Source organism: Diaphorina citri, unplaced genomic scaffold (assembly GCF_000475195.1).
Source record: "Diaphorina citri unplaced genomic scaffold, Diaci psyllid genome assembly version 1.1 scaffold43, whole genome shotgun sequence".
NCBI lineage: Eukaryota > Metazoa > Arthropoda > Insecta > Hemiptera > Psyllidae > Diaphorina > Diaphorina citri.
The window spans coordinates 343,254-455,766 of record NW_007377480.1 but is presented as its reverse complement, the minus strand read 5'-3'; the positions used below and the strand labels follow the sequence as shown (position 1 = coordinate 455,766).

At 36.9% G+C, this 112,513-nt stretch overlaps 8 protein-coding genes and 3 long non-coding RNA genes across 13 annotated transcripts; 5 read left to right on the top strand and 6 right to left on the bottom strand.

The window, feature by feature from the left end:
- Positions 1–975: 975 nt before the first annotated feature.
- On the bottom strand, positions 976–3,441 carry LOC113469546. The gene is made up of 2 exons (XR_003392919.1): positions 1,441–3,441; positions 976–1,218 (listed from the first exon to the last, which is right to left on the bottom strand). It is a non-coding gene; the product is annotated as an uncharacterized LOC113469546 (long non-coding RNA).
- Positions 3,442–5,895: 2,454 nt separating this feature from the next.
- Positions 5,896–6,715, bottom strand: LOC113469543. Its single transcript, XR_003392916.1, has 3 exons — positions 6,538–6,715; positions 6,040–6,421; positions 5,896–5,956 (listed from the first exon to the last, which is right to left on the bottom strand). It is a non-coding gene; the product is annotated as an uncharacterized LOC113469543 (long non-coding RNA).
- A 966-nt stretch (positions 6,716–7,681) lies between these two features.
- On the bottom strand, positions 7,682–12,167 carry LOC103514440 (TBC1 domain family member 24-like). Its single transcript, XM_008479317.3, has 4 exons — positions 12,132–12,167; positions 11,870–12,028; positions 11,160–11,380; positions 7,682–8,963 (listed from the first exon to the last, which is right to left on the bottom strand). Exons 1-4 carry the CDS (start codon positions 12,165–12,167, stop codon positions 8,822–8,824), a joined length of 558 nt encoding a protein of 185 aa, XP_008477539.1. The 3' UTR covers positions 7,682–8,821.
- A 3,822-nt stretch (positions 12,168–15,989) lies between these two features.
- LOC103514289 (serine/threonine-protein kinase 26) lies at positions 15,990–34,546 on the top strand. 2 transcript variants are annotated; one of them, XM_008479161.3, is made up of 8 exons: positions 15,990–16,373; positions 23,105–23,329; positions 29,037–29,202; positions 29,697–29,854; positions 30,212–30,397; positions 30,850–31,197; positions 31,587–31,931; positions 32,227–34,546. In XM_008479161.3, the coding sequence occupies exons 1-8, from the start codon at positions 16,215–16,217 to the stop codon at positions 32,449–32,451; spliced, it is 1,812 nt and encodes a 603-aa protein (XP_008477383.1). In that variant the 5' UTR covers positions 15,990–16,214; the 3' UTR covers positions 32,452–34,546. The 2 variants fall into 2 exon arrangements, with proteins under 2 accessions (XP_008477383.1, XP_026683142.1); XM_026827341.1 differs by lacking the exon at positions 15,990–16,373 and adding an exon at positions 19,149–19,289.
- Positions 34,547–35,773: 1,227 nt separating this feature from the next.
- LOC103514278 lies at positions 35,774–43,723 on the top strand. The gene is made up of 7 exons (XM_008479151.2): positions 35,774–36,171; positions 36,515–36,712; positions 37,032–37,136; positions 40,584–40,784; positions 41,090–41,204; positions 41,681–41,827; positions 42,592–43,723. Exons 1-7 carry the CDS (start codon positions 36,103–36,105, stop codon positions 42,714–42,716), a joined length of 960 nt encoding a protein of 319 aa, XP_008477373.1. The 5' UTR covers positions 35,774–36,102; the 3' UTR covers positions 42,717–43,723.
- Positions 43,724–44,715: 992 nt separating this feature from the next.
- Positions 44,716–45,993, top strand: LOC103514270 (integral membrane protein 2B-like). Its single transcript, XM_008479142.3, has 3 exons — positions 44,716–44,914; positions 45,220–45,334; positions 45,817–45,993. The coding sequence occupies exons 1-3, from the start codon at positions 44,738–44,740 to the stop codon at positions 45,969–45,971; spliced, it is 447 nt and encodes a 148-aa protein (XP_008477364.1). The 5' UTR covers positions 44,716–44,737; the 3' UTR covers positions 45,972–45,993.
- A 4,139-nt stretch (positions 45,994–50,132) lies between these two features.
- Positions 50,133–60,899, bottom strand: LOC103514237 (heterogeneous nuclear ribonucleoprotein M). 2 transcript variants are annotated; one of them, XM_008479116.3, is made up of 12 exons: positions 60,763–60,899; positions 60,322–60,476; positions 60,027–60,206; positions 59,384–59,693; positions 54,859–54,945; positions 54,631–54,669; positions 54,146–54,358; positions 53,526–53,711; positions 52,791–52,997; positions 52,225–52,327; positions 51,225–51,840; positions 50,133–51,099 (listed from the first exon to the last, which is right to left on the bottom strand). In XM_008479116.3, the coding sequence occupies exons 2-10, from the start codon at positions 60,364–60,366 to the stop codon at positions 52,272–52,274; spliced, it is 1,323 nt and encodes a 440-aa protein (XP_008477338.1). In that variant the 5' UTR covers positions 60,367–60,476; positions 60,763–60,899; the 3' UTR covers positions 50,133–51,099; positions 51,225–51,840; positions 52,225–52,271. The 2 variants fall into 2 exon arrangements, with proteins under 2 accessions (XP_008477338.1, XP_008477345.1); XM_008479123.3 differs by having other exon boundaries at positions 51,225–52,327; positions 54,161–54,358.
- LOC103514261 (mitotic spindle assembly checkpoint protein MAD2A) lies at positions 55,067–62,231 on the bottom strand. Its single transcript, XM_008479134.3, has 4 exons — positions 61,839–62,231; positions 59,115–59,261; positions 58,626–58,808; positions 55,067–55,695 (listed from the first exon to the last, which is right to left on the bottom strand). Exons 1-4 carry the CDS (start codon positions 61,909–61,911, stop codon positions 55,433–55,435), a joined length of 666 nt encoding a protein of 221 aa, XP_008477356.1. The 5' UTR covers positions 61,912–62,231; the 3' UTR covers positions 55,067–55,432.
- A 182-nt stretch (positions 62,232–62,413) lies between these two features.
- LOC103514183 (endoribonuclease LACTB2) lies at positions 62,414–66,209 on the top strand. Its single transcript, XM_026827321.1, has 6 exons — positions 62,414–62,760; positions 63,843–64,006; positions 64,289–64,421; positions 64,680–64,878; positions 65,123–65,251; positions 65,557–66,209. Exons 1-6 carry the CDS (start codon positions 62,639–62,641, stop codon positions 65,686–65,688), a joined length of 879 nt encoding a protein of 292 aa, XP_026683122.1. The 5' UTR covers positions 62,414–62,638; the 3' UTR covers positions 65,689–66,209.
- Positions 66,210–66,747: 538 nt separating this feature from the next.
- LOC103514210 (putative uncharacterized protein DDB_G0289263) lies at positions 66,748–87,870 on the bottom strand. The gene is made up of 7 exons (XM_026827298.1): positions 86,149–87,870; positions 85,769–85,866; positions 71,072–71,362; positions 70,667–70,903; positions 69,593–69,704; positions 69,077–69,176; positions 66,748–68,788 (listed from the first exon to the last, which is right to left on the bottom strand). Exons 1-7 carry the CDS (start codon positions 87,683–87,685, stop codon positions 68,677–68,679), a joined length of 2,487 nt encoding a protein of 828 aa, XP_026683099.1. The 5' UTR covers positions 87,686–87,870; the 3' UTR covers positions 66,748–68,676.
- On the top strand, positions 69,712–71,752 carry LOC113469522. The gene is made up of 2 exons (XR_003392901.1): positions 69,712–70,094; positions 71,579–71,752. It is a non-coding gene; the product is annotated as an uncharacterized LOC113469522 (long non-coding RNA).
- Positions 87,871–112,513: the final 24,643 nt, after the last annotated feature.

Below are 112,513 nucleotides of genomic sequence, written 5' to 3'. Positions count from 1 at the left end.
TCGCGGATTTGGCGATTTTGTTCGCGGATTTTGCGATTATGTTCGCGGATTTGGCAATTATGTTCGCGGATTCGCGTCCCGAATCGACATTTTCGATATTTGGCAAGCCTATTTAATTTGATATATAGGTCGACCAGGTTTGGATAAGTCCTTCTATAGGGACAGACAGACAGACGACACCGAAGCGAACACAATAGTCCGTCCCTTATACCTTTTTATTACTATTGTAATAATAAAGGAAGGACGGACTAAAAACCTTCACAGCCAGCCTAGTTAGTTCAGTGAAGCGCGTTTGCCTTGTAAGCGCTAGGTCGCGATTCTGTTCCTACCCGTGGCGGATTTTATCCTTAACAGATAAGATTCGTTCTCGGAACGTCTGCCATGGCAATCTCCTGTCCCGTCTTCCTTCCCCCTTATCTTTTGGGACGATATGTTTTTTAACTCCACAGTAATGAAGTGACATTAAACAAACCCCTTTGATTAGTAATACGATATGAAGACCGATCATCAATAATGCACTCCAAAAATATAAAATTTGACTTAGGTACGGATTCATGTACTATGTAGGTACCAGTGAACATACTCTGTAAAACGCGCTAAGCTCCACAACGTTCCAAAAAAATTGAAAAAATCCCGATGGATGGGGGTAGTGGTATGTGCCCGAGATAAACCAGGAAGAAAAACCTCAACCTCATTATCTCAGTTTGAACTTTTTGGCACTTAGCACATTATTGATGATCGGTCTTCATATTATATTTATTGGAGCAGCAGGAATAGATACTAAACGTCTAAATACTAAAATAAAACAAGAGTATCTATTAATTTTTGTATCATATTTACCATAATTTATTGTATTAAAAAAATTATAACATTTAAATTTCTACAGAAAAAAAATAAGACTAGATAAAATAAAATATACCTATAAAGACAAATAAAAACATTGATTAAAATTAAATAATAGAAATGAAAACATACTATTAATTTTTGTATCATATTTACCATAATTTATTGTATTAAAAAAATTATAACATTTAAATTTCTACAGAAAAAAAAATAAGACTAGATAAAATAAAATATACCTATAAAGACAAATAAAAACATTGATTAAAATTAAATAATAGAAATGAAAACATATTTAACAATAGGCAATGGGCGATAACGTAAGAGTGAGAAGAGGTGGGTGGGGGCAAGCAGCAATGAAAATAGTAATAGTTATACCTAGGCATCAAATATTAGGGGTGGGGCAGTTGAAATCTTTTCACTGACATCTCGTTTATTTAGTACAAGCAGATTAGTGTGTTATGCCTGCAGGGTGATTGTTTTTCAATTCTGTGCCCAAGGGTAAGACTTTGTTTACCTAAATAATTAACTGCGAAATGAGTACCTAAATAATTTTGTGCTGAGTACGGCAAGCAGCAATGAAAATAATAATAGTTATACCTAGGCGTCAAATATTGGGGGTGGGGCAGTTGAAATCTTTTCACTGACATCTCGTTTATTTAGTACAAGCAGATTAGTGTGTTATGCCTTCAGGGTGATTATTTTTCAATTCTGTGCCCAAGGGTAAGACTTTGTTTACCTAAATAATTAACTGCGAAATGAGTACCTAAATAATTTTGTGCTGAGTACGAAGTAGGCGGTGAATCAGAAAAATACAAATGTTTCTCAGCAGGTCCCTGGGCACTAGAATGTGGTATAGACGTGAATACAATCCGTGGAAAAATAGAAAAGGAAAACGAAGAAATGAAATCATATTTATCTAGAGTGTTGTGGTGTGTTTATAGGAACATAGAGTACAAGGGAGTATGTCCAAACATGTGGGTGGTATAATCTAACATTTTAAATTCATTTCAGTAGAGTACTTTTTATGGAATAGCGCGAATCATGATAAGAGTATACAGTGTACACATACAGTCACATAGCAAGACTGTGAAGTGTTTTTAGCAGTATACAGTACTGTAAAAAGGTTGAAGCAAGCCATAACCCAACCTAATCTCATAATGTCCCCAAGAAATGTCTCAATACACACACCACAACAAATTTACACAATTATTTAAAAGAACATTAACAAAAGGAAATTATAAAAATGTACAGTTTAAAGTCAAATATACTACAGTAATGAAAAAACAAGGATACATTCTTTTAACAAAATTTCAATAATAACTTTAAAATACATCACAAAATTACGAAATTAATAAATAATAACTTGAATCAAACACGACTAAAGAACGGTTAGATAGAATACCTAGTAAAATAATAAAACAAGGAAAAATAATAGTCTGAAAAACAGCGAGTAATACACTTTGATACATTTTACAAGAATAATGGAAAAAGAAACAGTTCAACTTTCTGAATCTAAATATCTGGCCCTTGACTTTGTACAATGTACAATGTTAAATTCAATACTCACTCAATCCCACTTCAAGCTCTAAAAATGTTTACCTTAAATAAAATGTTTACCCACTCACAATACCGTTTCATGTTCGGTGCCTTAAAATTATAGCCATTACGTTTTCAAATGGGGAGGGGCCTACATAATAAACCTGAAAAAAAAAAAAATGTTAGGAAAGAAAACTGAAAACTGTTACCAATAAGGAAAAATATATCAGTAATATCAGAAAAAGTTTTTACCTGAAAAGATAAAACCTTGAAATTATTAAAGGTCAATTAGGTACTATTAATCATTGATAGGGTATCCCATTTTCACACTTTATTACCTTCTTTTTTCTCATATTTAAATACGTTCTAGGTACATGGCTGACATGCTTCATTTATTTTGTACCTAATTGGTAATTGACCACCCTTTCCATAAAAAATCTAAGTTGATAATTTGAATTCTACAACTAGGTAAAGAAAAAATAAAATAAATTGTTAGATAAAACGATTTGTTACAAGGCTTTTAGGATTGTGACGAGTGGTATGAAAATGATTGGTCTAGCGGTTTAACTATAAAATTCGACCAGCCAGTGTACCCACTAAAGCCTAGCTAGATATTTTAAGTGTGCAGGAATCACCAGGTGGTAAAAAAATAAAATCTTGGAAGTATTCACAGCAAAGTTGGTTTTCCATAACAGTTCAGGCCACAATGCAATTAAAATATTCTTATTCATGATTAATTCAGCTTGATATTTGCATTCAATTTCGCTTTAAAGTTGTTTTGTTTAGGATAATGTCATACGAGCTAAATGAATAAAACTGTTCAGTCGGTATATCAATTTATAGGGTAGGGTTTCTTTTCCACTTGGTGATATTGTTTTATGTGCAAATATTTTAGAAATAGGTACATGTGATACATAGTTGGAAGTCAATAAATTATTCAGATTTGTTTTAGAAGAAAAAATAACACACAAAAAGGAATCATAAAATCGTACAAAAAGAAAAGAGCTTGTTGGAATTGATACAAAAATGTTTTAAAATATTAATGAATATCTAAATTTATTAATTTCAAAAAGAAAACCCCTAATTTTCTTCTTAGTATTTTATTTAGTAAAAAATACGTAATAAAATGATTTTATATTATTATATTTTTAACTTTATATGTAATATTTAGGTATATATTTTTTTAAAACAGTACGAATAGGAATAAAAAAAAATCTGTCAAAATCTAAGAATTTGTACAGTAAAACATTTCCTAATGAAAAATTACAAACGAGAATTTACTCCACAAAGTTGACTATAGCAAGTTTTTAGCGAAGTTTCCATTAAGTGAATTATTTATTTGAACCCAAGGTCAAAAGTTTGGGTAGGGGTTGTACTGTTGTTTAATTCAGTTTTCAGCTTTCACTTGCGGCGTCTGCTAGTTTCAACTTGAATAAATTCTCCCTAATAAGATTAATTTTGAATAGGACTTATTCATTTAAGAAGCGTTGAAACTACATAAGTAAGACCCATGTCACCGAAAGTCGTGCTAGTGAATGGACAAACAGGTCTAACGCTCCTCATTTGAATAATAATGGGTCAAGTTTTAAAACCCATGTCACCGAAAGTCGTGCTAGTGAATGGACAAACAGGTCTAACGCTCCTCATTTGAATAATAATGGGTCAAGTTTTAAAATTTCCAAGTGGGTGGCGCGTCAGAAAAAGATTTCAGCAATAATAAAGAATCGAGTGATCGCCACTTTATTTCCCATGGGGTGGGGGTCACTTTGAAGTTACGTAAGGAAAGCGTGGAATAGTAAAACTTGGCCATAAATATAACAAAGTTGAACACATAATATAATATTGAATAATAACAAATTAATATAATAATCATAACTTTTATAACACACACGCACACAGTAACAATATGAAAAGAACTAGGTGTTTCAAATCTATTCAGGTAATTTGATAATAATCATAACTTTTATAACACACACGCACACAGTAACAATATGAAAAGAACTAGGTGTTTCAAATCTATTCAGGTAATTTGAAGTCTAAACTCAAATAATTTACTTTAGATGATAACAGTAAAACCTGAAGTCAGACAAATATACCCAAAAATATTAATTTTTCGAGATAATTTTTAATAAGGAAATTTCCATTAAGGAAATATCAAATTCAAGAAAAAAAAAAGTACAGGTTTCACCATACATTACAAATAATACAATAAATATGATTAATACAATTGGTATACTAATGTAGTAGAGTTAATTCATAAATAAATAAGTAGGTATGTACACCTACCTAGAATTTAATCATTCTTCTTAAGCAACCGGTAAACAGACCAAGGCACCATACATTGCCCAGCAATATAAAACAATGTTGACAAGCAATGTGTGTCTTGCAGAGCGTAGTTAATTCATAAATAAATAAGTAGGTATGTACACCTACCTAGAATTTAATCATTCTTCTTAAGCAACCGGTAAACAGACCAAGGCACTTAAGCAACCGGTAAACAGACCAAGGCAACATACATTGCCCAGCAATATAAAACAATGTTGACAAGCAATGTGTGTCTTGCAGAGCGTATGTCAATAAAAGCAACATAGCTCAATAATAGATAATATTGTTAGCAACACAATGGTGTTTTTTTTTTTTCAATGGTGTCAACTCGGTAGTATAACAGATGCTTTTCGGAACATTCTTTAAAATCTAAAATAATCACTAAGCTTGTTCTAAGAGGCCTTGAACATACGAGTATCAGTATACACAAATGTCATTCAGAAATGAAACCAGTGGGTGGGGAGAACAAAAAAGAAACAGAAATTGGAACACAAACTAGAATTTTTTACAAACAAGTTTTACTGGATCATCTTTTGTCATTTGAAGTTCAAGGATTAAAATTCCAAAGTATTAATTACTTTTTAAAATCTAAAATAATCACTAAGCTTGTTCTAAGAGGCCTTGAACATACGAGTATACACAAATGTCATTCAGAAATGAAACTAGTGGGTGGGGAGAACAAAAAAGAAACAGAAATTGGAAACTAGAATTTTTTACAAACAAGTTTTACTGGATCATCTTTTGTCATTTGAAGTTCAAGGATTAAAATTCCAAAGTATTAATTACTTGAACTTTTTATCTAATAGATTTTGTAACCAGTCCAAAGTCTATGGACATACTAGAAACTTATTTTGGAATGAAAGTTTCCAAAGAACAAAACTAAAGACAAAGTTATTAACAAGGAAACATAACAAATAAATAATAACAAAGGGAACCATCGAATTAGTGGCATTGTATAAAATTTCACGAATTTTTGCTGTATTGAACTTGCCTCTGATATGAACTTTCCGAAAATTTATCGAGGTGGTCAATAAAGATAAAGTATGAAAATATAAAAGTCAACCGTTTGTATGACTTTGATTCAATGTTCAATAAGAACGATGTTTATATACTGAGCCAAATGAAATTCCGACCACCTAGAAATTTTGTTCTAGATGTAATGTACGTACATGCTAGTTGGTTATTAGATAGGAAAGTCAACCGTTTGTATGACTTTGATTCAATGTTCAATAAGAACGATGTTTATATTTACCTAAGGGTTAAAAGTCAAAATAATTTTCGTAAGAAAATTTTCAACATAATATGAAGGAATAGAGGCAGAGGATAGTGAAAAACCTAAGGGTTAAAAGTCAAAATAATTTTCGTAAGAAAATTTTCAACATAATATGAAGGAATAGAGGCAGAGGATAGTGAAAAAGTGAATCACATTATTGTTGAACTTATTGTACCTTACTGTCGAAAAAAGAGGTTTAGATCCAATAACTGTAATAAACGAAGAAAAGTTCAAAGATAGAACATGGTGGAGAGGCTTTGTTCACAGTCGACCCATTTCTGGAAGATTTGATGATGACTGTCGATTGGAATTTGGCACCATCTGAGTTTGAGTATTTCCTGACATTTCGTCTGTACCTACTTATACAAGTACTTACTGTACTTTCCATGTCCATAAGTAGGCATGGTACCTATCTCATTGTGTTGGAAGAATAGGGGGTTAAACCTTGTGGACACCCTGAAATAATATCGGGGTTCTTATACAAGTACTTACTGTACTTTCCACGTCCATAAGTAGGCATGGTACCTATCTCATTGTGTTGGAAGAATAGGGGGTTAAACCTTGTGGACACCCTGAAATAATATCGGGGTTCTTCCCATATCAAGCGTGCCAGAAGCCCGCGAACGTCCAGAGTTCGAAGCGGACGAATATATTAACACGAAACATAGTTTCAGAGTTTTCGGAATTTTCCTTTCAACTTTTCTCCCATTCGACGCGACGTCTGTGATTCACTCTTTCAGGCCGTGGTTATGAACAGGGCCATCGTCGGCCTTTTTGCGTGTAAAGTTGGCGGGAAATTCGAATTTTTGATTTTTTTTTCCGCAACGAGGATTTACAAATTAGAAACATAGGGTAAAAAATGAAATTATACTGATAAATAAACAATAAGATTTAACAAGCAGAGAAAATAAATGATTTCAAATAACAGGTAAAAACATAGAAATAGGCAGTGACTATTCATGCGTACAAATATTGGTAGCAGAGCGCCATGGTTACCGAATAACTGATTAACTGACCAATCCAAGTAGATCCCGCTAAATATTATAACGCCACTTGTAGTCACTGTCCATGTAAAAAATAACAACAAAGCAAAGCAATCCTGAGATCAAAATCCATACACTGTAGACTTTTGCGGTATCAAAACACTGGGGAAACAACCGCCTTAAATACAATCCAAGGAGTACTCCTAGTTTGTAAATTCCCTTGACTTCCTTACTATTTACAATTGAAGGAGTATGCTTTAAAAAGGCATTTGAAATATAAAGCAGTTTTCAAGAGTTCTAAGGATTTGGCTCCTTGGAAATAAAAACCATGCTCCTTAAATGAGTCAATGGTGCATCTTAGAATATTACAAAGTCTTGAAATTTAAGGCGGATTTTTCCAGTGAAGGAGCACACACAATTTTCTTTAAAGTTCCTTTTTCTTTCGAAAATACCGATGTAAAAATCCTTCCATATAGAGCAATCTGTTTTGTTCATGGCTCATACAGGATATGATCAATGGTGCATCTTAGAATATTACAAAGTCTTGAAATTTAAGGCGAATTTTTCCAGTGAGGGAGCACACACAATTTTCCTTAAAGTTCCTTTTTCTTTCGAAAATACCGATGTAAAAATCCTTCCATATAGAGCAATCTGTTTTGTTCATGGCTCATACAGGATATGTATTCACTATTAAAATTTATATAATACGAGTTTCTTACAGGGTGGCTCATAAGTCTGGAACCAGAAGATGTTTGTTTGATGTAAGTTTAACGACACTATATAACTGCTAAGGTTTTTAGTCACACAAGAAGATAAAAGGCTCTCAAAACCCAAGTAGTCTAAAATCATTGGAGATTTCTTTAAATTGGTCGCTGCTCTAATGAAAAGGGAAAATATGATAACCTGAAAAACCTCTTTGTTCAATACTTTATCTTGCGATATATTTATTGAAAACTAGCTGTTTCACTCAGGTTTCGCCATAGTTTTGGAATAACATTACTTTGATAGTTCATTATTGAAAAAATCTCAATCTCAACCTGTTTTTTTTTACAAATAGAAAAAGGTATTTTAGGTCATTTTTGGTTTTCCGGATAGTTTCAGCCTACAGCCATGCACAAGTTACTCGACAGATTCCAGACATATGTCCCACCCTGTTAACTATAATAATTATTACGTGTATGATTCTAAATGAATAAATCTTTGGATTCTAGTAGTAGTCTAATGTGAAAACGCATTGCGAGCGTCTGGAAAGTTAGGGCAGGGGAAGATGGATAGAAAACGTGAAGAAAACCTTCGGATGAAATAGAAGTGAGAAAAAATTGAGACCAGCCTGATGATATATGAGACTTGAGTAGATTTTAGATTTTCATAAACGGCGAGACAAGTTTCAAAATTTCGAGACGAGAAATCTAGTTTGTCTTGCCTTATACACTTGAAAATAAAATTTACTCAAATTAATAACAGAAATCGTAAAAAAAAAAGAAAAAAAAAGTGGGGGAGTCTTCAGATATCCACTCAAAATGTATCTCAATTGCACCCAGAAATATTGAACGGAATGCCAGAAGCTTATTTCAAGAAAAAAGTTCCCTTCACACATTCTACATACTCCTCGCACACGAAAAAGGACCGTATTTTTTTTCTACGCGAGGAGTAAAAAATGCAAGCTTTAGAGAAATCCTTCATGGAATAGGCCCCAGGTCTCATTTTCTCACCTCTTCTTTGGGTATACAATCTTTAACACACTGACTTGAAATCAACTAACATACTGCCTTGATATCGAGGCATTCGAGGAACATCGCCGATCTTCGCTCTATGGGGTAGAAAATGTCCCCCTAGGGGAAGTGCGCCGGTATGGTTCCTCTTAAGTAGTTCCAAACCCGTACACCTCCAGTACTCGGATCTCGAAGTCACCCCCGACACACAGGGGCGGATTATTAAACGTTGAACACTTGTCTGTTTTCCCGTAGCGGATGTTTTCGTCCATCCAAATCGCCTGACCTTCCCTGAATATGGAGAAGAGAAAGAAATTAATGTGAGTCATCTTATGGGTAAATTATAGAAATCATCTTATCGGTAAACTACCTTTATTTGCCATGCCACACGGATTCCGCAACAGTACTGTTACAAAAAGAAAAAAAAACGCCCATCCTCCTTTTCTAAAAAGTCAAACCGGTCTGATTGGAAATCCAAGGGATCGTCCCACTTATCCAAGTTTCCCAATTGTATTTATTACAATATTACAAATGAAGGGGATACGATTTTTCCTCCGTTTATCCAGGTTTGAATTTAGACGATTTCCACTTAAGGCCCGTTTCTACTTGTCGTTCGGAAAAAAATCGTGTCGTGTTTTGTGGGAAAACTCTCATTTAAATTACATTTCCTACGGATATTCGGGAAAAATCGGATGAAATAAACGACAAATGGAAACGGGCCACGACAAATCGAATCCCTGGCCTGGACCACAGGAGCATTATAAATATTGACATTCTAGTCACTTCCTTATTAGAATCAATTGAGCCGAGAATGGGATGTACATGCTCTCACATAGGAGTGAGGATTATGTCGTCTACTTTCATGATCATGATTGGGACTTGCTCAGTGGAGGAGCAACCGTGGGGAGATTGGGTGGAATGAGAAAGCTGGTTCGGAATGAAAGGAAATTCGACTGTGTGAAGGTGTGTCCACACATAATCGACTCCGTCGATCGATCGAAGACGTCGACTGAGACCGTACACTGCCTGTACAATATAGATTCACCTCGTTGATCGGCGGGTTCGACTATGTGTGGACTCTGTGGACACAACTTCAAGGACAAATGTTTGTGACAAATGGCAATGGAGCAGTTGCAAATGGGTAAAAATTATTAATAAATGGTCGATTCCTACGTAAAAAGTTGTGAAAAATCCAAGTCTGAGGTCAAAACTCCGAAAAAATAATCGTACAACGTCGAAAATTCAATTTTCATTTTCCATTCTAATGAAAGAATTCAAAGATGTGTGTAGTGTATATAACATGTCCTAGTATGTTGGCACACTCTAATAAATAAAAATAAATAAATAAAAGATGTGTGATGTCAGACTTCAGGCAGTTGCCTCGCTAGGTAGCGCCAATATGCAAGCACGCTGGCGGAGGAGCAGGAAGAAATGCGCAGAAACGTATGCCCTATATCTCCCTATAATTTGGAACATCCACCACGCCGTCAATCCCCTATTAATTGACGCAGGGGCCCCAGTCGCATTCTCACGGGGGCCGAAAATGTATATGAACTACTGCCCCCTTCCACAATAAAAACTTCGGCACTGACGGGACCTAAATGACATTGATATCTGTTTTGTCTCTCACTGCAATTGCATTATTTGCATTTAGCACAACACATGCAGTATCTTCCTTCTCAAATGAAATAGGTATTAATTATGTTTGCCATACGAATGCATTTTGTTTATCAACACTGTCTGCCTATTTGTCTCTCAGTATCTCGATGTTAAATGTCTACGTGTGTCGACTTCCTTAGCAATCTGATAATGCCCGCACACATACTTACTATTGGCAATACCTAACTGTGAAATATTGATAGTGTTTGGGCAGTATTAGGGCTTATTTTATGTATTTTACTCCATATGCTTCTCAGATGTAAATAACTTAACTCCGTACACAAAAAGCTCGCTCTGAAGCTTAGGTGTGGGGGCAAAGGACAAACAGCCCTAAAGGACGGGTTGGGCTTCTACGATGTCCGAGTAAACAAATGAGGTTTTTTTAAACTTTTGTAAAAATTATTAATACTACTTTGTCTTAACCGACAGTATAAGTAAGGTATCTCGTAACACCAACCACAGTGGTGTAGTGGCTAGCGCGGTGGACTTCGGATCTGGAAGTTGGTGGTTCGAATCCAAGTCAAGTTGTAAAATTCATCAAGGTACATATGTGTACTAAGTGAGGAACGACAATTGTGTCAAACATTAAAGCAACGATTCACAAACTTTTTTTTCTATCAGTTTCAAGTGTTTAGTCTTTTTTAAAAAATCTGCAAGGGAGCCATGCGGTCCCCTGGAAATCCTTTGCAGCTCCCACTTTGGGAATTGCTGCATTAAAGTATGCTTAACACAGTTCGCGAGTCTATGCTTTTAATGAGTGACGGGCTTTAATCTTCAGACCGTCTAGCGTCTGAGAGAAAAAAAATCCTTGATATTCTAAGTACTCACCCGCCACCTATGGTGATCATTTTCTGGTCGGCCGCCATGAACAGTTCGTTGGCGTGCGACACCTGGGTCTCCTGTTCGACTCCCACCCACGGATACTTGGCTCGCTCCGGATACAGAGAGAACAGGAACGTCTCCCCCGTACCAAAGTACGCGGTTCGATTCCCGCGCTCGTCCTTCTGATTCCGCTCGCCCCATTTGGTCGAACAGTAAGCGCCGAATACCTGGGGAAGAAAATTGGAGAGAATAAAAAAATCGGGCCGAAATTATTTTCTTTAATCTTTCTATCCATCTTTGGACATTTTTCAAACCTCCCTCGGTAGTGTAGTGGTAAACCTGCCTCGGTGGTGTAGTGGTCAAGACGCTTACCTGGTAAACAGGAGGGCGTGGGTGCAATGTCAGCCGAGGTATAGTATTTTGCACGGGAGACTTTTATTGGAATAAAAACTGATTTCACGGGTTAGTATTGGTATAAGTACGGCCATCGGCATCGACTATATTTCAGCCCAATGCCACTACGACCTCGTTAGATCTTTTGTGATTTCACATGTTAATTCTTGAGCAGCTAGAAGTTGAACACCTTGTATGTAAGCATAGTCTTACGGTAAGACTATGCTTACATACAGGGTGTTCAACCTCAAACTGCCCAGGGAGATCACAAAAGATCTAACCACAGGTAGCAGTGACGTAGGCCTGGAATATAAGACTCTCACCTCGTTATTGGTAGTCTTGATCATGAGAAGCGTGGGCTCATGCTGTTCAACCCGGTAGTAGAAAGTGGTCAGACTACAACCATGCTCCTCGGTAGTGTACAGGAGCACTGGCTGATACATGGTAATACGGACTGGGAGCCAAGACCATAGCGTGAAGAGCTGCAAATGTTCCAGCGAAGGGAATAAAGATTAGAGAGGGAAACGAGGGAAAACAAAATATTAAACAGGAATAAAATCAGATTAAAGAAAGAGACCTTAACACATTCACTGTTATATCAACACGATCAATGCCATCCATAGTAAATGAGAAGGTTTGCCTCATTTTCTTCAGGGCAAATACTAAAGAGAAAAGAGTCTTTTTTTACATGGTAAAAGTCCCCTAAAATAGCATTGAACGTGTTTACTCTGAAAGTTGAAAAAAGACCTTAATTTTAACAGACAGAAGAAAGTAAAAAGACCAAAGAAATTTCACAAGAAACCACAAGGTAGACGAAAAGTTCAAAGTCCAAATATTATTGCAAGAAAAAGATGACCACAATAAAGAAAGAAGAAAAAAAGATTAGTGTTTCACCGCCGTTTTTATTTCGTAGCAATTAAACAGCTGCTACATTAGACGCATGTGGTCTGTGTCGTAGCACGCCTATCCCGTAGTATGTCTCTCATCAGATGGGCGAGTTCAAACTCTTCAGTGGTGTATAATCTATTGTTTATCTAGCGCTGTGGACTTCTGATCTGGCAGTTGGTGGTTCAAGTTCAAGTTGTCATAACATCTATCGATGGGAATAAAATTGACAATCATTATAGATTTTGACGGAAAGGAACCTGGGACCTCCCGAACGCAAGCCTCAAATAAGTTCCTATGCTGAAAGTAAAAGATTGTTAATTGTTACTACTGAGGACTGTCAAATCAATCTTGGGATATTTTAACAGTGATGAGATGACTCTGCTTTGTTTCTGTAGTGCTTCTCAGAACAATCCAGTTCTAAATAAGAGCTTCTAAGAGAGCAAAATGATTACGGGTAATTTCTATGACAGTCCTCCAGTCCTCATATAAAACAAAATATACTAGAGAGTCCGGAAACATCATTACTAGACAACCATTATGAAAACAAAAACTTGGAGAGGTAACTATAAATTTTACATAATAATTATGATACTTCCATAGATTGTTAGTGTTGTAAGTAAAATGTATTTATAGGGCACCTCTGAGCGGGTATACGCACGGCAAAACACACTCTGATACTTCCATAGATTGTTAGTGTTGTAAGTAAAATGTATTTATAGGGCACCTCTGAGCGGGTATACGCACGGCAAAACACACTCAACGTCTACCCACAGAAAAAAAAATATTGAATACCTACGTACTTACTGACAAACTTGACTTTGCAAACCTATCACGAACAGAATTGTAGGTGATAATCTGATAATCATCTACTTGAGAATGTGCATTATAAATTAATATTTGCTCGTTCTGACCATAGACAATATTGCTGGAGTATTATTGAAAACAAAAATTCGAAGACAGCATTTTCAAGACGTAGACAAATTTTGTGCCCATACCTAATAGTTTCGAGTACAAATCCCTAGTTCTGCATACGTATCTGATGTGTGTTAATCTCTTGTTGATAATAACCCATTGTTTGGAGAGACATTAAAAACTAACAACACCATGATATTTCCAAGTAACAGACGTACGGTTCTGCCCAGCCAAGTACTTGAACTTTCAGAAAACAAAACAGACATGTCATTACCATTGTACATAATGGTGTCAACCCAATAACATTCAAGTAGTAGAGCTTAGAGACCTTTATTCAAATATCATGAGTAAGTTGAACATAAAGAATCCATGTTAAAGGCAGAGACAGCTCTATAATGAAAGTTGAATTACCTTTTTAGGGTTCATTTGTGTTGATGCTTTTAAACGCTACAGAACAATCCAAAAGAACATTGCTTATTTACGTAATGAACTCTTCGATCAACATTTAAGTTAGCCTTGTTGAGAAATTGCAAAAGGAATTTGTGAGTTTCAGTGAGCTACGGACTTACGGAGGTTGATCGTATTCTTTCAGATAATATGTACATCGATCAAATAGGTACTTTGTATTATAGTGCTTTTGACAGGTCTGTAAAAGTTTGAATTGGGAGTACATACGCTGGCTGACATGACTATGTACACAAAAGCCCCACTCTGAGGCTTAGGTGTAGGGGCAAGCAGCCCTAAAAGTTGGATTAAGCTTGTACGAATCTACCTACGTTGGGTTATAAGTTATAACACTTAGTTAAGCCGGTTCTCATCAGAGGATTTACAGTTAATGTTTTCATTTAATCTGTATCGGCACTAGGAACACACCTGGTTCTTATCACCAGGAATAATAGTACATACACCCGTGTCATTGGCATTGTCCCCTTATCAGTAAAGATATTGGGGAGCTAAATACAGGACTGTGTGACTCGCTCTACAAATATTCATTGCACACTATGGCCCAAGTGACTAGTAGGTTCAATATACTGGTGGTTTAATGAACTGTAGAGAGAACTTGGAAATAAGGCCTTTACCGGCCTCCCAAAGGACGATAGTTATAGCGAAATAAACAGACTTGGGCCGGCCACTCACTATCAGGTAGACCTAACAGGTACGCCTGATACCTGATGAGCACACACACTATCAGGTATACTTGACATGCGGACCTGTTAAGGCGTACCTGTCAGGTCTACCTTACAGTAAGTGGCTGGCTTTAGAGGTGAACAAACTAAAGGAAAATAAATCCAGTAAATTAAAACTTACAACTCACTTCGTTCATTCAATAGATAAACAACATATGAATCACCCTGTAAACAAGAGTCTCTTCACAACGTGGAAAAGTATGGACTTTTTTGTCATAGTGTATGGACTTTTTGGTCACAGTGTACTGAAATTAGCACATTTTATTGGTTTTCCAGTCGATCCGAATCTATTAATGACATGTTAAACACCCTGTATGCAACTATACAAAGGTCTCTTCCTTCCGTTGAAAATCACCACTTGGAAAACTAGATGGACTTTTTAGTCACACTGTACTGAGATTAGCAAATTTATTGGTTTTATCAGAATCTATTAATAGGCATCATGTTTTGCAAGATAGTAAGATACCATGGGCAAGGTTGATGGTAAAGTCATTTTTCCACTGCCTTGGATGCTTTGGGGCTGAATAGCTGAATTGATAATGATGATGCGAAAAGTCTCATGTGTGCACAGTGCACACTTCTATATTTTTCCTTTCGAGTTTCTATCTGTATTTTATTTAATAAATATCATTATCATCATCATCTTTTTTTTTTTTTTTTTTTTTTTATTAGGGCCTTTAAAACCTTCTGTTCCTGCCCGTGGCGGATTTTATCCTTAACAGATAAGATTCGTTCTCGGAACGTCTGCCATGGCAATCTCCTGTCCTGTCTTCCTTCTCCCTTATCTTTTGGGACGATATGTTTTTTTAACTCCACAGTAATGAAGTGACATTAAACAAACCCCTTTGATTAGTAATACTATAAGAAGACCGATCATCAATAATGCACTCCAAAAATATAAAATTTGACTTAGGTACGGATTCATGTACTATGTAGGTAGGTACCAGTGAACATACTCTGTAAAACGCGCCAAGCTCCACAACGTTCCAAAAAAATTGAAAAAATCCCTATAGATGGGGGTAGTGGTATGTGCCCGAGATAAACCAGGAAGAAAAACCTCAACTCATTATCTCAGTTTGAACTTTTTGGCACTTAGCACATTATTGATGATCGGTCTTCATATTATATTTATTGGAGCAGCAGGAATAGATACTAAACGTCTAAATACTAAAATAAAACAAGAGTATCTATTAATTTTAAAGAGCAAGAATGGAAATTAAATTGCAAATATTTTATCTCCGGATTGATATTTTATGTCTGAATGAGTTACTAGCAACATCGCACATGATTGGTAGGTACCTATCTGGGATCTAGGCATTTCTAAAAACCTTCACAGCCAGCCTAGTTAGTTCAGTGAAGCGCGTTTGCCTTGTAAGCGCTAGGTCGCGATTCTGTTCCTGCCCGTGGCCTTTCAGATACATAACTAATAAAATAACATAGGCAAAAAATAACCATCTCCTTCAAAGTAGAAACTAATTTAACACAGAACGACCGAAGTTTATACGTAACAGACCAAGTTACATAAACCATGTCAACTGCAAATGTCAATACACATAACAAAATTAACAAATTAAGTGATCGGATGTGAAAGAAATACGAACAATAAATTTGTCCGCTTTTAATGTCCTGATTGTCCCACACCTGACTGCTCTCGTCTTGGCGACCAGAAAATTCATCATTCATGAAAATGGTGGTCAACCTAACAACCAAATGTTTCGCAGTGTCGAGGAAATGCGATTTCCTTACGCTGAATCCGACCCAGTTCTTGAAGTTCTCCAACTCTGGTTCCAGCATTTCAAACCAATGCGGTTCTACTACGGCCAGCAGACGAAACTCTTTGGTAAGAAATTGGATTAAGCCCCATAAGTAGTTGATATTTAATTCAATATTTAGATGTACGTAATATGTGTCCCTCAACATAACTTATTAATACTGTTATTACAGTAGTTCTTAGCATTTTCGGTAAGGCCTGCAATGTTGACTCTCTTGAAATGTTGACCAATTCCTCATATTTGTCCAACACCTTTAAATCTTGTAAATCCTTGTGGTAGCTGTCTGTAACTCTAGTTCTAGAATACTGTGGGAATTTCTGTTAGCACCCCAAGACCTCTCTGCAGAGTACCGGATTCTGTCATTTCCATTCCCCACAGAGAACATTTCATCAAGATCCATGCTTATCTGCACGTAACTGATCGTAGGTCGTTGCTATTTCAATATTTTCCCTTCTTGTCTCTGATCATTTCTCGAGTTCCGTTTCAGCAAACGTGATTGGAAACATTAATTAATTCAGAGAAAGGGACCCACGAGTGTTGGGTCTCAGTAAAGAAGAGACACAACTACCAGTTTGAGTTTTGTCAGACCTGACAACCAGTTCTAGCTCAAAGCCCGTGGCTAGTTTTTCTATCACAGAATGCAGCGAAACCGTTTCGTACTGTCGTGTTTTTTGGTTTATTTAATTTCTCAAGTAATTAATTGGTGACTTCATCAGCGTAACTTCACTAAATACTCCTAATACCATTAAATACTCTTACATACCTGTAATCCTGTAGATAAATCTCGAAACTCTTTTGTGTCCGTTCCGGAATTAAAATAGTTGACATTGTCAAGTAGAAGATCGTAACTTGGTATCTTGAACATTCCTAATTTCCTACCTCTGCTATTTAGTTCAGTAAGATTTTAAGCTCATTAGCATTAGCATGGATAAAATTCCTACATGCTTCATGGAATTTCACTGATCGGGTTAGAGAATTCAGAATACAATGATTTTGACCACATATGTACATTGAGATTTGTGTTGTTGAGATTTGTAGTATGGTCTTCGTCAAATATTTTATCCAAATAACGCCTTACTTCTCACCTGCTTCTTTTTCCGTCATATTAATATCTTATCTCACATTTCTTGAATCTTTGCATATGCACATCAGCACAAATGTGATCAATGTACACTCTGTTTGTGATAGCAGCATAGTTGGAATATTTCAGCCTAATTATTATCTGGTACCAAAAATATTCAGCCAGTGCGGTAACCAGTTTAGTTGCTAAGTTTAGAGGGGTACTTCCGAGTTTTCAATATTGATATTCTCATTGTTGAGTCCTTCTTGGTAATTAAATTGTTCTCGAAGAAGAAAATCAATTTAAAACGAGTGGAAAATGGGTATAGACGATAAACTAATGTCCGAGTGTGTGGCGCAGATCAGACAGAAGGAACTGATTGAAAAGGAGGGGCGCTCCATACCAAGTAGCAAGATAAGGGATTACCTGCTTCTACTCAATGACGAGGAATCATCGGAGAATTTCCTTCACAAGAATCCTCGGTTTCTCCAAAGATCAACTGTTGACATCCTTGTCCAGTGGTGTACACGAGTGTACCAGTTCACAAACTATCCCGCTATGTTTCATTCAGCCACCAGACAATGCCTGTATGCCATCTATCTGTTGGACCTGTCAGAGCGGGTCGCCAAAAAACCGCACTTTTGCATTGGGCCATTCTTTGCTTCCCTGCGGAAATCAGAGCTTGAGGACGTCTTCCAGAAGGAACTTACGGCGTTCAGACTTCGGCTGCAAAAGAGTTTTTTGGATCAACTTGTCAGCGAAGTATTAAAATTCAAAGGTGATGCTTCTTCGGATGATTCTTCCAAAACTGAAGCAGATGCTTCGGGTGATTCTTCCGTGTTTTCTTTACCGTTCGGTGACGTGACCACTTCCATACTAGATCCGGTCGAGGTTTACGAGAATCTACCTTCTCCCTTGAAGAAGTGTGCAATGGGTGAGGACATGCACTTATTGGAGAAGGAATTACTGAAGCTTCCATTGGAGGAGGCTAACGCGTTCATGATTCAATTACTACAAGCAGGCCTGGTCACTCCAGTCAGCACTGACCAACATGAAGTTAGAAGTGATGTGAAAGCCAAATCAGCGGAATATGAGGATCTTGAAGATGATAATGACGAGTTGATTTAATGGAAATTGGCATTGGTTTGTGACGGACTCTTTTCAATAAAAGTGTTCATTTAGTCAAGTGAAGACCTATTTTCTTCTTATTTTAGTGTCGTTTATGTCTTGTGTGGGTCTACTATCTCATATGTTACAAACACCTTTGAGTATACTTCGAAACTAGGCCCGAACAGTCTCCAAGCATTCTCAAAGCTAACATGAGATCATAGGCTGATTTAATAGACTATTCTCATTCGAGTAGTATTGAATATCTACCTAACTGAGACGATATCATTTTAAGCTAAGAGGATTGTTAGGTATGAAGTTAGCCATAATTCCATAACCATAATCGTTCTAATGCCTCATACGATTAGTACCTAATACTCGTAAATCCAATTAGTAAATGAATTAGTCTTTTAATTTATCCGTGGTGTTCTAAGCTATACATGACACACTAGGTATGTGTTCGTCAAAAACCAAAAACTGAAAAGTGATTACAAATCCATGCATTTATCCGTGGTGTTCTAAGCTATACATGACACACTAGGTATGTGTTCGTCAAAAACCAAAAACTGAAAAGTGATTACAAATCCATGGTGTTTTCCGATATACAAAAATTGATTTTAAATATTAACTAAGTATAAATATAAAACTTCAAGGAATTGATAAAGCAGATAAATATTTAATAAGTTAACATATGCCTGTAGAAACGGTTAAACCAAATATCCTGAGTCGATATGAATACCCTGGGTGTCAGGGGTTTTCGAATCTGGTTCAAACTCAAACGGTCATGAAAAAGCCGCACCGAAATGTCCGATATTTTGTAAGTATCTCAAATATCAAGCTTTATGTTTTTTTTTTTTTTTTTTTTTTTTTTTTTTTTTTTTAGGTTGTTTTTTTTTTTTGGTCTTTTTTTTTTGACACCTTAATTCCTTAATACAATAAGTAGAGTATCGTACATCGATCAAATATAGGTACTTTGTATTATAGTGCTTTGGACAGGTCTGTAAAAGTTTGAATTGGGAGTACATACGCTGGCTGACATGACTATGTACACAAAAGCCCCACTCTGAGGCTTAGGTGTAGGGGCAAGCAGCCCTAAAAGTTGGATTAAGCTTGTACGAATCTACCTACGTTGGGTTATAAGTTATAACACTTAGTTAATTAGGCCGGTTCTCATCAGAGGATTTACAGTTAATGTTTTCATTTAATCTGTATCGGGACTAGGGAACACACCTGGTTCTTATCACCAGGAATAATAGTACATACACCCGTGTCGTCATTGGCATTGTCCCCTTATCAGTAAAGATATTGGGGAGCTAAATACAGGACTGTGTGACTCGCTCTACCAAATATTCATTGCACACTATGGCCCAAGTGACTAGTTAGGTTCAATATACTGGTGGTTTTAATGAACTGTAAGAGAGAACTTGGAAATAAGGCCTTTACCGGCCTCCCAAAGGACGATAGTTATAAGCGAAATAAACAGACTTGGGCCGGCCATTCACTATCAGGTAGACCTAACAGGTACGCCTGATACCTGATGAGCACACCACACTATCAGGGTATACTTGACATGCGGACCTGTTTAAGGCGTAACCTGTCAGGGTCTACCCTTACAGTAAGTGGCTGGCTTTATGAGAGGTGAACAAACTAAAAGGAAAATAAATCCAGTAAATTAAAACTTACAACTCACTTCGTTCATTCAATAGATAAACAACATATGAATCACCCTGTAAACAAGAGTCTCTTCACAACGTGGAAAAGTATGGACTTTTTTACGCTCATAGTGGTATGGACTTTTTGGTCACAGTGTACTGAAATAGCACATTTTATTGGTTTTTCAGTCGATCCGAATCTATTAATGACATGTTAAACACCCTGTAATGCAACTATACAAAGGTCTCTTCCTTCCGTTGAAAATCACCACTTGGAAAACTAGATGGACTTTTTAGTCACACTGTACTGAGATTAGCAAATTTATTGGTTTTATCAGAATCTATTAATAGGCATCATGTTTGCAAGATAGTAAGATACCATGGGCAAGGTTGATGGTAAAGTCATTTTTCCACTGCCTTGGATGCTTTGGGCGCTGAATAGCTGAATTGATAATGATGATGCGAAAAGTCTCATGTGTGCACCAGTGCACACTTCTAATATTTTTCCTTTCGAGTTTCTATCTGTATTTTATTTAATAAATATCATTATCATCATCATCTTTTTTTTTTTTTTTTTTTCATTAGGCGCTTTAACACCATTGTACAGCTGGTAATGTCTGTAGTGATGAGGGTTTAACCCATCACTTGACGACAAGCTACCAGCCTACTCACATTAAACTTACTCAGCCTTAGTAGGGCCGAAAAGCCAGCATCACGCGATTGCCCGGATGGTCACCCATCCAGGTACCACGCGAAACGTTACTTAACTTCGGTGATCTATTGGAAACTGGTGCATTGAACGTGCTATCTCATCCGCTGGCTTTCTTTTCTCACAAACCAGACGTCCCTGACGTGACGTTATTGTTGCCACTTTGTTTTCATGTATTATGAGAAAACGCCATAACAGCTCTGATCCCAACTTGGGTGTTATCATGGAGATTTCTACAATGATATTTCTGGTGAATGATACTGTGTACTGCTCGGTGCTCGGCCCACGCCTGTGTACCCCACGCTGGTTCTGAGCTAAGCTTGGACTCTGAATTGGCAAAAAAAAAAAAAAAAAAAAAAAAAAAAAAAAAAAAAAAAAAAAAAATCACAAAAAGAAAAAAAAGGGGGGAAAGCTCCCTTCGTGGGGGGGCGATAGTTGTGACGAAAAACAGGGCTGGTCAAGCTATAGATTAATGGCTCAATTAGTTCATAGATTTTATTCTTTTAGAGAGGGTTGATAACGAACCTTATCTGTTTGGTATAATGTTCGCCCTGGTATTTATCGAACTCACCCCCTAGCGCTTACAAGGCAGGAGCGTCACCTTCCAAGCTTACCAGGCCACAGGCCGGCCATGAGGCATTTATACGGAAAGTACAAACTCCCTTGAATGTTGCTAATCTTTTCCCCTGTTAATCAAGCGTGCCGGGAGGCGCGCGGACGTCAAGAGTTCGAAGTGCCGCACACCGCCCGGCCTATATTGACACAAAACAGATTTTCATAATTTTCGGCATTTTCAAATCATCAAAACAACAGAAAAACAGACTATTTTTTGCCTGAGCCCATGCCTGTTGCAAGCCACATTGTACTCTGTATTACATTTCCATTTTGACTATTACTATGTCTTTCCATTGGTCTTCCTCTCTGCTCTCCATGCTCATAGTGACATTGAGTGGTGACCAGTTTTGTTGATTTCTCACTTGACAAGTTTACATAACCATTGCACTCGGGTTATGATGTTGTTAGGGATCTCCGAGTTGCGTCTTGCGTCCCGAATGATAATAGAATAAAATGTTGCTTCAAACCATCTGCAGAACTTTTTCTGATTGCCACCAATAAGATAAGAATAGCCATGATGATCGCCAACATTCGGAACGGATATAGACTCAAAGAAGAAGAATAGAACTGAGATGACACTTTAATCTTGCAGTCTAAACAGGTAGCCTGCAAAAAAACATTCATAAATGATCTTTTTGAGCTTTATGTGGAAAGAACTTAAATGATCATATGACCAACTTTTTATTTAGGGGATTATTGCGGATGACTTTTATTACGCAAACCGGATGGTTTTCGGTTCTCGGACACAACTGGTGTTCCTCCAATGTTACTAGCGTAATCCGATTATTGCGGATGACTTTTATTACGCAAACCGGATGGTTTTCGGTTCTCGGACACAACTGGTGTTCCTCCAATGTTACTAGCGTAATATAATAGAGCCCTTGTCATACACTTCTAGTATGACGTTCACTATTGCAAATGTTTACTTTGCACATTATGCAACGTGTGATGTAGATTTTTTTAAACGTATTTATGAGAAATACATCGACAAAGAATTCATAGAATTTATGTTCCTCCATTGAAGAGAACGTCTAGAGGGGACATAAAACAACAAATTTATTGTGTCATATAATGTCATAAATTCATAATCACAACTTACTATGTGAATATGTGTTTGTAATGCAATATTGGAAAATGCGATAGTGGGTACCTTTCATTACACCTAATCGCTTGAGCGAGGATCAATCCTAGCCAATTATTCTATAAACGATTCTTTTGGTGTTCAATGGAGCTTAGGCATAAAATTAAACAAGAATTTTCCATCAAACTGGATAGGAAGATCCTTAGGGAAGGAATTTTATTTTCACTGAGATGAAGCTGATGAAGCTCGGTGTTACCTTATATGTGCATCTTCTTTGCATTCATTGCAGCATTATCTAGGAATTTAAGGGTCTTTTCAGTGATATCTCAGCAAGACAAACAGGATCAAATGACTGAAGACAAGGAGTTTAAACATATTTTGAAGATGGTGCAGGAATTCCCTGATTTATTAATGGTGTTTCAGAAGATGATGCTTTTTAAAATAATAATCAAGTTAACTTATATACTCCCCTCTATTTATAATGGAACAATGTGTTCTAAGCTGACAGTCTAAAAAAGGTCAGTGTTCCATTTTTATAACCTGTCCTAATTTTGTATCGTCGTTCCACTTTTCAGAAAGTCGATCCGGAGCTCATCTTCACCAAACAGGAGCGGATAGGCAAGGGCTCATTCGGCGAAGTGTTCAAAGGCATCGACAATCGTACCCAGCAAGTGGTGGCCATCAAGATCATCGACCTAGAAGAGGCCGAGGATGAAATCGAAGATATTCAGCAGGAGATCATGGTCCTGTCCCAATGTGATAGTCCTTACGTTACCAAATATTTCGGCTCATACCTCAAAGTAAGTTTTTTCCGCTAATAAACTCAATCTAGCCAGCCTAGTTAGCTTAGTTGGTAGTGCGTCTGCGTTGTAAGCGCTAGGCCGCGGGTTCGATTCCCGCCCGGGGCGGATTTTATCCTGATGGGATAATGTTCGTTCTCGGAACGGCTGGCTTTCTCCTATCCTGTCTTCCTTCTCTCTCCGATTTCGGGACGATAAGACCATAGCGTTTACAGTTCCCTCTGTCAAACTCTTAAAAAAAAAAAAAAAAGTTCTGGGCTGTTTTAACATAAATATTGTGGTTCTGGCTTACTATTATATTTATATCATGTTTGTCTTATCTTTATGTAAGGGTAGCTCTTTATACTTAAACCCAAGTATTTTTTAAATCCTGTAAAGCTGTGTTTATACTGATAGTTATTAGGATCAACTTTTAAATTTACCATTATACAGAATATAAAAAAAAAAAAAAAAAAAAAAAAAAAAAAAAAAAAAACTCAATCTAGCCAGCCTAGTTCACGTGGAGAGTTGTTGTTGTAGCGGCTTTACCTCTAGCCGAATGGTGATGGCTAATTAAGAAAATATAAACATAAAAAAAGATGTTTGGTAGAGGGAACTGTAACTCCCAAGGTCTTTTCGTCCCAAAATGGAAGACAAGGAAGACAGGATAGGCAAAAGCTAGCCGTTCGGAGAACGAATATTATCCGTTCAGGATGAAATCCGCCCCGGCCGAAAATCGAATCTTTATAAATACTCATACTTCCTTACATACCTACCCACCCATCCATTTGAAAAAATATGACATAATGCCATTCTGTCAGTAGGTAACAATGCCAATTCTTGTCTCGTGTGATGAATTGTAGACGACCTAAAAATAAATACTAATCCAGTAACATCGAGTGCTGACGTTATTCTCGCTCCCTTCTCTTATTTTCTTACCTTAATTACTTCACATAATGTGTCCCTCCCCCTCCTCCTCGTTCTATTACCTAATTACTCATAATACCTGTCTCTCCTGTAATTATTTTCCAACAGTGGTGTCTCTGGCATGGAAGCTAGGGATAGGGAAGCCTCCTTTCCTTTCTACGATTTTTTTTCTCACCCCCCCCCCCCCTTATCCCCCTCTCGCTCGGGCCGTTCGAAAAAAAAAATCTGGTCGTGGGCCCTTAGAGCCCGTTCCCACTGGTCGTTCGAAAAAAAAAATCGTGTCGTGTGTAGTGGAAACACTCTCAGTTAAATTGCAGGACATTCGGGTAGAAAATCGGATGAAACTCACGACAAGTGGGAACAGGGTCTAACTTACCATTCATTCATTGTGGCGCCATCGTAGTCGATGGTTGCCAGATTGATGTTGACACTCTCGTTTTGAAGAGGTCTCTGTGGCCAGATAGAATAGAATATACCCTGCTTATACTGCCAGAATGAGACTGAAATCGTTCGTTGCCCACCATCAACAAAAATTTGTTCTCGTTTTTCGATTGCAAATAATTTAACGCGTTACTTTCTGATGTTCTTGTGTTGACCCAGCACCTAAATGGGAAGTAGAATAGAATATACCCTGCTTATACTGCCAGAATGAGACTGAAAAGTCCCTTTTCTCCCGCAGTCTATACCTACAAGGTCTTATGAATTTGGTATAGTAATTTTTAAATTTGAATTAAAAGTTTATAAAAAGACCCTTGCTTAACTTGAACAAAAAAGAAAAAAAAATATATTTAATACTAAAACTAAAAGAAGAGAACAAGAGAAAGAAAAGGAGAAATAAAGTGTAATAATTGGTTTAAAGTGTGAAGTGATGTGTTGCTCAGCCATTCCTTGATGTTATCCATCCACAGTATCCTTGGTCGGTCACGTGACCTTGCTTCATCTATTTGTCCCTTCTATAACATCCTAACTTACCGTGAGGTGACCCCTCATCTCCAAATAGTAAGTCATCATTCAACCTGGATTCTAAGACCACCAGCAGATCGGCATACTGTGTATGAGTTTATAACCTCCCCTATTGAAAAATCTCATGGCACGCCTCTGATTTTCAATACTTCCTTGCTTCATTTTTCCTCGCTTTCTATGTTTCAAGCGAGATAGCTCCTCTTCTCCCTCCTCTCCAGTTTCTTACTTGAAGTTGCACTTGCTTGGATTCCGTTCGACGTCAGAGGTCTGCGAACTAGAATAGAATGGAGTAAAGAATAATAGAATAGAATAGAACAGAAAGAATGATTTAGAAAGAATAGAATATACTATACACCTTGTTACCAACCTCAGTGGTGCAGTGGTTAGCGTGGTGGACTTCGGATCTGAAGGTTGGTGGTTCGAGTCCAAGTCAAGTCAAAAAATTTAGCGTAGTGCATTAAGCATGGAACGACATTTGTGACAAGCATTTATGCTTAACACAAATAAAAATTCCTACCTTCCTTACTACACCTTGTTTACACTGCCAGCCACTCACTATCAGGTAGACCTGACAAGTACACATGATCAGGTCCGCTTGTCAGGTCTACCTGATTTTGAGTGGCTGGCCTAAGACTGAAAAGTCCGTTTTCACAACGCAGTCTAAACAAGGTCTGATATGTTTGATTGGTTAGTTCACTCTTTTTAAACAAGATGAAATCTTGTCTGGTCTGGAATCTGATGGACTGCTAGTAGAAATCTCAATAAAACCACAAACTAGCTTAATAGCTTTACTTATATTGACCTTAGTTAGCTTTTGGAGGAAAAAAAAAATGTTGTAAATAAGTAATGATGCACAATTATGTACATACATACGTAGGAACGTAGGCATAGCTGTGTAATTCAATGATTCATAATCATAATAGAAGGAGAAAAAAAAAAAAAAACAAGTTATAATTTTACTGGTAATATATGGTAGTACATATAGTAGATAATAATTAGGAAAAAAAGTAAAAAGTTTTAATTTGAATGGTAATATAGACTTGGTTCGAACAGTGGTAAGTGGTTTGCTGTTATCAGAACTGGTTTCGTTATCAAGAGGAGTAGGTAGTCTGTGGTCAGTCAGTCCAATTAAGTGTTTATCTGAAATCTCTAATTCGAATCACTCGCTGATTTTTTATTATAATCATTATTTTGCATTCTTTGAGTGCTGACCAATCTTGGACTTTTTTTTTGTTGTAATTATTTGACATCTCATTTAGTTTGAAGCTTTTGAGAGAGGTTTAGTGTTTACCAAATTCTCAATTACTTTGATAGGGGTCACTGTGTAACTGCTAAGGTTTTTAGTGACAGAGGTCTGGCTTTTTATTCGGTGACAAGCTGCCCGACTCCTCACATTAACCTCGCCCTGAGTGAGGTCGGGAAAAGCCAACAGTGTGTTATTTATCCGATTGTTACTCATCCGGATACCAACCCCGCGCACTGTTGCTTCACTTAAGTGATCTATTGGGATCTGGTGTAATCAACGTGTTGTTGCCATCGCCGCTAGCTCTCTCCATAGGATCACCATTCATGTAATTCCAAAGCACGCTCTTCAAATACTCGTATACATATAAAACAAGCAAGTTTTCTGGCACACACCTACCATCTAAAATTTTCCCATACACCTAAATTTAATTACAGTCATCTAAATCCGGTCCAATTACGTCTGTATTGTTCTGAACGTTTCTTCCATGCATTGCATCATATTGTAGTCATATATCGGAGCTTAATATCATTGACAATACTGATATACAGTATCAGCAAGAACGGAAGGGTAGTTTGATTTATGACACCTTACATCGTACATCACAGTAAACAATACTTGTCTTGTCATATACAGGGGGTACCCACGCATGTGTGTGTTCTTTTTAGTAGGGTTCTCCAGAAGGAGCTCTTCCACGCAACCACTTTAATTTCGTTTAATCGTCTATTTGTTCCATTCCAAACAACAGTTTCAAATTTGGCTAATCAAAGATTTTCGGATGAAATATGTATAAAAATGTTACTTAAACACACAAAAGGGAATTTTCGAATGTAATGAGTTCAGTTGTGCTAGTCGCGCCTCTAGCGGCCCCTTTATGATGTTTAGGGATTGACTGATTGACAACTTACTCTTTATCCTCATACATCACCCTGTATTTGGTAATAAACACCATTTATGTTATTATTTCCGGATATTCGAGTTGCTATATGGCATAAACGTCACAAAAGTAATCTGTCCCGATCAGGCGAAGCTTTGTGGTTCCGTGAACGTCAAGGGGGAGGGATGGTTTTCATTATTACCAGTTTATAGAATATACTTTATTTTCCCTGCTGTGATAGGATTTAATCCCTGTTTGGCAAGAGAGTCCTTGCTCACTTTCAAGTAGCTTTAATTAGATTGGTCGCTCTTAATGAGCAGGATCATAATCAAACGTAAGAGCTTAAAATTAGTTTACAGTACTTTAGAGGGAGCTATAACTGCTAAGGTCTTATCATCCCGAACTCGAAGAGAGAAGGAAAACAGGATAGGAGAAAGCCAGCCGTTCCGAGAACGAACCTTATCCGTTCAGGATAAAATCCACCCCGGGTGGAAATCGATCTCGCGGATTACGTACAAGGCAGACGCGCTACCAACCAAGTTACCTAGGCTGGCTAGTTTAACTCTTGGATTAAACAATCTGATTTGTCGATTTCAAACGTTTTTGCCAATCAGATTTGGTTATTCCAAGAGTTAAACTAAGTTTAAACTCACATTGTGGTCTTGGCCACAAGTGATATAAGGTGGTACTTAGGTGTGGTATAGACATTCAGACTCTACTTGTATTAGTCTGGCGCTTTTACGTCATCGTAATCTGATTCTACATGACATGGAACTAATTAATAACGAGTAATTAGGTAAATCCAAAGATGGCCGTAAACTAAACATCATTATCGCTACCATCCTCTTCATTCTAATCAAGAAATCGTATTATTCATGGGGGAATTATTCTCACATAGGGGGAATTATTCCCCTATCCCAGCCGAGGTATGGAATATTATCCTCATTATAATTTGAGAATTTCACCCCAATAATAGTAGGAGCCTACTGCTGGAGGAAAGGGACTTTTTAGTCCTATGCGAGCAATATAAATAAGCACTATTACTTATTATTATTATTATCACTAAAGTTAAGTATCGTTGTGCGTGGATGGTATCCGAATGGGTGACGATCTGGGCAATTATCATCTGCTGGCTTTTCCTGATCCTACTCAGAGTGGGTGTTTAAATGTGAGGACTCACATCTATGCTGTCTTCTGTCAAATGGTACTGAAGAGTCAACTTGGTTAAGCATACTAATTCATCAATCCATAGCTCTGATAAACTCTGATTAGTTTGAGTGCACTCACGAAATTACATTTCCTCAAATTCAGAGTGAAATTTGGTTCAATAAACCAAATCAACAAAAAAAGATTATATTATTAATGCCAATTTATTTATGCTAATTCAGAATGCAGACCGAATATAATATCCGTGTCCTCCAGAGGTTAGCTTTTTTATTATTATTAGATCTAGGTCATCTGTTAATCTAAATTTAATTTTAAGGAGATAACGGCCAAAATCTCGTTTCAGCCTCTAGGCCTCTACACTTCGTCTTGTTTTAGGTTTCAATAAAAATTAACGCAACATAATTATTCTCTTTCCCAATTATGGTGCTCCAACTAATAAAAATAAATTAATTTTATCTTCTTGGTGTCTCCAACCAATATAACTTTATTGTACTTATTTTCTCATTTTCCTATAAGTATAACTACCATCTCTTTCTTCTTTAATTTTGCAGGGCACCAAGCTATGGATCATCATGGAGTACCTGGGCGGAGGGTCCGCCTTGGATCTGATGAAGGCAGGCAACTTTGAGGAGATGCATATTGCCGTTATTCTACGGGAAGTGCTCAAGGGACTCGACTATCTGCATAGCGAGCGAAAGCTACATAGGGATATTAAAGGTACGGCACACAAAAAGCCCACTCCGAGGCTTAGGTGTAGGGGCAAACAGCCCTAAGGATGGGTTAGGCTTCTACGAAAGGCAGGACTAGGTACAAGCTTCTATGTATAATAAAAGAATGAATATGGACGTACTCGTAATATAGTTGACTATCTTGGACTTTTATAGTCTATATTTTTTCTGTGTCATATTCCAAGAAAGTATGAAATCTTATGCGGACCACTCACGCTCAGACCGTTAGACCTGAGAAGTACACCTGATCAGGTCCGACTGTCAGGTATACCTGATTATGTGTGAGCTCATCAGGTATCAGGTAGACCTGACCGCCGGACCTGATCAGGTGTACCCGTCAGGTCTGCCTGATAGTGAGTGGTTGGCCTTAGACAGTCGGAAAGATTTTTCCGCCACGCACTTTCCGACGTCTGACAGATCTATTTCGGATAGTCGCGAGTCAGTGCTGTTCGAATCTTACGATGATGGTTTCCTTGTTTTCAGCGGCCAATGTGTTACTTAGTGAAATGGGGGACGTGAAGCTGGCGGACTTTGGTGTCGCTGGCACACTCACCAACACGACTAGCAAGAGGAACACATTTGTCGGCACACCCTTCTGGATGGCGCCCGAAGTCATCAAACAGTCCGCCTATGATTCCAAGGTAAGTGTCCAAGCCACACAATTAATTCTAAAATTGTCACTTAGACATTCCAATTCACCAATTACGTTAAGCAATATGGACTAAAAAGTAAAAAAAAAAGACTGGCAGTTCGTCAAAGGGTTCTCTCTGATTTTAAAGAACAATCACAAGGCCTCACGAAGGTTGACTGCAGTTCAGGACGAGCCTATTAAATATGGCTAAAGACCATCAGACCGGTGCGGTGGCGGTGTATGACTGATACAAAAAGCCGCCTTTTCTCTTTACTCTGTCTGTCATCATCATTTGGCGAAAGCTAAAGCCGCTATAATGCAATCACATCTTCTTGAGGTTAACTGTATCCCTTCTCTATTTCCTCAGGCGGATATTTGGTCACTAGGAATCACTGCAATAGAATTAGCCAAGGGAGAACCTCCTAATTCCGAACTACATCCGATGCGCGTCCTCTTCCTCATCCCCAAGAACAATCCTCCTCAGCTGACTGGCAACTATACCAAACAGTTCAAGGAGTTTGTCGAGGCCTGTCTCAATAAAGACCCAGAGAATGTAAGTAGAAACTGCCCTGGTTGTCCGATCAAGTTAAAAGAAGTACCAAAGGTTTTATTCTGGTTCCACCCGACCTTTGGCGACTATTTCGAAAATGGGACTTCAAAAGATAAAACACCGCCCCAAATTTCAGCTTCTCATCTTGAGCCGTTTTAAAGATACTCAGCCTTTACGGAACTTTTTAAACACTGTATAAGATACTGATAGATTCCGACTTGACTTATGAAGATTTAAGTATCTTGAAAAGAAAGAGACAAGTAACTTATACTCATCACAGGGAGTGAAGAGTATAAGTATAAGTCACAACTGTGAAGATTATAAGTTACTTTTGTTCTTGTTTTGATTGTATAAGACCTTGTTTAGACTGCGAGAGTAAAGGGACTTACCACTCCTATGCTAGGAGCATTGAAAGGTATTATCTATATTCTATCCTCCCCTCTGTGTTCTTGCAGAGACCCACGGCCAAGGAGCTGCTCAAGTTCCCGTTCATTCGGAAAGCCAAGAAGAACGCCTACCTGATCGACCTCATCGACCGCTACAAGAAGTGGAAGAACTCGCGAAACGAAGAGAGCGAAACGGAAAGCGAAACTTCGGACAACGAAGATTCCATCAAAACCGATGGGGATCTGGACGAGCCTTGGATTATGACGGTAAAAGGCAAGATGCCCAATGAGTATGGATCCAGTCCGAACAAGAAGAGTGGAGGAATGAACGGCGCGGACAACATTGTCAACAATAACAACTTGAACAACAACAATAATCACGCCACGTTCATTAGCTCCAGTGAGAAATCACATTCGGTAAGTTTATCATGACGGACCTCAAGTCCTGGCTTTCTCCTATCCTCTCTTCGATTTCGGGATGATTAGTCCTCCGCTGTTTCAGTTCTTTCTATCAAATCTGAGTGTCCGAGGGTTTCACACGTTCCCCAATAATCAATGTTACGCGTCGTTCGTATTAGAATGGGTGACAATTTTGGCAATCGCGTCCTGCTAGATTGTGATTGTTGTAACGTAGTGCATACAGCTTGTAGATAGTCCAAGGATTTGACTGTACCTCAAATCTAGGTGACTTTGTCGATCCATTTCTTAGATCACTTTTTTTAGCAACCACCAAATGTAATGCCTACTAAACGATATCGATTTTTGGGTGTCAATAATTTATCTCGATTTCCTCATTGTGTTTACAGCCGGCACGTCCCCTCTCCATAGCGCCAGGACCCCCTAGCTCCGCCCAAGAGAAGAGAAACTCCATGACCCGCTCCGACTCCGGGGAACACAAGTCCAATCCTACCTCTCCCGATCGGGAGAAACACAAGATCGGCTCCCCCGAGAGGGAGAAACTGAAAATAGGATCTCCCGACAGGGAGAAACTTAAATCCCCCGACAGGGAAAAGCACAAGATAGGATCGCCAGACCGAGAGAAGAACAAGATAGGATCCCCGGACAAGAAGCAACAGACGAGAGGAAGTCCTGTGAAAGCCTCAGCCCGATCCCCGTGTCTCAGCTTCCTCATATACCCGCTCATATCAGAGGTAAACACTTGACTATCAACATTACCTTTAACCTCTTCTATACTGCCTTGAAGGAATGCCACGCTTTGCCCTGGCAGTGTATAGCAATGCTATAGCATCCCATTCTTAAATAATAGAAAGTAAAAAAAGTACCTTTAACTATGTTCAATTCAAACTACCGATGCAGAGTCTTGGTCAAGTCCGTTATTATGATGCAATCAAAAAATGTACTTATATTTGGTGCTAATTTTTATGCATATACCAAGGTTTAACTCTCTTTTCTGCACTCTAATCGATAAATTATCTCTTCCCACAGTTACAACGAAGACACCACTACACGTCCAATAATCGCACCTCGAACAGCGGAGCAGATTCCTCTCACAAAGCTGACGCCATTGAAGAACTGAAGAACGCCTTCGACCTGGCCGAAAGGTCAGCGCCGGGAATTTCCGGCCAATTCGTCAAGGAGGTTGTGCACAAGCTACTGCCAGCCATGTCCGAAGCCCGGGTCAATTCTGTGGTGGACAAAATGATTCGGTAGATCCCATCCCAGAGTGCGTTTGGATTTTGGATTAAAGCAGGGTGGTGTGCTGGGGCCCTCGATTCGTCTCCCCTGTTGAATGTTTTTAAGAAGTTAGTCTGTATATTGATGAATTCAATGTTTGCAAATGCAAGAGATGTTGACTTTTAGGATCAGTTGCTTATTAGCTCATTTGTTGAGCTTGCTGTTGTGGTTATGTACCGGGTTGAGATGAGCTCGGACTAGGTGAGACAGGATATTGTTTCTACAGTTTGGAATGGGAGTGGTAACTGAAAAACAAGGCAAGTTTAGCAACCTTGCCTTCCCCAACCCGGTTTTTCAAGAAGTTAATGTGTATATTGATAAATTTAATGTTTATAAATGAGAGATGTTTACTTTTAGGATCAGTTGCTTATTAGATCAAGTGATTTTATGAAGAATTTTCGAGCTTTTATGGAAAAAAGTGAAGGATGCCATAGTTGATAAGACTTCTATGAATAGCCACGTTTGATTTTTATATTTGCTAAAGGTTGGTTGGTGTTTTTTACATTAATAATGAATATGCCAAGTTGTTTCCTTTTGCACAATGAAGGGGGCTGATGATGACTGATTGTAGCAAATAAAAGAGGAAATTGACAAGTAGGAAATTCTTACCTACAATTTTTTTTCATTTATTATTATTATTTATTTTTTTTTAGATCAATTTCCTCAATTTTTGTGCCAATAAAGTATAAATTTTAGAGGAATGGAAGGCTTTTGTATGTGCCGATTAATGGTGCAATAAGTTTTGTTACTCTCCTGACTGTGTACAAATTGTACAATGTAAAGGTGATCTTCCTGCTCTGGTGAGGACAGAAGCTCTAGAAGTTTTTTTTAATATACATAAGATAGCGAATTTCTTTTTTAGGGGGACGAGTGAAAAGAATGAAATAATTAAAATAGTTCATCGCAGGTAATTTGCTAGTTGCTTGGGTAGGTAACTACTTGCACTTGCTAGGGCAATGGGGGTGAAAGGTTACAATATATCTGAGGTGAATAGATGACAGATCCCCCAAAGCTATTACGTGTAATAGGTGTACCTATTGGGACTGAAAAAAAAAAAAAATCTTCAAGGGGAAAAATGCATTAAGGCAGAAATATTCTTTGGTTTAATGAGTACATAGACTCTTCTTGTTATAATATTTTTAAGTATATTTTTCTAAGTTAAAATGTATTTTTACCTACACTTATCCATGTGTTTATTCAAATTTCAATTATCAATTTCCTATGGTTGTACACCAGCGCGGAGTGTATTCAATTTTCTGAGAGCAATTGAGTGGCTACTAGCTACTTGTATGTTAGTAGGTCAGAGAAATGAATGCATTACTGTTATTAAAGGAACGTGTTAATTTAGGATGTAATTTATGCATTTCGATTAAGATCCTTACATGGAATTAGCATTATATGAAAAGAATAGTACCCAAAAAAAGTAGCAAAAAGATTGTTTTCCCTTATTTATACTGGATTTACCTGTTGATTTAATAAATAATTATGAGGGGTACACTACCTTGAACAAGGTATGAAATTTGAAAAAATGCTAAGGATAAAATAAATTGAATTGAGTAGGTCGCTTTCTCAACAATCTAATTCAAAAACAAAATATCTATGACTAGGTATAATCCGTAGGCGATTTTTTCAATGTTTTTGATATCTGATTTTCTGTTCATGCATTGACAATATTTTACGGGAAGAAAACATGCAACCCATTAGAGATTTTCTCTTCCTTTTTTACAAGTTGATATTTCAACTTGGGGTAAATGGAGAAAGCTCTAGGACTTGATTATCAATTACTCACAAGGCTGAGTACTCTTGCATGCTACACATGACATGCTTGGTCGCGCTCACTCGTTTACTTATCGCCATGCTCATCATTGCTTAGCTTGAGTGCTCTATCAAGACATCTTAGGTATATCTAACGTTCCAAATATTCCTCCTTTTCCAAAAAAGTACTTGAACTGAAATCAGATTTGACCGAATACCTATTGCTCTATTTCTTTGTACAAACATATTTTTGATTGTAGAGTCTAATATATTTATTAATATTTTATTTTCTTGTTAATTTTTTTTCCTCTTACCATTATTACTTGTAAAAAATATGTATTCCATAAAAGAAATAATAAAATGAAAATCTATCTCACTTTCACTGTCTGAAACAGTAGTCCTTGTTCTTAATTTTATCTTTGACTTTAAGAAGCTTGACAACCACTAGACCTCCTTGTTTTTCTTGGTATTTTACCCTCCATTTGACTATCCACCTCAATTTAAACCCACCCAGCCTGAGTAGGGCTGAGATAAGGTAGCAGTAGGTGCATGATTGCCCAGATACCTACTACACACAACGTTTCTTAACTTCACTTTACCCTGTGGCTATTACAAGGAAGTATGTAAAGGAATTCTTGCCCTTGAAGTGAAAAGTGTTTTACTTGTTTATTAAGAGATTTTTTTAAGAGGTTTGACAGAGGGAACTGTAACTGCTAGGGTCTTATCGTCCCAAAATCGAAGGAAGACAGGATAGGAGGAAAGCCAGCCGTTCCGAGAACGAACATTATCCCATTAGGATAAAATGCGCCCCGGGCGGGAATATTAGAGGTTTGATGGAACTGTAACTGCTAAGGTGTTTTAGTCCGAAAGCGAAGAGAGAAGGAAGACAGGATAGGAGAAAGCCAGCCGTTCCGAGAACGAACATTACCCGTTCAGGATAAAATCCGCCCCGGCGGGAGCAGGTATAGTTTTACTCATCAACTCATCATGTAGTTTTATTGCTCAACACTTGTTTACATGATGCTGTCTGTGACTGAAATCAGATAAAATGTGTGTAGTAAAAACTCTTTTCGTTTCCTTTGTTCAACATGAGTCACTGAAAATGATGAGAAACTCTCAAGCCTTTATGACTTGGTATGGCTTATGAGGCAGTACCTATTACATATTATTATGATGAAAGGACGGTTCATGGAAAAAAGTGAGAGAGACCTTTTTCTGACTTAGTCCATGATACTTACAGTAACATTTCTACCCAACAACATGGGTTTACACGAGCTAGGTCTACAGTATCCAATCTGTCCTGTTTCGGGAATCGAACCCGCGACCTTACGCTAAGATTTCAGATTAGGGCGCTTTTTGAATTCGCGGTAAATACTAAACCGATCTCATTGGCTGATCATAAACTGATCCGATCATTTGATCACACGAAAAAAATCAACTAATGATTTCATTGGTTGAAAATCAGCTGATTGATAACTTTTTTGATAAAAAAAAAGTTTTCCTCCATTTTCTTCTCCTCTTCTGTTTTGTAGTTTCCTCTTTTATCGGTCATCCTTTTCCCTTTCCCCGAGTTTATTTCCACTTCCTTCGCTGCTTCGCTCTGAATTATTTGTTATTTGTTGATACCTAGTTGATTTGATTTGTTTTATGACCGATTACGATTAGTTATTAGTTTTAATTTACTGCGAAGTTGGTGTTCTAGTGTTTTCGGTGGATTGAATTACACGGTCGTAGGAGTTGTTAATTTCCTTCTGATTCCTGAGAAATCAGTATCAGTGCAATTTCACTGTAGCCAGTGCAGTTCTACATTAAATTGTGTCGTAATTTTTCGCAAGTTTAACACTTGTACCTAAGTACTTTAGCTTGAACAAAATGACAGTGATTAAGGCATTCAATCCTGAAAAGAAACCCATTGATAATGAACCACTGGTTGTCAATGCAGTAAGTTTGTCAATATTTCACATTTCTGGGTGTTTTTTTTTTCCTTCAGTATACACATGAAACTGGTCTTTCAAATACCTAGTTGTTCCCTAACTGTGGTCCTCTTGTAGTTGTAGGAAGTCCTTCAGTATACACATGAAACTGGTCTTTCAAATACCTAGTTGTTCCCTAACTGTGGTCCTCTTGTAGTTGTAGGAAGCTGTCAAAAAAAATGGATAATAGGCAGGCCTAGAAGGAAAGGGCAACACGGTCCTTCAAAATCAAAATTTTGGATGCATACACTTAATATATCCATTTCAGCTTCTTTACTGTAATGGGTAAATTGTGATGTTCGATGTTTCAGGCTGGAGATGCAGAAGATGTGGAGGCAGGTCCAGAAGGCGAGACTCCTCCCACAGACCCTCATCTGTTAATGATGAGAGTCCGAGCCAAACGAGCTTCAACCATCACTACATTGGTCCTCATTGTTGCATGCTCACTGGTGTTCACCATTGCATTGTGTGGAGCTTTCTACATTTACAAACAGTTCTTACATTCCAGGGTAAGCTTCCTGCATGTAAATATATTGTTTATTGTAGTTCTTTGTCCAGCCTAGTTAGCTGGGAAGGTAGTGCACCTGTCTTTTAAGCACTGGGTCTCAGGTTTGATTCCTACCTGGGGCAAGATTTGTAGAAGCTTAACCCATCTTTTAGGGCTGTTTGCCCCTACACTTAAGCCTCAATGTGGGCTTTTTGTGTATGACTTTTTGAAAGGCAAACTTTATCCTATACATATCAGGTCCTAAAAAAAAAAAAAAAAAAAAAAAAACTTTATCTTTCTTTATTCCTAAACCTCACCAATTATTTGTCCTATTTTCACAGCATCAAAGGTTCAGAACTGCATGCTATGTACCCTATTTTGAAGAAGGAGATGATCATCTGGTGTACCATGATAAACTTACCCAGGATAAGGACATGGAAATATTTGTAAGTATACACAACTTTACTTGGTAGGTATAGAATAAAGAACAAAAAGAGGGTATAATCCACAGAGTCCTCAGTCCTCATATAAAGAATATTGATGTTATAAACCTTGGCTGTAAAATAAAACATCTATAAATTAAAAAGAAAGAAAGAAAAAAAATGTTGATTGGTACCTACAGTAGGTAGGTAGGTAGGACAAAAATATTGATTGGTACCTACAGTAGGTAGGACAAAAATATTGATTGGTTCCTACAGTAGGTAGGACAAAAATATTGATTGGTTCCTACAAAAATATTGATTGGTAGGTACCTACAGTAGGTAGGACAAAAATATTGATTGGTACCTACAGTAGGTAGGACAAAAATATTGATTGGTACCTACAGTAGGTAGGACATTTTTTTCTATAGCCTGAGAAATGGGAAGTGCAAGGTCATTCATGAAACAGGCTACATTGATAACAATGAAAGAATTGAACAAGTTGTACTAAAGTAAACAAAATTTGTTCATTTAATTACCCTGATTAAGTAAGGAGTTAATCAAAATGTGTTCAGGTGATTACCAATACCAACTGATTAAATGGTAAATAAAATTTGTTCAGTAGATTTTTTTTCTTTGCACAGGGCCATTACATGGGGGTTTGTTCAATTGTTTTTCCCCCCTTGCCACAGATCCATTATGGGGGGGGGGGACTAATTTAGTGAGTTGTCATAGCAAGTTGTCATTTCCCAACCTTTTTCTCTGACAGCATTTATTTGGATTAGAATAATCAAACTATGCAGATCATACTTGAAAATCTAAACATTTTTTATTGTTAAAAAAAAAAAAAAAAAAAAAAAAAAAAAAAAAAAAAAAAAAAAAAAAAAAAATTAATTGTGATTGGTACCTACAGTAGGTAGGACAAAAATATTGATTGGTACCTACAGTAGGTAGGACAAAAATATTGATTGGTTCCTACAGTAGGTAGGATTGGTAGGTACCTACAGTAGGTAGGACAAAAATATTGATTGGTACCTACAGTAGGTAGGACAAAAATATTGATTGGTACCTACAGTAGGTAGGACAAAAATATTGATTGGTACCTACAGTAGGTAGGACAAAAATATTGATTGGTACCTACAGTAGGTAGGACAAAAATATTGATTGGTACCTACAGTAGGTAGGACAAAAATATTGATTGGTACCTACAGTAGGTAGGACAAAAATATTGATTGGTACCTACAGTAGGTAGGACAAAAATATTGATTGGTACCTACAGTAGGTAGGACAAAAATATTGATTGGTACCTACAGTAGGTAGGACAAAAATATTGATTGGTACCTACAGTAGGTAGGACAAAAATATTGATTGGTACCTACAGTAGGTAGGACAAAAATATTGATTGGTACCTACAGTAGGTAGGACAAAAATATTGATTGGTACCTACAGTAGGTAGGACAAAAATATTGATTGGTACCTACAGTAGGTAGGACAAAAATATTGATTGGTACCTACAGTAGGTAGGACAAAAATATTGATTGGTACCTACAGTAGGTAGGACAAAAATATTGATTGGTACCTACAGTAGGTAGGACAAAAATATTGATTGGTACCTACAGTAGGTAGGACAAAAATATTGATTGGTACCTACAGTAGGTAGGACAAAAATATTGATTGGTACCTACAGTAGGTAGGACAAAAATATTGATTGGTACCTACAGTAGGTAGGACAAAAATATTGATTGGTACCTACAGTAGGTAGGACAAAAATATTGATTGGTACCTACAGTAGGTAGGACAAAAATATTGATTGGTACCTACAGTAGGTAGGACAAAAATATTGATTGGTACCTACAGTAGGTAGGACAAAAATATTGATTGGTACCTACAGTAGGTAGGACAAAAATATTGATTGGTACCTACAGTAGGTAGGACAAAAATATTGATTGGTACCTACAGTAGGTAGGACAAAAATATTGATTGGTACCTACAGTAGGTAGGACAAAAATATTGATTGGTACCTACAGTAGGTAGGACAAAAATATTGATTGGTACCTACAGTAGGTAGGACAAAAATATTGATTGGTACCTACAGTAGGTAGGACAAAAATATTGATTGGTACCTACAGTAGGTAGGACAAAAATATTGATTGGTACCTACAGTAGGTAGGACAAAAATATTGATTGGTACCTACAGTAGGTAGGACAAAAATATTGATTGGTACCTACAGTAGGTAGGACAAAAATATTGATTGGTACCTACAGTAGGTAGGACAAAAATATTGATTGGTACCTACAGTAGGTAGGACAAAAATATTGATTGGTACCTACAGTAGGTAGGACAAAAATATTGATTGGTACCTACAGTAGGTAGGACAAAAATATTGATTGGTACCTACAGTAGGTAGGACAAAAATATTGATTGGTACCTACAGTAGGTAGGACAAAAATATTGATTGGTACCTACAGTAGGTAGGACAAAAATATTGATTGGTACCTACAGTAGGTAGGACAAAAATATTGATTGGTACCTACAGTAGGTAGGACAAAAATATTGATTGGTACCTACAGTAGGTAGGACAAAAATATTGATTGGTACCTACAGTAGGTAGGACAAAAATATTGATTGGTACCTACAGTAGGTAGGACAAAAATATTGATTGGTACCTACAGTAGGTAGGACAAAAATATTGATTGGTACCTACAGTAGGTAGGACAAAAAAAAAAATTAAATTAAATAACTTGATAAGCTTGCAACCATGTCGGTCAAGCAGTTATTAGGAAAAATATTGTTGATAAGATATGAACTCTGATATGATAAGATATGAGTTTACATTCTTTACAAAAGAAGCCTCATCTCGTAAATATTGTGATTCATAACAAGCACAAGCAGACATAATGAACGTTAGGTAATAAGATAGGTAGGAAGCCATGTAAAAAAAAGTAATGTAGGACAATCGCGCTACTGTTTAGGCATTATTGTTAACATCTTATTGCAAATTCTTATCTTTGTTAATAAGGAGGCTTCCCCCTTCTACTGTCAGATTAGTTGGCTTGTAAGGCAGCGTGCCTTGTAAGCGCTAGGTCCCGGGTTCGATTCTCGCTCGGGGCGAACTTTATCCTAAACACATAGACCAGTAGACGCGCTATTCTTCGAGGTTTTTAGTAACTAGGGTGGCCTATTTATTTCTCTTTAATAAAATCGAACGGACAAAGCCAGCCTAGTAAGCTAACTAGGCTCTTAGCGCGCCTGCCCAGTAAGCGCTAGGCCTTGGGTTCGATTGCCGCCCGGCCTGAAGGGATAATGTTCGTTCTCCGAAGGCTTTCTCCTATCCTTCCTTCTCTCTTCGATTTCGGTACGACAAGACCTTAGCAGTTACAGTTACCTCTATTAGCAGGATTTTTTTTTTGTTAAGAATGGAAAAAAACGGACAAACTTAGTAACATGTATTGATGTTTTTTGATTGGACACAGAATCTGGTGAAGCAGGCAGAGGAGATGGCAAGCGCCGTGTTTGAGAATGCCGTCAATGAGGATCTGGAGCCAGTCAAACCCAAGGGCAAATCATTCCGCGAAGAATTCGAGATGGATCTCAAGTCCGGAGCGTACGAGAAAATGTTCGTGCCCGAATTTGAACGTGGCAGAAGCAGCAAGTTCATTCACGATTTCCAAGCTGTAAGTATAACGAGTATGTCAGGATACACTTACTTAGTTGAACTTTCAAATCATGAATTTATCTGTGTTGAAGCAGAGCCTTTTACAACTTCTATGGATATCACAGCATTACTAAATGCCTGCTGTGCAATCAATTTCCAATTGTCCTCACGAGGCTGAGTGCACCCCAAAATCCAAGCACAGAGCCTAAAAAACTTCGAACCCTGGACCTCCGATGTGCAAGCCTCGCATGATACCCACTCGGCTACAGAGGTTGCTTTTTCAGTTCAAATAAATTTACACCTCTTGGTTTGAACTATTTTCAGAACATGACTGGTATTGTTGATGTAGCTGGACAAAGATGTTTCGTGATGCCACTGGACAGAAGTGTGGTTCTACCCCCTGCTTCTCTGCATGATCTTCTTCAGAAAATGCAAACAGGTAAAACAAAACACCACCTAATTATTCATTGTACCTATCAAGTGCCAAAAATAATTCTTTTTGGACTATTTTTTGACAACCTTTCTGCGTTAGGAGAGCCGTTTTTAAGCCAGCTATCTTGAAGGGCGAACTTTACCCTAAATACTTAAATAAGGTTCTCTCTCGGAACTGCTGGCTTTCTCCTATATGACCTCTGTTACTGTTTCCTCAATCAAATATCTTCATTGTCCTTAAAAAAGGCGCCTAATCAGGGTTAGGCCTTCTTTCCTTTTTTTTTTGCCCAAAAGCCTTTACTTGGTACTTAGCTAGGCACAAGTGTTTTAAACTTGTGAAAAATTACGACACAGGCTTTTGTGCAAAGAAAGGTATTTGTTATCGATTGCCAATGAACCGTCGCGTTGTCTTATTTATCGAATTGTACGTACTTTTTTCTTCCTTTGTTTATTGTGTACCTACCTATGAATATTTGTTGCCAGGTTACTACACGGTGAATCCGAATCAGCTGAGTGAATCATACGAGGCTGTAGAGACGCCAGTAGAGGATATTGAACTCTTGGGATCTCACATTGCTCAGGCTTGTCAAGATTATCCTGTGTATAAACTACACAAGCTGGTTGGAGGAAGTAAGTAGACTAGCGTTGTCTAGCTAGGGGACGTTAAACAGAGAGTAGACTAGCGTCTGGCTGTGGGACTATAAACAAGGAGGAGAACAGCTAACCCTAACCAGCCTAGCTAGCTGGCAGTTCTTCAAAGGGTTCTCTCTGCTTTTAAAGAATAAGCACAATTTTTCACGATGGTTGACTACGGTTCAGGACGAGCCTATTAAACATGGCCGAAGACCATCACCCAGGTGTATGGCAGATACAAAAAGATATCTTCTCTTTAATCTGCCATCACCGTTCGGCGAAAGCTAAAGCCGCTACAACAACAACAACAACACACAAAAAGCCCACACTGAGCCTTGGGGGCATGGTTAGCCCAGTAACGCGCTTGCTTGCCATGCTGAAGGTCCCGGGTTCGTTGCCCACCATCAACAAAAACTTGTACTCGTTTTTCGATTGCAAATATTTTAACGCGTTACTTTCTGATGTTCTTGTGTTGACCCAGCACCTAAATGGGAAGTAGAATAGAATAGAATATACCTTTTGTTTATCCTGCCAGAATGAGACTGAAAAGTCCCTTTACTCCCGCAATCTAAACAAGGTCATATGTATTTCATAGGTATAGTTTACATATTGTGTGAATAAAAATCCTTGTTTAAATTATGAAATTGTTCCTTTGTTTCTTCTTGCCCATCTGATGAGAGGCATACTAAGGGATGGTTATGCTACAACACAAATCTAATGTACGTTTTTATTAAATTTCATTTTATTACTTTATTTTTCAGTTGTGAAGCGTAGCGTTGATGACAGTGCTACTAACAACAAGGCGTTCACTGTATTAGACGGAGTTCAACCCCGTGCCATTGAAATCGTCAACATTGATGGTCTACCCCAGGCTATCCAGAAGTAAAAACATCCCACTAGCATTAATCATGCCCACATCACTATAAACAAGAGTTTGCTACATAGCTAAGCAAATTACATATTATCCACAAAACAAATGCAATAAAGCAATGTGTAATAAATATTCTAACATACATATTATTTAGGTTTTTCTCAAAATCGTTTTAGGTACATATTTATTATAAAAAAAAGGAGTTTGATTTGATTTTTCTCGGTTTTTTTTTTACGTTAATATATTTTAGAGAATACTGTAATCGTAGATATTTCTATGTTTTATCATTCGTTTGATAGTCCAGTAATTTAAATATTATTATTGTGTGACTTTTTTTATCAATTAATTTTACGATATTTATCAGTTAGGTAGCAGTGAGCTCCCTTGTCTTCATTCCATATTTTCCTAATATTATTCCAGATTTCATTTACTTTTTCCCCAGTATGATCCTTACCCTTATGAACTCCTCACACATAAACTTCCAGCAATGGCTGTAGGTGAATATTGGGATGTGAGAGGAAAAATGGCCTTATGGTCAAACATTCTGTTGTGTCATTCATGAAGTACTTTTTAATGTCTTTGTGTTAATCCAGCACCTTAAAAAGTAGTTTGTGGCTTATCTGGTACAGACACAAGAATTTAATTAATTTACGAAACAAATAAAGCAGCTGCTGCTTCAATGCTACTTGCAATTACAGTGCTTGTGTTGATAGATATAACAAAAAAATTTAAATTGCCTGCAATGTGATACTATGTACGGTCTCTAGGAATTGAAAAAAAGACACTTTTCAACCACTCTCCCGTCAAGGAATATTGACTTTTTCCCTTAGTTTTCACGTGAAAATGGACTATTTTTAAAAATTACTCCAACTTTTTGGTCTCTTTAAAAGAGTAAATATTAACATTTATGTTCATGAAGGTGTGCATTTGTGATGTAAACTAGGATTTATTTATCCCTCAGAATATATTGTAGAAAATAGAAACTAAAAAATAAAATAAAGACACGTATTTATCCATCTGAACATCCATTTGTTTTCAGTGTAAGGAAGTCTTATCGTACACAAAAAGCCCACTCTGAGGGTGTGGTTATGTACCGGGTTGAGATGAGCTCGGACGAGGTGAGATAGGATATTGTTTCTACAGTTTTGCATAGGATAGCGTAATTTCCTTGATAAAACCTACAAAGTAGGCGAAACTCGAGTCGGATCTGAGTCAACAAAAAGTAATAAGCACCCAGAAAATATAACGGTAAGGAATAAAAAAATATCACCTAGTAATAATGGTCGTTGGATATAGGCTTCATATTCCTTTAGAACACTTGAGCAACGTCGAGCGCGGTTGGTATCGGGTGATCGCTTGGACACATTACATGCTCTGGCCAAGTGAACTCAGCTTGGTGAGGACATTTGAAGACAATAGAATAGAATATACCTTGGTCATACTGCTAGCGTAAGACCGAAAAGTCCCTTTACTCTCGCAGTCTAAACAAGAGCTGTTTTAGATACCAGTGAACCACTGACGTAAATTCGGTAACATAAAATGAGTCTGCCTTCCAAAACCAATGTGGCTCCCTAATAGCTATGTAGTACAGGGGCTATCAGCAATAGCTTCACTCAAAACACCTGAGAAACAAAGTAATTCCGGCTTGTTGCTAATCTGAGGTAAACATTTCCGAGAACCAAATACCCGACTATAAAATTGTAGTTATCAAAAAACATAAAGTTGATATTTCGGACATAAATGTAAAAAAAAAAAAAAACTCTGCGAACGCTCAAGTCAACAAAACAGAAAACTTACTTTACAAAATATTGACTGCCTGGTAAACAAGCAATTTTATAGGGAATAGCGAGCTAACCGAGGGTTCGACTCCCACCCTGGGCGAACTATCCTAAACAGATAGGTTCGTTCTCTGGCTTTCTATCCTTTCCTCTCTTAAATTTCGGGACGATAAGATCTTACTTGGTAGTTAAAGTTCCCTCTATCAAACCCGTGAGATTTTTTTTTTTTTTTTTTTTTCGGTGAAGCAGGCAGAGGAGATGGCAAGCGCCGTGTTTGAGAATGCCGTCAATGAGGATCTGGAGCCAGTCAAACCCAAGGGCAAATCATTCCGCGAAGAATTCGAGATGGATCTCAAGTCCGGAGCGTACGAGAAAATGTTCGTGCCCGAATTTGAACGTGGCAGAAGCAGCAAGTTCATTCACGATTTCCAAGCTGTAAGTATAACGAGTATGTCAGGATACACTTACTTAGTTGAACTTTCAAATCATGAATTTATCTGTGTTGAAGCAGAGCCTTTTACAACTTCTATGGATATCACAGCATTACTAAATGCCTGCTGTGCAATCAATTTCCAATTGTCCTCACGAGGCTGAGTGCACCCCAAAATCCAAGCACAGAGCCTAAAAAACTTCGAACCCTGGACCTCCGATGTGCAAGCCTCGCATGATACCCACTCGGCTACAGAGGTTGCTTTTTCAGTTCAAATAAATTTACACCTCTTGGTTTGAACTATTTTCAGAACATGACTGGTATTGTTGATGTAGCTGGACAAAGATGTTTCGTGATGCCACTGGACAGAAGTGTGGTTCTACCCCCTGCTTCTCTGCATGATCTTCTTCAGAAAATGCAAACAGGTAAAACAAAACACCACCTAATTATTCATTGTACCTATCAAGTGCCAAAAATAATTCTTTTTGGACTATTTTTTGACAACCTTTCTGCGTTAGGAGAGCCGTTTTTAAGCCAGCTATCTTGAAGGGCGAACTTTACCCTAAATACTTAAATAAGGTTCTCTCTCGGAACTGCTGGCTTTCTCCTATATGACCTCTGTTACTGTTTCCTCAATCAAATATCTTCATTGTCCTTAAAAAAGGCGCCTAATCAGGGTTAGGCCTTCTTTCCTTTTTTTTTTTTTTTTGCCCAAAAGCCTTTACTTGGTACTTAGCTAGGCACAAGTGTTTTAAACTTGTGAAAAATTACGACACAGGCTTTTGTGCAAAGAAAGGTATTTGTTATCGATTGCCAATGAACCGTCGCGTTGTCTTATTTATCGAATTGTACGTACTTTTTTCTTCCTTTGTTTATTGTGTACCTACCTATGAATATTTGTTGCCAGGTTACTACACGGTGAATCCGAATCAGCTGAGTGAATCATACGAGGCTGTAGAGACGCCAGTAGAGGATATTGAACTCTTGGGATCTCACATTGCTCAGGCTTGTCAAGATTATCCTGTGTATAAACTACACAAGCTGGTTGGAGGAAGTAAGTAGACTAGCGTTGTCTAGCTAGGGGACGTTAAACAGAGAGTAGACTAGCGTCTGGCTGTGGGACTATAAACAAGGAGGAGAACAGCTAACCCTAACCAGCCTAGCTAGCTGGCAGTCAGAAACTAGTTTTTATTTTAATTTTTTATCACTTTCATTATTGAAACATAAAATAATAAATAACATGTAAAAAACACTAGGTAAATAGGTACCTATATTATCACAAGTAAAAAGATCCTTCAATAGAAAGAATCTGACTAGAAAATTTTTGTTACCAAAATATCACAATTTCAAAGATAGCATAAAACACGGCTTTTGGGCAGTCTGGTAAGCTATCTTTAGAGAGATAAAAAAATACATTAAAATTATAGGTATCTTATCTATCTTGTACCTAAGTGGCACAACTTGAATACATAGTTATGCATTTCCGAGGATAGCAGAGAACATTATCTATTTCTCTGGATACTATTTTACATTTGGCTTGATATTGCCTTTGGAAGTATGTCAATGGATAAAAAATGGGATTAAGTTAAAAAAAAAAAAAAAAAAATGTGAACACATATTCGTCTTGGGTCAGACAAGGCCGCCTAGGTTTCCACTTTACAGCTACAAATCGTCCAGCATAATTTACCTGGAAAAAATTAAAGATCAATATTAGTATTTAAGTATAGGCAAAAAAAAAAAAAAAAAAAAATCATCATTGTTAGGTTTACGAGTAAATTAAACATCCTATGTATTGACATTATTTTAATTTCCTTGATAAAACCTACAAAGTAGGCGAAACTCGAGTCGGATCTGAGTCAACAAAAAGTAATAAGCACCCAGAAAATATAACGGTAAGGAATAAAAAAATATCACCTAGTAATAATGGTCGTTGGATATAGGCTTCATATTCCTTTAGAACACTTGAGCAACGTCGAGCGCGGTTGGTATCGGGTGATCGCTTGGACACATTACATGCTCTGGCCAAGTGAACTCAGCTTGGTGAGGACATTTGAAGACAATAGAATAGAATATACCTTGGTCATACTGCTAGCGTAAGACCGAAAAGTCCCTTTACTCTCGCAGTCTAAACAAGAGCTGTTTTAGATACCAGTGAACCACTGACGTAAATTCGGTAACATAAAATGAGTCTGCCTTCCAAAACCAATGTGGCTCCCTAATAGCTATGTAGTACAGGGGCTATCAGCAATAGCTTCACTCAAAACACCTGAGAAACAAAGTAATTCCGGCTTGTTGCTAATCTGAGGTAAACATTTCCGAGAACCAAATACCCGACTATAAAATTGTATTTATAAAAAAACATAAAGTGGAAATTTCGGACATAAATGTAAAAAAAAAAAAAAACTCTGCGAACGCTCAAGTCAACAAAACAGAAAACTTACTTTACAAAATATTGACTGCCTGGTAAACAAGCAATTTTATAGGGAATAGCGAGCTAACCGAGGGTTCGACTCCCACCCTGGGCGAACTATCCTAAACAGATAGGTTCGTTCTCTGGCTTTCTATCCTTTCCTCTCTTAAATTTCGGGACGATAAGATCTTACTTGGTAGTTAAAGTTCCCTCTATCAAACCCGTGATTTTTTTTTTTTTTTTTTTTTTTTTTTCACTTACTAATATCAAAGGATGTGTTGCTTGTTTACCAGAGCTTAATGTGGCGTAACTTGAGCAAATAAGTAAGGGGTTGTTAATCGTGTTAAACATACTTAAATGCTTTTCACAAATCGTTCCCCAATTATTACACCTGGGTAAATTTTATGACTTGACTTGGACTGGAACCACCAACCTCCAGATCCAAAGCCCACCGCGCTAACCACTGCACGCAACACTGAGGTTGGTTTGAACAAATAAGTAGGAAAGTAGGTACTAGACGAGACCAAGAAATAAACACAAAGAAAATTATCAGCACCTTTTGTGCATTTACACTTTGGCACATATCTTCTTAAAGCTTGAATCCTACTAAGAAGGAAGGATTATTATTTTTTTTTTTTTCAATTGTGTTAAGCATACTGCTTGTCACAAATGCCGTTCCCATCTTAATACACTTCGCTAAATTTTATGACTCGACTTGGACTCGAACCACCAACCTCCTGATGCAAGTCCAACGCGTTAACCACTGCACCACTGAGGTTGGTTCTAGAATCCTATTATAATGGCGATTAAACAGGAGTATTTACATCTCCCGTTCAAGTCAAAATACTCACTCCCAATAACCTAATCTAATCACATATGAATTTTTTACCTATTCGTTGGACGTATTGTGACTGACTTGACAGTGTAGTGGGAATCAGGCTTAAATTTCGAACACATGAATCCTACTATAATGGCGATTAAACAGGAGTATTTACATCTCCGGTTCAAGTCAAAATACTCACTCCCAATAACCTAATCCAATCACATATGAATTTTTTACCTATTCGTTGGACGTATTGTGACTGACTTGACAGTGTAGTGGGAATCAGGCTTAAATTTCGAACACAGTGCCTACGGAACAACTGTTTAACCATTTGCGACTGAAATGAAAGTTCTGTCCACTCTCGGTAAATCTGATTGCTGATCAGGTGTTATTTATCCGGGTAAAAGAAGTTTTAGTTCAGAGGCAAATGTAAGCGCAAAAAAAGTTTGCACATTGTTTTCAAAGTGATTGTATGTGGGCATTTCTATCATTACATGCTATCGGGTTTTCAAAATTGTTGCAAACTCGTTTGATTTGTAAACAGTTGTTCCTATCCTGGAGCCTCAGCCTAGCTCTGCCCCAATAGAATTGTTTCATTCTGTAAACAACGTTCGACAAACGAGGCAGACTTTATTTACAAACAAAACTACCTCTCGCAAGAAAAAAAAAGGTCACATAAAAATGGTGATGTTACGCCACAACACAAGAAGAAAACATAAAAGCAAGTTTCTGTTCCAAATCAAGTTATACAAGAAATTGAACTTACCCCAAACAGTTGCCAAAGAAACTCCAACCATTTCCCACACATCAGCTTTGAACGAGCGAACTCGGGCCACTGTTCATAAAATCAGCTTCCCATAACTAAAAATACCATCAGCTCCAACTCAGCAACAAATCCTCTGCTATCAACTTCCATGATGTCAAGAAATGACGCTGAGAGAACTTTGAAAAAAGTTAAAATCGCGACACTGTGTAAATCAAATACAAACTTCCTTCAAAATTAATTTCTCGAAAGAAACACATTCCATTGAAGCGTGCAAGGTTTGGATGGTTTAAGAAACAACGATATTAGTTTCCGATTCAGATGTAATATTCTCTTCATTAAATAATAAATGTAATATTGCAAACATCATACCTTCCTATAAACTTACTTTCATACCATCCTTACTACAACTTCCATCACAATTTTACCTATAAGATTCGGACCATAAAAGCCCCATGTTTATGGTATAAATTTTTTTCTGGCATACCCAAATGCCAGACATTTCATGTGAACTATCTTCTGTATTCCAAAAATGTGTGTATTAAATAATGACAGACAACCCACCGTGCTAAGCGAGGTACCATCAAAATATTACATCTGAAATATGGTTCTGTATTGACATCAAACATTCACTTCAGAGAGAAGAAATTTATTGAAGGACTGCCCAAAGTTTGGGTTGCCAAAACGACACAGCATACTTCTCAGACAATATGGTTACACAATGAGGTAGAAATGATTTTAATTAAAATAATGATATTAATGAGGTAAAGAAGAAGAGGAATATCTAGAATTTTGAAACGTAGCTTTGGGGAAGAATAGTAGACAACAGGAAGAAAGACAATTCAATTCGTCTTGGATTTGAGCTCCTGTGATTTGTACAGCCTGAATGGAAAACCTTTGATAAATTCAACACGAATTCATCAAACGATTTCCAATTCTTTTTTCGCTTTAGTTTTCTGTTCCCAAATACCATGTGTGCATCTGCAAAGATATCGAATTGGTTTGACGGGCATCTTAGAGCAGTTCATATTGCAAAAGCTGAGCGCATCCATCAAATCGTTATTAGAACATACCTAAAACTTGGTGACAAAAAACAACACAAATTGCTACTATGTAGACAACAAAAAGGAAAACAAAATAATTTTAGTCCATAGAATAAAAGCAAAAAGGAAATGTATGTATTTGGAAATTGCTACTATGTAGACAACAAAAAGGAAAACAAAATAATTTTAGTCCATAGAATAAAAGCAAAAAGGAAATGTATGTATTTGGAATTGTTGCATTCAACAGTCGACAAACAAAAAAAGTAGCACTTACCAAAAGATTAAAGACTATGTTCGTTGAAACATCATTACAAATTGCTGATGAATTTTTCATTACAAAAAGTTTCCAAGACCTGCCTACAAATGTTCGAGAGTGATTTGTCCTATCATAACCAAGAAAAAAAATATAGCGAATTCAAAACCACGAGAGAAAAAAAAAATCGACAACTTTTACAATGTGTAAAATACTATCAAACATTGAAGTAAGAGTCTAACCCCATAGTTTGGAACCTCATCTATTGTAACCGGCAAAATAATGATCAATAGAAGTGAATAATGCTACTTTCCATGCCTTACCAACCGAGCGGAGCTTCGGAGCTGTTAAAAATGATGTCGTCTTCTCAACATCTTCAAATATAATATATAATAAAATTATTTATCAACACCATCTCAGCTACAAGTTCAGTAAAACATCTACAAACAATATATTCCAACTAACAGAACCTCATGTGATAAAAATAAAACTGTTGGCTGACGTAATCCCTAATCCCAGTTAGTAGATATAAATCAAATTTTCATTTCCTCAAAAAATACAACTACATAGGGCAAACCCCAGATTCACCGAAGGCGGCAGCTGTCAACTTTTTGTACATAAAAAATAAAAAAAATTGAATGGGTTTTTAAACATTCACCTACATTCTAAAAAAATTAAGATCCTATATTTAATTATCTTGTAGGAAGAAAGAAGTTTGAAAAAGAGCAAGAATCGAAGTTGAACAAAAATGAGCTATTCCAATGTTACATTTTTAAAACCTACAAATCAATGCCAGTGACATATTTATCATACATTTATGTAGTTTCGTCAGTGAATTAGACAACTTAATATCCTCGGACAAAATGGAGTGTCGATTTTTGCATCACTTGGTCCAAACCTGTCCAAACATCGCATCTGTGTTGCTTATCAATTAGATCGCAGAAAACCCCGAACGTATGATAGTACAAAAGTCAAGAAATAAAAAGTTGTGGAGTGTCGATTTTTGCATCACTTGGTCCAAACATCGCATCTGTGTTGCTTATCAATTAGATCGCAGAAAACCCCGAACGTATGATAGTACAAAAGTCAAGAAATAAAAAGTTCTATGAGCTACAAATAAAACATTTAAGAGTACACACTTATGGCGACTTTATTTACAAGGCAGCCTTTTTCATCAAAACGAAGATTTGTTAAAAAACGGAGCTAATTTTTTTCCTCACAGCAGAACTTGTTTCGAATGTATCATTTCCTTCAACATTGAAAAATTCCAACTCTATGCATTCGACAGGGTGTAAGAAAATGTCGATTTATTAGTTGAGAAAACAAGGAGCCCCAATTTTTCAATCCGTGCATCTCATGATAGGCTATCAGTGTATAATTGTTAGTATAGTATAAATTCCATAGCCCCAAACCAACACAATGCTACGTAGATAAATCTGATTTTTTTCCTTCTAAGTGGAGAGATTGGTATACAACAATCGGCAAAAAAAACAATGTTTGGACCTTTTTTTTTATTCCAGACACAATCCCAATGTCTTTTCACATCCAACAAAATTCTCCATTCTGCAAAACTCAGCGAGTCAATATCAAAGCGTGCCGGGGGGCACGCGAACATCAAGAGTTGAGAGTGACATCCAGCCTAAATTAACACGAAACAGAGTTTTGAGGTTTTTCGTCATTTTCATCTGAACTTCATTACAAATTGCAAATTTTCATCAGTAAATGGTTTCTTCAAATTAAATTGATCCCAAGGGCAAGGTAATGCCTAGACCCTTGACAAATGGAGAGTGCCTGAAGGCATGTGATGTGTTCCAATTCACTCGACCCCAAATTCTCAAACTGAAGCAATATTGTTCAACACGAGCGAGCCCCTGTGTTACCAAATTATCAAGCGAGTAGTACGAAGTCGACTGCAGCAGAAGGAAGCGTGTCTACAAAATCCTATGTCCACTAATGTGACAACAGAATCAACTAGGGATGGCCGAGGAGATTTAGAGTTGAATTGGATGGCATGGTTACTTACGTTAAGGGAGCAACATGAAGGGGTGTTGGTGTGAGAGGGGTGACGGCTTAGAAGAAGGTGACATCGATGATTTTGCCATCAATACGAGTGCGGTCCATCATATCTGAGAGGGAAAACACAAATACAAATCAGTTAATAAAGTTAATATGTAGAAGAAAGTGTGCTTGGAGCGCCCCTGCCTTGTAAGCACTAGGTCGCGGTTTGATTTCCGGCCGGGTGAGGACGACTTTATCCTAAACAGATAATATTATAATAATAGACTCTTGAGTACAAGGTAACCATTAGACGAGCTTACGCCGGAGGCGTTTTCTGCCACCTAACCCTTAGAGCTCCATTATTATATGCTCAAATTATCAAATAAATGAGTATAAAATTTCATGTCTCAGTTGGGATCAAACTTGACCACTACTCCACCAAGATAAGATCCTAAACAGATAAGATTCGTTTTCTAATATCATGATCGTGTCCTTCTTTGCTCTTCGATTTCCTGGACGACAATACCTCAGTTTTCCCTCTATCAAATCCCTTCAGGAAAAAAGTCCAATTTAATATCAATAATAACTTACCAATGGCGCGTTTAGCGGTCCACTCGCTATCGAACCGGACAAGGCCAATGTCTCCCTTGCCTTTGATTTCCGCAAACTTAATGTCTCCACAGTTGCGGAATTTATCTCTCAGCTCTTGCCAAGTGATGGTGGGAGGAAGATTCTTGACCACGACCGTGTCGCGCTCAATGTTAGAAGATTGGTTCATGGACCGGTTCGAATCCAGACCTGGACAAGGAAAAATTTGAGTTTAACTTTTCAATAGAGATGTGCAAAGAGTGAGTTAACATACTACAATCACGTCATGTGAATTCATGGGGAGTCAGAAAGATGTAGTTCAAATTTTTCCCATAGTAGGTATTGTAGGTAATCTAGTTCAGGACAGCTACTTGAGCTCAGGTGACATGGTAGTGTGTTTCTACCTTTATTCTTCTCAGGGGACTACTTACTCAATAAGTCAGATCCTTATTCCCTATCCTTACCGCTTACCGGGAGTTGATAACTACAACTTTATAGCCCGTTCCCATGGTTTCCCATTTAGACACCTCCCACTTATAGAGAGTTTCACAAGATTTTTTCCGAAAGTCCTGAAGGCATTGTATTTTAAATGAGTGTTCCCACTACACAGGACGCGATTTTTTTTTCTCTCTGAATGACAGAATGATACTGAAGACTCCCTTTACTCCCGCAGTCTAAACAAGGATAGTGTTTCTACCTGATTGAGTAATTTAATTCACAAAAAGAGTCTTATCTCACCTGCGCGCGGGTTTCCATAGCCTCCGGACTGGATGGAAGCCTGTCCCGAGCCTCCTCCATAGTCCATCTCATTACCACCACTGCCATACCGACTGTTACCATACATGTTGGAAGCATTGCGAGAGTAATCTGTGCTCGGAGCAGACTGGTTAGAGTAGACATTGTTTCCGGATGAGAGCGAGGAAGCTGGAATATAAACACCAAAAGGGTTAAGTAATAGAATGAAATGATTACCAAGTTTCAAGTCGCAAAAGATCTAACCAGGTAGCAGTGACATGGGGCGTTTATCATAGCCCGTGGTTGTTGAAATTTGACATAAAAAAGGGCAATTGCCAGCCTGGTAAGCTTGGCGTGTCGCTACAAGCCTAGTACTTAAGCGCTAAATCGCTGATTCGATTCCCGCCCAGGGCGAAATTTTTCCTAAACACAAAAGTTTCGTTCTCGGAAGGGCTGGCTTTCTCCTAACATATTACTCTCTCTCCCTCTCTCTTTGCTTTTGGGATGATAAAAACTCACAAGTTACAGTTTTCTCTACCAACAAACATATAGAAAATAATAAGAAATAATAATGTAGTGGATAGACAAAGGAAGATATAAGTAATGCAGGATGGGTAACTTACATTGGCCATACTTACTTTGGGACTGCATGCCTTGGCTGTAAGCGGCCATACCGGACAGAATGTTTGACTGACCCAGGCCAGACTGGGAGCTGAGCTGATTCAGAGGATATGCCGTGTTCTGATTGGCAGCTGCCAGAGAGGTTAGGGTGGAGGTGAGATTTGAAGTGAGGTCATTGGCTGCACCGCCCAGACCCAGATTCAAACCCAGGTTACCTGAAAACAAGGAATGAATAAAGGTTGAAATGTTGTTTGATGACATTATAGAGTATTGATTAAAAAAAAAAGGCTCTACACCATCACACAATATCCAGCAAACTCATACCAAAAGCAGAAAAAAAACAACCCATTTCCCCTCTAAAAATTCAAAGCTCCACATTGAAATTGCAAGGGGAAAACAGGTTACTTTGTTCTTCCAATTTGTGAATTGAAGTCTTCAATTTTTACCTAAAACCTTTAAGAGCTTGTAGACAACCTTGAAAACTTACCTAATGATGGCTGAGGGGGAGGTGGTTGTTGAGCTTGAGCTGAAAACAAACAAGGTAGGATCCAGTTATAACATGGGTCAGCATTGAGTTCAATACAATTTATTAAGCAAAATATATGAGTGCAATCTTGTATGTATGTTTCTTTAGGAATAGCATTCTCCCAAACTAATCAACTTGGTGAAACTCTATTAGAAAAGGTTGCCACAAAAGACACAGAGATCAACTTACTGAGTGCTGTAACAGCTGCAGCAAGGGCAGCTGGGGTACTAACTGATGCGGTGGGAGTTGGGTTAGTGTTCATGTTTGGGAGGTTTCCTGAAAAATAGAACAAGGGTGAGTTCAATGAGTTGATTTTTCAAAAAAAAAAAAAAAAAAAAAAAAAAAAAAAAAAAATTTAAATATCAAAATTAAGATCCTAATTTTCTTCATACTTCCAGCTGTCAGATGTACCTATGTAGAGAATCGAGTTAGAGACACAGTATTGTATGAAACTGGTGTTCGATTATTTCCGCGTTTATTCGCGATTTCGCACACAACATCATTGGGTTCACAATCCTTCATTGGGTTTTCTCTATACATATCTGATCTGATTACAGATCAGTTTTTGTTTTGCAGAAAATACAACTCTGTGATTCTCAATCTGTACAAGAATTTCAAAGGCCGACATTGTAATTGTATGACTTTGAGTTGTAGAGTTTTTCCAAATGTTTACACATCCAAAAGGGCTGTTTTTGATTTTCACAGTAAAAGAAAGTAAAAAAGAAATGAGAAAAAATGGCACTTTGTATAGTTTCAGCATACGTTATTCATCATACTTGTAGCTGACAACTGTATCCATTTTGTGAAGAGATGTGCTGAAAGATCGAAGCTGTACTTCTTGTGAGTTGGCAATGAAAACTGGTTCTGTTTCTACCCAGTTTTCGGGAACTGAGGTGTCGAAATTCGTAAAGATTAAACAATCAAATGCACATGGTGCATCCAGGAGAGGTAGGAAACTAACAGTGGAACAAATCTGACGGAGGACGTCACGGATTTCCTTCTGAATAACTTTGATATCTTTGTTACCTGAAATTAAAAGGAAAATAATAACACTATTATTATTATTATAAATAAGAAATAACCAATGGGAAAATTTCTTTTAGGGATGAACTACTCATCGTGAATCAGAGTCAGAAGGGTATTCCTAGAGTCAAAAGCTTGGGTCAGGGTTGTTTTTTTCTTCTCTTTTGGGTCACTACAGTCACTAGGAAGTTTTTAAACCAAAAACCATAAATCCTCTGAAGTTTATATTTACCTATTTTGTCTTTCTCAGCATTTGTACTGTCTGTTTTAGATGCTGTATTTACTGAAGCAGCATCATTTTCATCTGAAGATTTATCATATTGCAATTTGAAATCCCATCTCTCCAGAACCTCCTTTGTATTCCTGTTTGATATGATGAGGGAGAGCTTCTGAACTTTTTCCTGCAAAAGCCAATCTAGAAAAAAAAGAAGAAAATAATAGGATTGAAAACTTTTTGGAGAGATCAAATTGTTGAGGGGTTTTTACTAAAAAAAAGTTTAATAAATGAATCCATTAAATGTTTTCCTCTACTTCAATACAAGTAAAAAAAAAAAAAAAAAAAAAAAAAAAAAAAAAACAAAATTTTTTTTAAAAAAAAAAAAACCCAAACTTGAAAATTCAAATTTTTTTTTTTTTTTTTTTTTTTTTTTTTCATACTCGACAATGGCTGATCCACGTGGCTTTCCGGTGTCGTCATTCAGAATTTCCACATAGGTCACATCACCAACTACAGGACAAACATGTGGGAAATGTAATTTTTTAGAAATGTTGTTGAGGAAATATGCCTTAATTGAATTGATTTTTGTGTCTCCCTAATGTTGAATTAAATAAAACACTTTATACCTAAATAAGAAACCCACCCAAGATTAATTTAATAGGATAAAGAAAGGTGTGTGATGTCCACCCCAGATTTTTTAGTTGACTTTACTATCTCCCCAACATTTGAATAAATAAAACACTTCTGTTGAAACCAATCTCTAGGTACTTTTAAAAGAAAGCACAAGTTGGCTCACCCTCAGTTCTGAACAAATCCTTCAGATCTTGCCACCTGTACTCAAATGGGATATTTGATACAATGATGCGTCTCCTTGGATCAGATCCATGACCACCGGAACCTCCAATGGGGCTCCTGTCTCTATCCTTTGAAACATTGGAAAATCTTGATGGGCGATCTGTTCTACGAGTTCTGTCTCTGTCACGGGACTTGTCATCTTTACTGTAAACATTGGAAATAGTGATTGCCCAAAGAGCAATTTAGCTAACAGGTTGTTGGGACCAAAAAGCAAGTTAATCAAATTGGATGGAGCCTCATAGAACTTGTCCAGATGCTCTAGAAACCTCTATGTAAGTAAACTGCTATAAAAAGGAGCTCTCACAAATGAGCAATGATCAGTTCATAGAACTTGTCCAGATGCTCTAGAAACCTCTATGTAAGTAAACTGCTATAAAAAGGAGCTCTCACAAATGAGCAATGATCAGTGTTATAATGGAGTTAGGTTTAACAGAATAATAGGGTTAGGTTTAACAGAAAAAGGAGCTGTCTTTCTTCATCATCGTGGCTTCTGAATATTACCACCAATGACACACAGCAAGTGTGTTTAATAAGCAAGAAGGTCCCCACTTCCCAAGAGAGATTGCCCCATCATGCACAGTTCAGCCGAGATTTTCGTAGAAAATATTTATATGTAAAGGAGATTTTACCTGTCGTTAAGAACCATGATGTGTCTTTTTGGATGTCAGAGATCACAAATTACAATAAATTGCACAAATATCTTGAGATGTCCAGAAAATAGATGAAAATTCCGAAAGTTCTTTCTTCCTGGCTTGGTTCTTGTACTTGTTTCTTGTTCCGGAAAAAATGTACAAAATGGCCGCTGAATGGAAATGAAAAGCGGCGTTCTTTTGTGCGCATGCGCTTTTTTGAGTCGTCCCCTACGTGAGTCGACTCATACAAGGGGTCCGTTTCAGGGTGTGTTTATGAACAGGGCTGAGATGAGCTCGGACGACGTGAGATAGCTGTCCCGGCGGCAATTTTTAAAATTCATTTTATATTTATTTTTGTTTGCTTTGTAATTTGCTTGTTTCTAATAGCTAATATAAATGAAAAGTATAATATAAACGTGAAAACTAAAGATAAAAAGTAAAAAATGAATTCAGATTGTACAAGTTGCGGAAAAAAAATCAAAAATTCGAATTTCCCGCCAACTTTACACGCAAAAAGTCCGACGATGTCCTACGATGGCCCTGTTCATAACCACGGCCTCATGAATTTCGTTGGACTTTCAAGATTTTTTTCTTGGGCTTCAACGTCACTGTATATCTGCTAAAGTCTGTAGTAGAGTAGCGGGGTTTTAGCTATCCGACCGATATAATGACCTCACCCAGCCTGAATGGGCCACAATAATTAAAAGCTATGACTGTGCACTGTAGGATTTTTTTCTGAAATGTTCTCAGAACAGGATAGCCAGTCGTTCCAAGAACGAGCCTTATCTGTTTAGGATAAAATTTGCCAACGGAGGGAATCGAACCTGTTCCAAGCACTTGTAAGGAGGCGCTTACTAACCTGGCAAGGGCATTTTGACTTCCACATTGTCATAGAAAACTATGTGTATAGGCATGAATAATAAAAAGAAAATAACTTTTGTACTATTTTATCGTATTTTTTTTTTTTTTTTTTTTTTTTTTTTTTTTTAAAAAATGTTACCTGAAATTAAAAGGAAAATAATAACACTATTATTATTATTATAAATAAGAAATAACCAATGGGAAAATTTCTTTTAGGGATGAACTACTCATCGTGAATCAGAGTCAGAAGGGTATTCCTAGAGTCAAAAGCTTGGGCCAGGGTTGTTTTTTTCTTCTCTTTTGGGTCACTACAGTCACTAGGAAGTTTTTAAACCAATAACCATAAATCCTCTGAAGTTTATATTTACCTATTTTGTCTTTCTCAGCATTTGTACTGTCTGTTTTAGATGCTGTATTTACTGAAGCAGCATCATTTTCATCTGAAGATTTATCATATTGCAATTTGAAATCCCATCTCTCCAGAACCTCCTTTGTATTCCTGTTTGATATGATGAGGGAGAGCTTCTGAACTTTTTCCTGCAAAAGCCAATCTAGGAAAAAAAGAAGAAGAAAATAGGATTGAAAACTTTTTAGAGAGATCACATTGTTGAGGGGTTTTTAATGAAAAAAAAAAGTTTAATAAATGAATCCATTAAATGTTTTCGTCTACTTCAATACAAGTAAAAAAAATCCAAATGTTTTATTGGGTGGGTCAGATGACCACTAACCTGAGTGTAGGAAAGAGAAACAGGCCTATAGCTACCACAAAATCACCTAAATTGTCAGTCCGTCACCCATGAATTTCAATGTTCTTGACAAGCAGATTAATCTTTATTGATCTCTCAAGCTATACACACCTTTGATCTGACCTAGAATTCTATTGATAAAATCTTGGATTTCTTTATCAGTTGCTACATAAATAGTCAATCCAAAGTGTTGTTCACTTTTGAATGATTCTGGTGGATAAATCCCTCTTTGAAATAAAATGCTGTTGATTCCAAGAGCTGAAATAAAACAAAATGTATCACTTTATTGGGAGGGAAAAGGATATTAGTTTACCACATTTTGATTTGGTTATCAGACCACACTAAAAATACAATGCTACAAGTCATGCTGCTATACTCACTGGCAACATCTTGCAGGGGAGCACCATTAGCTCCCAGACCCATGCCAATACTCTTTAGTCCCTCAGGCAGACGTACAGGTCCATCCAATCTATCCGCCACTCTATCCATACGCACAGTAATTCTCCGCTCAAACAGGTTCTGGTTGTTCAACATGGAAATAGACTGAACAGCTTCAACAGGGTGATCAAACTCAACAGTACCAAAGCCACGGCTCTTGCCATCCTTGTCCAGAGCAATTTCTACATTCTCTACTTTACCAGCCAGACGGAACACTTCACGCAGTTTCTTCTCGTCAACCTTGTAGTCAAGCTGAAAGTAGTAAACAAATGATGATAAAACTTCATGTATACCAATCAAGCTTTTTCATTCATTATAAGATCTCATACATTGAAGTGTGTAAGTTTGGCTATGTATGGAACCACTGGTTTACTTGACAGAGTGGAAAACAATCAACTAAATAAATGGATTGTTTTAAAAAATTGAGGATATTTTTATCAGTCAGAGTTCACACTGAAATAACCAATAAGCAGCATGTGATGTCCATTTTGACACCCAGATACAATCAGCAATGAGTGTTAATATGCCCTGACAATATCATTAATAATATGACCCAGTTTGAATCTTGGTTAAAACAATACTTACATTGGCCACAAACACTTTGTTGATGAGGGGACAATTGATACCAAGAGATTCCAAGAATTGAGGAGAGAGACCATAGGTGTTGCCAAATTTACTTGAGTTGTTCTGTAGGAGAGCCGAGAGGTCTCTGTCAACTCCACCACCTCCTCCCATGTTACGACGGCCACCCTTGTCTTCTACTGCCTGAAAAATATATTATTAATAAAATTAAGAATTACAATTCCTTTTTTGTCTGTTCATTAAAAAAGCAAGTACAACTGCATAAACAAGAAGAGAATAATGAATTTCATAAACTTACCTCCTTGATAACCAATTTTCTGCCTTTGGTTTCAAATCGGTGCATCTTGTTGACTGCCTTTCTCACCAAGTCAGGTGACTGAAACTCGACAATGGCTGATCCACGTGGCTTTCCGGTGTCGTCATTCAGAATTTCCACATAGGTCACATCACCAACTACAGGACAAACATGTGGGAAATGTAATTTTTTAGAAATGTTGTTGAGGAAATATGCCTTAATTGAATTGATTTTTGTGTCTCCCTAATGTTGAATTAAATAAAACACTTTATACCTAAATAAGAAACCCACCCAAGATTAATTTAATAGGATAAAGAAAGGTGTGTGATGTCCACCCCAGATTTTTTAGTTGACTTTACTATCTCCCCAACATTTGAATAAATAAAACACTTCTGTTGAAACCAATCTCTAGGTACTTTTAAAAGAAAGCACAAGTTGGCTCACCCTCAGTTCTGAACAAATCCTTCAGATCTTGCCACCTGTACTCAAATGGGATATTTGATACAATGATGCGTCTCCTTGGATCAGATCCATGACCACCGGAACCTCCAATGGGGCTCCTGTCTCTATCCTTTGAAACATTGGAAAATCTTGATGGGCGATCTGTTCTACGAGTTCTGTCTCTGTCACGGGACTTGTCATCTTTACTGTAAACATTGGAAATAGTGATTGCCCAAAGAGCAATTTAGCTAACAGGTTGTTGGGACCAAAAAGCAAGTTAGTGTACAAGGGTTCCTCCTCATAGAACTGAAGCATATAGAGGGTACTGATAATTTCAAACTGCATAGAGATAAGAGCAAAAAGGTCTATGCCCTTTGCTCCACTCTGTTTTTAGCCTAAATTTCACACTTCATACAAAGATCCAGGCCTAGGTATTGGGCATAGTAACTTGATCCTTGAGGGTGTGGTTATGTACCGGGTTAAGATGAGCTCGGACGAGGTGAGATAGGATATTGTTTCTACAGTTTTGCATTGGAGTGGTAACTTAAGCAAGGATAGCGTGGGATTGTTGGGTATTTTTTCTAACCCTCTGTCCCAGCGGAAATGTTTAAAATTTATTTTATATTTATTTTTGTTTGCTTTGTAATTCACTTGTTTGTAATATCTAATATAAATGAAAAGTATGATATAAACGTGCAAACTCAAGATAAAAAGTAAATGCTATCCTTGCTAAAGTTACCACTCCAATGCAAAACTGTAGAAACAATATCCTATCTCACCTTGTCCGAGCTCATCTCAGCCCTGTACATAAACACACCCTCATTTTCCACATGCCAAGAAAGGACGGGAATGGCCTATCTCAACTTGGTACATAACCACACCCTGAATCTCAAATCACACCTGGCTTAGTGCTTAGTGTAATAAGGGTAGAGTAGAAAGGAGAGCATTAAACTTGCATGATGGAGTGAAGCAACAATTTCAAACTGGATAGACTCTATGCAGTCTATGCTCTCAGCTGAGCTCTGCCCATACACTTAGCCTCTACTCAAGAGTGATCCAATGGAAAATGTTAAACTTACACAGATATTCAGTGACTAATTTAGCTGATCCTTTCAAGGTGATAGCATTTTCCGTCTTCTGAGTGGTAGCCATTGTATCGCGGGTATGTAAAGAGTAGTGAGGACAGTTTCAAAACTCGATGGGAAAGCAGTTGTTTAAGTTCATGTGAAAACACACGGGTCGTTCTGAAAGTTGTTGAATCGTCAGTATCGTGTTTAATATCGATTATTCTTTATTCGGCGATTATTGAATTTATTAATGAAATTATAATTATAAAACACGACAAGATAAAGAACAAGACAAGAGACAAAAAACACAAAAATTCACAAAACAGTTAAAAAGCAAAACAAAACACCGAATCACCGGAAAACGGAGAAAATTCAAAATTCAAATATCCGTTTACGTTTTCGTCGTTATTCGATCACATGAAAAAAATCAACTCATTACGTCATTACGATCATATGAAAAAAAATCGCCTTTGACCGTTGAAGCGGGTAAAATTTGAAATTAGATTTTTTTTTTATTTTAATTTCCCCAACTTGGGAACTTGGTCTTGGTCAACTCGTCAACTACACCACGTGACAGCGTGACTACACCAGTACACCAGTACCCAAGTACCCAGTACGCCACTACCACCTACCACTACCACTTCCACTTCAACAGTCAACACTTGTCATTTTTTTGAATTTGATTTAATTTTCATTTGATCTTTTGATCTAACATCTAACTAATGTGATGTAATAGCTCGTGATAATCGAAGTACCTGTATTGTTTCCTGTGCAAAGTGAACATAGAATCAGTTCTGTGATAAGAGTTCAACATGAGTGCTAAGATTCCCAATGTGTCCCAGCTATCTTCCCGAGTCATCAGGGTTTTAGGAATGAACCCAGGTCCTATGACATTGCAAGGAACCAACACTTATATCCTGGGAACAGGCAGCAGGTATGTAGAGATAAGAGTGTTGTGAGTTGATTGCTCAACAGGGCCCAGGAACCAACAGTTCCAAAATCAAAAATAAAATATTGATCACCTAGTAGGGTGACTGTACCAGTAGTCGATCATTTTTCACGTTTTTAAGTTTCAATTAGCTCTGGTTCTATTGTTGGACACTGTTATATTCTTCTTTGTAAACAATAGAACAGTTGCACTTACTTGGGTGATGTTTCAAACTCATAGAGCAGGAAAAATGAGGACCAACAGAATTTTTCTTTTTCTTCTGCGACTTCTAGATCCCGAGATAAATTGATACAAAAAATACCGGTAAACCGTGAAGTTTGATGTCACGGCTTACGTTCCCGTAGGCAATGATGTCATAATTCATGACTCCCGCTTCGTTTGTTTGTGCACAAGCGTTTCTGCGGAATTCTGCACATTTTGACGTGAAATCTGATGTCACAACTTTTTGAACTCATTAGAACAGCAATTAAAAATTGAATTTTCGACATTTTAAAGTTACTTTTTTGGAGTTTTGACCCCAGATTCGGATTTTTCATAACTTTTTACGTAGGAATCGACCTTTTATTAATAATATTTTCCTAATTGCAACTCCTCCATTGTTGCAAGGAGGGGGCCCCATGCTATGAACAGCCCTGTTACACTGTTGTTATCTCAAGGCTAGTGCTTGGTGTTGTCAGTAACAAAATCAGAGTGATAACAAAAGTCTCATCAGACCTGAGATCACAGGGACTGTATATGTGCCTTGTGTACATTACCTACAGGACAGTTATTAGTACTTACATGCTTAATATGCATACATGTAAATAATCAGGAGTATTTTATTATTTAATACTAGTTTTTGGTGTAAACTAGTTTAATATCTTAATGCTTTCCATACCCAAGATGAAAACATAGGGGGGGGGGCTCAAGCCAAGTATATCAGGACGTGTTTATGGCATTGTACCTATAGGATTACCTTGTTAGGTAGGTATTTTTTTTGTTTGATTCAGCCTTATTTAGGACAAAGTTGGGTACACGTATTTCAATTCACTCTCACCGAATGTTATCCAATCCTGTACCTATTCCAGGCGACTGCTTTTGGATACCGGTGAGCCAGATCATATGGAGTACATAGAAAATCTAAAACAGGTACTTAACAAGGAATCCATTTCTCTAGAACACATTGTTCTATCTCATTGGCACAATGATCATGTTGGTGGTCTTAAAGACATTTTTGAACACATAAATCCTGGTAAGTATTCACTCCTGTACACTGGTTTTTACTTACCTTTTAACTAAAGATTAAGGTTGTTTTTGACCAATATTTTTCAGTCCCTAGAAGTCCTGTTAAGCTAACAGCCGGTTAAATTCCATTTGATTTGTATGGGCTTAACAATGCTGTTATTCACTAAAAAGAAGGTCATTAAATCCCAACCTATCTGCAACAAGTGTTAGATCCATCAGGCAACAAATTGAAACTTCTATTTAAGAGATGTCTTAGATTAAAATCAATGTGTTTCCTTGCACTCACCAGATTCTGCTACTATTTGGAAGTTCAAGGGAACTGAGAAAGATGAGGCTCAAGCAACAGACTTTGTTCCTGAGAACAAAACTGTACAGACCTTGACAGATGGTCAGCTGTTGAAAGTAGAGGGTGCTACTTTAAGGTATATACTTAAGTCTTCAAGTAACTAACTTAAGTATTTCTAATTATTTATTATTATTATTCTGTGTCCAAATTGTAAAAATATAATAATTAGTAGGTAACTAAGTACCTACCTATTTCTAATGGCAATTGCAAACCAGCAGTAAAGTCCAGAATGTTTATTTGTTAATTTTTCAGCTAAATGATTTTATTGTTAATTTCCTTTGTCCCAATTATTACCTAATTAAATTAATTTTATTTACCCCATTATTGTATTCAGGGTCATTCATACACCTGGACACACAACAGATCACATTGTGTTGAAATTAGAGGAAGAAAATGTGGTCTTCAGTGGAGATACCATACTGGGCGAAGGAACAACAGTGTTTTCTGATTTGATATCCTACATAGAGTCATTGAGACGGATTAGAAGTTTGAAGCCTGATATCATCTATCCAGCCCATGGGCCAGTGGTAGAGGTAGGTTTGAGTTTCTCACTAATGCCCACGTAGTAAAATGGAATTATTTTGAACCAAGTACCTACTTAAAAAAAAAAAAAGATTTACTTACAGGTAAGTTCACAATACCTAAATCGATTCACTGTATTTATTGTTTGTAATGTATTCTCAAAATACACACGACCTTGTTTAGACTGTGGGAGTGAAGGAACTTCTGACGTTCATTCTGAAGAGTATATTTTATTCTATTATTCTCGTCTTACAGGAGCCAATCAAAACCATTGATTACTACATCAAACACCGAGAAGAACGGGAGCAGAGTATACTGAAAATTTTAGAACAATTTAAGGGTGAACCCAAATCAGTAGAGGATATTGTTCGTCAAATGTATAGTGTAAGTGATGTTATACCAATAGACAAGCTGTATAGGTTACAACATCGGCTGAAATGTCCATATTAACTTGAGGCTATTATTTTTAAATTCTCATACTATCTCGACAAAATTTAATACCTCGGTTGGGATTGAACCCGCCCTCTTGTTTACCAGGTGGGCGTCTTAACCACCGCCGGTTATTACACCACCGAGTCAGGTATATTTTCTGCGCGAAAAGCGCGCAGTTCAAAATCGTCCCTAAATAAAGATATCTATTAACAGTTTTACTAACTCATTTATATTAAGAATGAAACCTTTTCTTTCAGGACAACATGAAATACGTCTTTCAAGCAGCTGTTTACGTCACGCGAAAACACCTCGATAAATTACTAACCGAAGGTAAAGCCATTCGAGATGAAGACAAAAATTGGTCAATCAAGTCAGTTAGTAAGTTATAGCCAATACTGTGTTAAATAGCGGAAAAGGGTAGATGGAAAACAATTCGAGACTGATCGATTCTTAAGCAGTGTTGGAGGAGAGGACAGAATTAATTTTCATCTACATCTTTTCCATCTTGTATACGGTTCATTTTGTTTAGTGATAATTATTTCGGTTATTTATACAAATATTAATTATTTTACGAGGGGTTTTGAGGTAAATTATTGTTTCAATTTTGTTTATTCGTTGTCTTTGTTCGAGCTAAGTTGGTCAGATGAGAAACTTGCGTGAATACAAAGGTTGAAGACCTTCAAACGTCTCACTTTTCATGTTCTAAAGTAGGTAAAATCATAATGTACCTGCTTACCTACGCAATAACTTGGTTTGAATGACGACATCTGCAATAAAATTGTAGAAAATAGTAGAAATTAAATTCATGGGTTTTTGGAACATTCTAATATTTTCTTTATTTTATTTTATTTTTTTATGTAATGAAAACAACTTTTAATTAATTCTAAGTGGGGAAATATAGTTACACAAATTATAGATTAATCTCTTTAAATACATCTGATAAATAATAAACAAGATTGTGATTATTATTGTTTTAAAATTTAGTTTAGGGAGGGATGTGTTATGCTCAAGATACACATTCAGTGACTATCAGGAATCGGGATTTACATCTTGGTAGGTAAATAATTTATTGTACTAATGCCCAACCACGCATAAGGTTGTGGCTATGTACCGGGTTGGGGAAAGCAAGGTTGGTAAACTTGCCTTGTTTTTAAGTTACCACTCCCATGTCGAACTGTAGAAACAATATCCTGTCTCACCTAGTCCGAGCTCATCTCAACCCGGTACGTAACCACAGCCTAAGGATTAAACTTAATGCAATGGGATTAAGTAATTTCATGGGTAATTTTACTGGATTAATTAATTAACCAATCATATTCCATAATCCAAATGGGTTACATTCAATATAAAAGTGTGGCAGTACTGAGTATTTTTTACATAAGGTTGTGGCTATGTACCGGGTTGGGGAAAGCAAGGTTGGTAAGCTTGCCTTGTTTTTAAGTTACCACTCCCATGTCAAACTGTAGAAACAATATCCTTTCTCACCTAGTCCGAGCTCATCTCAACCCGGTACATAACCACAACCTAAGGATTAAACTTAATGCAATGGGATTAAGTAATTTCATTGGTTAATTTTACTGGATCAATTAATTAACCAATCATATTCCATAATCCAACTGGGTTAAATTCAATATGAAAGTGTGGCACTGGACAATATTTTTTTACCTACCTGTATTGTCACCACTGAACCTTTAAGAATACGGGGGGGCGAAAGATGATCAAAAATTTCGACTTCGGCTGGAATTAAACCCCGACCTCCTGAGTGCTATGATTGGTACAAGATAATGTGATTATATCTATCGTTAATGATGGTGAAGGGTTTTACATGTCCAGAACTACAGATAAAAATGGACTTTAATTTGGAATTGAAGATTTTTCTTACTATCAATTCTTCATGCATTAGGGGGGGTAAAACAGTAGGGGAATTGATTTTCAAAACAGTGAGATTAAAATGAAACAAATCACGAATAAAATAAATATATAGATTATAGATAAAAATTAATAATTTGTTCAAATATCATAATATTGCATTGCGTAAGCATAAGATTCACTTTAAATAAATATGTAAATGAAGCAAGTGAAAATAAAATAAAATATATAAAAATTTGGTACATAACGAACAAATAACCAGTATACTTCTTAGAACAAAGCATAATTATTTTTATTCACGATGTTATGGCTTAATATGTAGGTAATAGCCCTTTCAACAATAATAATATAAATAATAAAATACGAAGTGTACGAGTATCCTAAAAAAAAAATGCCCTAAAGTTATGCATCTACGAAAAAGAGGCAATGAATAATTTTAGGTAATGGTTATAAATGGAATTTAAACGTAAAGGCATGTTCTAAATATGGAGTATACTGATTGGTCAAAAAATACAAGGGGGTGATCAAGGTTTGGTACTTTTTTAGTAGGATAAAAATCGACTTGGTAATAAGTAGTTTCTAAGGAATAATTATGGGAAAAAGAGGAAGCCAATTCTAATTTTCATATTTTCAAACTGATTTTCATCAGAGGTATACGTACTAGGTACTCGTACTTTGCGGAAAAAAATCAAGTTAACGTACAAAACACGATCGTATAAAAAAATAAAATGGTAGGTACAAAAAATATTGACAAAATTAAAATACAAATATGCGCGAAAGCTGGTTTTTAATACCTACAGTAAAAACTACCTACGCACACTAATGATCTAACGAAAGTCACAATTCAAGCTAAAGTACATTTATTTTGTTAAATTTCAGTGCTTTCATTTTATTATTACTAGGGCTGATGGTTAGATCGACAATGGGTATCACATTTCCAAGTTTCTTGCAACCACTTGTTCTGACCCGATTATTGACAACTTCATTTGTTTTCACCATTTGGCTCTAGTCGGCTTTTATCACACCTTTGACTGATTTCTTCATCTATGATTTTTGTCTAGAGTCTAGAACAAAACGGAGTGTTCAGGACCTTTTTAAAGGACCGACTACCACATTAGATTTTTTGTGTTAATTCTTGGCCTTTATTTATTACGTTATTTTCTAATCTAAAGTTTGAAGCTAAATTTCTACCTACAAATTTTTCAAAATGTAAAAAAACTTTCAGGTTCTATGTATTTCTAAGCCTTCTTTTATCTACTTAATTAACCAATCACAACCTTCGGTCCTTAATTTATCTACAACACTATCTCTCTCATAAAACATAGGTAATTATGTACTCTGGATTATCAAAACTTCTTCTTGATTATCAACAACTCTTTTTTCTACATCGATTCGCTCATGATTTCTTGGTCTGGTCCTTTTAACACAAAAATACGTTTACATTTTCGTCTTGAAGATTAATTTTATTGAGATAGGAGTCACTATCTAGCTTGTTTCTTTATCTGGTTCTACTTCTTCACCAGAGTTGCTATTCGGTTCATTTGTGGTTTCAATGAGCTGAACATGTTACCGTTGTTGTTCTGCATGTTTTCGTGTTTCAGACTTTTCTGTTTGGCACTCCTAGAGAGAAAGAATAGACAGAAGTAGATTATATTACACATACATATTTTGAGATTTAGATTATTATCTTTTTGAGATAGTATCATTTCTTCTGTTTAGTCAGGTTTAAATTGAAGATATCCCAATAATCTCATTTTATCTGACAGAATAACGAATAAATACGAGAGAAACAAGTAATTTAAATCTCTGCTCTGATTGGAGAATTGTTAGGATATTAGAAAAAACGTAAACTTATCTGATACGAACAGACATCAATAAAGACTACTCTTGACCTGTGTATGTACTTACAAATATCGGGTTAGATCTTCAATGTCAACAAGCATAGAATCCTGAGTCATATGTAACTCATCTCTCTCCATGAGATAACGAACAAGCTTTTCGTTGAGATCTGAAATGGAAAATAATTTTTGATTTAAATTGGGCAACCTAAATAATCTAAAGGCTAGAACTTAGGTCGAACCTTGCACAGATCAATAAGTTAGGAACACATTTTGGCAACCTCCAGTTAAGAACATATATGTTGGCAACCTCCAAAACTTTTTAGGTTTCGAAAAAAATAAATAAATACCTAATACTTTTTCCCCTCAAAACCTAAACGAATTATAGAAAAAAAAAAAAAAAAAAAAAAAAACCCACCCCCCTTGGGGCGCGAATTTTTGGGCGTCTTTTTTTTCCGCGCGTGTGGTCGCGAATTTCTGGTCGTCTTATTTTACAGCGCGTTTTAAAAAAATGTGAACATATTTCAACATTTTCAACCACATTATAGCCCATATAGGAGTCATCTTGGCAATTTGATACACTTACATTCAATTTGAGTGTGCAAATCATTGACAATCACTTGAAGCTGCGCCACATTCATATCTGTCAGCAGTTGTCTGCTCAGACGCCTCCTATCCTTGGGAAATGTAATGCCCACCTGGAATACCCATTAAAAATAGTTATAAGGCACATTCAAGTATAGCTGATTATGATCACATACATAATCAGTATTTTAAAGTTTTAATAACCTTCCCAATAAATTAATATATTCCAAACAAAAATTAATGATATCCAAGATTTGAAAACAGAAATAATTTTACAGATAATTTAAATCCTGTATACTAACCAATGAACGAATTCGGAAGGCTCTTGGATGTCATCACACTTATTAATGACAGAATTGCTAAATCCACCAGTTTGCTTCACTTTTTGCTTTCAGTGCAGACATCACAAAGAAAAGTTCATCATGTTTATCGACGTAAATTGCAACAAGTTTAAGAAAAATGTCTATGAGAGGTACAGACTCATAACTAGCATGACCCAATAGGTAAGTTTCTATGTTTTAGCTGTAGGTATATCTTCTATTTTTTCTCCTTTTCCTCAACTATGAAATACAATTTTTCATAGAAACAAAGCAACAATATTGAAGGCTCAAAAAATAAATAATAAAATTTAGAGCAAAATAGTAAAAACAAAATAAGAGTTTATTACTTAAAAGTGAGTAAAAAAATCAATAATAAAAAAAGTTAGGAAGGTACCTAGTTAGTTCTAACCAAAATAATGTGTTAGTTACATGCAACATACAAAAATAATTATACAAAATAATGATACAGTAAAAACAAGAGGAAAACGAAGATAAAAAGATCAATAGTAATTAGGACTGAGTAATTATGGACTTGTACAAACAGGGGAGAAGTGAACATGACAAAATATCAGGCCCAGACTTACAGTAGTAGTTATGTGCATTAGGGACATGAGCACTACCACATACCACACAATACAAAAACCTATGCCTCTAAAATGTGAAACTAGAAAATTGAATCCTAAAATATTATAATTTGATCATTCAAACAAAACCAATCACAAACAAAAGTAACTGTTACAGAATAAAGTTTTAACCTTATGCAAGCTTGTCCGGATAATTTCTGTGATGGGGCTCACAGGATGGTTTTCCCGTTCCTCCAACATGAGTCGCCTAGCATTGTCTTTGGACTCGGTCAAAGCTTTCCTTGCTTCAACTTGAAGTTCTGCTTGACGGGCAAAGAAGTCTGCCACTGATGATACTTTATTTGATGTGTAGACATTCTTTAATGGTAACGTTAGTTTGTTTGGGGACGGTCTGGTATATTTGCTAGTCTGGAATCAGAAAGATTAATGATCATATGCAATTGTTTCACTAGTTTTTTTTTTGACCATGTACCTAATTTGGAGCTTCCACTATCAGAAAGAGCATAATGCAATAGTACCCACTAATGTACTGTCAGGTTAATTTAATGTGATTCCCTCCAAGAGCCTTCAATTTACCTTATTAGTATTGCTTATGTGACAGGATAAACTCTGAGGCTGGTGTTTAGGGGCTGCAGCATAGTGACTCTTATTACTATTATTATTTGGTGGTAATGATTTTGGTTCTGCATCTGAATTTGGTGACTCATTGTCATCAGACATTGTCTCATTCATGAAACAAATTTGTAGGTTCATCCCATTTTGCAGTCTTGTTTGAAGATTAGGTTTGCGTCTTCCACCCTTCTCAGTAGGTTCTGGGTCTGTTCCATTAGCCAGTCTTTTACGTATTTCTTCCCGATCATTTCTCCTCTGTAACAAAAAAAAAAAAGAAAAGAAATCAATACACATTACTAAATAGCACCAAACCAGTGACAATCAAGTAGGTATTACATTTTTTTTTTTTTTTCATTTTTTATTATTATTATTTTCAAATAAGGCGTAACACTGGAATATGTACCAGGTCATTCATGCCAGAATTGAGTACCTACCTAATTTGTATTTAACATTATTTTTTCTTCTTTCAAGATACACACTGAGACAAGCAATTGACAAAACTTACAGCAAATCTCCAATATGTTCGCTCAGGCCTGAGTGACGTGGATCTCAAATCATCCACTGTGACCGTACGCACAAACTTATCAATGATGCTGTTTTCATTTTGAACATTTGTTTCATCATCAATACTATCACTAAGGCAGATTGGTGAAGTGTACACTTCAAAATCACTATCTGAGTCTGGAGACATCATATTATCGAGCACATCTTGGTTCAAATCAAGTCAATTTCATCTAACTTCAAAGTCTATTTTTATTCTGAGTACAAAGTTCCAACACTTTCCAAGAGTTCATTGATGGAAATATACAAATGTTGACAATACCTAACTATAACACTGTTGAAGTTTATGAATGTTGAATGGAAATGCATAGAAAAATTTATTTTGCCCATTCATTTCATTGAATATTCAAAGCTCCTCCATTTCTGTGTGGGAGGAACTGACCTAAATTACTTAAAACACAACACACTTATGAAACTACAAGCAGGCATTGTTTTATTCAAAACTATCCTCTGCACCCTTCTTCCACTAACACAAAACACATGTTGTTCATTCATTCAATCAATAAATAAAACTGTTTGAATGGAAGCCAAGTTTTAGCATCAAATGTAGAGTAGGTACTCCTGCTAGATGCATGTAAAAATCAATAGCTACCAAAAATGATGGGCAAAATGGAAAATACCCTCTTACACCAACAAAATTTTGAAATCAATCAAATAGTAGCTAGCTCTCAATCAGTGGAAAATGATTTTTCTGTACTGATAAGAGATATTGTAGAAAACTCCAACAGCGATTGGAATAAACACCTCAAAGATAACACAAACACATTGGACCACTTTACTTCCTAATTAAAGGTTAAATAAAACACCAACTAAACTAACTCCATTAACATAAATTATGCAATTAATTAAATTAGGTAATTATTTCAAACGAAAATCTCAGAAAGTCTATAACTTTTCAAAAAGCTTTTCTAGCTGAAAGCTTATCAAATTTTCTTGTGCTCGTTGTCTTCTATAAAACCCCTTCAAATATTGTTTGTGTTGAGAATTGTATTCACGAGACAAGAAAAGGGGCAAGATAGTTTATAGAAATACGCTATAACGCCATTGCTAGGATATATCATCATGAGGGCCATTCCGTAGTAATATTGAACTACAGTTGGCAAGAAATCAAGTAAATAATAGAATAGAATAGACAATAGAGGAACAGACCATTCCTATCTCTACGATACCAACACACAGACAGAGAATAGGAAAACTCATTACCGAGAGTATACCTACATGTATCCAAACCAAACAGTCGGTATCTCCGATTATACCTTCATAGAAGGACAAATAGATCAAAACATTCTCGATATAAATCGAGAACAAAGTAATAGGTATAGTGGCATTCGGTATGGTTGCTCAATCAGTCGAGTGGAACACCAATCTGAACCATGACTACCGAGCTACGCCACAACAAGGGTAGACTGGATCAAGGTTTCGTAGAGGAAGGACTCAAGGGTGAATGCTCGGTGAGTCATACACCCTCGAACCATCGTAAAAGTTGGCCAAGAGCTTAAGGAAATAGGTACTTAACGATACCTAATAGTTACTTCATATTAAAATGATGGATAATTGCTATAATATCTCATCGGATATTATAATGTCATCAAAAATTCTTTATAAAAGTACTATACCTAGGAGGTAATTGCAGGTTATATTACAGTAGAACCTCGTCAACCTCGATAAGTACAACGAATAAAATCCCTTTCCCTTCCCTTCAATTTTGCCCCTTGAACTTGGTAATGGTTAAATCAAGGTTCTTCTGTATTTGTATTTTGAACACCCATTAAGTAGTATGTACCTGTGAATAACAGATTTATTTTACACTTTTACAGCAACATTTTGACCATTTATTTATATCTGTAGCAACATCCCGTCCATTTTCTCACTTACCTCTGTAATGTCCCCAATCGAATCCAAAGTTTCCGTCGAGCCGTACGTGAGCGTATACAAATCCAGCACGAATCGCGAGTCCTTCTTATAATGGCGTCGGTCAATTCGACTCAGCCCGCACAGGTTCTTCGACACACAGTCGAATTCGGTGCCGATGTCTTTTCTCTCGTCCCGATCGAAATGAAGCCCCTTAAGATTGTACGTGTCGAGGAAGTTCTTGTGCTCCCATACGTTCTTGGGCCCGTAGAAATACTTGGGCTCTTGAAAGTTGTAGGATCGGTCCACCCATGGATTCATCATGACACTGGTGGCCATTATATTGTTCGTCTGGTAATTTTTTTAGAGAAAATTTTTCCTACAGTATGATTGATATGTTCACTACGTTAACTGTGATGGAGAAATGATAGGTAATGTATGCGAAATTGCGAACTGTGATGTTTTTTGGAGAAAAAGTCAAACGGCAGTAACAATTTTGTTAATTGAACTTGTTTAAAGATTTTCGAATCTATAGTTAATATCATTGAGTAATTAAGGAGTGCTCTGCCCCGCCAAGTGAAGAAAGTTTGACAGCACTACAATTACAGGATAATTGAGTTGGAGTAGAAGCTGATGTTAACGGGAAGGAAAGGTGGTTAAAACCATCTGCCACACCAGATACTTTTCAAGTGGGAAATGGCTAAAGGGAAAGAACTTGTTTCTAAAACTGTTAAGGGGAAAAAGTATCTGGATGCCCTCTACCTCGCTCCGTCTTAACATACGGAGGGTTCTTACGACTTCCAATCTTAGGGAAGGAAAAAAGAAAACTGTTATTTCAAGTCTGTTTCACCCACTGTCCTTCCAATTTACTTCACGAAGAAGAGCGAGTAGCGCTCTACGCTCTACATTTTCATATTCAGCATAATTAGACCAAGTGAAGTTTGTGTAATAAATTGACTTGGCGTGGAACCCATACCTGACTCCCCGAAAACATAATTCAAAGTTTTTAAAAGCGAAACAAATTATGTTTTAATTACATTAATAAATTAAAGTTATTATTTTCCTACTGTGCTTAAAAACCAAGCAGACTTTTCTCCTGTTTTTGAGACCTTTCATGTCTTGGAGGGTCTGGTTTGTATACTGAAAATGTGTTATTGGGAGAGATCGGAAAAGAGGGAGGAAGGGAGCGAGATAGGGGGAGGGGGAGAGGGAGAAATGGGAGCAGAAAGAAAGGGAGAGAGGAAGGAAAAAATAGAAGAAGAGAAAAAGGGGGAAGAAAAAGGAGAAAGGGGATAGATAACGAAAGAGAGGGGGCAGAGAACGAATAGGAGGGATACAGAGAGAATATGTTGAAAATAAAATACCTACCCAAAGAAAACACCAGAGATCAAAAAAATGGAGGAGATAGAGGGAATCGAGATAAGATGAAAAATGAAGCTGATGAAATTAGTGATACTGCTTGTAAAAAAAAAGAAAAGATAACGAAACAAAAAATAGACATGAATGGTGCAACTTGGGAAAAAGATATCATCATAGAGGAAAAAACTCCACACACTTGAAACAAAAAGCTCTTCAAGCAGGAAACAAGGAGTGCTTTTTCTTTTGAAAACTGAGAAAGCCATGAGGTTTGGAAAATAAAACATCTTCCTTTTGGCTTTCAAGTGGAATTTTCATACTGGCTCACAAGCCTACCTAGGTATGCCTTAATAAAACCATCAAAAATCTTTTTGATGTCTTAGTGTACATATGTAGTACATAATGTTAGTGTACATATGTAACTGTGTATGTAGGTAAGCATTATACATAAAGAAGATAAATCTTCATGTATTATTTATCTATCGTACAATAAGTAAATTGGAAAATCTCTTATGGGTATACGTAGATAATAATTATGTAGTTGTAGAAGTTTCTTGTTTCCAATTCTACCTACCTACTCAACAGGTAAAAGTCTGTAAAACAGTTTTAGAAAGCGAAAGATGGTAGAAAGTTCAGTAGAAAGACAAGTAATTAGACATTAAATGAAATTCATTAACAAGAGTTTAGCTAAGTTTAGGTATAGGTACTAATACTAAAGTAACTAAAGAAAGTTGACGCGCGTTCGGGAAAAACTGGAGGAATTAAAAAACTAATTTAAAACTTATTCTGAAAATGTAGGGGGTGGGTTGCTAGGTGTTATTAAATTTTATTTTGACAGAAAATTGGAATATTATTTTGTAGGTTAGAAACGTACAGGTTTTCGATGGGTACTTTAACTATACTTTTTATTTTTACCTTATAAATCCTTATATTTTAATCTCGAAAAAATTTCAATTAAAAATCAAAGGGTGATGGATAAAAAAAATATTTATTCTCTTACTATTTTCTTTAATTAATATTTTTATTTAATACCTATACCACCTTTGATCAATATTAGATTAAAAAACCTTTTTAATTTATCTTTTATTATTATTATTATTATTATTATTATTATTAGTATTATTATTATTATTTTCTCGTTTCTCAGCAGTTCAGATGATCTGTTGGTTGTATGATTATTATTATTATTATTATTATTATTATTATTATTATTATTATTTCTAAAGCTACTTATCACCTTTGTATTATCGTCACCTTTAACACTTCACACAGAATATTTTGCCACGCAATCTTTTCACCACTATTGTCAGACTAAAACACTAATACCTGTTTACTATTGTTTGTTATCGCGGTTGCCCCCACTTCATCTCTGTGCCATATCATTATTAATTTGCACCCAACTTCTTCAGTAGGTCCGTACTCCATTTAACTAAACTTAAATCGAGTTTAAAGTTCAAACTCTAATCGTAGTCCTGACCATAAGTAAATCAAAAGATGAAAATGTTAATCTTATAGGTACCTACCTACTGAATGTTTTATAAACATCATTTTTTTAATCTTTCAAGTTGTAGAAAAAATTGGCAGAAAAACAGAGTAGGTACATATTGAATATTTGGTAGTTGTGTAGTTATAGTTACCTATATCTACCTACGTAGGTACGTCATATTGTTTTTATAGTTGTCTAATAGCTTAGTAGTTTATTTCATCAGTTCCATTAGGTACCATTTTTCATCAGTAAATGGTTTCTTCTATTTAAATTGATCCCAAGGGCGTCTTTCTTTCTTTTTATTCCCTCTTCTAAAGATATAACCTGTCCCTCTTGACCCAATTATTTGTGATGTTAAAAAATGTGTTCACCTCTGTATTCAGTTATTTGTCAGGAGAAAAAGAAAGGAACAAAAAGGAAATGGAAATGCTTTGGCAAGATAGACAAAAAAATAGCAATCCTCATGTCCCACAGAACGGAACTCAAGAAGTATGAAGAAAAAAAGTGAAAGTAAGATATAGCGAGCGATTTTAATTGATTTCACGGTAGCGTGCACAGTAGACCTATGCCACCATAACAGCTTCCACTATTCGTCTGAACAATAGAGTGCTCTAAGTAAAAGGTGGTATCACATATCTTTATAAGTCATATCATATCTATATCTGAAGTGTAAGTACGACTAGTACTAGTTAAATAGTATCATATGTCGTACAAAAATAACAATAGATATATCATTTTATCACAAGAATAACAATATGTCACACAAAAATAACCCTAGACGGAAATTTTAATAGGTATAGCAATCCTCATGTCCCACAGAACGGAACTCAAGAAGTATGAAGAAAAAAAGTGAAAGTAAGATATAGCGAGCGATTTTAATTGATTTCACGGTAGCGTGCACAGTAGACCTATGCCACCATAACAGCTTCCACTATTCGTCTGAACAATAGAGTGCTCTAAGTAAAAGGTGGTATCACATATCTTTATAAGTCATATCATATCTTTATAAGTCATATATCTGAAGTGTAAGTACGACTAGTACTAGTTAAATAGTATCATATGTCATACAAAAATAACAATAGATATATCATTTTATCACAAGAATAACAATATGTCACACAAAAATAACCCTAGACGGAAATTTTAATAGGTAACTGTTTTTGAGACCTTTCATGTCTTGGAGGGTCTGGTTTGTATACTGAAAATGTGTTATTGGGAGAGATCGGAAAAGAGGGAGGAAGGGAGAGAGATAGGGGGAGGGGGAGAGGGAGAAATGGGAGCAGAAAGAAAGGGAGAGAGGAAGGAAAAAATAGAAGAAGAGAAAAAGGGGGAAGTTAATAGGTAACTAATGTAACTATTAATTACAAGTAGTCTAACCTGGTATACATTGGTCGACTACCTCTAGAGTTTAGTGTCTGCTACACTTGGCTTATGGTTACAATGTAAAGGTGTCTCCAACGTTCTAGATTACTTCTAGTATTTAGCACAATTTGTTGTTAGGTAAGACGTACAGAGATCGACGCTGCGGCAGAATATACCACAAACACTTGTGGCAGAACATACCACGAACATTATTCCCACGTTAGAGCGGTCCTAATCTGTTCCTTGAACTTCAAAATTGCTATTGCTGGCAATGCTGGACTGAAGTTTAAATTGTTTGTGAAAACTTGGTCGTAATGTTTTACTATATGCAATAATTTTCTTCGCAAATTTGCCGCACCCGAGACTCCAGTTCCATTCACAATCGGGATTGAAAGAATTTTCAACCCTCTGTTGGATTTCGTAGAGTGGCTTTGGTTTTGCGCATAATTTCAGCTCTCATCTATTGTCTACTTTGTTGTCAATTTAGTGTAAAACTAGGTGGAACATTTCGAGGTCATCTAATTTTGTTGTTTTTCCATCAGTAGGAACAATAGAAACACGGAATGAAAATTTTTCAGCAATGCGGGACAGTATTGAGGACAATGAATAGATAGATAAGAGTGATTTCAGAGCAATTTATATTTCAGGGCAATATTTCTTTTCTGGTTCTTGTTTTTCCAAATTTCCTAGAGACAGAAGAGGTAGGGAGGGAGAGGGAGAGCGAGGGAGAAAGGAAGGGATGGAGAGAGGGAGGGACGAAGAGAGAGGGAGAGAGAGAGAGAGAAAAGATAAGAGTGATTTCAGAGCAATTTCTATTTCAGGGCAATATTACTTTTCTGGTTCTTGTTTTTTCCAAATTTCCTAGAGACAGAAGAGGTAGGTAGGGAGGGAGAGGGAGAGCGAGGGAGAAAGGAAGGGATGGAGAGAGGGAGGGACGAAGAGAGAGGGAGAGAGAGAGAGAGAAAAGAGGGAGGAAGACATTTTACAAAACAGATTATGTGGGTGTAGCATTTGTAGCAAAGAAAGAGAAGAAGAGAGGAAAAGGGAAGTTGTTCAGGGTAACAAATCATAGACTATAGGCACAGAGAAGTATAATGTGAAATAGAACATGGAGAGAAGAAGACGAAGATGAAGAAGAAATAAGACGAATAAAGGAACGGAAAGAGGAATGAGGGAGGAAAATTGAAAAGCTCTATGAATCAGGAATATTGAAAGTTCCGTCTATCGTCTCTTTCTCCCTCTCTCGTTTATATTGGGAACAGAAAGCGAGAAAAAGAGAGATAGGGTTCGAGCCTTTTACTCTTAAATCATATCTTTGGTAATCGACACTTGTTTTTGTAATCGACAGAAATTGTGACTTTCTGGGAAAATAATAAATGGACAGTGCTACCGTTAAATAACGGACAAAATGAGTTTTAAGTTTAAATTTCTTAGTTAGAGATAAGCTGATGGGATCAAGCAATCTGATTGGTGGATTTTCAATTTTGAATTCAAACTTAGCCAATTAGAAATCAGTAACAAAATTTGAGCCCAGGTTGCGGTTCCCGCCATAAGTCGCTCACTTTGTATGGGGGAGGGTGTAGGTCCAAATCCTCGAATCTTGACTTACAGCAGATTCTACAGAATTGAATCTTGGCTTACAGTAGATTCTATAGAATTGAATCTTGGGCTTACAGCAGGGCCAGATTGTGACTGTGAGTAGTCAAAGGTCAGGGAGACATAACAAGTAAGGGAGCAGACGAGACACAAGAGTACAGAATGAAAAGAACGAGGAGCAAGAAAATGTATAAAAAAGGGAAACGCAAAAATTCCGAAACACATTTTTCTCGTTTTAGTTTTCCTCTAGGTACTCTTAAATCTTGGAGTAAAAAAGTTTTTTCTCGTGAAAATTTCCGGAAAATTGAATAAATATGTAAGCTGAGGAATGAAATATTTCCACACCCTGAGGATTGGTGTGTTTTTCCGGGAGATTTTCTCTGTCGGAAATTTGAAAACAAAACAGAGAGTGTATGAAAACAATACTCGAATCTGTGTTGTACTTTATGAAAGGAATTTACCAGTATCTTAATACTATTAGGACTTAAATTCTGATGTTCCTGTAAAACAGTTAAATTAAAACCTAGTTTGGAAAAGCAGTACCTACCATTTTCCCCTTCATTTTCGCAGAAAGGATTTTTCCCCCAACACGAAAATCACGATTTGAACAAAACCAATTTTGTGTGAACGCCTGGAAACTATTTTAAGTATGCAATGTGGTGGCAGCAAAATATATTACACGTCCTACAGCCCGAGATACTTATCATAACTTACTTACTGGAACACCGAAACTGAACATTTTGAATTTTGAAACAATAAGTTACCAGAATAAATTTCAACTTTACTTGGGCATTTGAAAGATTGTTTTTAATTAAAAATTATAAAAAAAGTAGAAGGGAGATATGGTTGTATGACAACAAAGATCACTTAAAATTCTTAAAAAGCGACATTCTGAAGGTTTCCCTAGGATTGTTCAAAAACAAAAATATCAAGGTAATGGTAATACTTGTACAAGTACAGTACTTAACGAGGTGTTTCCCTTCCCTTAATTTTATTTCTATAGACTCTCAAAAGACGAAACTCCCTTCTGACGATCGACTCCCCTCCCCATCTGAGTGTGGGTGTAGGGTGTAATCTATTTTAAACACTACACGACGCCGTCCCACGCTAATTTTATTTTCGGAGCGCCTATTTTGGGAACGTACAGGAAATTTGTAAGTCCTGTCATGCTTGTAATGTAACTCCTGTCGTGCCTTGTCATGCGGTGCGCGACGTGTTGACGATTTTGTGTGCATAGCAAGTTGCATACCCACGCTTTTTACGTGTAAAAAGTTTAACCGAACACTGAACCCCTGAGTGAAGTATTTTTGTGACATTTTTACTTTCCTTATCCTATAGGAAGAAAAGTAATGTAATCGGGTCAAATTTTCGATGGTCAATTTTTAGTGAAAAAAAAAAAAAAAAAAACACGTTTTGAGGTCCCTAGAGCCTAAATCCAAAGTTTCAGCCATTGGTCCGTATGTGTGTCTGTCCTTCTGTCTGTCTGTAAACAAAATATCTCGAGAACGGTAAGAGATAGAGACTTGAAATTTGGTATGCAGCTGTCAAGTAGATATTGTACCTTGTTATAGAGCATTATGTACTTGTAGAATTGTATGTTATTCTTATTTAGACAAAATACCTATTTGACTTATTCTACAACTCTCCCTCTTATTCGAGTAGTCGTTAGAATGAAATGAAGAAGGAACGATTCACTTGTATCTCAGTTGTTGTAAAAACTACATAGTTATGTCTTAGATATTAGATTCCTTACAATTCCATTTTCAACATAATCAACTTCAACCGAAGATTTGTGGTTTCGCGTCGAGTAGTCGTTAGAATGAAATGAAGAACGAACGATTCATTTGTATCTCGGTAGTTGTAAAAACCACATAGTTATATCTTAGATATTAGATTCCTTACAATTCCATTTTCAACATAATCAACTTCAACCGAAGATTTGTGGTTTCGCGGGGGTTTTCCCCTCGAGTAGTTGTAAAAACTACATAGTTATGTCTTAGATATTAGATTCCTTACAATTCCATTTTCAACGTAATCAACTTCAACCGAAGATTTGTGGTTTCGCGGGGGTTTTCCCCTCGAAATTTTGAAAGCGCTATAACGTACGTAACTTAGCAATTAACACTACAAAGACTTGTCCCCTACAATTAAAGTGTTACAGGCCATATATTGTTATGAAGTTGATCTTATTACAAATCTAGCTCATTTTTACTTCCCTTATCCTATAGGAAGGAAAGTAATGTAATCGGGTCAAATTTTCGATGGTCAGTTTTTAGTGCCAAAACACGTTTTGAGGTCCCTAGAGCCTAAATACAAAGTTTCAGCCCTTGGTCCGTGTGTTTGTCTGTCCTTCTGTCTGTAAACAAAATATCTCGAGAACGGTAAGAGCTAGAGACTTGAAATTTGGCATGCAGCTGTCAGTTTCAGCCCTTGGTCCGTGTGTCTGTCTGTCCTTCTGTTTGTAAACAAAATATCTCGAGAACGGTAAGAGCTAAAGACTTGAAATTTGGCATGCAGCTGTCAAATGTGACAAGGATGCGACACGAAACTTTTGTTTAAAATCGGTGCAATGCTTGGCGGCATTTTGCCGCTTTTTGGCGGTTTTTTTTTTGTGTAATTTAACAATATCTTAGGAATGGAATGAGCTAGAGACTTGAAATTTGGTATGTAGTCCACAAATGTGACAAGAATGCAACGTTTGGTTAAGATAGGTGCTGCGGTTGGCGGTATTTTGACCGCTTTTTGGCGGTTTTCGACCGTTTTTTGGCGGTTTTCAGCAGCTGTCAAATGCGGCAAGGATGCGACAGGAAAGATCGGTGCAACGCTTGGCGGCATTTCGGCCGCTTTTTGTCGGTTTTCGGTGTAATTCAATAATATCTCGGGAACGGTATGAGCTAGAAACTTGAAATTTGGTATGTAGTCCACAAATGTGACAAGGATGCAACACAAAAGGTTTGACAGGTGTTGCGGTTGGCGGTATTTTGACCGCTTTTGGCGGTTTTCGACCGCTTTTGGCGGTTTTCGACCGTTTTTGGCGATTTTCAACGATACTGACTAAACGGTTAGAGATATTATAAAAGTTACAATAGAACAACACTCAAATAAGCATCATTCAATAGGATAAGGAAAGTCGTGTGATGTTCACACCAGATTTTTATTTTTAAAAATAAAAGTTCCTTCATTATTAGTATTATTTAAGGTTTAAAGTGAAATCTGGGTGGGAGAGAGCGAGAAACAAGGAGGAAAGAGAAAATTTAAGGAAGAAAGAAAGAAAATTAGGAAAATGAGAAGAATGAAAGCCAAAAGTATGTGGATGAAAAGGAAAAGATAATCGTAGATAAGAGAAAGAATAAGAAAATATGTGAAATGAGAATGAGGAATTCCTTCTTAGTCTCTTCTTCACATTCCTCTCTCTCTCTCTCTCTCTCTCTCTCTTTCTCTCTCTCGCTCTCTCTCTGTGTCTCTCCCTCGCTCTCTCTCTGTGTCTCTCCCTCGCTCTCTCTCTTCCTCCTCAGCTCTCTCTCTCCTCTTTTCTTCCTTCTCAGCTCTCTCTCCCTCTCCCACGCTTTAAGAAAGTCAATCAAACCTGATGTGTAAGCAAATGGAGGAGACATCAAGATTATTCAAGATACGGAACAGATATGTACCTAGAGAGAATGTGTTGAAGAGAGAAAGAGGGAGAGGGCAGAGAGGACGAGACAGAGGGAGAGAAGGTAAGAGAGGAAAGAGAGAGGTGGGGAGGGACAAGAAGGGAGAGCAGAAAGAGAGAGATAGGGCAGAGAGGAAGAGAAATAGAAGAGTGAAAACAGAGAGGAAGGAAGGGAGAGAGGGGAAAAGAAGAGGGAGAGCAGAGAGAGAAGGGGAGAAGACTCCCTCTGTCAATATTCATTAACATATCAAAGAAAGAAGAAGCATTTCACTTTTACATGTACCTTGGAAAGATATAATTTGATTTATCAACATCACTCAAACACATTTCAGTAGCATGCAGAGGAAATGTGGAACCAAAAATAAAACTGGGAAATAGTGAGAGGAATTAGAGTGGGAGAAAAGGGAGGGTGAATAAATATAGGTGGAAAGAGAATAAGGAAAATGTGTAGAGAAAATGGTATCAAGAGGAAGAGAAAAGGATTTCGCCATATTGATTTTTGGTTCACATGAAATATTTTGAATTATTTAGCATCGGAATTAATTCTCTGGTGGTTTCGACAAGCTCGCATAGCTATTACTTCATCTCATACCAATTACTCACGTCACATACTTATGTATATCATATCCATATATCATTCCTTTTACTTTCGTCACTTATGTGTATGTATTATGTCTTGATATCATACCTCTTACACCTAAATACTCCCGATGAAGCCGCTTGCCAACACCCGAATGGTTCAAATCGAACTCGTTGTTGTTTGGGTGGAAGAACTTAATTTGGTTATTGCCATATTTTTTTTTCTATTAGGCGCTCCATAATAATAATAAAAAAAAATGCAAGCAGGCGCGTTACCACTGGCCCCTATTACTTTACCTTTAAATATTCCATACAAAATAAAAAAAGGCTATTTAGATTGCAAGCAGGCGCGTTACCACTGGCCCCTATTACTTTACCTTTAAATATTCCATACAAAATAAAAAAAGGCTATTTAGATTTAGCTAAAAATATTTTGTCAGTGTTTAAATAAGTGTGCTGAATGCAGGAAATGGGAGAATACTACCTCGTTCAGGTTTCATGAGCTCCATTGTTTACATTACAATATTTTACAATTTCAAAACCGCATTGTGTATCATTTGTAGCTACGTGCCTACACAGTGAAGGATCTACTAGGGAAATTTCATGTGAAAAAGTCGGAGGTCTTGCATGCGGGAGACCCAGGTTGGATTCTCGGTGGGGTAGAAAATTTGGAGGTATTCAAAGGACCGATTTTGGTGATTGGAAGTAATCCGGGGCCCACTCAGTCCCGTGATGAAAATTATTATTTGAGGTATAAAAGATATCAATATCTTGTATAGTTGTACAATGGGCACTAGAATATGAACTCATGAATATCGAAACTGACAAAATCCCCCTCCTTGTCCATAGTTTGAACGGTTTGTTCTCTGTTTTTATTAGTTCCAATATTTAAATTCAATACAATCTCAGATTTACATATTTTCCCTGGTGAAATTCTCAAATTTAGATCCGCTACTAGCCCTACCCTACATAACATGGAAAGGGGAGATCGCGTATAGAATTTAGGCAACCCTTCCCCCTTGCAATCCATTGTGGTTAAAACTGTGTAGGTCTGTGAACGGTACTTGTGTTGGTAGTATGGTAGTGACTTTTTCAAAACGATTTATCTCGTACCTGTGAGGCAAGGATAGGCAAAATAAACGTGGAACTTAGACAGCGAAAATTTTCGACAGTACAAGCAATTTTCTTACATTATTATATAGAGATAAAAAGAACCATAGAAGAGAAACTTGAGGGAAAAAGAAGAACCACTTTAGGAAATTAAAAGTCTTAACTTTTAAGAGTTAAAGTTACTTGTTAATTACTTTTAACATGACCCCATAGTACCTTTATACCCAGCTTCCACCCGTCTCCTCCTCTTCCCCACTATATCATCTACCTGGAACTTTTCAGAACATTTTCCACTTTTTTTTTACCCTCTTCTCGTATTTGGAAAATCTCCCTCATTTTCCTCTCCAGAATGAAGTGGAGTGACCACTTCAGTGTTCAAGTGTGAATTACTCCTAGAAATTGCACGGTTGTTGAGTTTTGTTGAGAGATATCGAAATAGAAGATATCCTTATTTAATTACATTTAGTGTATTGTCCCTTTTAAAATAAATTGTTAAAAATTTGATAAGAATTGAAGATGGAAAATTACTTTACCATCTTCAATTCAGAAAACCCAGTACTGAAGAGTAAGGAACGTAGATGAAGGAGGAAATAGCGTATAAAGTTGAGAAGAAAAAAAGAGAGGAAAAAGAGCAACCTAGGTGCTCATTTTAGAATCCTTTATTTCTAAAATGCCTCATTTGAGAGTAATTTGTGTGGGAGAAACTAATGACCCTGAACGTTTCTCGTGAAAGGAAATTGTTCCCAGGTCTAAGATTGAAGTTCCAATTGAAAATGTTAACCTTTTTCTAATTGACTCCTATAATAGCTGGAAACTTTAAATTTTCCCAATATCCCTTTGAGATAAGTCTTCTCACTTCTGTGGTAATGATAAAAAATTAAAAATCTAAAACTGACATCTTGTCTGTTATAATGATTGGTATAACTCAAAAGGAGCTATAAACCTACCTTTAAGATGAGCCTGTGAACCTCTTGATTTTGTCACCTTTGTAGAAATAAATACAGGCACCTTATGAGATACCCACCTGACTTGCTAAAAATGATATAGGAGAAAAAATATTCAACCTTGTAGATTGTAGAACATTAAATATAACTTGATATAGCAAACTTACCCTTCTTTCTTCCTTAGTGGCAGCTATCAGGTGATTTTCGATGGCTTCCAAGTCAATGTAGGGCATTGCTGTCTCAATATTGTACACGTCAAAGTTGCCTGGAATGTGCAAAACGTCGGAATAAACATGATGTGTTGTCATTGTTGTTGTGTTCCACATTCTAAACTGAACAAAGTTTCCTAACTGATTCATCATGAAATTCATGAATCATAATTTCATCTGTTTCTCGACTTTTTCGTTATCGCATTAAACTTTTGCTATGGAATTTCCTCTTTGAAGTTGTGAAGGAATATTATGTACCGCTCTAAACGAGCATAATATGTTGTACCTAATATACACTTGAAATTTTTCTAAAAAAATCTATGAACATGTATACTCACTTAAATTTTCTTTGCCGTCGTTCCGTATAGAAGAACTTTTTGCTGATCTTCGTAGGCTACCTCTGGACCCGGGATATTGTTTTCCTGTACTGGCACATCCAGGACTGATCCTTGTTCTATCTCTGGAAAAGCTCATGTCATTCTTATATCCTGATAGATAGCCATCCTCAAACTCACCATGTGCATAGTTGATCGTGTGTAAAGGTCTCTCATCATCTTCAAATGTCACCTTGTTCAGTCGTCTTTTGTAAGTATCGCGATAGTGTTTACTTCTTTCTCTGGCGAGAGAATTTTCAAATAATGATTGTTCTGACGCTCGGAGCTGTTTTTCTTTCAGTTGTTTTAGTGTGTTTAGAAACTTGTCATGGCGCACATGCACATTGTTCTTGCTATCGCTATATCCTTTATCATAGAAATTCCTGCATGATTCCTGAGGACTTGATGGTTTGTTAATTTCATTCTTATGTACAGAAGATGCTCCAATATTCTTCATACTTTGACTCTTTGTAAGGATTGCAGGCTCTGTCGTTTGTCTGATGTAAGAATAATTTGTTCCCCCTATACTTTTGTTACCCTCCATACCGATGGATTGGTTGACAAGTTTCATATTGCTATTAATTGAACTTTCTTCGTGTTTATTTTTTTTGCTTGGTTCTAGTTCGAAAGGGGTTTTAATATCATCATTATTTACAAGAGTGTCAATCGACTGTTCAGGTGTTTTATCTACACATTTATTAGTAGTAGTATTGTCATCATTTGAAACAGTTTTGTCGTGGTTTTCTGATGATTTTTCCAGCGTGGATACAAGGTTTACCAATTCTTTATCTTTACCCTCGTTATAAATTCTTTGGTTGTATTGATCGTCAACAACCTTTATCTTGTGAGATCTACTGAATTGTCCAACACTACCTGTTTTGTTTATGACTTGGTTTTGGTTATCTTCTGTAGCACAATGTTCGTTACAGATAAGATTTCCAATATCATCTTTCATGTCATTGTTGATATTGTGGTCATTTACATTGTCACAAATATTCTCATTGACATCGGTTTTGTTAGTTCTGTCATTTTGTGAAACATTAGATAGAATATCATTTCTGAACGGGCAGTTATTTTCATTATGTGTGAAGTTTTTTGTATTTGTTTGACTGATATCAAATTTTGTTCCTGAAAAATCATCACTTAGGAGGTTGATGTCATTTCGTTTGGATACTCTATTAAAATCTATGATGTTTTGGTTGTCAGTTTGAAAGCAGGATGCAGCTTCCAATCCTGGTGTTTCATTATTACTGACTAAGTATTGTCCTCTGGCACGGTTTGTTGAATTGTTAATCGTATACGTTGTTTTAATTTCATTGTCAAAAGTAACATTTGTATTTATATTATTACTTAAATAATTTTCATCGATACTTTTATTTAAATTACAATTTACAATATTGTCGCTGAAGGTGCTGTTAGAGCACATCTCATTGCTGAGGAATCTGTTATTGTTGAGAATGTGTTTGAGAGGATATTCTTCTTTGAGCTGAGGAGAATCCATGTTATTTCTATTCCTGAAGGTTATGTTGGGTACAACTCGTAGCTTGGTGGATATATTTATTTATTCCATTGCATAGCTCTCCATCACTATTAGTCCATTTTCCCAGAATTGGGATCTCGCTTTACTGCCTGCAACATAAGAAAATATTACATTGAATTTGAATTTTTAATAATACAGCACAAATCTAATAATTGGGTGTTATGATAATGATGGTATATCATATTATTGCGAAAACCAATGCACACCACATCGACACAATGAAAAAACCAACAAAGACACTCGTATGTATCTAAAATATGTATTGGTCTACCTCTTATATTGTTGATTAAAATGAAACACACATGTTTAGAAATAATACAAAAAGCGTATACTATCCTGGTATATGAAATACCTGTGGGGTTTGCTATGTGTTGCTGTGGATAACAAAGGACTCAAATGTTGCATCCTTTATATCCTGTGTAAGCTTCGTGTACCCTCCTCAACATTTCTGTTTTTTCCCTTTCAGCTTCATTTATTTAATAAAAACATATGTATTTATTTTATAATGCATAGAGAGTTTTGAGCTCGGAAACAGACTTGGCTTTTGTAAAACGTCGAAAGCATGAGCACCTTTCCAATATCTTTACAAAATGCGAAACGTAACTTAAATTAAATAATTTTCAAACCCAAAGCCCAAAGCCTAAAAATTTGACTCTTCGAGCTGTTGCTGAGGTTGAAGCCCATCTTGTGAGTATCTCACATGTCACGTACATAAAACCATGAAATCATCATCTCTGGCAATACACTTTTCAAATAATAAAAGGATCAAAACAAGGAAATCTGTCGGGTCAGAGAAGAGATATCTTTTATAAGAAACAAGACAATTTTCCGGTCTGCAATTATCTTCATGCTTCATTTAGACTCAATAGGAGAAAAGATGAAAAAAGGCAATTATAGGTACCAGTAAAGCAAGAGAAATAGCTATAATCGATATTATAGTGGTAGAGACTAGAGAGTAATGTAGAGATAGAGATATGTACGTATGTAATGCTGAAAGATTAAATAATAATCAACTCAGCAGAAGGAAAACTATGCAGGAAAAGATACGGAAAGTTCAGAATACAAAAGTTTTATATGTGGATGAGGAAACTTAATGTCAGACAAAAGTTTAGCTCGGGGTCACAATAAGGAAAGAAAAATATAAGGATTTTTCACAAGGATTTCATCAGTTACCTTTTTTTTATACATATTACAACTACTTATATTAAACATTTTCTCGGGACCTTTAACACCCCTTTGCATGGTTTGGGAAGCATTTTTTTCCTTTTGGTATCTAATGCAGTTGAGATCAGTACCTAGCTCAATTGTATTGCCAATTTGCATATTAAGACGCTTCGTATTTTATGGATGACATTGTTTTCAAATCTCTTTCTTCTTGTTCTTTTATGTATTTTTCAACTCTACTAATTAAAATAGTTCTTCTCTCAAAGAGAAATGGCTGCTTACACGATGAAGCTCTTCACTCAAATTGATATTGATAAAAATTACCTATATGTATTTATTTGTTTCCTTACTATTATTAAACTTCCTTCATATGTTTTACATTTTTGTTCTCCAAAAGTTGAAAGCACAACCTTTGGGAGTCAAAGTGACATGAGACTATAGTATTCCTATTCCTACTTATACTTTCTGATCTCCTCAACTCTTCACAAAACTGCTTCCCGAGGAAAAAAAACTTACAAAAAACCATGTAAAAAGAGACATTTTCGATTTCAGGGGATTACGAAGTACAAGAGAACAGAAAAGAAAAAGGTTGACTCCGATATTGCAGGAAATTCGTGTAGTCTGTGAATTGAAATTGAAAATTTTCTTTCTCTTCCAAAGCACTTTGGTATGATTACGCAGATAAAATATTCATTTGTGATGGTGCGGGCTGTGCATACCCATGTTACTAGTGTACAATCATACGAACAAGATATAGGTAGCAGAATGTCTTGTGTTTTACCATTGCGAGCACAGAGCTATTCGAGAAGGCACATTTTATAAATATCTAATGTTTTGTAAAACGTGTACCATGTTCACATTGTAATAACTACAACAGGTAGTAGGTACAATTTAGACCCCAATGCTATAATTTTTAGGCTTTGTGATTTTGACTGCAGAAGTATTTCCAAATCGAACAAATCATGTACAATTGAATTCGTCTAACAATGAGACTGTCACGATTTCTTAACCTTTTTATGGATTTTTTTTAGTTCTACAATAAATGACTTCATAATTCCCTTTACTATTTATTTCTTACAGTCTGACTTTCTTTCCCCTAAGACGTACACCTATACCTACATAATCTTTTATTTTTCATTCGTCTACAATTTTTTTGATTAATACAAATGAATCTTTAAAATCCCCATAAGATTTGACCTTTGCGTCTGGACTTTTGCCAGACAAAAAATAGAAAGCTGAGTTTTCTCGAACAGCATGACTACAATTTTTTGAAGAGCGGCGTAGACCAGAGATAAGAGGAAGAGGGTATTCATATAATATTTGTTTCTTGCTGTTTTCTTCTCTTTCAAATACACAAGTATTACGTATATCTTCTTGTGTTAAGGAAAGTAGATGTTGTTTACGCAATGTTTGGGTGAGAGCGCTTGTTCAATGTTTATCCCTCAGATCTCTAAATATCTACTAAAATGCCTAGTTAAGTTACCTACTTGAATTTAATATGAAATGGACGCTGCAGATTTTTTCCTTCATTCATCCTTTACCATTTTCTTTCAATCTCTCTCTCTTCCTCCCTGGTACTTTTCCCTTTTCACACTCTTTCTTCTTCCATCAGATAGATTCCATCTCAAGGTAACTCCTAAAAAAATGAAAATAATCAAGGATGAAAAACAAGCTGGCTACGTCATGATGTCGGAGGTTCCCCTGTACATCTGGTCGACCCCCTCCCCTGGCTGGAACGGAGGAGAGGGGAGTACGAAAAAAAGGTCAATATCGTATTAGGAACCCAGGTCACGTAATTTTAACGCAGAAGAAATAAATCACGTCTCCTTCCTGCCCTGGCTGTGTACTGAAAATATAGATAGCTTCTTTTTATAATGGTAAAAAATTATCAAATCAAAATGTAAATACGGGGAGAGAGGGTTTAAGGTTTGAAACAATGAGGTGAGCCAAAGGTTTACCCGGGGAAACCCGTTAATTGAGTTGCGGAACGTTTTTCTATCTTTCTATCTTCAGGGCTTTGAGGCGATGAGTAATGAAAATGAAATCTAGGGAGGTAATATACCAACAGGCTCTACACTCTACAGTCTACTCTACACGGATGAGATAATTTAATTTTTTAATTATTATTACTTTTTGTGTGATTTTTCTCCGTCGAAACAAACATTTTTCCCCGTTTTTTATCATTATTTTTTTTTTCACAGGGTTTCAGATTATGCAAAAATCTATGCTACTGAAAAACTGACTTTTTCCCCCCTTTTTTCGGTCTTCATTCTTTTTAAAGAATTTCCGATCGTTCATGCATTTCATATACGGATATTAGATTCTGTTCTGTACACATGTGACAAACATGTACAAAAATTTGTTACAGCGACACTGATTTATGTCAACTAATGTACGAAATATGTATATGCATATGTTGTTACACATGGCCCTTTTAACTCCATGTATACACATTTACTATGTGACATAGTTTAAGGTTCAACATTACACATAATGTTGCATTTTGACTTTGGACTTTTTTTCCCCGTAATCTCAGAGAGCGTTTAGTGTGTCTTTTTTTTGTGATTTATCTTCTTGTTTATTTCGTAGCTCGGAAACAGATGGTACACACTACACAGTAGAAGTACCTGCGTATAGTAAAATGATCTCATCAGGTGAGAGATAAGGGACGTAAAACTATTTAATGCTGGGTCAGTGCAAGAAAGCCAGAGGTACTCTTAGAAACCTTAAAAGCTTTAGCATTGGACCAATCAGACACCATTTTTTGTCAATTTAAAGGGATTTTTTTTCCCAGAAATACCTTTTTCTTTTATAAATTTTCCTAAATTCCATTATTTTCATCAGATTCTTTCTCACTCTGAAAACGAAAAAAAAAGACTCTCCTTCCTTGAAGAAAGGATTATGTATATTTATTCAGAAATGTCGAGTCATAAGTATAGCACGGCCTAATGTATTTTGTATTGTTTTTCATTTTATTTCTTTAATACATTTTGAGCCCCAGGAAAAAATTTCAATATCTAGATGCTATCAGCCTAGACGTTTCTCGCTCAATTCCTCCTTCTCTCCCTTAATCCCTTTCTTCATCCTTTTCTGTATTACTCGATTACTCCTCTCTTACCATTTTCCCTTTCTCTTCCCTCTTTTACCATTCCCTCTTTCCTTTCCATTTTCTATTTAGTCTTACGATGTAAGGCAACACTTTTCCGCCTCGTCTTTGTCTCTTCTTTCCTCTCCTCTTACGTTATTTGTTTCTATATTTTCTTCGTTGAGTCTGTATATCTCCTCGTTAAATCTTTCTCCTCCTGTCTATATTCAGTCTTAGACGTATGCCACCTCCCACGCCCTTGTCTATTATACCAGAATTCCTCTTCCAGGCCCTCTTCTGGGTATTATAAATCATAACATATGTAACTCCTGTCCAAAAATTCTCTAGCTCAATCTTGGCCTTTCCAAACCTTGTTTTCGTTCCAAACCTTGTTTTCGTTCGTTCTATTGTGTATTTCGTTCTATCAGCCACTTACTCTCACACCGTCTGACAGACAACGGTATGTCGGGTCTGTGGAACGTGGCGTGGGTGGCGGGAAAATCTTCCGACCGAGGTCCGTCAGACCGAATGAGAGGCCTGTTTCTAAAGCTTTTTCCACCACACATGTGCCGACTGACAGACCTAGGTCTGATGGTCTCAGCGTGAGAGGCCCTTCTATCACTAGCTCTCTACCACTCTAGCTCCGTGTCTACCCTCCCTTAAATGAGACCCTCCTGTATATTTCTACCCCTTCTCGCTGTCCCTCTATGAAGGCCCTACCTCTCAAGTCCTAACTATTCTCTCTTCTTTTACTCTCATACGCCCCTGTCTATCCTATATCTTTATATATATATAGCCTTTCTCGTTAGCTTCCTTTTTACCTCTGTCCTTAGCCTCCCTATTCTTCCCCCACCAAACGTCTCTTTCCGTCATCAAACTCTTCCCCTCCCTCTTCTGCTTTCTTAGCTCTCCCAGCTCCCACAGTTCTATTTCTGCCTTTCTGCCAGCCTAGGTATAATATGTACATTCTCGACACTTTCGCACATTTACATAAAGATGCTTTTGCTTCGTTTCGTCGGAAAAATTTATTTCGGAGTAGACGTAGATGACTGAAATGGAAAAATCTCGCATTTGAAATGTGCCATTCCGCTGTGCATCTTTTTTTTTTTTCTTTTTGCAAGTATGTTGGTTTACATTTACACCATGGAACCCAAGTTTGTCTGTTAAATGTGGACCATGAAATCCCTGTACAGGACATAATGATTATGCATTCGGCTTCACGTGCATAATTATCTCTTTGGAGTTCATTATAACTTCTCCAGGAGCTTAGAAGACTATGAAGAGATAGAAGAAAAGACAAACTACATTAAAGGAAGAGCTCTAAATATGCACCAAGTTAAACTGTACCGGTTAGAAATAAAATGAAAGCAAGAGAGAGGAAAGGCAAGAAGTAATTAAATAAGAGACCAAGCGACAGGACGGGGCGAGGAAAAAAAGATATAAAAACAAGAGAGGAAAAACATTTGAAACCAATTAGGTTAATTAGAAAACATAAAAAAATCTGGTGTGAACATCACACGACTTTCCTTATCCTATTGAATGATGCTTATTTGAGTGTTCTTTTACCCTAACTTTTGCAAGTATGTTGGTTTACATTTACACCATAGAACCCAAGTTTGTCTGTTAAATGTACAGGACATAATGATTATGCATTCGGCTTCACGTGCATAATTATCTCTTTGGAGTTCATTATAACTTCTCCAGGAGCTTGGAAGACTATGAAGAGATAGAAGAAAAGACAAATTACATTAAAGGAAGAGCTCTAAATATGCACCAAGTTAAACTGTACCGGTTAGAAATAAAATGAAAACAGGAGAGAGGAAAGACAAGAAGTAATTAAATAAGAGACCAAGCGACAGGACGAGGCGAGGAAAAAAAGATATAAAAACAAGAGAGGAAAAACATTTGAAACCAATTAGGTTAATTAGAAAACATAAAAAAATGGGAAGAAAAGGCGGAGAAGGAAAAGAAGAGGAATTAAAAACAAAAGGGAAAACCACAAGGATGAAAATAAAATAATAATGAAATTAATGAACATCATAGGGAAGCATAAAAGGGAAAGCCGTAATCAGAGACCTTGCCCTTCTCTCCTCTAGCCAAATAGTCCTACACAAAGGTCCAGAAGGGAATTTAAGACTTCACCTTCTTTAAGTACCTCGTCCATTTTCGTATGTTTAACAATTAACCTGACCGAGTTATTCTTGTCCTTTACCTTTTTGATTAGAGAGAGGAGTTTGACCATTGGTATTATGTTTATGTTGGCCTCTACTGCTTTCAACTAATTTTGTACATTTAATTTAGGTACATGCATACACCTACATAATAGAATATTATTATGTCCCGGCAAACGTATCATTTTTTTCTTCACAGGGGCAAAAAAGTAAAAAATTTTCGTCTTGTTACTCCGAAAAAGAAAGTTCAAAATTTGTCGCCATACAGGGATGATAGTGGAGTGAGCAAGCTTCGGAGGGAAAGTAAAGATTGAGAGAGGAAGACGGAGTTTAGACGGAAACTTTTCAAAGTCCTCTTCACTTCTCAATTTTCTGTGTTGCCCCTGAAGCTGAGCTTTAGTAATACGTTTGAGTACGAATTTGCTTTTCATCCTGGTCATATACGAGCTGATGTAAATCAGGAAAGCCGGGAGCAGATAGTATTGTATATCTTGTTGCTCTCTCTTTTGTCGTGAAAAGAGAAGTTTAGAATTATCACTGTGACCTTTTGGCCTATTGTGACCACTGTGAGTACATTACGTTATGATCACTGTATTTATTTAAGGTGCTCTTTACTACACTAATTAAACTTGAAAAAAAAATAATAAAAAATAATTGTGATAAGCATATTTTAATTCTTGTCACAAATATCGTTCCCCGATTATTACACCTAGATGAATTTTATGACTTGACTTGGACTCGAACCACCAACCTCCAGATCCAAAGTCCAACGCGTTAACAACTGCACCACTGAGGTTGGTTTCCTCCAACCATTAGCCTGTCCTCCACCGGCCAAGTGACCCAAAGAGGATGGCGATATTGAGCCAGGCAAGGGGAAGGCGACATCTGTTTAAACATGAACGCACGTCTTACTCTATCGCGTCATCACCAAGTTTTGTAATATATTTCGACTTGTTTAAACATCAACGCACGTCTTACTCTATCGCGTCATCACCAAGTTTTGTAATATATTTCGACTTGTGAATAATAAACCTAAAAAAAAAAAAAACTGTTTGGAAGCTTTTTATGTGTTTTGTGGATGTCTTTTGAAATTGTTATGGTTCCTTTCTCTCCCAAAGTGGGAGGCTCTTTGTGTTTTATTTTACCAACGCACGTTTTGTGACAAGTGTTAGTGATTCGGGAGATGTGGCTATGGAGGAACACTGGAACAGCAACATTCGAAATTGTATACAATGAAAAGAGAGAATTTAAGCTTATATTGGAAGGAAAAAAGAAACACACATGTTAGTACCATGTACAAGTACAACACATGAGTTTGACGGAATACGAGGAATGATTAGCACATTGCATATTCAAAAGAAATACCAGGCATTCATACAATTTAAGTCCTGCGTTTTTGCCACTTCGACGGGTGGCATTAAAAAAATCATTTTCGCAAAAAAGAACCTTCAAAGGAGAAAATCGTGGGAGAAAATGCTATGCTCTTAGATCTGGGTATTTCTCCCACGACTTTTTCTCATGAAGGTTTTCCTCTGTGCAAATTTTATTACATGAATGGCAACCCACTTTGACTATTCTCAAAGCTTTTTTACTTTGTAATACCTATTCTCAAATCTCTTACTTCTTAAGGCCCGTTCCCACTTATCGTTCGGAAAAAAAAATCGTGTGGTGTGTAGTGGAAACACTCCCATTTAAATTGCATTGCCTACAAGTCCATTTTCTGTCCTTCGGAAAAAAATCGTGTCGTGTGTAGTGGGAACACTCTCATTTAAATTGCATTGTCTACAAGACATTCGGGAAAAAAAAGTATGAAACGAGAAGTGGGAACGGGCCTTTAGACGAGCTTGTTCACTTTTCCCACCACTTTCTTGCCCCACCCTGTAAGCAGGATCATGTCAGGTGAAATGCTTGTAAAATTTATACAACACCGAGGTTTTGTTTTACATGGAATAAATTCTAATTACCAAAGCCGAAGTGTGGGGAGAGAGGAGATTGGATGCCATGAGGTTTTCGAAGCTCTTCGTTCCTTGTGGGTGGAAATGTGGGGGTGTTTGCCCAAGGAAGGAAAGGAAATAATCAGTACTGTGTGAAATTATGTAATTAATGGTTTGTATTATTATTATTTTGTGTAATACCACCCGAGGTTTCAATGACTTTGCTCGGGGCTACTACCCCTACCCCACAGGTTTTAGTACCCCAGGTTTCTTCCTACAGAGGGTAATTTGTTGTTGTTGTAGTAGCGGCTTTAGCTATAGCGCAAAGGTGATGAGTCGTTGACAAAATAGAGAAATGTTGTTGTTGGTTGTTTTATTTTTATGCTTCAAGATACTCGAATTTGCTGCTTCCCCGGATTTATAATTTGGTATCTGGGGTAACTAGAAGGGAGTTAACAGGCCGGGAGCTTTGTATTTATATAATAGTAAGTGATTAATAGGGAACCAACCTCTCACTTCTCACATTTCGCAACATTCGAAATTGTATACAATGAAAAGAGAGAATTTAAGCTTATATTGGAAGGAAAAAAGAAACATACATTTTAGTACCACGTACAAGTACAACACATGAGTTTGACGGAATACGAGGAATGATTAGCACATTGCATATTTAAAAGAAATACCAGGCATTCATACAAATTAAGTCCTGCGTTTTTGCCACTTCGACGGGTGGCATTAAAAAAAATCATTTTCGCAAAAAAGAACCTTCAAAGGAGAAAATGCTATACTCTTGGATCTGGGTATTTCTACCACGACTTTTTCTCATGAAAGTTTTCCTCTGTGCAAATTTTATTACATGAATGGCAACCCACTTTGACTATTCTCAAAGCTTTTTTACTTTGTAATACCTATTCTCAACACTTACGCCCTTTTGACTTTCTAGCGGCGAAATATGTTATGGAAAAGGCCCAGAAAAGCAAGGTAGGATTGATTAAAGAGAAGGAGAGAGGGAGAATGAGATGGAGAAAAAGAGAATGAGCGAGAGAGAGATAAACAGAGAAAAAGAAGAAAGAAGAAAGAGAGAGAAAAGAAAGAAAGAAAGAGAGAGAGAGAGAAAAGAAAGAAAGAGAGAATGGGAGGGATATATTGAGGGAGAGAGAGATAGAGTAGAGAGAGAGAAAAGAAAGAGAGAATGGGAGAGATATATTGAGGGAGAGAAAGATAGAGTAGAGAGAGAGTGGGGGAGGGAGAGAGAGAGAGAAAAAGAAAGAAAGAGAAGGAGAGAAAGAAAGAGAGAGTTGGGAGTGACAGAAATGTGAAATAGGGTCAAGTATCTTTCCTATGTCTAAAGGAAAGGATAGGATAGGTAGGTTTGGATACGAGAATATACAATTTGAACCCTTTTCATTTTAATATTGGGTTATAGGGTGTCAGAAGAGCTTACAAGGGAGTTCCAAAGAAAGAGAAGGAGAGAAAGAAAGAGAGAGTTGGGAGTGACAGAAAGGTGAAATAGGGTCAAGTATCTTTCCTATGTCTAAAGGAAAGGATAGGTTTGGATACGAGAATATACAATTTGAACCCTTTTCATTTTAATATTGGGTTATAGGGTGTCAGAAGAGCTTACAAGGGAGTTCCAAACAAAGGGACAGGGCCGTTAGGAGCATAACTGGGCGCTGGGGTGACCCCAGCAATGGGCAAGGACTGGTTTTGGGTCCCTATAAGTAGCCTGGGATAAATGGGGCCAGATGAACCCCCTGTGAAGGTCCCTGTAATATAAAGGGTTTTAGCAAAGCAGCATTTTTTGGACACCCTGTATAAACTCTGGGGTTACGTGACCAGTGGCCATTCCATTAGCACATCCATTAAATTTGAGGCCTCTATTTCATCACATTCGGGGGTTTTCCATCATTCTAATCATACTTTGCGTTTATAATTACTTTTCCAATAATAATGAAATTAATGAACATCATAGGGAAGCATAAAAGGGAAAGCCGTAATCAGAGACCTTGCCCTTCTCTCCTCTAGCCAAATAGTCCTACACAAAGGTCCAGAAGGGAATTTAAGACTTCACCTTCTTTAAGTACCTCGTCCATTTTCGTATGTTTAACAATTAACCTGACCGAGTTATTCTTGTCCTTTACCTTTTTGATTAGAGAGAGGAGTTTGACCATTGGTATTATGTTAATGTTGGCCTCTTCTGCTTTCATCTAATCTTGTACATTTAATTTAGATACATACATACACCTACTAATAGAATATTATTATGTCCCGGCAAGCGTAAAAAATTACGCCCTCTGAATATGGATTTTCGTTTCAATTGCCTCTATCATTTTTTTTTCTTCACAGGGGAAGACGAGCTTAAAGAGATGGGCAAAAAAGTAAAAAAAAAATTCGTCTTGTTACTCCGAAAAAGAAAGTTCAAATTTTGTCGCCATACAGGGATGATAGTGGAGTGAGCAAGCTTCGGAGGGAAAGTAAAGATTGAGAGAGGAAGACGGAGTTAGACGGAAACTGTAAACTCTGGGGTTACGTGACCAGTGGCCATTCCATTAGCGCATCCATTAAATTTGAGGCCTCTATTTCATCACATTCGGGGGTTTTCCATCATTCTAATCATACTTTGCGTTTATAATTACTTTTCCATGTTTTTGGAAATATTGAAGGGTAGGGATGATAACCCTCCCTCTTCTTTCTCCTCTTCTTCCTCCTTGATTTTCCTCCTCTTCCTCCTCATCTCTCTCCCTCTCTCCTTATCTTCCTCCCCTCTCCTTCTTTCTCTCTCTCCTCTCCCTCCTCCCATCTCTTTTTTCCCCTCCCTCTTTCTCTTCCTCCTCTTTATTCTCTTCATTGGCATTGTAACAATCCATTTCAAAAACCGCTTTATGGTGGCGAGTTAAATATTCCATTCTGTTTTAAACGTCATTATTGATCATCCCCGCCTTTTGACTAACAACATTCAATATTGCTGTTAGGAGACTTCACTCCTATAACACGCACATAGCTATTCCGGAAAAAAGGTTCCGAAATGTAATGTTGCGCCTCGCCTAAGTCAAGAAGAAGGAGGAAGAGGAGGAGAAGAGGAAGGAAAGGAAGAGGGAGGAGGAGGAGGAGGAGAAGAAGAAGAAAAAGAAAAAGAGGAACAAGAAGCCAATGCCTAATAAAAGTAATCATAAAATTGTCTTCATACTTTCGTCATTGAGAAGGCAAAGACTGCAAAGAGTCACATTTCCTGGTATTGAAAAACAAAAGGAAATTCTATCTCCTGAAAACTCATGATGCCTGGATCATAATTTCGTGGTTCCTTTTCAAGCTCTTTCTTATGAGTATGTGTCTCTTTTCTTCTCCCATTACCCATTCTTTAGGTACCATTCTCTTCGTGATTTCTTCTTTCTACTTTTCCTTTTTTTATGATCTTCATTGCACGTTGTTCTATTATGTCCATTTTTTCCTGTTGGCTTATTACCTCTTATTTATCACCATCTTATCCTTTGTTGTCTTCCTTGTGTCCATCTTCTTCTTCTTCGTCTTTCTTCTCCTTGTCCTCTCTTCTTCTCCATTCTTTCAATTACTGTCTCTTCTCTTGTCCATTTTTGCCTGCACTCTTCTTCCTTCTCCTACTTCTCTTTGATCTCTTGATGTCCATTCCCTTCTTATTTCTCTTTCCCTTTCCTACCTTGCTTCCTCCTTCTTTCATGTCCATTCATTTCCTATTTCCCCCTCCCTTTCCTCCTACGGGAGGTTTACGAGTGTTAGGACTTAGGTATAATAAAAAAACGTTATTATCGATGTTTCACAACAGTCACACCAAGTAGGCGTTATGACGTATGAAACACATGCAAGGAGACTCAATAAATACCCAGGCTCAACTTTCAGGAGGGGTCAATGCTTTGGCCTGTTTCTCAATGCAACTTGACTCTTTTATACTTCGAATTTTGCAAATACATTGACGTCAAATAATGATATCACCGCTGTTTTAATCGTCCTTCAATCATTAATCAATCATTTGACCTATAAACGTGTAATGTAGGTAGGTATACCTACCTACATTACACGTACCCCTATTATGTATGATTTTGTATCATGAATATTGATAAATAACATTGCATTGTCATGCGGTGACCTAACGAGACTTGTGACCTAGTTTCGCCCCAATACGACCTTGATATATTTATAGGTTTTCTATGGAAATGAACTGAAATCTCCAATGCGTTGCGTTGTGACATGGGGAAAGAACAGCCTGTAACTTCGATCCTGCGAAATATATTTTATATGAAATTTATGTTTATCCCATTTTCGTATCTCGAAAGTTCTCTCTTTCCTCCCCTCTTCTCTCACTTCATCTGCTCTCTCTCCTCTCTGTTTAGGTCCCTTTCCTCTTTCTCCATCCATTCTTTCTCTCCCCTTCTGAAAGCTTTATTTCATTTTGTTTAACAATGTTATAAATCAGATTTTTCCCCTTTTCTCCTCTATTTTTCTTTCTCTCTCATCATCATTTTCTTCCTCCTCCTCCTCCATTTTTTTTTTGCTTTTCTTTTTCAAAAGGCAATTTTCTCCCAGTCTCTCTTTTTTTATGTCCTTCCAATAGCACGACATTTCTTTTTCCAACACATTCAAACACTCGTAAAAAAGTGTGTTGTAAAATGACTGGCTTTTGTTCTTTTGTCTCTTCTCTTTCCTTTTTGTTCTTTTTTTTACCTCCATTCTTTTGAAATCCTGTAGACTCAAAACTGGCTATGGCCCTAAGCTCTTTCCTCTCTCTCTCTCTGTCTCGCCTACTATGCGTCTGTCTCTCTTCCACTCCATCTGTCTTCCTTGTTTTCCCTCCCCCACCTCCTCCCTTTCCTTTCCCCTTTAAACTCTCTCTGAGATTGATTTAATTTTGGAGTTCGCCTTTTCCCTACATAATGAGTTCGCCTTTTCCCTACATAATGAATACAATGAGTCACTGAACAGTCTCCTAAACAAAAGCCTTGGCTTGGTATACATATTTGACTGAGATTTTCAAAGTAATCCTGTATCAGTAAAGTACGTACAAGTACATGACACTTACTTTGTACTCATCCTGTGAAGGCTTTGTACGGCGTTAACAACTGCACCACTGAGGTTGGTTTCCTCCAACTATTAGCCTGTCCTCCACCGGCCAAGTGACCCAAAGAGGATGGCGATATTGAGCCAGGCAAGGGGAAGGCGACATCTGTTTAAACATCAACGCACGTCTTACTCTATCGCGTCATCACCAAGTTTTGTAATATATTTCGACTTGTGAATAATAAACCTAAAAAAGAAAAAAGAAAAAAAAAAAAAAAACTGTTTGGAAGCTTTTTATGTGAGATCGGGTTTAAACATGAACGCACGTCTTACTCTATCGCGTCATCACCAAGTTTTGTAATATATTTCGACTTGTGAATAATAAACCTAAAAAAAAAAAAAAAAAACTGTTTGGAAGCTTTTTATGTGTTTTGTGGATGTCTTTTGAAATTGTTATGGTTCCTTTCTCTCCCAAAGTGGGAGGCTCTTTGTGTTTTATTTTACCAACGCACGTTTTGTGACAAGTGTTAGTGATTCGGGAGATGTGGCTATGGAGGAACAGCAACATTCGAAATTGTATACAATGAAAAGAGAGAATTTAAGCTTATATTGGAAGGAAAAAAGAAACATACATGTTAGTACCATGTACAAGTACAACACATGAGTTTGACGGAATACGAGGAATGATTAGCACATTGCATATTCAAAAGAAATACCAGGCATTCATACAATTTAAGTCCTGCGTTTTTGCCACTTCGACGGGTGGCATTAAAAAAATCATTTTCGCAAAAAAGAACCTTCAAAGGAGAAAATCGTGGGAGAAAATGCTATGCTCTTAGATCTGGGTATTTCTCCCACGACTTTTTCTCATGAAGGTTTTCCTCTGTGCAAATTTTATTACATGAATGGCAACCCACTTTGACTATTCTCAAAGCTTTTTTACTTTGTAATACCTATTCTCAAATCTCTTACTTCTTAAGGCCCGTTCCCACTTATCGTTCGGAAAAAAAAATCGTGTGGTGTGTAGTGGAAACACTCCCATTTAAATTGCATTGCCTACAAGTCCATTTTCTGTCCTTCGGAAAAAAATCGTGTCGTGTGTAGTGGGAACACTCTCATTTAAATTGCATTGTCTACAAGACATTCGGGAAAAAAATGTATGAAACGAGAAGTGGGAACGGGCCTTTAGACGAGCTTGTTCACTTTTCCCACCACTTTCTTGCCCCACCCTGTAAGCAGGATCATGTCAGGTGAAATGCTTGTAAAATTTATACAACACCGAGGTTTTGTTTTACATGGAATAAATTCTAATTACCAAAGCCGAAGTGTGGGGAGAGAGGAGATTGGATGCCATGAGGTTTTCGAAGCTCTTCGTTCCTTGTGGGTGGAAATGTGGGGGTGTTTGCCCAAGGAAGGAAAGGAAATAATCAGTACTGTGTGAAATTATGTAATTAATGGTTTGTATTATTATTATTTTGTGTAATACCACCCGAGATTTCAATGACTTTGCTCGGGGCTACTACCCCACATTTCCTCAGGTTTTAGTACCCTAGGTTTCTTCCTACAGAGGGTAATTTGTTGTTGTTGTTGTTGTTGTTGTTGTTGTTGTAGTAGCGGCTTTAGCTATAGCGGAAAGGTGATGAGTTGATGACAAAATAGAGAAATGTTGTTGTTGGTTGTTTTATTTTTATGCTTCAAGATACTCGAATTCGCTGCTTCCCCGGATTTGTAATTTGGTATCTGGGGTCACTAGAAGGGAGTTAACAGGCCGGGAGCTTTGTATTTATATAATAGTAAGTGATTAATAGGGAACCAACCTCTCACTTCTCACATTTCCTGATAAATTACTTTGCTTCCTTTACTTGCCCTTCCTCCTCCCGACTCTTCCTCCATTTTTCCTTCTCTACGCCTCCTCCATTTTCTCTTTTCAATTCTCTCCCATTCCATTTCATTCTTAATTTCGAGTTTGTCTTCTCCTCTCATTCATCTGTTTCTCCTACCCTCGTTGTTTTCCTTTTCGCTCGTGGTTATTCTTAATTTAATTTTGAAATTTTCTTATTAGGTGCTCATCCGCTTATAAGAACAATAAGTACCTATATGAAATGTAGGTATTTAGAAGGAAATTTCACGGAACAGTGTGCAATATTTTCAGCTTCTAAAATTAGAAACTAATAATTCCTACTTGTATGTAATCTGTCGTTTACATACAGACTCTTGATACCTATAAATATTGCTCCCGTGAAATTTCTTAACAATCTTGAAGGTCCCAATTCCCAGAGTCATCAGCTTAATGTAATGCTTTCATATTTCAATTGCAAGTATTGCAAGAGTTTACATATACGTATTTACTATTATCATTATTTCTCCTACTCTTGTATGATGGACTCAGTACGCACAAACGGGATAATAATTAACAATTATGTATTGTCATATCTGGGGTTATATGTTGTTTAATTTCTTTCTCTTCTCATCCATCTCATCCTGTTCTTTCTTCCTAGCCTTGTCCTACTCAAATAGGGTCGGCGTGGCGTAATCCCGTCAAGTGGGGGACATAATTACCGTCATGCTATGACACAGACTTGTGAAGTCATATACAGCTGTTTTATCAACATACGTGAAAAATGAACTCACAAAATATAGGTAATCTCCAAGTCATCCTCCTCCAGTTACTCTTTCCTCCTCTCCCTCTCTTCCCATGATAAGCAATGTTAGAACCGAAAAAAAAGCAAGGGAAGGGAGGAGGAAACACATTTTAACCTTAACCTATTGATTTATCATTTTCACTTGAACCCAAAAACAACGTAAAAGGAAGGAAAAAAAGTCTAAATAAAAGAAAACGAAAAGTCCTCTGGGAAATTAGAAAAGCCAGGTGTCTTTATAAAGAAAGCGAGAGAGAGCAAGGGTCTAAATAAAAGAAAACGAAAAGTCCTCTGGGAAATTAGAAAAGCCAGGTGTCTTTATAAAGAAAGCGAGAGAGAGCAAGGATATTATTGCATCCGTTTCTCACTTTCTAAGCTGCTTCCTCATGTAGATTATTTTTTGAAAGGAGCTTGTCTTATTTTTAGATACCTACCAATTTAGTGTCTTAGGCCCTTTATGGGTTGGTTAGGGGTTCACCAAGTTGGATTAACACGGGATACCACATTGAAACACTATTACCGCTATCGAAGCATCTCGTCCGTATAACATTCCCATACCAAAGTTCACACTAAATCATCTTTCTTTCCTTTTTATCGTAAATTTTCTTTTTTTGCTGAATCAACATCACAAATTGACACAATTATTTTTAACTGGACAATTATAAACCCTTTATGGGTTGGTTAGGGGTTCACCAAGTTGGATTAACACGGGATACCACATTGAAACACTATTATCGCTATCGAAGCATCTCGTCCGTATAACATTCCCATACAAAAGTTCACAGTAAATCCTCTTTCTTTCCTTTTTATCGTAAATTTTCTTTTTTTGCTGAATCAACATCACAAATTGACACAATTATTTTTAACTGGACAATTATAAAGGGCATCCATCATACACGTTTGTTTATTGAGAAGGGCAGGGGGACAATAAGTCCCAGAAAAAATATTTGAAAAGGTTTTTTTTTTTCAAGAAAAATAATAATAATAAAAAAAGAATAAAGGCAAGAGGAAAGAACAAAGAATAGGTAAATAATATTATTGAATTTAGGTACCTTTCCATTTTTTTTCCCTACCTCTGCTTTCCTTTCACCTTTTTGCATTCGTAAGCACTCGTGAGTTTTTCATTCGAGATCTAAAGTGTGTGTTTCACCAGTGTCGAACGCGATTGTAGTGATGGGGTTCAGTATAACAAATCGCCGGTAGAAAGTCAAAGGGGCGTAAGTGATTTTATCAAAATTTTCGTAAGCGCACTTAAGTCTATTTGTGCTGCAATTATTTCCGCTTCAGTATAACAAATATGTTATGGAAGGAAAATAGGTATGTAGAGAAAAGGCCCAGAAAAGCAAGGTAGGATTGATAAAGAGAAGGAGAGAGGGAGAATGAGATGGAGAAAAAGAGAATGAGCGAGAGAGAGAGATAAATAGAGAAAAAGAAGAAAAAAGAAAGAGAGAGAGAGGAAAGAAAGAGAGAATGGGAGGGATGTATTGAGGGAGAGAAAGATAGAGTAGAGAGAGAGGGAGGGAGAGAGAGAGAGGGAGAGAGAGAGAGATAGAGTAGAGAGAGAGAGAGAGAGAGTAGAGAGGGATAGAGTAGAGAAAGAGAGAGAGATAGAGTAGAGAGAGAGTGGGGGAGGGAGAGAGAGAAAAAGAAAGAAAGAAAACAAAACACAGAAACAAACTGATTGCTAGCGATGACATGCGCCTCGCGTTAGCCAACACAATTAAACCACGCATATCACAAATATCACAATTGGTAAAGGACATGCAAAAATCTCATTCAGGTAGCGTAGGTGTATCTTGAAGTTAAGCTTTTGTTAATAAAAATAAAACAACCCTTCTAACACTATCTTGTGTTTGTTGGTAAAATATTCAACTTTAGCATACGATTCCTTTTTTTTGTGGGGGGGGGGGGGGGTGTCTCTCCCATCTCTTTTTTCCCCTCCCTCTTTCTCTTCCTCCTCTTTATTCTCTTCATTGGCATTGTAACAATCCATTTCAAAAACCGCTTTATGGTGGCGAGTTAAATATTCCATTCTGTTTTAAACGTCATTATTGATCATCCCCGCCTTTTGACTAACAACATTCAATATTGCTGTTAGGAGACTTCACTCCTATAACACGCACATAGCTATTCCGGAAAAAAGGTTCCGAAATGTAATGTTGCGCCTCGCCTAAGTCAAGAAGAAGGAGGAAGAGGAGGAGAAGAGGAAGGAAAGGAAGAGGGAGGAGGAGGAGGAGGAGAAGAAGAAGAAAAAGAAAAAGAGGAACAAGAAGCCAATGCCTAATAAAAGTAATCATAAAATTGTCTTCATACTTTCGTCATTGAGAAGGCAAAGACTGCAAAGAGTCACATTTCCTGGTATTGAAAAACAAAAGGAAATTCTATCTCCTGAAAACTCATGATGCCTGGATCATAATTTCGTGGTTCCTTTTCAAGCTCTTTCTTATGAGTATGTGTCTCTTTTCTTCTCCCATTACCTATTCTTTAGGTACCATTCTCTTCGTGATTTCTTCTTTCTACTTTTCCTTTTTTTATGATCTTCATTGCACGTTGTTCTATTATGTCCATTTTTTTTTTCCTGTTGGCTTATTACCTCTTATTTATCACCATCTTATCCTTTGTTGTCTTCCTTGTGTCCATCTTCTTCTTCGTCTTTCTTCTCCTTGTCCTCTCTTCTTCTCCATTCTTTCAATTACTGTCTCTTCTCTTGCCCATTTTTGCCTGCACTCTTCTTCCTTCTCCTACTTCTCTTTGATCTCTTGATGTCCATTCCCTTCTTATTTCTCTTTCCCTTTCCTACCTTGCTTCCTCCTTCTTTCATGTCCATTCATTTCCTATTTCCCCCTCCCTTTCCTCCTACGGGAGGTTTACGAGTGTTAGGACTTATCGATGTTTCACAACAGTCACACCAAGTAGGCGTTATGACGTATGAAACACAGGCAAGGAGACTCAATAAATACCCAGGCTCAACATTATTATCGATGTTTCACAACAGTCACACCAAGTAGGCGTTATGACGTATGAAACACAGGCAAGGAGACTCAATAAATACCCAGGCTCAACTTTCAGGAGGGGTCAATGCTTTGGCCTGTTTCTCAATACAACTTGACACTTTTATACTTCGAATTTTGCAAATACATTGACGTCAAATAATGATATCACCGCTGTTTTAATCGTCCTTCAATTATTTATCAATGTACCTACCTACATATTTGTGTGTTTTTTTTTTTTTTACTGTAAGTTTCTTTTAACTTTTTCAAATGACAAATTCTTTCTTGACTAGCTCCCTTGTCTAATTATGTCTCAAGCACCTACCTTTTCTTGTGATATGAAGAACAAACATTAATCAATCATTTGACCTATAAACCCAATACATAAAGTAGGTATACCTACCTACATTACACGTACCCCTATTATGTATAATTTTGTATCATGAATATTGATAAATAACATTGCATTGTCATGCGGTGACCTAACGAGACTTGTGACCTAGTACCTACATTACACGTACCTACCCCTATTATGTATAATTTTGTATCATGAATATTGATAAATAACATTGCATTGTCATGCGGTGACCTAACGAGACTTGTGACCTAGCTCTTTTATACTTCGAATTTTGCAAATACATTGACGTCAAATAATGATATCACCGCTGTTTTAATCGTCCTTCAATCATTAATCAATCATTTGACCTATAAACGTGTAATGTAGGTAGGTATACCTACCTACATTACACGTACCCCTATTATGTATGATTTTGTATCATGAATATTGATAAATAACATTGCATTGTCATGCGGTGACCTAACGAGACTTGTGACCTAGTTTCGCCCCAATACGACGTTATTATCGATGTTTCACAACAGTCACACCAAGTAGGCGTTATGACGTATGAAACACATGCAAGGAGACTCAATAAATACCCAGGCTCAACTTTCAGGAGGGGTCAATGCTTTGGCCTGTTTCTCAATGCAACTTGACTCTTTTATACTTCGAATTTTGCAAATACATTGACGTCAAATAATGATATCACCGCTGTTTTAATCGTCCTTCAATCATTAATCAATCATTTGACCTATAAACGTGTAATGTAGGTAGGTATACCTACCTACATTACACGTACCCCTATTATGTATGATTTTGTATCATGAATATTGATAAATAACATTGCATTGTCATGCGGTGACCTAACGAGACTTGTGACCTAGTTTCGCCCCAATACGACCTTGATATATTTATAGGTTTTCTATGGAAATGAACTGAAATCTCCAATGCGTTGCGTTGTGACATGGGGAAAGAACAGCCTGTAACTTCGATCCTGCGAAATATATTTTATATGAAATTTATGTTTATCCCATTTTCGTATCTCGAAAGTTCTCTCTTTCCTCCCCTCTTCTCTCACTTCATCTGCTCTCTCTCCTCTCTGTTTAGGTCCCTTTCCTCTTTCTCCATCCATTCTTTCTCTCCCCTTCTGAAAGCTTTATTTCATTTTGTTTAACAATGTTATAAATCAGATTTTTCCCCTTTTCTCCTCTATTTTTCTTTCTCTCTCATCATCATTTTCTTCCTCCTCCTCCTCCATTTTTTTTTTGCTTTTCTTTTTCAAAAGGCAATTTTCTCCCAGTCTCTCTTTTTTTATGTCCTTCCAATAGCACGACATTTCTTTTTCCAACACATTCAAACACTCGTAAAAAAGTGTGTTGTAAAATGACTGGCTTTTGTTCTTTTGTCTCTTCTCTTTCCTTTTTGTTCTTTTTTTTACCTCCATTCTTTTGAAATCCTGTAGACTCAAAACTGGCTATGGCCCTAAGCTCTTTCCTCTCTCTCTCTCTGTCTCGCCTACTATGCGTCTGTCTTCCTTGTTTTCCCTCCCCCACCTCCTCCCTTTCCTTTCCCTTTTAATCTCTCTCTGAGATTGATTTAATTTTGTCATGAGTTCGCCTTTTCCCTACATAATGAATACAATGAGTCACTGAACAGTCTCCTAAACAAAAGCCTTGGCTTGGTACATATTCTCTCTCTCTGTCTCGCCTACTATGCGTCTGTCTCTCTTCCACTCCATCTGTCTTCCTTGTTTTCCCTCCCCCACCTCCTCCCTTTCCTTCCCCCTTTAATCTCTCTCTGAGATTGATTTAATTTTGTCATGATTTCGCCTTTTCCCTACATAATGAATACAATGAGTCACTGAACAGTCTCCTAAACAAAAGCCTTGGCTTGGTACATATTTGGCTGAGATTTTCAAAGTAATCCTGTATCAGTAAAGTACGTACAAGTACATGACACTTACTTTGTACTCATCCTGTGAAGGCTTTGTACGTTTTGCGTTTATAATTACTTTTCCATGTTTTTGGAAATATTGAAGGGTAGGGATGATAACCCTCCCTCTTCGGTCTCTTATTTCTCCTCTTCTTCCTCCTTGATTTTCCTCCTCTTCCTCCTCATCTCTCTCCCTCTCTCCTTATCTTCCTCCCCTCTCCTTCTTTCTTGCTTGGTTTCAATTTGAAACGTTGAGGTCAAGGGGCAAAAAATTCGAACACACTTTTTTTTCGCCAGCTTCAATATGAAAGCTCCATGCTAAAGGCAACGTTGCCGCCTCGTTTTCACAAACTCTACATATTATTAGGACGCATAAATCATGGATGGACACAGATGTTCTATGTATTGTGTATTATTTATTATGGAGCGGCTTGGGATGTATTGGTTTTAGAGTGGGTTTTGGCCCCGAAAATTGTTCTTTGTCTGGTTAAAGCGTGAGAACTGTGCTTAAAAAAGAAAAAAAACTTAGTTCATGGGTCAAACAACTCAATTTTAAAATTTGAATGTAGTAAGTTAAGACATCCAAAGTGTAACAAGGTGATGTGACGCGACGAAAACTCGATGACACTTCAGTGTTCATCTTGTATGAATACAGTCAAATCAGTCAAATATTTTCTACTATCTACTACTATTTTCTACTACACATACTAAGATCACATTTTTCTACTCTTTTTTTTTACTAACAAAAGTTTCTCAATCAGGACCAATAGAGTTACAGCGCCACCATTGATACAAGAAGAATGTATTGCACACAATGATGTACGCCCTGATCTTTTTTTAAGTCCCTTTCCCCCCCCCCCTCCGTTCCCACCCACCTAGTCTGCTTAGAAAAATTTATAGCGTGATGTATCATGTATTAGTTCCGCTGGCTGGGAGAGCTTCAATAGACAGGGTGGCCACATGAACTGGATGATTTTCCCCAGTAAGATATAAAAAAATGAGAATGACGGAAAATATTTCACCTTTTTTTTTTCTAGTAATTCTAAGAATATCCTTAAAATATATGCTTATTCCAAGAATTCCCGTAAATTACTGTAACTTAATTTGAAGAGGATTTGAGGGAGAAGGGTTGAGAAGAGAGAAGGGTTAGAGATATGAGGGTATCGAGGGGTAGGATAAAAGGAGTGTAACGCCTTCGCTGATTCTAAATAAAATTGGGGAAAAATGACCTTAAAGAAGATCTAACCAAGCCTCTTGACAATTACCCACTACATCACCAAGGCACACCACCGCCGAAATAAAGGCCGAATAAATCCCAAATTTTATTGTTTTTGGTTCACCAAGTATAGAACTTTTCATACATTTTCATTATTTTCATCCTTGTTTCCATTTTTTTCTTCTTCCAAACTTAGAAAGATTTTCTGGATTTCATCCAACATTTTTAATTCACTGCATTGATGAGGGAAACGAGTGTATTACTTTGAACAACATTTTTGGATAATGTATTTCTTTCCATGCAAAAACAAAATGGCGCAGTGGTAGTAAACAAGAGTTTGTTTTTCTATCAATAAAAGTAAGTAGTTTGTTGGTCATCTCCGCATAGCTATACATATGCAGATACTTTTCTCTATTTTAAATTACCGCAGGAATTTATCATAGTAATGTATTTTCTGCTGATTTATGTGTTCTTCTCCTGGATATTTCTTAATTTGAATTCAGTTTACAAGTGCTCGTAGGTGTATTGAAATAGTATTGGATGTATGAATGGCTTTGTACAATTTTATTTGAGGTCATTTTCCACTTCCTAAAAGCTGAATGGTTTTTTGTTGGAATACATTTGGAAAGAAATCTTCTCAACCATTTCATCATTATTGTTAAACCTTTCAAAACCTACAACTTCAAGAGCTCAAAACCAAAAGGAAGAGGAAGAAGAAGGAGGAGGAAGAAGAAGAAGGAGGAGGAGAAGAAGAAGAAGAAGAAGAAAAAGAAAAAGAGGAACAAGAAGCCAATGCCTAATAAAAGTAACCATAAAATTGTCTTCATACTTTCGTCATTGAGAAGGCAAAGACTGCAAAGGGTCACATTTCCTGGTATTGAAAAACCAAAGGAAATTCTATCTCCTGAAAACTCATGATGCCTGGATCATAATTTCGTGGTTCCTTTTCAAGCTCTTTCTTATGAGTATGTGTCTCTTTTCTTCTCCCATTACCCATTCTTTAGGTACCATTCTCTTCGTGATTTCTTCTTTCTACTTTTCCTTTTTTTATGATCTTCATTGCACGTTGTTCTATTATGTCCATTTTTTCCTGTTGGCTTATTACCTCTTATTTATCATCATCTTATCCTTTGTTGTCTTCCTTGTGTCCATCTTCTTCTTCTTCGTCTTTCTTCTCCTTGTCCTCTCTTCTTCTCCATTCTTTCAATTACTGTCTCTTCTCTTGTCCATTTTTGCCTGCACTCTTCTTCCTTCTCCTACTTCTCTTTGATCTCTTGATGTCCATTCCCTTCTTATTTCTCTTTCCCTTTCCTACATCAATAAAAGTAAGTAGTTTGTTGGTCATCTCCGCATAGCTATACATATGCAGATACTTTTCCCTATTTTAAATCACCGCAGGACTTTATCATAGTAATGTATTTTCTGCTGATTTATGTGTTCTTCTTCTGGATATTTCTTAATTTGAATTCAGTTTCCAAGTGCTCGTAGGTGTATTAAAATAGTATTGGATGTATGAATGGCTTTGTACAATTTTATTTTAGGTCATTTTCCACTTCCTAAAACCTGGATGGTTTTTTATTGGAATACATTTGGAAAGAAATCTTCTCAACCATTTCATCATTATTGTTAAACCTTTCAAAACCTACAACTTCAAGAGCTCAAAACCGGGTATAGGTGGGCTTAAAATTACCAATGAAGGGGTTAACCATCATTCTGTTTTGTTTCACGAAATAAAATTTTATTTAATGAAAGATTTTTCTTTTGTACATTTTTAGAATTCAAAAGAACATTACAGAGCCATTACTGGTTTTAGCCCTACAACTTCCAACCACTTTTCTTTCAAAACAACCTCTTTTTTTTCTGAACTGCTAGTATTTAACCTCTACAGCTCTCCTCTTACGTATCTCTGCAACTTATGCCTCTTTATAAACCGCTCTCCCCATTTATAAACCACTAGAGCTACTATTTCTACCTTCTTACTCTTCTTTTTTTGCCTTCTTCATTCTTCTTCTTCTCCTCCTCCTTTTTCTTCTTTGTATTCTTCTTCTCCGCCTTCCTATTCTTCTTCTGTCTTCATTCTTCAAACTGACTCATTCCTTGTTTGCCACTTATTTTCCTAAAATTCTGCCTCACAATTCTGAGGTTTAGAAGTCAAAGGTTTACGAGGTTTTCCTTTAAAATTAAATAAATGAGGGAAATTTTAACCAAAAGGAGAAAAAAAAGAAAATCTTCATTTCCTCGAGAGTGAGAAAAAAACAATTTTGAAATTTTTGAAAAACAAAAGAACCAAGAA

Excerpts from the sequence above, each read along its gene's own strand:
- LOC103514261 (XM_008479134.3), bottom strand. The coding sequence starts at position 61,911 with ATGGCTACCACTCAGAAGACGGAAAATGCTATCACCTTGAAAGGATCA. Across the intron at positions 59,262-61,838 it reads ATTAGTCACTGAATATCTGT|CTCTTGGAATCAACAGCATT; the intron begins GTAAGTTTAACA and ends GTTTTATTTCAG. Across the intron at positions 58,809-59,114 it reads AATTCTAGGTCAGATCAAAG|ATTGGCTTTTGCAGGAAAAA; the intron begins GTGTGTATAGCT and ends TTTTTTTCCTAG.
- LOC103514237 (XM_008479116.3), bottom strand. The coding sequence starts at position 60,366 with ATGCACCGATTTGAAACCAAAGGCAGAAAATTGGTTATCAAGGAG. Across the intron at positions 54,946-59,383 it reads TCCCCTGCAAGATGTTGCCA|GAAACCTCCCAAACATGAAC; the intron begins GTGAGTATAGCA and ends TCTATTTTTCAG. Across the intron at positions 52,328-52,790 it reads GACCGCTAAACGCGCCATTG|ATATGATGGACCGCACTCGT; the intron begins GTAAGTTATTAT and ends TTTCCCTCTCAG.
- LOC103514289 (XM_008479161.3), top strand. The coding sequence starts at position 16,215 with ATGAAAATGGTGGTCAACCTAACAACCAAATGTTTCGCAGTGTCGAGG. Across the intron at positions 29,855-30,211 it reads AGTCCGCCTATGATTCCAAG|GCGGATATTTGGTCACTAGG; the intron begins GTAAGTGTCCAA and ends CTATTTCCTCAG. Across the intron at positions 31,932-32,226 it reads TATACCCGCTCATATCAGAG|TTACAACGAAGACACCACTA; the intron begins GTAAACACTTGA and ends CTCTTCCCACAG.
- LOC103514183 (XM_026827321.1), top strand. The coding sequence starts at position 62,639 with ATGAGTGCTAAGATTCCCAATGTGTCCCAGCTATCTTCCCGAGTCATC. Across the intron at positions 64,422-64,679 it reads GTAGAGGGTGCTACTTTAAG|GGTCATTCATACACCTGGAC; the intron begins GTATATACTTAA and ends TATTGTATTCAG. Across the intron at positions 65,252-65,556 it reads TTGTTCGTCAAATGTATAGT|GACAACATGAAATACGTCTT; the intron begins GTAAGTGATGTT and ends CTTTTCTTTCAG.
- LOC103514278 (XM_008479151.2), top strand. The coding sequence starts at position 36,103 with ATGACAGTGATTAAGGCATTCAATCCTGAAAAGAAACCCATTGATAAT. Across the intron at positions 36,713-37,031 it reads AACAGTTCTTACATTCCAGG|CATCAAAGGTTCAGAACTGC; the intron begins GTAAGCTTCCTG and ends CTATTTTCACAG. Across the intron at positions 41,828-42,591 it reads ACACAAGCTGGTTGGAGGAA|TTGTGAAGCGTAGCGTTGAT; the intron begins GTAAGTAGACTA and ends TTTATTTTTCAG.
- LOC103514440 (XM_008479317.3), bottom strand. The coding sequence starts at position 12,167 with ATGGATGGCATTGATCGTGTTGATATAACAGTGAAT. Across the intron at positions 11,381-11,869 it reads TCAAGACTACCAATAACGAG|GTATTCGGCGCTTACTGTTC; the intron begins GTGAGAGTCTTA and ends TTTCTTCCCCAG. Across the intron at positions 8,964-11,159 it reads ATGATCACCATAGGTGGCGG|GGAAGGTCAGGCGATTTGGA; the intron begins GTGAGTACTTAG and ends CTCCATATTCAG.
- LOC103514210 (XM_026827298.1), bottom strand. The coding sequence starts at position 87,685 with ATGGATTCTCCTCAGCTCAAAGAAGAATATCCTCTCAAACACATTCTC. Across the intron at positions 85,867-86,148 it reads CGACGGCAAAGAAAATTTAA|GCAACTTTGACGTGTACAAT; the intron begins GTGAGTATACAT and ends TGCACATTCCAG. Across the intron at positions 69,705-70,666 it reads TCCGGACAAGCTTGCATAAG|GTGGGCATTACATTTCCCAA; the intron begins GTTAAAACTTTA and ends TGGGTATTCCAG.
- LOC103514270 (XM_008479142.3), top strand. The coding sequence starts at position 44,738 with ATGGCAAGCGCCGTGTTTGAGAATGCCGTCAATGAGGATCTGGAGCCA. Across the intron at positions 44,915-45,219 it reads TCATTCACGATTTCCAAGCT|AACATGACTGGTATTGTTGA; the intron begins GTAAGTATAACG and ends AACTATTTTCAG. Across the intron at positions 45,335-45,816 it reads TCTTCAGAAAATGCAAACAG|GTTACTACACGGTGAATCCG; the intron begins GTAAAACAAAAC and ends ATTTGTTGCCAG.